This window comes from Accipiter gentilis, chromosome 25, assembly GCF_929443795.1.
Source record: "Accipiter gentilis chromosome 25, bAccGen1.1, whole genome shotgun sequence".
Taxonomy (NCBI): domain Eukaryota; kingdom Metazoa; phylum Chordata; class Aves; order Accipitriformes; family Accipitridae; genus Astur; species Astur gentilis.
Genome location: NC_064904.1, coordinates 23,055,320 through 23,199,498, shown reverse-complemented (window position 1 = coordinate 23,199,498; position 144,179 = coordinate 23,055,320).

Genomic DNA, 144,179 nt, shown 5'->3' with positions numbered 1-144,179 from the left:
CTTGACGCCATTTGACTTTCCTGTACGCTCTGCTATTTTCATGCCATGTGCTGAAGGGAAGGGAGTCTGTCCATCTGCCTGCAAAACCGCGCCGCACTGCCTGCGGCCGGTCAGGCTGCCGCCGGACCAACGCTGCTCTCGGTGTGTCTCACACCAGTCCTTACTGGGGGCCAACAGAGAGGTTGTACTGGAAAGCTCCTCGGGTACTGTCAGTGATGGGCAGTAGAGGTGCTGGAGGCGGTGGGTGGCACGGTCCCGTCTGCGGTGCCACCGGCGGCGGCTGCAGGAGGGGAGCGGGCAGACCGCACCGCGCTGCTCCTTCAGCGGTGACAGCCTTCTTCCCGCAGCACTTAGTCGGTATATACTGCTATGCTTCTCTTGCCTTTAAATTAACTCCTATAATATGCCTTCAGGACTAATGAATTTGATACATAAAGCCCCTGTGCCAGAAATAGTGCCATTCGTTTTCTGATGTTCCCACCATAAAATGATTGTCAGCTCCTCAAGCCTGGCAGTACAAGCGCTGATATGAATCCCTCGCTGTAATTATATTCTCCCAGACTTCCTTTTCATTGCTAATATAGCCATCTTTCCCCCTTTCTCCCTTAATAAGGTTGTTTGCCTCCTTGGCAAGGACACTGTCATCCATATTTTGGTGCCACATTCTGCGCCTACTGGTTTGTCTCTCCAATTTTAAGATAAATTATCTTGCCTTTGCAGGGCTGTCATCAGCATGTTTTTGAAGAACTGCATTATCAAACGGTATAAGGCTTGCAGTGGGGCAGCCTAACTTAAAAAGACATGTTTATCTTTATTATCACACTCCTATCTCTTCATTAACTTTCAGATATCTTCATGTTCCAAGGGTAGCTGTTGTCACATCTTGTGAGCGATAGTATTAATCTTCCCTTGTGCCTCTGCCCAGAATTGCTCTGCCCTATGGCTTCCTTTGAGGTTTCCTGTTATTTTTGTAACCAGGTCAATATTACAGTTCTGCATAAACAAACAAGTAATGTTTGTTATGAATCCTTATGAATTTATTACGACGGAAATTCTTCTCTTTTATATGCACGGTTATTCCCTGACCTATTATTCCGCATTTCTGATGTATACAAGGAAGAGTACGAGCAGTTGTACATAATGTAATCTATTCTCCCATTACATTAACATTCACCTCTTACCGAGAAATGTCCAACTCGCTTTTGATGGCGATGGCATTACGACAGCCTGGCAGGGCCACCTACGCTGGCAGAGACTTGCCAAAGGGAAGGCAGCTTTGTCAGCTGGGGAGCGAGATGTGCCTCTCGGTCTTCCTCCTGTGCCACCGGAGCAGTGGGAGCCGTGTGGGGATGCTCCTGTGCATATTTTTGGGCCCATTCCCTGCCCAGGCTGCGTCTCCTACCAGCCATGCCCTGCAGAAGCACCGTGGGCATTACAGGAGTAATGGAGGGGGCTGCTGTAGGTAAAAGAACAATTCTTTCTTATTTAAAAGGCAATGACCATTTACATTTTGGGGGCGATAGGAAAGCACGAATGAAGCAGTAGATAATGGTGCAACATCTCTAACGTGCTCGGCTTTCTGCCCCTGTGCTGGATATCACTGAACAACATGACCGTCTGGCCAGAGCAACAGATCCAACACCATCAGCCTCTCCTCTCCAACACAGCTCTTAAATCCTGGTTCTGTTCTGCTTTCCCTTTCACAGCAAACCATGGTCCTGCAACCCAGATTGACTTCACTGGAGATTGAACCAAACAATAAAAATGTGGCATGGACGCAAAGGCAGGGAAGAGCATGGCATGCCCTGGAGGAGACGCCAGGGTAAATGGTATTAGTCACGCTGCTTTCACAGGCAAAAAACTGGCTGAAATTGTGAAGGCTGGCAAGTGGCTTGTGCTTGGGCAGGCGAACGTCCAAACCCGAACCCTCCAACTTTCTGTCAGAAGCCTGCTGCTTTCCAGCTGCCCCCAGGATGGGCTGGCTGTAAAGATTGGTAACACCTGGAGTAAACAAAAGTGGCACATCCCGAATCCTCCAGCTGGGAAAGAGACATGAGACAGAAGCAGCAGCTGGGAGGCTGAGCGCTCGTAGTGCTGCTGCACGTAAGCTGGGAAACCTGGGGCTTAGAGGGCTGGGAAGAAGAGGCATCCCTGACAGAGGAAGGCTTCCCGAAAGAGGACTGAGGTCTCGGAGGGACGAAGGGGCCTGGCAGAGGAAGGTGCCACTCCTGCCTGCAGGAATGACGCTGAGGACCCTGGAGAGGGGTGCCGGGGTGTCCAGGAACATCTGGCAGCGGCACAGCGGGAGCTGGCAGGGATTTCTGCCCCACCGCCCTGGAGCAGCAACGTGTGATGCTGGGGGGGAGCGAGGGTGTGAGACGGGTGAGCAGGGTAAATTCTCTGGTGTGCCCAGGTCTGAAATCAGCGCCAGCTTCCAGATCCAGGGCAGGGTGCTGGTTTCTCGTCCTGCCTGGGCACTCCGGACTGCTGCAGAGATGAGCACAGCAGAAAACAGCAGCGGGCTTTCTGCCCTCTGTACCATCCGTCTTGAGATAACTTCTACTCCATCTCTCATCTGGTGCCAGGTCTCAGGCCTGTCCTCAGGGGCTTATCTGTGAGTTGAGGAAGATTAAGGTTCCCTGTCGATTCCTCTTGGAGTCAGATACACTGAGCAGATGTTAAATGACTGCTGTGGTGCGGAGCTGCTAACAGGGCTCCTCAGTGCATGCAGAGGACATGAAACACGGCATCCACTTCAGCACTTTTGTTCAGAAAGGAGTGAGGTTTTGAAGCAACTTCCCTGTTTGATCCCATTTACTAAGCATGGTTTGGTTTGCAGAGTGGTGTCGGCACATGCAAACCAGAAATTAAACCAGAAGATCAGTTCCAGATGTGTATCGAATGCTCTTCAGTCCCAACAGAGATGAAGGTTCAAGGCAATGACTAGTCCTTCAGACAGCTTCAGGCAATGTCTGTGTCAGGGACGCTTTAGCTGAACTAAATTAACTAAGCCAAACCAAACCACACTACATCTAAAGGATAGAAACTTTAGAGATCTAAAGGATGGAATCTTTCACAGACTGTGTAGAGAGGTGGCTCTCAGCGCGCCCTGATTCGGCTCAGTGATGCACTTCTTTTGTACTAAACTTCATGCTGAAGCAGATGCAGATAATATGGGTATATCTGGGATAAGATCTGTGACAGCTTGCTGGTTTTAGGGGTTTGAGTGAGACCCACCAGCACTCTCCTGTTCCCACAGGCTCTTTTGCTCAATGTTCACTAACCTGCTTGTTATTAGAAAGACAAGTCTTATTTCTGGAGCTCCAGGCTCTTCCAGCCCTTCTTCACCACTGTCCAGCACTGACAGCTGGACTCTGAAGCCAAAAAGAAGCCGAGTTGTTCCCAGAGTCAAGCTGCTCCCTCTCCACAGTGACCACCTGCTTCTCAAAGTTTATCATCATACTGTCCAGAACATAAAGATTTTCCCGAGTGCTATAAACGAGCCTGCCCACTTCCCTGTGCCCTAAATTCACATCCTTTTCCAATTTCATCAGCATGTGTAATGAGAAGATGGCACTGTTCTTGTAGGATAAGAGAAGACAAACATGGAGCTGCACAACTGGAGCATTCAGAGGTTTTGTTTGTTTTTACAAACATACTTTTATCTTTTTTTTTTCCAAATCAGACAATCCAGTGTTCTTCATGCTCTTATCCGTGCCCTGGGCAGGATGAGTCAGTGCTTCAGACACGAGGGTGTATGCTGGTATCTGCATCACAACTCTGACAGCTCCCGCAGGTATGTTCCTGGGTTTTATGTCCTCAGTGAACACTGAGCAAACAGGCTGCATGGGGGACATTTTTATTTTTCTATATCTTTAAACCACCAAACTGAGTCATAACTTCCATTGCTGCCCTTTTGGAGTCATCCAGAATGATTATTTTTTTTAAGCAAGAATTAATGGTAGCAGTTTATGATCAACATCCTGATTTTTAACACAGCTTTAATCTAGTGAGAACACTAGAGTGGATTTTAGAAACAGCAGTTTCCAGCAGGCGTGTATTACATCTGCCCACAGTGTTAGTATTAGAAAATACGAACTCAGTGTAAGAGAAGGTACCCTTATCCTTTATATATTTTATCATATCTGTATTTTGAAGACCTGGAATTTGAAACCTTTTTTTTTTTTTTTTTTTTTTTTTTTAATTATATGAGGAGCATCTGGAAGATGCTTTTAGTCATATGGTTTAGTTTTAGGTAGTCCTGCGAGGAGCAGGGAGTTGGACTCGATGATTCTTATAGGTCCCTTCCAACTTGAGATAGACTATGATTCTATGAATAAAAGGTGTTTTCCAGGTAACACGACTTTCAGGCAAAGCGCTGCACACTCAGACATTGTGCTCCCATGGCAGGTTTGACCCATTTACATCTCAGCTGGAGGAACAACTTGCCTTCACAAAGCCTGAGATGGGTCTTCCCAGTGAGCAGGGAATGCCTGGAGAATATCTGCGGGGCTGGATGAGATCCAGCAGATCTGAGCAGTGAAACGCAGTGCTAAAATCTTACCAGGGAGCACTTATGTGGTCCTTGCAGGTACAGTTGCAGAAGCCCCACAGGTCATGCTGTCCCGCGGCAGGGTGGACATCACCTCCAGGCTGGCCGCGACGCCCCACGGGGACCCCCCTGTCCCCTCTTAGCCGGGGGCTTCCTGCAGCTTGGGATCGGTGTGGGGAGTCAAGGCAGCTCTCCCAGGGGCCTCCTGGGGTCTTCCTGCCACTAACAGAGGTCACCTTAAATCAAGAGGATGCCACGAAGCACTGGCTGGGGCATTCGTTATCTCTGGGTCGTGAGGTCTTTTATTAATGAAGTTACACAATCCTGGTCTGCCCCGGAGCATCATCCGCAGCCACGCTCTGCACGAGGCGGAAAGGGCTGTCACGGCCACAGAAAATCATTTCCTCTCATTTCCTCCCACTCCGCCTGCCCTCTTCTTTCCTTCTACAGTATTCTGCGTTCTTGTTTATTTTCTCTACTACATGTGACCCTGGTTTTGTGGCCAAATAATCATATCTCTGAGAAGCCTAAAATAACTGTGCATAATTAGGATCTTGTTATGCTGACTGTAGTTTACGGAATAATTGCCACAACCCAGGATAGAAAATAACCTTATAAATAAATTAAAAAGGGAGACCATGGACTCCATTAGGGTGTGCATTAATGGGAACTCTGCAGAAGAGAGCAGTTCCTTCTGAAAGAAGGCAGATGCAGAAATTGCTGTGTGAAGCATCAGCAGGGCTGCAGAGCCAGCTGCACAGGGATGGGATCGGCTTTTCCTTCCCCAGACCTTGAAAAGCTCCTCGAGTCGCTGGTGGGTGGGGAAAATCACTCTGGTGATTTTTGGCTAGACTTTGCAGAGCACCAAACCTTGCTTTGCTTTGAGGTTTGCTCTGAGATGGAAATAGTAATTAAAAGTTTGGCACTGAAATTTCTCAGTATAATGAAATGGTTGTAAAGGCAAGAAAGAAGAGAAAGAGGCTGCTGGGAACAGCCCCCTTTGTCTCCCATGGAGGAAAAAAAGACTCCTTAAACTCCCTGTACTTGTGTTCAGGCAGAAAAGTCACTTTGATATTGGCTCTTGAAAACTGTATCTGGTATGCACAGTTGTGGATTGTACTTAGTTTTAAAAACAAATCCTCGTCTCTCCCTTCTCCCTTCTGTCCCCCCTAAAACCCACCCAACCCACAGCCTTACTGTTCCCCGTAAAGTGGTAGGGAGGACGCTGTGATTTTGTTCAGAAAAGGGGCCACTTCTCTTTCTGGTAAGCGTCTGTCTCATTATTTCCACCCTCCACAGTGACAGGGTGACACGCCGCTGAGCCGCTTCTCCTTCAAGCGCGTTTTCGGCGGAGGGCTCCGGGCTGGTGTCCCTGGCTGGCCGGGCTGTGGGGGAGAAGAGGTGTGAGGGAAGGTGCAGGGGCTGACGCTGCTGCCTGCAGGACTTGCTGCAGCAACGCACCGAGTCCCCGTCTGAAAGCAGAATAGCGTGTTTCATGTGATGCGCAAAAATCAGCATCAGCGTGTGCTGTTGGCTGCAAGCCCCAAGTCACCAGCTGCCGTTCGCTTGCTCTTTCACCCCTTGCCTCCAAAGGCTGGCGCAGCGGAGGCTGGCAGTGGCTTGCTCTCTGCAGCAGGCGAAGGTGCAGGGTGTTTTACCTCCGGACCCTGAGCCCCGAGGAGGGTGGCCGGTGCCAGGGAGGGGACGTCGGCAGTGCCCTCCTGTGGGTTTGGAGCCGGGACCCTCCGGGCAGGAGCACGGCGGAGCCTGCACGACACCCCTGCGGAGCCAGCCCAGCTCCCCGGGGAGCTCAGCGTGAGCAGGGGTGCTCGCCCTCCTGCATCAATCCAGCTGCCCAGCGGGCAAGTGTGCCTTTCACACCGGGGAAGATGCGTTTTGATGTGCCGTGCTACATTCACCCCAGCCAGGACAAAAAAAATGCCTGACTGCTTCCAAGCCTGTGCAAGTATTGCACGCTCACAGACGTCTCTTCTTGTTTTCATCTCTTTTCTGAGTTTGCCAATGGAGGTGAAGGAAAGGCAGTTAAGGAAATATGCAAAAACTGGAATGATGATGAGTGAAACTTTTTTTTGTAATTAAAAGCGTGACATGAAAATGTGAAATGTCAAAAGGATCAACTTCAAAGCTGTATGAAATGAAACCCGCACTTTGATTTGAATATTACTTTATGAAGAAAGACATAAGAAAAAGAGCTTTCTGTGTAAATATTAGAATTACAAATCACAACTTTCATGATTAAAATCATACTTTGAATAGTAAAAAATTTCATACTACTTCAGAATTGGCAGAAGAGCAGAAAAGATGGATTTTCTTGTTGCGTCATGACATTGGCAAGTGACACGTGGAGCTGCAGGCTGCCTTCTCGGTCCCACACCTTCCCTTTGAACACAGATAGATACAGCTGACAAGCCTTTGCCTGCCAAACCCCTCCTGGATGGAGGGTGCTCCTGCTGCACGCAGACCCTCCGTGCTGGCCGGGGGGCTCATCCCACACCGACATCCCATGTCCTTCACCCTGCAGTGCAGAAATCCCACCTTATCTATTGCTGGGGGAAACGTGCCTGACATGCCTTGATTTTCTTCTATTAATATTATAACCTGATACCTGAATTCTGTACCTCCAAAATGTTGGGGTGTGGTATTTTTTTTCATTTCAAGGTTGCAATAAACCATAACAGAGTACTGTGTGAGACTCCTGTGCTGTCATTGTGTTCAATTAAAATACAGTTCTGGGTCTATAACCTCCTCCATCCATACTAGTGGATGCTTTTCCAGATGCCAGTGAACATTTCTGGTGCCTGTGTGTGCAACTGTGGACAAGAGACGTGACTTCCAACACTCACTCTTGGGTGTAGGAAGGTTGCCCGTAGGTTGCTTGTTTCTGCAGTCACCTTGTGGACACATTTCTGTCTGCTGCTTCTCTGTAATATGCTCTGATCTTCTAAGGAGAAAAAAAAAAAAAAAAAGTCAATTAATTTTAAAGCAGCTCCAGTCATGGGTTTACCTCTGAGAGGATAAAACAGAGAAACCTGCTGAGTCGTCCTGCGTGTGTATTATGGAGTAGAAATCCCCAATCCTCACACATTGATGACATCAGCCTTAGCACCTGCCTTCAATGCATTCAAACACACAGGGGTTTTCAGTCCTTTGTTTGAGGAGTTGAGGGGTTTTTCTCAGAAAATTTTGCATTAACTGAAACACACCATGATTATAAACCTAGATACATGCCCATGCTTATTTTCCAAATTCCTCGCCATGTTATTGAAACCTCCATGCCTACAGCTGAGAAGCAATATATGCCAAAAGTAATAAATCCCTCGGGTTTATGGGCATAATCTTACTTCATTGCTGTGTGTCTCCTCTGGTAAAATTAACCCGTAGGCTCGTTTTCAATGAAAGCAGTCAGATCTTTTGATTCTTCTGTAGCAACGACACAGCAAAGAAAGACACAAACACATGCATTTTCCTCTTTTTGCTTGCAAATCTTTGTGACTTTTTTTTTTTTTAATAACGAAGAACTGTGAGGATTCAAGATCTTATTGAAAACTTCATATTTTGGGGTTTTGTTTGTTTGGTTAGTTGGTTTTTGTTCCTCTGGAGCCAGACACCTGCAGTCCCTGTGTCCCACCTCTGCCAGCTCTGAAATCAGCCACCCCTCCTGGCACTACCTGGGCTTTTGCCACATCTCACACCTTTTACTGTCCACTCAGCAACTTATCCCCTTGCATCCTTTTGTGTCCAGTGTCCTGCCCAGGTGGCACAATGCGGGGACCCTGTCTGCATGCCTTATCACACCGGTGCAGTCGAGGGATGCCCACCCGAGACTTCTGTCTCCGGTGAGCCACTGCCACCGCTCAGCCCCTGCTGAGGACCGGGGTTCACATTACTCTTCCCATTGCAGCAAAATCCGTGGAAAAAGATCACAAAGCATTTGGTTGTAAGGAAATAACACATGCACCTGTTCCTGAATCAAATCTTCCGACTCTGCCCTCAGTTGCACAGGCAGCCTTGCCTTGTTTTTGAATAAAAAGATGTTAGAGATAGAACATCTTGCCCAAACTTTTACTTCAGGGAGCCTTGTTGTCTGTGCAAGACTGAACACTGTCCTGGCCAAAAGGAGAGCTGTAGTATTTCTATTCAAATACTACCGGGAATAATCAAGAAGCACATTTCTTCTTGGAGCTTGTGGGCATCGTGCAGCACCCCTGCCTGTGGTACTTACCCTGAGATGCTGATACCACTGCGATATCTCATTGGGAGTAAGTAAATGAATGCAGTGATACTTTTAGAGCCTGCTCTTTCCTTAATATACTGGTTATATATCTAGTGCATACTGGGGAGATGTCTTTGTTTCACTTGTTACCTAAAATGAAATGCAGATCACAGATGTAAGGCAGGATATTGGATTAAGCCACACCTCTACCTCAGCAGAACAAAAACTTCTGCAGCCAAGATTAACATTGTCTGTGTAAAAAAATATTTAAATATTTAGATCTGGTTTACAAATATTTAGATCTGATTTACATTTGCAGCTTTCCACATTGGTGGACTTTTTGTTCAAATGAAAGCTCAGCGCTCAGTTTACAAGTTCCTGAGGTTTTTGGTATGCTTGTATCAGGCAGATGCAGCACATCCTTCACACGCCTGTGGCCTGCTCACGCTCTCCTGCATAGAGACAAACTAATTGCTGGCATATTAAAAATAACAAATGTGAAGATAAAATGAAAATCAGAGTTTCTTAGTAAGCAGAACACAATTATTTTGAATGAATAATTATTCCTTCTACTATTTCTGAATTTCATAGACGGTGTCAATATGGTTGCTTATAAACAAGCACTGCGGTAACCTCAACAAGTAGAAGACGAATTACATTACACATATTTCAAATTCATCATTTTTATCCAATCTGAAGCAGAGTTTTTACAATAGCTTAGAATGAAAAATTAAAAATTACTCTCAGGAGCACTGAATAAAATTGACTAAATTTTCTACTCGGTGCAAAGAATTGGTTTGTGTGGTTGAGGGCGAAGAGTGAAAATTGACCTTCTGCCAGTGGCTGGAGCAGGAAGACGCACCTCGAGCTTGGGGATGTTCCTGTGTAGGAGCACAAAGGACCTCCACTTTTTCATTTCAATCCACAATAGACACTACTTGTGGATAACAGCCCTTTCTCACGTCTGCTCAATATTACAAACGGTATGTTTGGCACTCTGGCGTGTTTTGATCATTTGCTTGCTTTTACCCATGGATAGATATGTTGGTCCTCAGACTAACAGCAGAGTTTTAAACCACAGCAAAATAGAGTCATTTTTTGCTAAACTAACACCAAACCCCACTGCACAGTTCCTTCTGCAGGGGGACCGCGGGGGGCTTCCAGAGCCTTGGGAGAAGCCGGTGGGGTGGTCCCCGCCAGAAACTCCTCATTTAGGATTTTGGCAGGTGGGGAAGAGGCTCTTCGTAAGCAGCAAATGAACCAGGCTTTGTGCAGGCACGTCCCGAGAGGGCTTGTTGCCTCGTTAGGATAAACTCGCTGGGGCCGATGGCTGCCCATCCTCTGGGCAGGGCTTTGCACAGTTAGGCTTCTGTGGTGGTCTTCACCCAAAAACCCAACTCAGCTCATCACGCCACATTTGTACAGGTTAAGCCAGACTGGATCCTTGCTTGTGGCCTGCACATTTATTCTATGAATAATCTGAACTGAGCTAAATAACTCACTAACTTTCAGTTCAAGATACCATCATCACATTTAATAAAAAAATTCTCTTATTGCAAGTCACAGAACATTAAATGTTATCAATTTTCTGATTAAATATTGTTTGGATAAACAGAATTGTGAAACACCAAAGTATTTCTCAAGGGAATTAAGTCAGAAACACTGCTAACACTTCTGTGTTTTAGCTTCTGTGAAGATAATTAGCAGGACAGCTATTTTTAGCCTTAGACATTTTAGTAATTTGAAGAGATTGTCCCTGGCTAACAGATGTAAAAACGTGCCATGAGGGTCTCCTGTGATGTGATGCTATTTCCCGTGGCAGTACATATGGTCCCTGCGTAGTCTGGCACCCGGGTTCCATGGCTGACCGCCACAAAATCCAGAACTTTTTATTGCTGGCTGCATTGCTGACCAGGCGCAGGACCCATTTTTGGTTACTTCTTCCATACCCTCAGAGAGGGTTTGGGAGTGCCTAGGCTCCCTCCCAGGCGCTGCCGTGGGGGGCTGCAGGGTGGGGGGGTCCTTGAGGACACCCGTGGGATCCGGGCAGGCTGGAGGCAGGGACGGCCCTGGAAGGTGCGTGTCCTGGTGCTGCAGCCCTGCAGCCGAGCAGGGTGCCATGGGGGTTTTGTGATCCTGTTTCTGTTAGTTTGGACTGGAAGAAGCGATATTTTTGCATTGGCTGGGACGAGCACCTCTGGGGCTGATGTGTGGTGATGTGTGAGCAACAGGAGGCTGGGATGAAAAGAAGATAACATCAGGGAAATGACTCAGGGGAGATTTTTGTCCAGGCTATTTATTTTACTAGGCTTTGGTTTAGGCTACTGATGCTCCTTCTGGCCTCATAAATTCACAGGAACAAAACAGAAATGATTGGTTCAACATGGTGCTTAGGGCCAAACGCCCTTTCCTGGTTACAGCATCCATCCATCCACCCACCCACCCACCCATCCATCCATCCACCCACCCACCCATCCATCCATCCACCCACCCACCCATCCATCCATCCATCCCTTCAGGCTGGGCTGGACCCCTCCAGGAATTTCTCCCTCATACAGTCTGTGAAGGAACCCCCCCTCCCGGAGGGCAGCACCCTTAGCGGCTGGGATTTAGGTGTGTGCAGGGAGACCAGCTGTGGGCAACAGTGCGTGTCCCACATGTCCTCCCTACATGTCCCTCGGAGGCACGTAGGCAAAGCCAAGGGAGCAGATGTCGCTGCCGGGACGAAGTCTGGGTAGAGGATGTCCCAAGGGCATCAAAGCACCACGATAAGACAGGTCTTCTGGGCTGCCCTTTTGGAGTTGCTGGAGCTAGATGGGACACAGCTGGAAAGAGGACAGGGATGTGTTTAGGGCCTAAAAGCATCCCCTCTCACTGCTGTACGCGGGCAGGGTGCTGATTGCTGCCACCCCTCTGGGCACCATCCCTGCCCCTGCCACCCTCGATGTGCTGGCAGGAGCAAGGGACCTGCCGGAGGCTCTGTCCCCTTCATTTCGGTGTTGTCCCTTCCACCTTGACCCACCTCCACCAGCCCGGATGGAGGCTTTGTCGTTGGTGCAAACACATTTTTGTACCATCAGCAAAGCACGTGAACAGCCGAGGTCCCTTCTCAGGCTCTCTGGCCTCACGTGCTCTGCAGAGCGCCCGGCCGAGGGCTGTTTCGGTCCCTCCGGCCGGGTGTGAGAGCCGTGCTGGGGCGAGCACACCGTACTGGACAAGCCGGGCATGTCCCAGGACAGATCTTCTGTCTGGACTGCCGCCGAGCCGCAGACACTGTGCTCGGGAGGACAGTTCATCTACTAATACCTGTCTACGCCATTTGATTTTAGCACTCCGAAGCTTTTCTTCACACGCCCTATTCCCAATGCAGCTATTTCCCCGGGTGTTGCTGCTGTGGGTCCTGTGCCCGGGAAGGGGTTCGCACCCCGCAGCTCGAGCACGACGAGGCTCCTTCCAGCCCCTCTCAGGAAGCTGCGGCAGCAGTCCTGGCCGAGCACCGTGCTTTGGGGGGGATTTTCCAAGGGGGAAGCAAACTCACCTGGAGAGTGAGCCCGAGACAGGGACACCATCTGGTTCTCTGCAAAATTCTGTCTCAGGCTGAAATTCAGCAGGATCCTTCAATTGTTTTTTTCAACATCTCCTATGCCCCCTTGAGATTAAGCAATTATGCCAGGAACCAAGCGTATTTTTTTTGTACTTCAGAGACTCCACGGTCCTGATACTCCAAAAGTAAGTGCTGTATTCAGTGAACTAGAGCAAATGTTATTCTCAAGTGTATACATCTCTGTAATTTTCCTTTTTAAGATACAGTATAAACTACAATATAAATGCACATATATTTTAAAAAAACTGCCTGAAAACAGGGAGTGAATAGTTGGCATGCATATATTTCTCTGTGCCTTACTAAATTCCCTCCAAACGCAGAGCAAATGGTTATTTTTCAAGTCAAACACTGAAGAGTGCAGGATTTAGGTTTTGATAGGGTGGATTTAAAAAGCCAGTATAATTTTTACCGACGCAATTAAGCCTAACCTTGTCATGCATGATGCTTTTCATTTACCTGTCTTTCTTGACTGGTATCCTCTACTCGTGGTAATTTACTCTTTAGCAGAGGTGTCCTCCCCTGAAGCTGTGCCTCTCAGTTCATGCCATTTCCTTGTCAGCTGGTATCATTATGTCTCCTTTGCATCCCACTGGATCTGTGGCTGTAGCTGTTAGGGAAGTCCCAGATGTCACCCATTAGCCTCCCTGAGCCCTTTCTGAGAGATGGTGATGAGATACCTGCACTATTGGAGGTCCCCAGATGGTACTCAGCACGCCTGAGATAAAATCCAAGTACCAGCCTAGCTTTGCTTGAGTGGAAGGGAGAAAATATGGGAGAAGCTTACAGATCAGCTGCAGACTTTTTTTCATAAAAAAAAAAAAAAAAAAAAAAAAGGGGGAGAAAGAAACCTGGCTGTTGATCCTAGAAATACCCAGGGATTACTTCGGTTGTTGCATACTCTTAAATGGTTTTGGTGCTCCAGCTCGTGCCCGTTGTTTATGGATAGCTCTGCCATAGCCCTGCCCTAGGAGACCTCCGGCAGCCGCTGGCCTGGGCTGGGGCAGCCCCTCGTCCCCGCGCCCAGGGAACTGCCGGGGAGGGTCCGCTGGGAGCCCAGCGCCCGGGGGCACGGCCGCCCTTCAGCGCCCGTGGGCAGCTGAGACTGCCGGCAGAGGAATGTAAGGAAGGAATGGTGGCAGAAACTGGCAGTTATCGCTGTGCCCAGTAACCTGTGCATGCATCACCTGGTGTACACAGATTGCTTATCGAGTGGAAGAAGAAAAAGGTGGTCCAGGAAAGGCAAACCGTTTTGAAAGAGCAAGACTTTCATGACTAAATCAGCCGTTTGATCCTCCATGAAGAATAAAAGCTTATTTTCTGGTTGCTGGCTGCTCTGCCATGAGGGAAAAACAAACAAACAAAAAATGAGCTCATTATGTTCTGATGTGCTCTCAGTGATAAGCCATAGATGGCTTTCAAAGAGGAATAAAACACGTGCAGTGATGCATTGCTTATTCCAGTGAGGTCTCTTCTATCGTAATTTTTTGGTTTTGGATTTTTTTGTGCTGGTCGCAAAGTATTGGTTATAATCATTGTTGCCTGAGAAGTGCAACAAAGAGAGAGGTAATATGGGAGTATGCAAATATGGGAAAAAAGAGAAATTATCTTATGTCCTTTTTAGGCTGTGCAGTTGTTATCCATTCACAGGCACAGAAAAATGTGAGCATGTTAATTTTCTTGCATTATAGATTTAGAAAGGCAGTAAGTCAGGTTCGAATAAAGGGCACAGGTCCCTAAACAGAATGTGATGAAAAAAGGTCGCATATGAGTGATACTTAAAGAAGGATTTTCTGGACTCATAAAGTATCTCTCATTAAGTAGTATATAAATGTAAATACAGTTTCATTAATTAGTACCAAACATACAACATAAAAATAGATGTCAGAAAGTAAAAATCAGTTTGTCCCATTTTATCAACTTACACCCATGCTTTCAGCACTGCCTACTAGGTGTTAAATTTGAGCCTTATTAAAATAAATTGGATGTTAACACAGGCTTCAGTTGAGACAAAATTTCACCTTCTGCGTACAATGCAATTAGTTTGTGGATATTTTTGTCCTGAATACGTGTAATTATTTTTGAGTATATTTATATTTTTATTTTCCAAACTTTCCCATGGTTCTCCATTCCATGTTCCATTATGCATTATGTGGAAGAAAACTTCTACTAATTAAACTGTTTTTATTTTAAACCTACCATTAGACTATTTGTTCAGTGACCCCTAGTTCTTATGAGGGGAGAAACAGTGAACAGTTTTTCCCCAGTTATTATTTTTTCATGCTATTCACCTTGGCTTTTTTGCATCAGAGGACTATGTCAGATCTGAAAATATAGATATAGTTTATCTGATTACTAGAGATATCCAACAACAGCAGCATCACTGACTACAAACACCGCTAGACCAAACATGATTGTGCAAATATGCAACAATGGATAAAGTTGCTTGAATGTGTGCACCACGATCCCTTTTCTGATTTAAACTTTACTATAAAGTGAGCATAAGTTGGGGTTTGACTTGGGAATCCTTGGTGCACTATTTGTGTAATACATACATATACACACAGTATTGCCACATTTTGAGTATGTGAATGACACAAAGCAAAACCTGAGTGGCCAAAATGTGTAGAAAAAGTGTGAACTGCATATTCTGCCTGGGACAGTGGGATCACAATTTTTATCCTACTGTGACAAACCAGGGGTATTTTAGGGGGTCTGACTAGCAGGATCCCTACTGTGGGATACTTTGCGAGAGGACTATCCTCTCGTGGTATAGATCCAACACAATGACATCCCATGGGGAGAATGTGGGGCTGCCCACAGGGACGCGACTGCGCTCTGCAAGGCCAGGGCAATCCCTCCGAAAGGAACGTTTTCAGCACTCGGGGAGTATCCATGTGTTTAACACCCATTTCTCTGCCAGGGTGCCAGGAGAACATAAAGATATGTGGAGCAGCGACCACGGCAATGCCAAAGTGTCCTGTTTCCCAAAACTATATCCTGATTTGCTTGTGTTTTCTTTTCTCAAGGGACAAGCAGGTTCACGCTTACCCTATTTCTTGCACCTTCCTGCAGTGTTAGCCAGAAGAAAAAAGTAGTGTGTGAGCGGAGCCGCCTGCAGGGTGGGTGAGAGCTGCTGTGAAGCCCCCTGGGTGCACGGCTTCACACGGGAACGAAGGAACAGGCACTGCCGTGGTGGGCTCAGAGGATGCGGGTCGCTGTCATTGTCACCCCACGGCTGGCTCCTCCTGTCCACCGGCTCACAGGGCCCAAGAACATCCATTGAGCTCCTAAGCACTTGGAGACACTGCTAAGAAAAATGACTTGCTTGGTTTCATTTGTTGTTTAGCACATGAAAGCACTGTCTGTGGGATATTGCCACCAATAAAATGCTTTTGTCAGAACACCTGAGTGTACATTTCCTGAAATAAGCAGTTAATTTATTCTTTTCAGACAAATTTATTTTACTTGCCTTTGGTTTATGTATCATGAATTGCAAATGGAAATGAGATTTAAACCATTTATTTTATTGCAAGTTAGCATTGCAATAATGGTAACTGTAAATGTCAGGAGAAATAGTTGGAGCTGAGGAGGAACCTTACAGTCTTAAACTCCTTCTGAACTGCATCTTGACAGAGACATATGGTGGCACAGACACACCACTAATGGCTCCGGTACAGTCCCAGACATATTGCACACCTGTCACGGGGAGAACCAGGTGGCTGTTTTGGATTTTGGAAAGCCCTTCGCATGATTTACTCTCTGCAAGCTAAGGCTATATGCAGGCTTTCATCCTGCAATTTGTTGGTTCACCCGCTTCTGCAGGTGAGTTTTTCCTGAGCTTACCCCCTGCAGCGTCCTACCAGCTCGAGCATCTGACCGGGGTGTCAGTGTGAACGGGCAATTAGCAATGGGCACACACATAAAATAGACCATCCATCATTAAACATCCACCAGTTCCTCCTCATTAAGCCTGTTTGTTCTGTTTGCCTTAGAGAAAGATAAAAGTGATAAAACGCAGCTCATCTCCAATACCAAGCGAAACACCCAGCGTTCACGACCCCTCCCTCTGTTTCTCAGCGGCAGTGGTTTATGACCAGCTCCTGATCCCACACCAGCGGATGGCTCGTCCCCTTCCAGACGCAGTCACTCACGGGCCAGATCCACACTGAGGCATGACCTGCACATATCCCCTGGCTGCTATCGTCTCTTTCCTGAGCTGTCTGAAGAGGAGAACGTGCAGCATCTCCGGAGGCCAGGAGGTGACCCCTTCCTCCGGACAGCTTGTGTGGGACTTCAAGCGGCAGGCACTGCAGTGTGAATTTTAACTGGCGTGGTTTTACCGTCATGAACCTGTATTAATGTTATAGCTGAACAGCTTTGCTTCTTCCAGCGTAATTCCCAGCACAAAATATTTGTTCTTCGGTAACAGGACATGTTTTGATTTAGTTTATGTTGCTAGGGAATAGATTTAAGGTATATTGAAAAAGCTGCTTTATTCAATAGCAGTCACTACAGGAAGAGATATAGTGAAATAATTACTGTAGTATAGTTATATGGTAATTATGTTGGTATAATTGATGAACCTTTCTGGTGCAGAAAAACCCTTACTGCTAATAGCAAAAAGAAATTGTAGTTTTCCTGTCTTCAGAAAATGGTTTATTGCCCAGTCAAAATACACAGGCAACCAGTTTGAGAGAGAAATTTAGGCCAGAGGGGGAAAGATCTCCACAGCATAATTAATCTTGATCTATCTCGAGCCCCATGTGGATGGCAGAGTAAATTCTGGGATATAATTAAACTTTAGTTCAAAAGCCTAAACTTAAATTGCATTTCCTGGCCTGTTGTACCCCCCTGCACATTTGACTGACAACATAATAAAAGCATGCGATGCCCATATCCATCGGATATCAAGTCCATTTGTTGTAGAGAGAAACTTTTTTTCCTACAGGGATGCCTGCTTTCTAAAATTCCTATCACATTTTTCTCTTTCCATTGTGAAGCAAGGGCTGGTTCATACTATGTGTGTAAAGTGACCCAGGAGTTTTGGGTCCAGAGTTGCACTGAGTTGCAGTTTAGTCTGGCTGCACTCAGAGAGAGGAGAAGAAGGTGTGTAAGACCAGCAAACACACAAATCCCTGGTCAGCGTGCTGGCGTGCTGGTGGGGAGCAGGGATGGAGGGGGGGGGGGGGGGGCAGAAGCAAGAGAGACCTTTCAGCCAAGTTTCGAAGGAGTAACACGTTTAAATTCGATTGCCCCTCCCATACCCCTGGGTAGTGACACCACTGCTGTTTGTCTACCTGCTCACACACACATTAACATTTTACAGAGATTTGCTGTTGTTCAAGTAAGACGAGGGCTCTAGGGAGTGAAATCTCATTTTCAGTGCTCTCAGGAGCGCATCCCTCTTCTGACCTGAGAGGGAGGCAGCAAACTGCTAGCCCAGGGTGAGGCTTCAGGAGGTACGGTCTGAAGTGGCCATGGACAGTTCAAACCTTAGCAGACAAAAAAGAAAAAAAAAATCCTCCCCAGAAGGATGGATCTCAGGTCCTGGACGATGAAGCATTTTTGTCTGAGTTTCAGGCTTCTGATAGTATCAACAGGGGCCACTTGGGGTTTAAATCTAGCTTTCTAACAAGTGCTTCATATGCAAAGGGGATATATCCATGGTTTTTCACCCATGAGAAAAAGCATCTCTAGGCAGGCGACTGAAAACGACTGCCGCTATTTCTCCATTTCACACTCTGCTTGCAGTCACAGTCTCTCTTGTGCTTCACAGGGATGACACGCTGCCGAACGCGGTCTCCCCCTCCCACGTCCCCCTGTGCCAGCACATCCCTGCACCGTCGGGCTGGGACAGCAGCACACAGTGGATCAGGGCAGCGGCTCTCTCACGCTGGTAGGACTGCTGAGGACATATCTTTTCTGCAGTTCTGGTAGCGATTCTGGAACATGATCCAAAATTCAAATTACGTTACCCTGCTGCTTTAAACTTGATTTATCTCAAATGACTTAGGCATCCTTAAAAATTACCTCCTAAGAAATAAAAGCACAATTCTGTTAACACTGCTTCCAGTCAGATTGCATGGCAGCCCGGGCGCACCAAGGTCTTCTGTCTTTTCATTACCTTCCTGTTGTACATTTTTATTCCCAAACCCCTCAGTTTTGTAGTTCCTACCTGTGATAGTTAAAAGACACCATCAAATCAGATCAGATTCTGCTAATATTTGAATGCAAAGCAAAAGAAGAAAACAACATTGAGTCTCAAGATCTGAAGAATCAAAAGGAAGAAGCCCCTCTTATCAACTGATTTGCCTTATCCTTTAAAGCCATAGTAATTTGGAGGATTAAAACCTTATTTTCTTCCATATGTTTGGAAGCACCAATTATTCTGTCTAATGTAGCTTTATCTCAGCCAAAATATGTTGTGGTTACTGGTGACTCGATGAAGCCAGCGAACCTGAGCTATTGACTACACTGAGCAGAAAATCACGCATAACGAGATGCTGTATTTTCTGCATATTTACTCAACTCCCTTAGGTTGTACTAATTTAAAACCATCTTTTTTCCTCAAAGCTTCATACCCTGGCCTTAGTGCAGACAGGATGAGATGCCGCTCACCTGGGGACAGGAGCAATTTCAGGGACTTTGAGCAGGGCATCATGATCAGGCCATCCCTCTGAGGCAGGAGTCCAGCGCTAACTCCCTGTGTCTGGCATGGCTGGAAGGAAAACCGGAGGTTTTCAGCGTGAGACAGTTTCACTGTCTGAGGCCCAAGCGGTGCAACAGCCCTCATGCGTTATTACCTGAAAAAAACAATAATGGGTCATGGTCTGAGGGCCGTACAGGGTAGACAGCTTTGTCTCCGCGTCTTTAAGCCGTGCCCCAGGGAGGCAGCAGACTTCCTAGGAACTGTTCCCTTCAGAAGGGAGTCCCCTAGGACAATGACCCATCTTTTTTTCTTTATGGAAGCGGTTTTGACACAGGGTGTAGGCTGACTTAACCTCAGCGACACCTCCATGCTAGATGAACCATCGTCTTCCTCATTTTTCGGTTCCACTTGCAGAGCCTCGTACCTAGTATGCGAGGGCACCTGGGGCGGTGGGGTAGTGGCAGAGGAGACGTGCCTGCTGTGCTGGGCACGAACTTGTCACCATTGCCCCCTATCCCTTAAGTCACCACCTTCAGCCAGGCAGAGAGAGGATAGTGGGGTATGTATCACTAATGTGGGGGTAAAGAAGAGAATTTACGTTTTCAAAGTAACTTTTCAAAATTACTTTAAATATTGATGCAATTTCCTAGAAAACTCTGAAATTAAATCTATTTGTCATGACAGAAAAAGGTCAGTGTCATTTTATTACAGATACAACTTTTATTTTCTGTATTGCTCCCATACTGAATCAAACCAGCATGCACAAGGGTGCTAACACTGCCATTCTGAGGAAAATTAATTAAGCAAATACAATATTAGAAATAGCTTTTGTGCAATCAATAATATTGTGTGCATATTGTATATGCCTGAATTATTACCATCATTTTAAATACAATTAAAACCATTTATTGTTGAGGTTCTAGAAGCACAATACAAAGCTATATAATAGATGCTCATATATCACGCTGGAGAAATTTTGATAGGAGGTGGTGATTAGAGGAGAATAAATTGTCATTGCTACCCACATAAATGGACAGATTATTTTTTTTTTTCATAATTGTAATCAAAACCTTGAGGGTTTGCAGTTTGGTTCCACTTCACATGTAACTAGGTGCAATTATCCAGTTTGTTCCACAGGCCTTCTCTCTATTCAATTCTGTGAAGTGAGAATGAACAACAACTGTTTAATCAAATAAAAAGGAAAGATTTCAGACTTATTCATGGCATCTTTGCCCTTTTTTCTCTCTTTTTTTTTATGTCAACAGGACTGGAAATTTTACAAGGGGAAATGGGCATACTTCCTTCCCCTTCCCAGTGCAAGAAGGGGAAATGGAAAACAGCTAAAATATTCTAAGTCAAGAAAAGTATTATTTGTTGCAATTTTTTCTGTAAATCTGTGTCCTGAGAAAAATGAAATGTGTCTCCTAAGAATTTGCAATGGAATTTCATTCTACTTTAGCTTTAAGTGTTAAAAGATCCAATTGGAATATTAAAAACTATTTGAACTCTCTTAAGTTGTCTCTTTCTTTTAGGCAAAAGCTTTCTGCCCCTATGAAGCCTTCCCTGGGACATACTAATCCCTAGCAATCCACGACTTTTCATTTTAACAACTATTTCTAAGGGAACCACTGAAACCGATTTCCTTCTGATTTCACCGATGAACAGTAACATTTCGTAACACAAAAGTTCTCAAAACATTGGATTCTGGAAGTGAAAGGTGAAGGAAGCACGGTACAAAACCACCAGCACTGGGGCCAGGCTGCCGGCGGCTGCAGCCGTGCATCCGTGTCCCCGGGACAAGGGAGGGAAGAAGAAAGATGCACTCGTCCTCGGGCACCAGCCGCCGACCTTCTCCTGGCATGAACGAGCCTCTGCGGAAGCTGGTGCATTTCAGACGCAGCCTGCAGCTCCTTTGGGGGTGGAAAACGGGCCAGAGTTGTTTCCCGGCTGCTCACCGCTGTCTGCAGCTGCATTCCTGCGCAGAGCAGCATCGCCTGCCCGGTGGGACGGGAAAAGAGCCTCTCCCCAGCCCACCGCCCGTTTCAGCTTCTGCAGAGGTCGGGTTGTAGCCGTGATGGTCTAAAGACATAAACAAGCCAGGGCTGGTGAGTAAAGGGAAGAGCTTTTGTTAGGCAGCCGCCACGTCTGGAAGGAACAGCCAGGCGTGGGGGCACAGCAGCTCCTGCTCGGGATTCCTGTTGGCATTTCAGACAGCCACGGTGAGGGAAAACCCCGCGTTTTGATCAGCTGCTTTGCTTTGGGGGTACATTGGTGGGTCTTCTGGCAGACACTCAAACTAGTGACTGATCTGCCTGTAATGTAAGAGTCTTCCTGGAGTCAAATGAATTTTCCCATTTTGAAATCTGCCTTTTCATTCAAAAACATATTTAAAAACAAAATCAGCAAATGTTGCTGAGTTTGTCTTCTGGGTTGTTTTACCTTTTTTTTTTTTTTTTTTTTAACATTTATAGTCTTGCTGAAGCCATGGTTCAGATCCAGTCTTTAGGAAGCCAGCAAGGCTTTACCAGGCTTCTCACACGGGCAGACCCTGGCCTGACCTTGGTGCTGCAGAGAGACCCTTGATGCTCACCAGTTAACTGAATATCAGCTTCTCTTTCACTACATCTTGGCACAAAGTGATGAGGAATATATGCTTTTCCACTAGCACACATCCCAGGAGCTGAGAGCTCCTTTGGCTGATGCACATTTTGAAGGGAACCACAGGAGACCCAGGCTCTGTGCTGGCTGGGGACCTGCAAGCCAAACGTTCACAGTGTAACCCCAGACCTGGCTTATCTGTTGAAAACCATCTTGGTTGGAGATTTGTGCCATTCATCTCTTTATCTGGCTGCATTTTCTAGAGAAAAAGAGAAGAAAAAAAAGCGTTCACTGGAGAGGACGAGGCAGACACTCATGTTTATTTGTAAAGTACACATTTCTGTATTGCCCTGATATCAGCTGCTGGTTGTGCCGCTGCCTGGGAAGCACTAACGGAACAGCATTTATCATGGAAAGGTCAATACTGCAAAGAGGCAACTTGCACTTCACTTTGCTACTCTAGCACAGACAGCTGATAATAGCATAATAAGCTAACTTTTACCCTTTAATGTTTACAAACATAAGTAAGTTAAATTTGTCTATTGTTTGTTACAAGCAACTGACTTTGTAAGCCTCTGTACAACACACTGCTGAGGAAGCAATGACCATATGATGCAGCTTTTTTTTTTTTTTTGGTAATACAAAGAAGAAGATTATCAGGAAATAATATTTTCACAATAAGCAGTGTGATGTAATAAGCACAAAGACTGCAGGCTCTGCATCCTGACTTGTTCATCTTGTAAGATAATGTTACACCAAAGTCTTCTCCAGGTAGATGCTATGCCAAATGTAGAAGAAAACCACAAATCTTCTCCCTATTCATACTAAAAATTGGAAAAATTGGAAGTGCAGTGGAGAAGCAGAAACACAGCGCTGCCCTTGCTTGCTGCTATTAATGTAACACCTTCAGCAACTTGGCTCCTGAATGTTGCTGGGAAAAAAACAACCAAGAAGAGTTCGGTTCAAATTCAGATGAACTCTTCTGGTTAATTCAAATGTATTTCTTTGATTTTAATTACAAGCAGGGTCAATGCTGCACTCTTGTCAGAGGGCTGCCATGGTGCAGGCTGTGGTTTAAGCTTTCCTCCTCAGCTGTGGCTCAGTTTCCAGCGTCAGGACCCAAGAAGGCAGCTTTTACCCCAACCGTGGTGGGGTGGACATGTCCCGAAGCCTTGGTCACCCCTTGCTGCAGTCCCGGAGCTGCGGGGGCTCAGGGAGGCCGTGCAGGAGGGGAGACTGCTGCCCCTGCCTGCCCCTGCCTGCCCCTCCAGCTCGCTCCGGGGGGCTGAAGGATCTGGGGCTCTGTTGAATTTGGCTTGCTTGACATTTGCAAAGAAAGACAGGATCGTGCCCAGAGGACTTGAATACCATCTCCTCGCCCCACCCTCCTCTTCCAGCAGCTCCTTGCATCTGTCAGCATAAGCTCACTCATTCCTAAATCATTTTCAGATTTTGTATTAATTTTTTAATCATCTGCATATGAATGATTAATAAATGTTTAACAGCTCATAAAATATTTATCATGTTTCCCTATGGTAGGCGCTCCATCTTCACTTGTTATCACTCGTGGGTATAAAAAATGTCTACAAGGCTGCAGAGTGAAGAAGCAGCCTCGTATCTGCCTCACCAAATACAGCTCTTGCTTCTTTCCAGAAGATGCAGTCTTTAATGGAAAAACAGGTGAGGAATCCTGATTAACTCTGCAAACACTGAGGCGCAAAAGTATCTGCACTGGAGTAACTCAGCTGCCCTAAAAATCATTCTGGCCAGCCATTCAGAAGTGATCCTTTCCAGAGAGTGAGAATAAAGACAGGATGTGCGGGAGATGTATGTACGTGCTCTGTGTGAGTGGCCCTCTTCTGACGTGGTCGTTCTTTTTACAATTTTCAGTGTTTACTTTTGCATTGAATTATCTTAGGAAGTAATAGCTTTCAGATAGGTAAGTCATCATCATCAAATTATGAGGAGAGTTCCTCCCTGTATTTCTTTCTCGTTAGGGGCTCAGAGGCACTGAAGCAGTTTCTGCCTTTGGTTGCTCACCACGCAATCAACCCCATCCCATCAACGCTTCAGAAGTGTCCTCCAGGGCAGCAGCAGCATTGCCCAGGACCCCCTCTGATCGAGGGGAGTTTCTCCTAGCCTGGCAGCCTGGGCACTGAATACCCCTGCCATCTCCCATCTGGGCTGCTCCAAATATGACAAACCTCTGCAAGAGTCCAAACTTCTTCAGAAAGGAGCAAATCTGGGCTAGAAGTTCCGAGAGCCTCAGACCTGCCTCTGTGCTGGGCAGCTGAACAGGGAACAGCAAGTACGGTTTATCTCCAAAGCTCTCAATCGATGGAGTGAGCCTGTTATAACTAAAGAAGAATTAATGAATAAATGAATAAATAAATACATGGGGAAAGGCTTTTGGTGCGATAACTGTTCTTAAAATACCAACAAATGTTCCTCCTTTACGGTAAGTAGATCCATACCAGAGACAGGACCAAGTGTGTAGAATAAACACATCCAGCAAGAGGTGGCTGGTTTGTGTTCCCAGCATGGTTTCTTTGTCTGTGGATAGGACTAACATCCTTCACAGTCGTCTTCTAAAAAAGAGGGTAAAGCTTATTTAGAAGAACCGTAAATGTAAACTAAAACATTTACTGTCAAAATGGTTGTGCTAGGGAGAGGCAAAAGGAATAAACTCTTACTATATTGAACAAACTACTGGAAGATGCTCAGATGCCTGCATGTTGTGTACCCCTCTGCTAGACCAGTCAGCTTGGTACCTCTTTCATGCTTGTGATATTCCACCTGTGAGCTTCCTAAGTGACCTATTCCTGTCTAATGGCATTGTGCACACGGGGGGGGGGTTTGGTTTAGTGGTGTACTTGGTAGTTAACAGCTGGACTCGATGATCTTAACGGTCTTTTCCAACCTAAATTATTCTATGACTCCATGATTCTATATTAAACTGTGATAACTGGGAATTTTGCATGTCTGCTGGCATTCAGTGCAGTAGTAGCATTGGCAAGCTAGTCTAAAATTCCATTTGCATTTGAGCATGGAGGCTTTTCATAACCACAATCTTTGGTTTTTCCTTGATTAAATACCGTAAGTCTGTCATTTGTAGTAATGCTGACGGCAAACACTATGCAGGTATGGTAGTTACTGAGATGGACCTCTTCATCTTTTCAGTACAGAGGTTGGACTCTGACGTAGCATGAATTGTTTTAAATGTGTATTAGTTTGCTTCAGTAGACCTAGTCTAAGCAATTAAGGCCTATACTTTAATCACTGCAGAGTACAGCCCAAATGTAATCCAGACAAGATTACTAAGAATGATTTTTCTTCCAAAAGTTCCAAAAAAAATCTTATTGCAGAACCACTCAAAATTAAAAATCTGAGTATAAAAGTAGCTACCTCCACCTGGGTGAATAGGAGGGTTGCTATTTTTTTATTTTCTGGTATTTAAATTCACTGCCTGTTTAAAGTTCTAGTAGATAATTAAAAAATAAGAATAACAAAGGTAAAGTAAAACATTTTCCTAGACATCAGTTCTGTCCCGTATGACAGATGCAGTCAACGGAGGTGGGACGTCTCCCCTCCTGACCATAAAGATGAGCCCCAAATCACTGAATGCAGAACTGGTTGTGACTGGTCAGGTGGGTGCGGTGGCTGTGGTGGCCTCGAGGGCTGCGGGGCTGGGACCCCCACCCTCTCCTCTGCCTGAGCATCTGCCGGGGGTACAAACCCTGCCTCCTGCCCTCCCGTCGGCTCTCCCCACAGCCCACATCCCCGCCTGCTCTTCTCGCCTTCTCCTCTCCCCTTGGCTTCCTCCTTCCCCCACTGCCCTTCCGTGCCCCGCATTTCTGGAGGGGGGGCTGACCGCACTGTGTTTGTCTCTGGCAGCCATGAGATCCACAGCGATGGCGTTCAGCGTGGAGGAGCTCCAAATTTGGCCCTCCCAGGAGAAATGCTCCTGCCCCCCCGGGTACCCCCCAGCCCCGCTGCCGTGCAGCCCGGGGAGCCTTCGGGCATCACCCCCTGCTTGCACGGCCCCGCCTGAGTTGCGGTCTTTTGAACATGACATTACATGAAGAGCGAGATTTTATGCTCTTTTGACCAGAGAACACAACTCTACCACGCCGACTAAGCACCTATTGCTATTCCAGTTGGATCTGCAAAAATTAACTGGAAGACCTGTTTTCCAAGTCAAACACAACTGGATCTTTCTTCCTATTTTTACCAAAAGACTGGTGCTATTTCACTTTTTTTTTAAATGATTTTTTCTTTTAAGATTAAGGAGATTGCCTATGAAGGATAAGAAGCAATGCTATATATTTATAAATAAAAATAAAGCATTATAGGACAAAACTCTGAAGAACATGCCATCTGACATCACTGGCTTTTTTGAGTAAAAGCAAATACTCTTCAGAAGGAAAAAAAAAAATTAGAAATATGTAATATATTTATTTATGGATAAATGACATTCCTTCAATAACACTGCTTCTTTTTCAGTTTTTAACATTTCCCTCAGATCAGACATGTCTTTCTGTTTGTCAATACAGTCAGCCAATTCAATTATTATTTATCAAGACTGCACAGATGACAAATGGCTTTTCTTACTGCGGGGATTTGGTTATCTTTGGCAACTCAGAGTATCAATTACTACTATTAAAAAGAAATAATTGCCCTAAGTGACAATTCAGCACACAATCAAACTGTACATAATTGCATCTAGTACATTGTATTATGTCACATTATGTCAAAAAAGAAATCTGAATCATAAACTGAAAGGCAAAGTCACTTCTGTGCTTTAGACACAGGAAAAAAGCATGCTTGTTAAATCCAGCAGATTGAAAATAATTGGCTACAGGAAAAAAAAAAAAGATTTCCAGTGCCACCAGCAGCACTCCAGCCTCATCCCCTGGAGCGCCGCGTGGTCCGAGTTGTGGGAGCCACCCTGCACGAGTCCCGGCTTTTAATCTGATTTTGGGGAATGTTTCCTGTGTGCAGAGCCTCATGCTGGAGGCCGGTCCCGCCGTGCCCTGAGCGTGCCCCAGCGTGCCCAGCTCTGCACTCGGGGGTCCCACCGACACCCCATGACAAAACCCAGAGCCCCACCTTTAGGGAGGTAAGAAGTGCTAATTCACCAGGCAGTTTTTAAAGATGTATTTTAAAGTGAGCAAAAGGTGGATATTTCTCCTTCTCCCAGAGGCTCTTTGTACACTACGACCTTATGGAAACTCGTTTCTAGCAGCCAGAGCCATTTTTCAGCTAATGAGGGATGTGTCCTCAGGCCACCTGCAGAAGGCGGCAGCCCACTGTGATCTGTGTGCGAACTTTTTTAAGAAAATACCAAAAGTTCATGTCTTTAAAGATGCTTCTACAAATTGTAAAAGATTAAAACTAAAAGAATTAAAGCGGGAGAAGAAGAATCTCTGGCTAAATCTTTGGAAGACTAGCTGCCACTCTGTGCTGGAGCAAAGGTCCCTCTGGTCCTGATGTTTTTAGGAAGAAAATGCAGGAATGGAACAAATGCAAAGAAGCATCCCCAGGAAAAGTGCTTCCCGTGGCTGCTCCTTCCAGCTCCGTGCTGGCCCATCACCTCCGCTCCGGCACTGTCCCCCACAGCCCTCCTCTCCCCCGAGCTCCTGCAGTCGGTTCTTTGAACCCTTGCAGCCGATCAGCACCCACATGCGCACGAAGAAACCCCTCTGTTGGTTTTTAACCTCCACATTTCCATTTCCAGACCTGCATTTTTGACGTCGCTGCCGAGCCCTCAACTGCCTTTTTCACAGATCAGCCAGCCGTAGCTCAAAGATCCTTTTCCAGCAAGGTAATAAATAGTTTGGAGGCCTTCATTCTGCCTTTGTGACAAGGGATTGCTCCCCTGCACCAACGCATATCAGTTAATTTTCACCTGTTTGAATTTGGCTTTGTTTTTTATTGCCCATCCCTCAGCACCCCGTGGCTCTGACTGCAGGCTGCTGCTCTCTCCACCACCCCGAGAAACCCGTTTTTTGCCAACAGACTGTGCCAGCTCGCTGCTGAGTGCCTCACCCATATAACTTATGAAAATATTCATCGGTGCAGGGCCCAGGTCTGATTCAAGCGGGGGCTCTGCTGAGAAACGCGACCGTTACTCTCAGCCTCTGTTTGCTGCCTCCTCACAACACGTTTCTCTCTGTGAGCATTTTTAACTTTCATTCCACGTCAGCTCCTGAAATGGGGGGGAAAAGGTACCGCTGTTACCCCAATTACATCTATTCACTTGCTTGGGATTTTCTTATTGCCTACGTCCATTATACTAAAAATAACTATGATGAGCTCATTTAATTTTAGCCTGTGAGTGTATGTATGAATATTTATAATACTCCATATTATAAATGCTGAAAAGTTCCAGACTCTGAAAACATGATGGCAGACCCCAGGGGAATAGCACGGCTTTTCTTTTTTTTTTTTCGTCCTATTTCAAGCCAGTTTCACACATCCTGCATTCCCAATGTGAAGTCTAGCACTGAATGTTTAAACTGCTTAAAAGACTTTATGATGTTTTGTGCTTGATGAACACAGACTAAGTTCTCATGCAAGATGGGAATGTTTCCAGAGGAATTCCCTATGAATTTATTCAAGGAGAACATACTTATTAAAGTACTTTTCTGTTCACATCTGGCTTTCACGTCCTTTTCGTTTCCCAATACATGAGAAACTATGTATTATCGGCTCTCATCTGCCAAAGCCCAGAGCTTCATGCCCTGCTTCGGACAAGCAAACGCATTTCACCTCCCCTAAAACCCTCGCTGCACCCTGGCTCTGCTGACACCAAGGCTCTTTTGAAGAGCTGCTGCAAAAAAGAGAGCTGCCGCTCTCCCCGTGAGCTCTGCTCCAAGGCAGGGCTCTGGCGCAGTGGGAAGAGCTGCTCGGAGCCCAGACCAGCCGTGCCACCTCCGCGCAGGCAGCCCAGCACGGCACAACAGGCCCCCATCATGCGGTCCCCTCCTTTAATGAACCGGAGTTATGTTTTGAGGGATTGCCCTCACGAGTCATTAAGTATGGGGTAATGGTGAGCAGCTGCACAGTACGTTTCTAACTGGGAAAGAGGTTTAACTGCAGCCCAAATGCCTGTGTAAAGGCTGTTTAAGATACAGGAGTAGCCGGATGGGTGCGTACAGGCAGATCTCTTGTTCCGTATCTTTTCTGTGCCGGTGGACTGGGCATTCACAGCAGAGGAAGATGCCTGAAATGCTTAGGACTTAAATGTGGAAAATCTTGCCTCAGGGGAAAATTCTCCTGACGCCTTCTAGTGAAAGGGTATTTGAAGCCACGAAGCACTAAGAACTAGGCAAAGAGCCAGTGCAGGGCTTTCTCAGAGACCGCTGTCTTACCAGGACGTGCCTGGCTTCTGCAGGTAGCACCATCTCAGCCCATCTCCGTGTTTCATGGATCCTTTGTTTCCCTCTTGAAAATTATCTCAGTTGAGAGGAAAGATGTGTAACTCTTCTCTATTACTCAATCGTTTTTATTCCATCTACTGCAGGATGCATTTACGGTGGATCAGCCTATTGGAGTGAGGTTTTTTAGCACTTGAGCATACGAGCCAAGGTATGAAAACCTCTTGAATTAAACCCTTTTCCTTCAAAGGTCACTTGGAAGAAAAAAGTTATAAAAAGAAGGAAGGGAACTGAGGGGCTGCCAGGCTCTGTGATTCCGGTATCAGAGACAAACGTGTGACAGCAGGAGGAGGTCCTGGGCAGAGTCGTGGTGTCACTTTCCATCTAGGAATGGTGGAGGATGTGAGGAGAACACTGGGGTTCTCCTCAGATGCAGAGACACGAGGCTGCTCTTCCCTGTCTCCTCTCTCCTCCCCCAGCTCTGAAGCTGTACTACCTGAGAGCAGCTGTGAAACAGAGTTGAAAAAGGACTGAAATGAGTCAACCTCAAATGCCAGCAGGAAGGCAGAGAAAAAGGCAACTCTCAGTGACCCACTGGCTGTTCTCCTTCATCCCTCCGTCAGCAGAGGGACCTGGAAGGGTGGCATCCCTCCTCTTCCCGTGTCCCCCTCCTTCACCGCTTCTGCCTGCTCATCCTTTCTGCTCTTTCACAACTGAGCTGGCCCTACACAACCTTTTTCATCTAGTGCTACCAGACCCTGGAGCACTTGAAGTGCCATTATTGCTGCTCTTAAGAATTCAAGGTTTCTGTACAATAAAGCTAATCAATATAAGCATTGCAATAGATGATGACCTCTCTATAGCTTTAGAAATTTTACATCCTTCTTTTTTCTCTGCTTTTCATTATCTCTAATTACGTGATCTATAGTTCCAAACAAGAATCAATGGGGCTGTATTACAACAAATTATTGTTAATTCTCTTTTAAAAAAAAGGATCAGAAAGTGCTATTGAATATGACACTTCTAATTATATAAAGCAAATTAGCTTTCTATTGGAGCTCGAGAGTTAGTAGCCAATTCATTACTGATGTCTCAGGTCATATTCTGCTAAGGATATAACCTTTTTATTTTCCAAATACTTTAGGATTTTTTCCCCCACTTTCACAGTGAGGCTTTGTATCCTTAGCACTGTACTGTTACACTGCTTTTTGTCAGACTGCACTCTGGTCGTGCAGTGTGTTGGATACGCAGAGAGATGTGCTCTATGGGAGGCTCCCTACACAGTGTGATTGCTCCCATCTGTGGTGTGTTCCAGCAGGTTAGCTGTATATCAGTGTATTAAATATTCTTTTCCAGTAGCACCTATGATTTTTTTCTAATTTAATAAAGGGGTTTGTGTTTTCCTAAGGTACACAGGAAGAAACCTAGAGGTCTAGAAAATTCCTCTGCCTGGAGAAGTGGGGTTGTTAGTGAGTTGATGCCTGCTGGACGCTGACCTTCCCCCCTCAAAAAAATCCCTTGTTTGTCCAACACTTTTCCCTCACTCTTATTGCTCCACACTGTATCCTCTCTGGAGCTTCAGTTCAGCTCCCTAAAATTAGGTGCCAGTCTAACCTTGCTGAAAAAGTAAAGCTATGAGAAAGTAAGATTAAGTTATTATGGATTATGAACACCAAAAAAAAGCTAGTTTTAAATATTCCCTACTGTGGTCATCTCGTATACAATTATATTGGGTTTGCGTGGCAAGGTTTTGGTAGCAGGAGGTTACAGGGGTGGCTTCTGTGAGAAGCTGCTAGAAGCTTCCTCAATGTCTGACAGAGAACAGGGAGAATGTGGAGAAAATCAGGAGTAGACTTGAGCTGGGAAGGAGGGAGGGGTGGGGGCAAGGTGTTTTAAGATTTGGGTTTATTTCTCATCATCCTACTCTGATTTGATTATTTGATTGGTAATAAAATAAATTATTTTTCCCCAAGTCAAGTCTGTTTTGCCCATGATTGTAATTAGTAAGAGATCTCTCCCTGTCCTTCCCTTGACCCACGAGCCTTTTGTTCTATTTTCTGTCCCCTGTCCAGCTGAGGGGATCAGTGACAGAGCAGCTTTGGTGGGTACCTGGAGTCCAGACAGGGTCAACCCACCACAACAATGCAACATAAACTGAGTGACATAAAATATGTCTCAAGGTCAAATAGTCACCATCCACAGAGTCCAGAACTGGGTCCACCACATGCAAATTATTCAGGTGTACTGGAGTTGACCCCTCCGATAACGCACCCCTCCACACATACACAGAGTTTCTAGTAGCAGGGCAAAACCTAACTTTGTACAGTTATTCAGGCAAACTCAGAGCTAAAACTAAACAACCTGTGGATGACAAGACTCAAGCTTCTTGCTGAAGGACATCCAACACCAGAGGCAACTTTTGGCAGCAGTGAGTCAGGATGTTCTGGACCAAAACAGACGTACAGACATTGGGTTCATGACCCTGACCCCAGGCCATTCCACATGGTTTCATCTACTTAAAGCTGCTTCTGCTTCCAAACTGCCGTTCACATACCTGTCTTCTCCTTCATGCCAACAAGGGTGTGCCTCAGCCTATGGAGCTGAGGGATGGGGGCCTCTGTAGCTGAAGTCTCCCAGTATTTCCTCCTCCAAGCACACAAGAAAGAAGACCCTAAACAAGGGATGACAAAGTAGCAAAGTAGCAGCTTGTCTTAGGGAAGAGGAAAAAGGCAAATACTGATGTGGTCTGTACTCTGTTGTCTAGACAGGTGACCTAGATACATTAGGTCATGTCCTTTCCTAGTCCAACCTACAAATGGGGAAATCTTTCCTGCCGGGGGAAAAAAGCCGGTGCGGATACAAAGCGCCACACTGGGCTGTAATACTGCAAACCCCTCAGTTTGCTGAGCACAGTAAAAAATAGACCAATGAGCAATCTATGTGAGTATTTGTGGTACAGAGACTAGAAGCATAATATGTCTTCAGCAGTAGGCAGGTCCTTAAAAAAATGGGGAGACTTCTATGGTTTTAGGCTTTAAAAAGCTTGATGCTGGTGAAATGAGTTGACTCCACTTCCCTCCACCTGAGCCAGGCTCACCTCACATGATGAGGCACATTCAGAAACGCTGCTAGCTGGTCCCCGAGCCCTTGCATAGCTCCAAAGTCTTGAAAACCTGGCCTAAGTATTTAATTACTGTGGTGGTCCTGGGCTTCATCTCAAGGGTATTATTTTAATTAAGAATATTACATGTATTTTGTTTTTTCTATTAGGCCATCTTTGCCACCTTCCACGGTCTCTCTCCCTTTGTCCATTGTCCTTGAAGATCTGACACTGCTGGAACTCAGCTGAAGGGAAAAATTTAGTGTATGAGCATTCTTCAATCACCCAGCAACTGTAGCAAGAGGGGACGGACAGTAATGGAGAAAAGCAATCTCAAAAATAACTGTGCTTTTAATGTTTCTATGGAAAGGAAGTGTGATACATAGACATACTGCTTCATTTAGTATGCACAAGATATAACATGCTGAGCTACTAATGAGATAGCAATTTGGGGGTTTGGGAAGTACTGGCTATGCTTCATGCCTACAAGAATCAATGAAAACTGATGAGTGAAGTTTTACAAAATTTCAGTGTAAGAATTATAGAAACTGTTGTACCCAGATGAAAGGGTCAGATCAATTCCTCTTGTAGCTCATAATGGTGAAACGTCTGGATCAGTTTGAGGTTTTTTTCCTAAAGGTACAGCAAAAAGGCATACTCATTTTCCATTTCAGAGTTGGAACTTCATAAATATTTTAATTTGCCAAGTGCCTACTGTTTAATGTTTGCATACCAAGAAAATTTGAGTGAACATCGCCTTGCATGAAATGCTCTGAAAACAAATTTTGGCAATCTTTGATTGCTTGCCCCACTGTGGAATAAAGCTAGTATTATCTGACTTGTCCTGTCTGCTGTGAGCAAGCAACACTTTTGGATTATTTGTATTTGAAAAAAAAAAAAAAAAAAGCCACTGGATTGAGAACCTCTGAAGACAGAAAGTTTTGCTTTTGGCTATTAAAGAAGCAGAATAAAATAAATCACTTATGCTGAATAAATCATTGATTATGAGTTACACGAGTGCTCCTCGGTGTTGGCTCCCAGGTGACACAAGTGGGACATGTTTATGTGACTCCACTGTTTATCTTGCAGTCTGAATCTCTCCCAAGGGCTTCCCAAAAATAACTGTTACTGGATTGAAAAATGAAGATGGGCAGGGACCAAATCCACAGTATACAGCACTACAACCTCTGCCACTTATTGCCACTTTGTGACAAAGTGAAGGTGGAAGCACCAGCCATGCTGTGAGGGCAAAATGCGGGTGAACCTTTTCCCACCTGAGCCCCCGTGGACCAAGCCTCCTTTTCCCCATGCCCCCCACCCTGGAGGGGTGTCCAGCACCCCAGCACCTCTGCCTTCCAGCAGCGCCTCGTGCTGTTTTGTGGCAAAAGCAAAGTCAGCAGAGCAGATCAGTGTGGTTTGAAGTGACCCTTGCGCCCTTGTTGTGCTGGTATTAGCCAACACCTGCTGCAAGACAGCCCGGTGCATGAGATAGATAATATGCATTTATTTCAGCCTTGGATCAAGTAAGCGTATACACAAAAACTTAGGTCCTTATGGTTTCTGGATTGATGGTGCAGTCTCGGAAACGGAGGCTGTCTCTGGCAAGAGAGAGCAAAAAGCTGCTGGCAAAAAGGTATTAACTTCACTATGCTGCATTTTACGAGGTAACAAAGAGTGTCTTGGTTCTGTGCCTTGAAAGTAAATAGAACAATATTTCAGTCCTCCTTATTCAGTTGTCCAAATGCACATAACCGATTTTTGCAGATAGGGATTTATGTTCGCTTGTCAGAGTCTAATAAAGTAGAGCAATTGAGTCTGCCATTTATTTCAGTGCTGTTGCCTTTATTTCAGTATCCTTGTGTACACTGCATGGTGCCTGCCTTCAGGTTTTACTAAGCAGTATGCTTCCTTTGGCGGATCTGCGAGCACACAGGATTGCTCCGGACCGCGAACGTCCAAGCTGCCAGGTTTTAGAGGCGTTTGCAGAGCGTGCCCAGCTGCCAGCGATGCCCCCTGGGCACCCCCCATGCCAGGCTTGGTCTCAAAGAGCACCAACACTCAGCCATCCTTCAGAGCTGAGGATGCAGGAGAAGAAACGCCCTTCCACCTTCCTGACCTGGTCCACACTGATCTGTGAGAGCACGCGTGGAAAGGTTGTGTCCTACCTAACTGTTAGTCTTATTCTGCCAGCATCCTTTGCTGGTAGTCATTATGGGCTACACAGACTCCTGGTCTGAAACAAGCTTGAATTCATTCCTGTGAGTCTTTCTGCTTCTTTTTCAGTCTACGAGTTTGTTCTGCTTGGGGCATTTCCTATATTGCTCAGCAGCAGGGTGTCAATTTAATAACCTCCGAGACAGGGAGGCCTCTCTCTAAAAGGGTCCTAAATTATCACAGCCTGCACCAGAATCCCAGAGCATTTCCATTCTTGGGTTTTTTGCTTGTTTTCCATCTGGATTTTTGTTTTTAATCGATGCACACTGCAGCAATTGCTCACCGAGACACCTCTTCTCGCTTTAGGGTTCTCGCCTTCACAGCCCTGTTGCGTACTCCGTGCAGCACACGCTGGGGTCCGTACATCAGCAGATGAGAAATACTGAATGTGCAGTGCTCTTATCACTGTCAGTCCATACCATTTTTTTCTTGTGAACCCCGTATGAAGATGAAACGTGATTATCAAATTGCAGCTGGGCTGCTCGCATCGACTGACACCCCCTGCACATGCACACGCCTGGTTGCAGGGCTGTTGGGTGACCGACCTTTCGGAGTCCTCCTGCCTCCGCCGTGAACCAGGAGCCGTGGTTAGTTGGGTGTGAAAGGAGCTTAATGAATAGACCCAAGCAGTCAGAAAGCTGCCAACCCACGTCCTCTCCTGCCCCGCTCTATACCTTGGCGAGCGATGGGTAATGCGCTGCCGACCGGGGGGGGGGGGTGGTGTACCTCCAGCCCAGGTGTGCAGGATTTGCCCGCATGATAAGACTATGCATGGGCAAACTGGGAGCCAGCACGTAGTTCATGGGCAAACTGGGAGCCAGCACATAGGTCTCATTGTTTTGCCAGCGTAATTCAGAAAGAAAAGAGGTTTCTATGCTTCAGTGGCACAGTTTTTAAAGATCTTTTTTTTCATGTTTTATTCAGCTAGAATTTGTATTTCAGCTACTAGTTCCTTGAGAGGAAATATAAATCGATCCAGACTAACACTGGCCGGTTCATCCTCAGAACTGTCTTTATAAAGAATTGCTCTGCAGAGACAAAGCACGACAATGTTAGCAGAAGAGCTGCTGAAAAACCCCAGGGGTCTTTGCAGTCGGAGTCTGGTTTACAGCTACTTTGCTCTCATCTGATGTTAATGACACTGCACTAATTTCTGAAGATCCACACCAAAAAGCAAGCAAGAGCAATGCCACTGGGATCCTGATCTTTTGCCACTGTTCATCAAAAGATGTGTTGGTGGGGAAAGGGATGTTGTGTCCAGTCAGTTTTGGGAAGCACGATTTTAAGAATGATTTTACTCTGGATTTTTTCATTAAAAATTTTGAAGGAACTGAAGAATGTTAGTTCACATGATGGTTTTCTTGAAAGACTGCAATTTTATCTATGATGCATTTTTTAGAAAATGCACATTTTTCATACTTCCGATACACTCTCATTCAAATTTCCTGATGGAAATGTTTTGGACTTGCATTTCTAAAACTGCAAAAAGAAACCAGTATTGAAATATTGAAACCATTTTCTATACACATGTTTATTTATGTTCTTGACATATAGCATCTTGACAAAAAATGTGTAGCTAGTTCCAATTGAAATGTACATTCCAAGTGTTTCAGCTGTACATTAACACCTAGGAGATAAGAAGGATGAAACATTGACTCTTTTGTGGTTTATTTCATAAAGGATGTGTTTGAAACACAAATAAAGAAAAAAAAAAAAAAAAAGAACAAAACACTGGTTTTGAATACCAGGTGCTAAAAAAGTCCATGGTTAAAATGTCTTCATGACCCCTCTGCTTGTCCATCATTATTCAGGAAGGAAGAGAAAGGAATGACAGGGCTCAGCACCTGTGCCTGCAAATTCATGTCTATAAATGAACTAAATATTTCCTACATTTTAGCTGTTCCAATAAAATGAAATCCTGAACTCTATTTTATTGACTGTTTTCGGATGCACTATAAATAAAATTGTATGCTGGAGGAGAACCCAAGGGTTTGGTGTTTATACAAACACAGGGAGATTCTCCTGTGTGTAAAATCGACTGAATTTAAACGAACTGCTGAAGGTCTGTGTCATTTGCAGCAGAAGGTTTACCAGTGATGCTGGCAGCCTCCTGCAGCAAGGGCTGTGCAGAGCAGCACAGGGCCATGGTCACTGAACCTCCTCTTGCCATTTTGAAAATGCTGCAGGGACACACAGGGCTCCAAAAAAGCCATTAAAGGTGATAAGGGACCTTTATAGTGATAATTTGGTGCTATTAATTATAACTTTTTATTTCCTCTTTTTAAAATCACAGTTTATTTTTTACAATGATAACATGCGTAATTATAAATGTTATATTGATATTTATGAATCCAAACATCAAAGAGAACTTTGCATTAAAAAGAAATGTGGCAAGGGTAGGATTTTTCCATGGAAGGCTATAAACAACTTGCAAAATATACCGATTTAACCTAGATTCCCGTACATGAAACAGTTTGGGCAGAGGACTTCAGGCATGGGGCATCTCTGGGCTGAAGCTGCTGGTGCTCAGCCCCAGGCACCCACAGGGAAGGGACGTGCCTTGGGACTGGGTCTAGCCTGGCACCATGGTCTGAACGCTCATTAGCAGACAGAGCTTGTTACTTTGTTTATGCTATAAGTATTTTATTTGCTTTTTCTTCCAAGAGGAGTCTATTCTAGACAATGATGTGAACCAAGCCTTGTAAGAGAAACCACCGTGAGATCCAGTCCTGGTACTAACTGCAGAACGTGACACTGTGATGGTTAAAAAAAATCCAGTTCCTAGGGAATTACGGTATTAACCTTTGTCTATATCTCTTTGGGTATTTTCCTCCAAATCGTCTTTTTTGCTTCAATAGTTTTGTCCTTCCCATGATTATTCCTGATGTGTTCAGAGATGTCCATCATATCCTTAGTTCAACCATTTTTTCATGTGCTAAACAAGTCAAAAACTTTTCGTTGCCTTTTGTAAAATATGCTGTCCATTCTCCTTGTCAGCTTGTACATGGTTGACATCTTTCCATCTGATTTTTTTCCCTTGCACAGGTTCATACGATATTCCAGATGAAGTTTCTCCAGTGATTTGTGCAGCAGAATTACAGGCAAATATGTCCTGGCTGCCAGTTACCACGTTTCCAGAAAATGCTTTTTCTATTTACAGAAGAATTCCCTCTTAACATGAATCTTCTCTCAAACTACTTAGGAACCCAACAGGGCTACCTGGTGAGTAGTAGTTGATACAAATATATTTTAAATCAACAGACTTTGACATACCAGCAGTGTAAGCTCAGCATTTCTGCAGAAGCAGCCCTCCATGAAATGTATGTCGCAGTTCAGGGTTCTTCCATCCCGCCCTCGGTTTTGTGATGCTCTGCCGTGCGTTCACTGTGCCGAATAACAGCAGCTCCAGGCAGTTTCCACGTGCAGCCACGCAAAAGCTCCTCAGGATCTGCTTTCGCGTGTTGCCCATGTTTGGTACCTCTTATGCCAGGCAGCCACAGTGTGTTTAACAATTCCAAAAGATTGTTTTGGGGCTCGGGGGATGGGGCAGTGCTGCAGGCATCCTGCTTAATTTTTACAGAGGTCCACTGAGTATCTGCAGCGAGGTCTTCCAGTTCCTCCCCAGGCCAGCCCAGCAGGATGCTGTGGGAGATCCAGGAGGAGCTGGGACGGTGCACGGCAGCTGCTTCCTTCAGGAGAGGTGTGGGAGATGTCCCGGGCATTACTCTTATCGTCTGCCTTTAGACATTGCGAAGTTAGTTGCCTAAGTCTAAACTGATCGTCTAGGCTCCATCTCTAGTCTCCAAGGCAGATTCACCCCAGTTGCTTTCATCACTTATTTGCCAATGTGATAACACCCTCAGGGAATGCCTGTCTCGCTCCATGGGGCGCAGCACGAGTCCAGGTGAGTAATTTGGAATTGGACAACTAACTTTGAAATGTCTACAAGGTAATAAGGTTAATTCTCCCTCCTCTCCGCACCCCCCTAAAAAATTCCTGGGAATTCTGCAAGGCAGCAGTACTGACTAGTGGCTGTCGGGGTCGTCCGTCCCCCCCCCGCTGCCTGACGCAGCCCCCAGGCTGGTGGCCGTCTGTGCTGCGAGGTGCTTTGCCAGCTCGTGGGCATCTTGTCCATGTTACATGCTGCAAAGCTGGAGTTTTTCTCAGCAAGTGTCTGGTATTGCCCAATAAATGTAGTATTAAAATGAAGATTTCTCTGGGCTGCACACCGGTATTGTTTTCAGTCAAAATTTCTTTACAATACTGGTTGTGTCTTGAAAATAATTAATTTGGCAGGAAGTTAAAAAGAGAAGAAAATTGAGAGGTTTGAAGGCTGTTTTCCAGTTCTCATTCCTCTGTCTTTATCTCACAAGGAAAGACTGCACACAGGTGTCAAATGAGAAGGCTGCTCATAATTACACTCCTTAAACACTTAATAACATTTTCTTAAATTAATATATTCCCCATCTGTGTAGCATTTAAGACATTCAGCTCATAATATTGCCTAGTTTATCAGTGTCAAATGACACATACTCAATCCATTGGAGAATATTATCAACGGATAGAAGCTTAACATGCATTATTGCTCATTCAGCTAATGAGTGTGATTTGAGCTAGTACTTATAATTAATAACAGAACTAAAATACCGGTTGTAGGGGGATGCTAACTTAGCTTTATGCAGAAAAACCGTGCAGATAGGAAAAGAAACCAACTCCCTCCCAAAACCGAACCAGACGAGGTTCCCTGTAGCCGGGGTGGAAGGCTGCTGGGTGACCCTGCAAGCAGGCGTGGATCTGTCCAGCTGTGTTCTGATGGCTGAGCAGAGCTTGGTACTGAATAATCCAGATTGTTTTACCATCTCTCCCACTTCTGGTTTGCATTGGATCCTCAGTGTAATGGTACCTAAAAGCATTTGTGTCTTAATTATTTATATCATTTTTAGTAATTAAAATACATGCTCATTCTGTTGCAGAATTTCTGCTCTAACTAGTGCAGTGCCTTGCTAAATAAAAGCACAGCATTAAAATGCTTTCCTTTCTCTTCCGCACACTCTGGCCTCATCGCCATTGACTCAGTTTTACAGGAGGTAAAAATGTCAGGAGTTCATCTGGCTGTGACCCTGTGCTAGGATACTGGGTCAGGCTTCAAGTCTCTAGTCCTTCAGCTAGGATTAATATGTTTCTGACAAGCCGCTGTGCTTGCATGTTCAAGCCAGCTGGGAGTCATCTTACTTGATTCTATTTAGTTTCCCCTTTCATTTTTGTTTTTGAATTGGACTTGAAGGTTTTGCAGCTAAAGCGGATCAAGCGAAGAGCTTTGCAGAGCCCAGCCCCATGCTCGCTCCCCTCCGAAGGGGAAGGTGCACTAGCTCCCTGCGTCCTAGCTTTGCTCTTATTAAACATCTTCTCCTTCTTCCCACACACGTTAACATTTCATGGGATCTATATCTCAGTTTACAAAACATAAATAAACAATTCAACCAGATTTTAAAAGAGAGGAGACAGAGACCAAAAACCTGTGCAGCATTGACCAGACAGTTTCATGACTCTGTGTAAGGATTTGGTCTACAACACCACAAAGAGAGAAATGGAAGAAAAAATCCAGGCTATTGTGAGCTATAGCCAGTGATGAGTCAGAGGACTCAGCTAGTGCCTGCAACAGAGAAATTAGGTCCTGCTTTCCCAGACGACTGTGTACCCCAGTCCTCCAGGCCAGTACGTGGGCTTGCTTTTCCTGTGAAAACCTGGCGAAAGGGAACTTGTCACTGATGGGTAGGAGTGTGGTCGATGCAGGTGCCTGTGTGAGCCAGGCTGTCAAGGAGGACTGCGGCATGGACCCCTGGGCTGTGGGGCTGATGTCAGCCCCGGCCGTGTCTGTGCCTGGGATGCTCATGGAGTGCCAGAGGCAGGGTCTGTCAGGAAGGTTCTGGAAACCTCTCAAGAAACTGGTGGCAGAAGAGGGATTTTGTGAGGGACACTCTGGCATGGTGTGCTGCTTGAGGGGAGCAAAAGCTGCTCAGGACAAGGCAGCTCAAATTCTTCAGGGATTAACTGTCTGCCCTGGAGTTTTGCAGACTTTGTGCCTAAACGTATGACTAGAGGTGTCTATTGGAAGCAGAAGCAAATCCATGGGAGTATTTCAGGTACAGCTGATCGTGCCCTGGAATCGGGACATAGATGAGTTTATACATGCAAAGTCCCTCCTACGCTATTCCCTGTGATTCCATAGGCATACGGCTATCATCCCGAGTCATGCAAAAATCGTGGCCTGTTTTCTACTTATGCATTTATATGTGATGAAAACTCATTTCCCGCAGTTCCCCTGGCTGCAATATTAGCCCACGGCTCGCCCAGCGAAAGCGATTCTTTCTCAGTGGCAATAACAAACAGAAAATGCAGCATGCTGCCTTTCCCAAGATGACTGGCGATGTCTACCCCAAAATCCTAGAGAAGTAGATAAGACAGACCAAAAGTGGGAGAAGTGAAACACATACTCTGGCGTGCCGGCGTGCTGTCCGTGCTGAGCGTTCGGGAGCGAGCACTGCGCTGGGCTGCTGTTACTCCTGCTTCCCCCAGAAGCAGTAGCCTTTGCCCAAGGATGTTCCAGCGTAGAGGACGGGTTATGGTCGGTGCAGGCAGAGCGGGCGTTATCGCAGACCGGGCTGTGGGTGGGCTGTTACGGGAGCGGTGCTTCCCGGGCAGCCCCCAGCCCACCTCGGCGTGGGAGCCGGCGGGGAGCTCGGAGCCCGGCCGGCACAGGACGGCGATAACATCCAGCAATTTCCAGTGCTTGTTCCCGCTGCCCGGGAAAGCCCGGGGTGCATCGCTCAGGCTTTCGCACGCAGCCAGCCTGGCAGGAGGGAGCGGGAGAGTGACAGGCAATTTTAAGACCCAACTCCAAATGAGAGTCAGTCTCCTTCAAAGCACTTTTATGCACCGTGGGCACTGCTGCCTCTCTGCAATCATGTTGTAACAGTAGATATTCTGGCAGGCAAAACAGACTTCAGGATTTTTATTTTATATTTTATTGCTCTCCATTCTGAGGTCTCTTTCCCTGTTATATTGCTTATCCTTGTGAGAAAAATAACTACAAGGAAGAATCTCAGAGAAATTGGAACAAGGTTTTTGCTTTGTTTTTGTTCCTGGTGTTTTGGGGCTTTTTCCTTTTTTTGTACTGTAATTGCAGACTCTTCACTGCTGAGCACAGGCTCTGAGCCAGGCATTGTTCCTTTTTTTCCAGCTGACAGAAATTTTTTGTAACAACATTTCAGTCCAAGGGGAAAAGTTAAATATAGGCAGGATGAGGAAAATTACCGTGCAGCATGGTGGAGAAAGTGCTGACTTGAGTCTGTTCCTGAGCAAAGGCAGCAGTGATTTCGTGGGGCACAAGAGCTGACTGCCTAGGGAAGGAGTCCTCCCAGGCACAGGTTTGCTGCTGTGGCTTCCAGCCCATGTGCAGGACCAGCGTTATCGGGGTTCCTGCCCTCCAGCCCGCCGGCGCCCGGGGCTGCTGGCAACCACCGGGTCTGCAGGTGACTGCAGCTGCTTGTGGAGCAGCTGCGAGTGCATCCTCCGCTCCGTGGAGCCTGTGGAAGCCGGTGCATCCTTTTAAAACCAAAATTCCGCTTTCGTGGTGACTTTGGAAAATAAGCCCTGACCCGTAATGTGTGGTTCGGAGCATAACACCGTGGTGCTGATTTTGACGAGGCGAGCGGAGCCCAAGGGTGCCTTTGGCCGCCTGTCCCTCCTGAGCGGAGGACAGCCAGCTCCCACAGGCGGGCGACCTGGCCCACGGCGTGCCCCAGCAAACCCTGCCTGGTAAAGAAGGTCTTCATCGCTTCCTTTTTAATTCAGAAAAACAAATGAACTCTAAAAGCATCTAAAATAGGAAAAATAATAGAGTATAGGAAAGGAAAAATGGAAAGCGCAACAAAGACGAGGTGAAGAAGACAGGCAGCGTGAGTCCACTGGCGTGAGTCAGGAGTCACTTAAGTCATGAGGCAAACATGGGATAAAAAAGGCACTGTAGGAAGCGGGGGTCTTGCAGGATGGGGATTTCAGTCTTTCCCCCCCCCTGTTGTGTGTGACCTGAGGCAGCTTCCTGCCACTTTGTGGCAGGTTTCTTAGGTTTGGCCTGAATCAAGTGAGATTATACAATTATAAAACTCTTGTACTGCCTTTAGAAAAAAACCAGTCAATTTGTTAATCTATTTTCAACAGTCTGCAAGCCAATAAAATATTATTGCAGGAAGAATTAAAAACCAAGGGTGGCTGGAAGAAAATACAGCAAAACTTTAGAAAAGATAGATGCTGCACCTGACTCTCTTCTTTGACAGAACAACTAATTTTCTAAGCAAAAGTCCATGGACTTCAGGAAAGCGTATGTCTAGTCACGTTGGAGAAAACCGAGCCGAGGTGAGTCTGGAACAAGATAAGGAGGAGGTAACTGCAGGTTGCACTGTGTGAAAAATTATGGGCATCAGGATTGGAGTTTCTCCATGGTAGGTCTTTGAAAACATCACAGTATTTTCATAAGCGATTCTGGCACTAAAAGACAGTCATTAAGTTAAACTTGTTGATGACATAAAGCTATGAAGCTATTGCCAATAAAGAGTTAGAATATATTAGAATATTATTAAGGCACAACGGAGACTTGAAAACAGCAGTAACAGATGCAGGGTGGCAAAAATACAGGGGACGGCACTTAACGATCAATAGCTGTAGCGTCTGCCGTAACTGGAGGCCCTTGGGAAGGACAGAGATGTGGGGATCGTCAGTCCCTGGGAGAAGGACATAAGCCAGCTGTCCGGTGCAGCCATGAAAAAGGCCACTGAATCAAAGTATTCCCCGAAAAGCTGCTCACCTGTGAGCTGCGGTGTCAGTGTGACTGCTGGTCCTCATACGAGTGCTTCACAAGGGCTGCACGGACTGTGCATGCCTGCTGTTTTTTAATACAGCATTGTGAGCATTTATAAAAGTGGCCAGGAAGGTTACAAACTGAGCAGTAATCCTCAGTCTCCAGTCCTGCTCCATTCTGGTGTGTGTGTTTGTGTAAATCTATTGCAGAGTGTCTCCACCAGCTTCTCTTTATTTAAAATTCAAAGAGTAATTGCAATATCTTTCCTCCCCAATACAGCCTTTACTGCATAAAAAGTAGCATAGTCAGTGATTACCGTTTGAACCCAGTGACTACCATTTTAACATGGTTTACAAATCTAGTTAAAATGGAGGCTTCATGTGGGAATTAATAGATGCTTGTCAGGGATATGCATAACGTCAGTTACTGTAACCTAATGCTTTGCATGCGAGATGGGGTAGATGGTTCGCCGTGCTATTTACTGACACTGCAAGGTAATATGAGTGCTTCTGGTTTATGCATTAACAGAACTAACAAAGTAAATCCCCAGAGGGGCAGTGATCTAGCTGTGTGATTCCCATTTACTAAACCCAATTGTACTAGCTTTTCTTCCCATGTTTTGAAAGCACACACAGAGTACCTTCTGCAGTCAAGTAGGTCAAATAGCCTTATTTTCTTCTTTCCTCAGAATCTCATTTCCTCTACCCGGATATCCTTGATGACATGTCCATACCTCCGCCAGCCTGATGACTGGTCTTTCTTACCCCACCAAATCATCCAGTCCTTGTCCTTGCATGCAAACTTGTCTTCCATTCTACAACCAGCTAAATGTAAATGCAAGCCCCTTGTGCTGCTCCTGGCTGCTTCTGCATTTCATGTCTGCAGGTCTTGAAGGACACATAAGAACTTGGCAGAACCTGAAGATGGCTCATGACAATAAGGTAGAGCCCCCAAAACGCTAGGAAGAAAGGAAAAAAAGAAGCAACAACAAAACACTTTTCCTAAGAGCAAAGACTGAGAAGCCATGTGGTTTTAAAAGAGGAGACAAGGAGAAGGGGAATATGACAGAAGCGACTGAAACATGTAGGGCTTAAAGAGATGTGTCAGAAGCCAAAAGACAATCCATGAAATTCAAATTACATTTTGCGCTGTCTGCAGTTTGCTGGGGGAACTTACCGCTACATTAAATTGTTCATGCCAAGGAACCAGTATGATTTTAGGGCAAACCAGACTTTCTATTGTTACTGATAAAGATTTCTGAAGAACACCATTCTGATCTATCAGGAATTAAGATAGCCACTAGCAAAAACATCTTGAGTGAAACCAAAAGTGTGGTGAAAAGACCACAGCTGACCTTACTTATAAGTACATTGCACTTTTCTCTGAAGCAGCTCTTCTTTGCTTTTTTTTCTGCCTTGTTTCGCCTCTGAGTCCATATATTCCCTCTCCTCTGGCTGTAATCTCTTCTCAGTACAGTTTCCTTGACTGCAGAATAGGCACTGGAGCCTGGGGGGGGGGGGGGGGTGGGAGGGGTGGGGGGGTGTAAAAGGAGGGGAAAATCATGAGATCAGTATATCTCTTTTATAGACTTCAGAGGGCGCCATCCCAGTGATGAGAGCACCCAAGAGGGACAAGAGACGTCTGTCTCTGTGCACTGGGATGGAGGACCTGGCATGGACTTCAGGCAAAGCTGAGACTGGCATAGGTCAGACCCTCCCCTGTTGTCCACATACCTATGGTGAAGTCAGGATCTAGAGAGGGCTTGGACTGGACGTCCTCTCCGAAGTGTGAAGGACCATTGTAGTGGTCAGGACTCAGAACTGGTGGGGAAGGCTGGTGTCCAGGAGAGCGGTGATGCTTTGCTACTGCCAAAGCGGGTGAACTTACAGCGTGCTAGCCGGCCATTGATACTGTCTGGGTTTGCACTGGGTTTGCATGGGAAGGTTTTGGTAGCAGGGGGTTACGGGGATGGCTTCTGTGAGAAGCTGCTAGAAGATTCCCCCATGTCCGATAGAGCCAATGCCAGCCGGCTCCAAGATGGACCCGCTGCTGGCCAAGGCCGGGCCCATCTGCGATGGTGGTAGCACCTCTGGGAGAACAGATTTAAGACGGGAAAAAAAGTTGGTGTGTAACAGAAACTGCAGCTGGAGAAAGGATTGAGAATATGTGAGAGAAACAACCCTTGGTGCAGACCCCCAGGTCAGTGCAGAAGGAGGGGAGGAGATGCTCCAGGTGCCGGAGCAGAGATTCCCCTGCAGCCCGTGGTGATGAAGACCCTGGTGAGGCAGGCTGTCCCCCTGCAGCCCAGGGAGGTCCACAGTGGAGCAGATCTCCACCTGCAGCCCGGGGAGGACCCCACGCCGGAGCAGGGGGATGCCCAAAGGAGGCTGGGACCCGCGCTGGAGCAGTCTGTGCTTGAAGGACTGCAGCCCATGGGAAGGACCCACATTGGAGAAGTTCGTGAAGGGCTGTCTCCCGTGGGAGGGACCCTGCTGTGGAGCAGGGGAAGAGTGAGGAGTCCCCCCCTGAGGAGGAAGGAGCGGCAGAGACAAGGGGTGGTGGACTGACCCCAACCCCCATTCCCTGTCCTGCACCACTGGGGGGGGGAGGAAGAGAATTCGGGAGAGGAGTTGAGCCAGGAAGGAGGGAGGGGTGGGGGAAGGTGTTTTAAGATTTGGTTTTATTTCTCATTACCCTACTTTGATTTGGTTGGTAATAAATTAAACTAATTTCCCCAAGCCGAGCCTGTTTTGCCCATGATTGTAACTGGCGAGTGATCTCTCCCTCTCCTTATCGCATGAGCTGTTCGTGATATCTTCTCTCCCCTGTCCAGCTGAGGAGGGGAGTGATAGAGCGGTTTTGGTGGGCACCTGGCATCCAGCCAGGGTCAAACCACCACAAGGTTATATACTCCTGCAGCTACACCAGGAGTCAGTGAAACTTTCCAACTACCTATGCAAATATGTGATTTTAATGTAGTTTTAACTTATATGCAAGGGTTCTCCAATCAATATATTTATGGATAGATATACCTGCCCTTAACTGTCCCTAAGTGAATTTGAATTTCAGTCACACACGTCACATACGTGTGCTTTACATCATGTTCTATTGTATTTAGTATTTTTGTAGAATAAATGCACCTACAAATGCCAATTACCTCTGGCTCCTCTCCCTCCAAATTCCTAAATGAGCCAAAGGACAAATTAAAAATTAGGTCAATGAATCACTCATACATCTTTGCAGCAAGAGTGAAAAGCTTTTTCAGCCCTCAGGGAGTCCTAGAGACTTGTAAGCCTAGTAATGCATTGTGGGCCTTTCATTATTTTATTTTTCTACTCTTGAGGAAAATAAACATGTGCAGGGGACAGCTCAGTTTAACGCTATACAAAGGTTTTCTTCCATAACTATTTAGAGGACTTTAAAGCACTTGACATGTTGAGGAGCAATAGTCTAGGGACTTCCATTAATTCATTTGACAAGAACTTATTTGATGAATGTTGCAGTTGTACTTCTACACTGTGTTGGTTTAAGGAGGCATGTAAGAAAAAAAGTCAATGGATTTCACCATTTTTTTTACTCCATGCAACAAACTGCCTCTTCTGCGAGAAATGCTGGAAGAGGCTCTGGAAGCACACTGAGACCACCCCATCTGTCTCTTTTCTGTCCAGCCCACTCCAGCCTCCATACATATAGAGCCTGACAGCTGATATTTCAGCCCAGCATTGATTTTTCTCTTCCGACTTGAATAACTGTGACCAAACACAAAGTGCACTTTGTTTTAGCTGATCCTACCTCATTAGCTGTTGCTAACACACACCTATGACACAGGGATTGCTTGGGTCAAAGCTCTCTGTTTACTCAGGCAGAGTAGATCTTAAGGACTTAAAGTGCTCTTGAAGGAGTCCATCCAGCACCTGATGGGTAAAGTATCTCAGAAGGAGCAGAACTATTAGTGTCACCTAACATAATCATAACTCAAAGTCTTCTACTAGAAGATGCCCAGTGCTGACATCAGAGCAAGCCTGGCTATTTTTATTTGAAGGAACTCTCTAATTTGCAGCTTGCACTGCAAACAGCCAGGTCTGTAAACAGCTGCATCAAGGAGTTGTCTTCTAGCTCTAGCCTTGACCTCACCAGTCTCTGTGCTTGAGTCTGCGTGGGAACCTGGTTTTCTTCAGCTTTCCTCAGCTGAATCCACAGACTGACTGTATTTAAGTTTCAAAGCCAGCCCTCCAGTGCCCCTTCTCTTTCTTAGGGGTTGGAGGTCTCACAGTCTGGCCCATTGGCCCGTCCAAGCTCAGAGTTGCAGAGGCAAGATGTTCTCATTTACACCTGACATCTTAAGCAGTAGCTGACAGATATGTCACTGATTCTCAAATGATTATTCCTGATGTTAGATCGTCCAGGTAAAAAATGCACAGCTTGGTAAGATCAGTAAAGAAGCCTGTTTGCTATTTCATGACTCAATTTCCTGTTCAACAGCACAACTGCTCTTGAGTTTTCTTTAGAACTGGGTCTCAATTGTGACCGTGAGGACACACCGTCTTGCATGTTTGTTTTTTTTCTTAAAACCTCATGTTTTCTCTTTTTCTCTGACATTTTAAATCACGGTTCCCTAAAATAATCAGAAACAGAGTCTGGCAGAGCTTTCAGGCCCCTTTGTCAGGCAAGCCCTTATACCACTCATAGGTGAATGACTCTGCAGCATTTTGTCATCAACTCCTTGACATTTCAAGCAAGTTGAAGGTAAAATTCCAACTGGAAAGGCTGACAACCCAAGAAATCACATAAAGGCATTCAGAGCTCAGTACAGAGAACAGACAGTATAAAAACACAGAGTGCAGTGTACATAGTTCCATTTCTTTGCTATTTAAAGCCTAGAAAAGCCCATCTCCATGAACACATTGGGTGTTTGGCTTGGTAATGGTGTATATACTTCATGATTGTTTAAAAGAGTTCTACACACCCCCAGAAGGAGTTTGCTGAGGCTGCACAGCAATCTGCCTCTCCAGGTTCTTCAGTGCTGAGGGATTTTATTTCAGCCTCTCTCTCTCTTGAATTCAATCTCCTAGAAAAGGACACTGATGGAAATGTCCACCGGGTGGTTAGCAGTATTTAATTTCATACACCATTTACAATGTACTGAAGTCAGCAGGCTAAGTAAAACCAGTGAGACAGAAGGCTGTGTGGGTAAGTACAGAGAGGGATGCACAAAGTCAGCCCCACCAGCACGGTGAGCACTTTTTGGTTTGGTATAGTGGGCACTGCCATGGGCCTCCTTCTTCTGGCTGTATCATATGGCTGTCAGTCATTTCACACAAAGAAGGAAAAAAATGATGTGCAAAAATATGTGTGGTATGAGCATTGGTACTTCTTAAGATTCTCCCTGTTTGTATTACTCTGACCTTGTGCTTCTTACTTTGCCTGAAATTAATGAGTGAAAAAGACAAATAATGTGTTTCTGCAGTATGACTTCCCTGAATTTTCTGTATGCTTCTCTTCCATCCTAAAGAACAGAAGATGGGACATTCCCAGACATAAAGTTAGTCTAAATTTTGGCGTACGTGGTTGTCTTTGGCAAGAAAGAAAGAGAAGTGACACCCTTGTCACACCCGTCCCACTGCTGCACAACTTTCTAGGAACCCTAAGAGGGCTGTAATTATTCACCCTTTCCAGTAGACTTCAAATAATCCATTAAAAGGCCAGGGGTGGGGGGTGGGGGGAGAAAAAAGGAGTTCTGATATTCTATTCATTCCTGTTTCAAACCCAGGCTCCATACATCACTAACAAATAATAAAAATCTGCAGTTCAAGTAACCAGTGTTGTCTCAGCTGTAAGCATTATATCTACACAATTAAATTTTTTTATAGATTAAAGTTCAGACCTCATGGTTTTAAAATTAAAAAGTAATATTCCCCAAGTGAGTCAAAAAGGCTTCGCTGAATGCACTATGATGAGGGTTTTCCATTTCCAACAAGGCATCTGTGTTCCTGGTGTTTCCACAGACCTTGTGTTGGTAACTTATACTTGCTTCAGTGTCTCATGTTCCCTATGTCTCAAATAAAACCATCATTTGTAGGGAGAGGCCCAGCAGAAGAGCTGAACACCCGACCTGCAGGGAGGTCTGTCAGTGGAAGATGCTTTTCTCAGCCCCCATCAGCTATGCAGGCTCCATCAAGGAGCCATGCCCCAGAGGGTCTTCACAAACCAGGATGATACAGAGGAGACTTTTGACAAGTGTCATGAAGCACACAGACACCAGGGAACTTCTTCAACAGCCTGAAGATGCTCCTTGCTCAGCAGAACTGGTAACGTATGCCGCAGGAACATGCGTGAAGGCAGAACAGAGAAATTTAAGATGCAGCTGCACAACTGGGTGAGGTTATGAAAGGACACAAAGGAGACAAATTCTCGATGGGGTTGTTAGGTGGTCTGCAGTTAACCTGGAAGCTCAGCTTGGGGATCACTGACTCTACCAGAAGGCTGAATTTTACAGGTAACCATAGAACTCCTTGTAGACTGGGATGGAAATGCGCCTGTTGGTGGGAGGAGGCGGGAATACATTCATGTTAAATAAAGCTGATCAGCTGTGAAAAGAGCAGAGCTGTTATACATTCATCTGTGGTTTGTGGCCAAAAAAAAAAAAAGATGGATCTGTGGCAAAAAAGTAAGACTACTTTTTTTTTTTTGGCTGCCATTGTACCAAGCCAGGTATCTGAGTAGGAAGCAAGACTGGAAACTTTTGTGGAAGAAACAACAAAGAATAAATAATTTGAAAACTGGCTTTACTAAAACCTTGAGGTATGAGGCATATGCTAGAATATAAAGGCCTCCAGTTATGAATTATATAGACAGTGATTGAAAAGGATATCATGTACAGAAGAGGGGAGGAGTGGATGGTACTTTATAATAAAGACACCTTCACTATTTTCACTAGAACTGCTAATCATAAGACCCAAGAAATAAAGTCAGTGGATATCATCTAGGTCTTACATGAGAGACCCTACCCTGTAGATCCTGTTATGACAGATGAAGATTCATTGCTTATCAAAAATTTGTGGTTACTTTAAAATCACTTATAACCTGATCGCGGGATATATTATTGGATGTAGGATGGGGCAATAAATCCTCATTACATGACATATTGTCACCTTGTTTCATTGTAATGCAGCCACACAGAAACTCATAGAGTCAGGGATCGGGAATGCAAATGGTGTGTGCAGAATAGAGCTCTGGGTCCTGAACACAGCGATAATGAAGCTGGGAAACTCAGATATAAAAAGGGCAATTTTAATGTTGTGTGTATAGGGAGATCAGTGAGGAGGAGCAATGTTGTGTCTGTGCTTTTGAAGGCTAATGAAAATCTAATGAGAGGAAAACAAATACAGAAGAATCCTGTCTGGTTGATGAACTACCCTACAGTGAGACATTTAAATATTTCTTTCTGTTTATTTTTCTTTTTTCAAACACAGAAATGGCAACAATAACGTCATCACTTTCATTAGTAAAAATATCCAGTACTAAGAAGGTTTGATATTTACAGGAAAAGACACTATAAGAACTAGTGGCAGAGCATCAATACTCACCAAATACAGACAACTTGTGATTGGAAATAATTGGCCACAAGAACTGTTTATCTGGGAAGAAAATGCGAAGAGAAATATGAAGGAAATGCAGGCTTATCCCAAAGCATATGGAAAATCTTTCATCAGTCTCAGCTGTGTCTGTTTTTCTTGCATTTCATTACACCTGCAGTATTACGGCCCTGGCAATGGAAATCACTCGTGAGCTCATACTTGCAGCACTCGCACGTGCTGTGCAAGCTGCTCTCACTTGTAGGAATAGGTGAAACCCTGTTGCTTGAGAATTTTCACTTTATGGGTTTATATCCTTAACACATTAAAATGTAATTGTATTTCAAAAACGCTTCCTTATTGTGAAATAAAATGAGCATGATTGTAATAGTTTTGTTTTGTTTTTTTTTTCATTTGGAATATACACAGCAGCTAATTAGCTTGCTAACGGGATCTTTGTGTTCAGAATCAGTGCCACATTTTGTTACACTCTGCGAGCACCTGCAAATGCATTTTTCGTTTCTCAGAGGCAGCCCGGATCCTGCTCGGCGCTGGCCATGGCTGCTGCGGTGCCGACAGCCGGCTGCGGAGCTGGGCGGCCGGGCGGCCGAGAGCCTCTCTGTCCTGCAGAGCTGCGGCCAGAGGCATCTCACGGCACAGAAGCCTATCTGCAGCACCAGCCCTTCCACTGCTAATTGGTAACTGGCATTAAATAAAGTTAATTGGTGTGTGCCCCACCTCACTGAACTATTTTGGCGTAATAAAGCAATGTAAGCTATTGCTTTCTCAAAACATACATGTGCGTAGCAACAACCAAAAAAGGTTATATTTTGTTCCTCACAAGAAAATAACTCATTAATGCAAATTTGTTTGGCATCTGTGGTTTAGTTTGCCATAGGCAAAAGAAAGGAGTCAGGTTCAATCCAAGTTTAATTGCTGCAAATGCTATTCTGGGACCTCATGAAAACAAGGTGATTCATATGTGCTATTATGCCTTCCAAGTGATCGCAAGCCTAAGTATGTGAAGTAGATACACAAAGGATAAACAGAAAGTTTAAAAACAAATACAGCCTTAGTTATAACAAAATAACCCCCAAACAATTCTGTTGATTTTGTAAGGTAAATGAGGTCAGGTTTTAGCCCCACTTTATTTACAGCAGAGACTCCCAGGTCCAGCCCCGTGCCCAGCTCACCACAGCACCAGGACCAGGGTGCTGAGGGGGTGATGCATGGAGGGTCCAGAGGGAACTGGTCTGTGCGGGCGGGAACGGGCTTCCTTCTGGGGGAAAGAGCATGTCTTCACCTCTAAAAGCTGGAAGCGAGGAAGGAAGAACAGAGAGGAAAATGGAAGGGAAAAAAAAAGAAAAAGAGAGAAAAGATAGAAAAAGAATGTCAGAGATGGAAAGACAAAGAAAGCAAGGAAAATGGAGAAAACAAAACAAAAGCAATACAGAAATAGAGAAAAAAGAAAAGGCAAATAAGAAACACTTCCAACAACACAGATGGAACTGGACATAAACCAGAAATAAACAAAAGCTATAAAGTGATATAAATTTTTAAGCAAAACTCACCACCAACTTCAGATAACAAGAAACAGTTCAAGCCAAATAATGGAAAATCAATGGGGGTAAAAGAGGAACCCAGGAGCAAGACTGCAGAAAGTGTTCCTTGAAATAAAAGAAGCAATAAAGAGCTGAAGTCACCTTTGCTTAGAAATGGGCGTGAAAAATTGAAAGAAATGATAGACACTTTTTCTTGGCATGTATTGTGCAAAAAGGGAAGGCTTTTTTCCCCTGTACCAGTAGAAAGAGAGAAGAGTTTCCTTTCTTGGGCAAGGGAATTTCTAGAAAAACTCTGTCTCATGTTATTTTTGTAACAGGTATGCATTGGTTCAAGTGAACAATAGAAAAAAAGCTTAAAACCTGATAGAACAAATAAGCACAGTAAAGGATACAGCTCTGGCTAGCTATAGGGGTTGTTAGAAATATAAATACTAAAAATTTTACTACCCAAATAATCCATACATTTAAAATTTGCCTTCATTTCAGACGATAATAAAACCTGGAGAATAAAATTGTGACAAATCCCACAAAGATGTGCTGTGCCACTAAAAAAATACCTTCTTGCTCAAAAAATATTTTATGAGTTACCATTTTTACTGCCTATTATATTCTACAATATTTTTAAATTAAACAAGAAGTAATTTGAAAACAAAAAGGCTGAAACAGTTCCTTCCAAAATCTTGACAGAGGATGTTTCACCAGCACCTGAGCTCTTTTTGCCATCGTGCTTTTGTGTTTTGTTTTTCAGAAAGCAAAATTTGGTGCAATGGACATTATTTCACTAAGGCTTTTTACTTCATTTTATTTCCACCTAGTTTTTCGAAGGATGCATGTGGATGCTGGGATTTTCCCAGCATGAAGGAACGCTATTTTTTCCAACAGAAGGCTCAGAAATTACTTTTGCAGTCCTTGCAGTAAAAAAAGTTGATTATTCTCTCTATAAACAGAATGTTTGGTCATTGGGGATTGCTTCCATGACAAAAGTTCAGCCATGGCTTCACTTCTTGAGTACTATATCTTAAATTGCAAGAGACAGCAAAGACAAGAACTGTCTCAGTTGCTTCTTTCCTTTTCTTTTTCTTTTTCTAACAGAGACTTTCTCCAAAAGCAGTGATACAACTGGAAACAGAGCCCAGGGAGGGGACGAAAAACCGCCCCAAGGAGTTGTAGGTAAGACACCGTTCCTGGCCTCTTACACCCCATCCCAAAGTGCGAGAGTTGCCCCCCCCTTCCCCAACCTGTCCTTCCCCCTGCCCTGGCCAGGACCCCCCGTGTCCACCAGCACCGGCTGTGGGGCTGTGGCTGGTCCCAGCACCGGAGGTGGTGGGCTGGTGGGGCAGGGGTCCGCTCCTGCCGAAGGCAGCGCGTTTCAGGGGCTGCAGGCAGGTTAGGAATTTGCTCCGGGGGAAAAAGTAGTAGGAACAACAAAAGTAATAAAGAGATGAAGAAGGACTTAGCACACGTAAAATACGAAATAAGATGGTTTGACAGCTGTATTTTGAGAATGTGAAGATATGTTGGGGAAAAATAGAAAGCGCTTCACAACAATTTCACAGAGAAGGTTTTCCTGGTTGTTTCTTGGGGTTTTTTCAAACATCATTAAATTGTATGTACAGTATACGTACAAAGCAAGCAAGCCTGGCAATGTTTAGGAGACAATAAAGTACACCACAGAGACTTCATACTGTATTTGAACAGCATAAATTAGTGTAATGCCAGAGAAAGTGAACTTGTTTGCACTGGTTGAGAACTTGAACACATTTTGAAGTTAGTTCCTGTACTGTTTTCATATTGCTTGAATTTCCCTGTAATTACAGTAGTTACTTATAAATTTGTGAAAGAAAAATAAAGTAAAATCTTTCATTTATGATCAAGGGCATACGACATTTTTTTTAAGAGTGGCATTACAGAAAAACATGTAGTAGGGAATAGCACTACTCCAAGCCCATGTTTTGGTCAAAGACGTGAACCAAATCTGTACGAAAGAGTTGGCAGAGATGAGTGGTGCACGGATTGGAAAGCACGTCCACCAGCCGCTGTTGCTGGTACTCTGCAGATGCCTGTCCGCCGGCCGGGGGATGCTCCCTGGCAGCAGGCTGTCATCAGCTTTCATCACGAAATGCATGCAAACAGCTTCCTGACAAGTCCTGGCAACAGACGGCTGGAGACGCAAACACCTGGAGCCTTTCAAAGCCACAGGCTACCGACCTGCTGTGGAGCAAGCAAGCAAGCAAAAAGAACACAAAACCCCTCCCACAAGCGGAGTGAACAGCTTTGTTATAAAATGGGCATACCAATAAATTGGGCTCCTAAACGAGCCCGTTTGCTCAGACTCGTAGGAGGGCTGGTCCGAAGGCAGCTCTCCGTTTCAGGAGAGGTGTTCGGGTTTCTGCGGGACTCTGCCCACGCGTGCCGGCAGCGCGGCGCAGCGGGGGAGCTGCCCCTTGGGCTGGAGGACCAGGCTTTCACCTCCGGGGGGCTTTCCTTCGGAGGAGTTGTAGTCGGGTCCCACAGACTGAGTGCACCTTCATGAGTGGAGCATGCTTCATGGCTTGGGTTGAATTTTTATTGCATTTGCTTCCAAGAAGTTAGAAGTATATGATAAGAAAACAGTATAAATCACTTCTCCAGTTTAAAGTACTGTTTCATTGTGAAATGTAAATCTCTCATACTACAAATTAAAACTGAGATAGACAATGTTTGAATGTTGATTAGTCATAATAAAATCTTCCAAATCTTCAGGGTTACATTTTCTTGAGTTGTTAATTTTAAAAGTTCCAAAAGTATTTTAAACAGATTGAGACTGGAATCTTTTTCGCATGTCACAATTTTTTTACAATACAGAGAAGAAAGATCCGTCAAGATGCCTATAATCTTATCAGTGCACAGGCGATGTCTGTGGGCTGCAAAGTGTGAGAAGTAAAACCATCACTGTAACTTGCTCTGGGGTTTATTGTGCTAAGGCGCTGACCGTGCTTACAATTTCATGTACCAGTTGAACGTGAGTTTGGGTTGCACACGTACCAACTCAGCACCTGAGTGCATCCTGTTCCTTGTATTTCACAGTGCTGCATTTGTAATCTCTCCTTTTAAATTACAGAAATACTACTCCAGTGCTTTTTATAGTGATCTTGAAGCTACACCAAAGTCATGTTAATCTATATGGTGGATCTCTAATTCAAATCTTTGTAAGTTTTCTGGAACACCATTATCAAAGGGTTAATTTGAACTACGATGTCGAATCATAGTTAACACTCTGATGAAACTGTCTTTCTCTTCACCCCACCTCCTGAAGGGATAATGAAAATCAAAAAAATCAAAAGCAAACCCCAAGTTTTGTGGATGACAAGGAAGGAATGGCTCCTGGGTGCGGGGTGCCTTGCTGCGGGCAGAGGCGAGAGATGCCTCGCCACTGCTGCGGACTCGCCAGGCGCGCTGCCGGCCAGCACATCTGCCATCACGCGTGGCCTCTGCCCTGGGGGCCCGTCGCAGCCCCCAGCCCTCGGTACGGGTGGGTGTTCGGTTTAGCCGGCACCTGGGACCGGGCTTGTGCACGGAAATGTAGAAATGACCAATTTTGTTGTCGCGAACCAAAATCAATTCTGAATGGCACTCTCAACAGGTTTGGCACTCTCGACTGATGCCAGGAGGGAAAGGAGAGACGAGACATCAGGGAACACGAGCTGTGGCTGTGTGAGCCAGAAGCAGTCGAAGGCAACCTTTGGTGTGTGGCACTGCCTCCATGCTATAGAGAGAAACTACAGCACAAAGGTGTAAAACAAAGGCCTTTGACACAATGTTTTAGCAAAACTGTACAGAATGTATCATATCTATATCCTTAATATTACAGAATATTATTTTTAAAGTACATAAATTTAATGCTGCAAAGAGGCATTTGTTCAATAACAGGAAGAGTTGCAATCCCATGATGAATTCCCTTCCTTCTCTTGGTTTCTTACAAGTCTTTCTCCCTGGACAGAGATCTTCTAGGACAACCACTGATGAACCTCTTTAAGTGACATTTTTTTTCCTAATTTCTTTTACCTGTCCTCATGCTCTGCTTTCTTCAGCACTGTCTCTGGAGATGGCCTACGGGGCTGTACCTCCTTCTTCAACTGGAACACACGCACCACCACAAACAGTTTTTTCTCCACCTGCTCCATCGGCGTGCAACCTACCAAGGTCGTTAGTGAACTACTCTGCTTGAGACAGCTACATCAGGGCACACAAGACCATTTCCAAGAAAGCTTGCCTAATTTCCAAAACTACACTAGTTTCTCTAAAAGGCATTGTCTGTGCCTAGAGCTCTGCAAATATCCTTAGTTCAAGATGCTTACAGCAAACCGCCACTGGGAAGTGTGATGCTGAGATACTACTACTGAAACAGCTCCAAAAGGCAGTGAAATGTTGACACAAAGCCTGACCAGTCTGAGACATAATTTCTTACTCAACCACCTGGCAGGCAGCTATCTGCATGTAAAAAATAATGAATACATTCATCGTCATTGCCCACTATCTGCAGCATTGATAGCTACTGCTTTTTTCAAAGAGTCTACATTAGCGTCAGGGCTCTTCGCTGCACAGCTATTCTGCTAGTCCGGGACCAGCTGTGACTAACTGACATTTCCGTCAAGCAAGACAACTTCAGTCACATCCTCTATAACCTCTGCTTGGTATTCAGCTTTTGTGAAAAGAAAAAAATAAAAATAAAAATAAAAAATCCAAAAAGAATCAATGCAACTTTGAGCAATGTTGATGAAAAAGATACTTCATTGAGAAACAATTTGCAATGAAGCCACAGCAACGACTGCTCAGCCTGTTCTGAAGTCCTACACTGAGTGCGTGTGAGCAGATGCAGGTCAATGCAAGCTTCATTGCCCTTTTTTGAACTGCCTCCAAATGAAGCAACCTTAGTCAGAATTGGTATAAATGCACTGATACGATTTTGTGCCTGAGATAACACACTGTGAAGTCCTATGACACCTACACTGTAGTAGCACGTACTACCCTGGTGAATAATGCATTGAGCCAGAAGCACCTGCAAATTTTATGTGATAAATTCCTTTTGCTCCTAGTCATTTTCCTTTAAAAAAACCAAAATGCATACAGACTGCAGATTGTACTTCAGCCTGTACAGACTTTAAACTAGCTGTCTCTTTCTTGGGGACTGATGCATGCTGTGGCTGTCCAATAGTATTACTCTAGAACTGGGAGTAATAAAAATTCTATTTTTCCATAGAATGAGAAAGGGAATTGATCTTCTGTTTTGCAAATACTGATTTATGTTACCCCTTTCCAAGTCTTCTGGAATGTGACCAAATTCTAAAACTGTGACATGACTTTGTGAAGCCAGCAACGAAATCCATTCTGCTGACCTTGAATAATTCTGGAGTGATAAAGTCCACTACGTTATTGCTTGTCAGGCATCTGTCTGTCTGTCGTTACAGCCCTTCTCTGTAGGACCATTAGAATAACTGGTCCTACTCTATATAACCACAGAGGCAGTGTGTTTCTTAATTCAAAGAAATATTCTCCCAGACATGTTGTATGTCAGTACCATGGAAATGTTCCTCATTGTCATACTTAGCTGGGGATGTAATGGCAATGGATGCCCACCCAGTAGTTCACAAAGCATTGGAAACTGGGTGAGGCAGATGGTCAAGAAGTCACCATAATATTTCATAATAAAATCTGAAAGGGATTGTCAAAAGAACTTCATGTCTTCCTTTTAATACCAGTAATTCAAGTCAAACTTTTATTTACAGGTTTGATGGGAAAATCTGTTTCTTGTCTTATTTTTTCTTTATGCCTTGTGTCCCTAAAGTAAGCATAAGATGGGTAGCAAAGACAGGAGCAAATGAATACAGAAAGGAGAAAATAAAAATGTGGAAGAATACAGACAAATCTCTGAGAAACCTGTGTGGTAAATCATGCACAGTATGATGTGCATATTCAGTGTTTCCATATGTTTCATCTGTAAAAAAAAAAGTGCATTATGTAAAGAATGAACCTTGGATGCAGTGATCCTGGGCACTCTCACTGAGTGCTGAGGATGGAGGTAGAGCAAAGTCTGAGAGAGGTTGTCTCATCACCGGCATCAGAATGATAGGAACAGATGGCAGTGTGATACTGGGAGGAGTATTATAAAAAAGTAGATTTTAAGACACAAAATGAGCATTTTACAAGTAGCAGGACAGTTACACATGAGGATGTTATATTTCTGGATTCATGAAGAGAAGGTTAAATTAATATTTGCAAATGCAGAGTCCTAAGTTCTTGGTTAAATACAGAGAAATAGTGGGTTTATCTGCACTGTTCCACTCACTTTTTCTGATGCTTTCCTTTGATAGAATCTTTAAGGTTAAAGGCTCTTTCTCAAGAAGGAACACAATGTAAAGCACAGCTTTTTGCCTACATTTTAAGATGCAACTTTGGCTGATGTTCAGTACCTTTTCCCTTCCCACAGACGTTACAACTACTGATTTAACTCTTTTTTTTTTTTTTTCTTTTTATTTGTAAAATTAGTCACCTCAGACTTTTGGGAAACTCTGTAAACAGGGGAGTTAGGGAGGAATTACCTTTTCTGTGAACACAACCTGCAGCCAAGGAACGTGGGTTGGCCCCGGGGGCCCAGCCCGGGCCCTGCGGCTCTGCCCGGGCAGGGGTGGCCACAGCAGAGGACATTCAACTGGCTTTGGGAGATTAACCCTGCACTTGTTGTGCTCCCTTGAAAATCAGGCTGATGGAAAGTGTCAAGGTTTAGCTGCAGAAACACAATTAGCAGCGAAAACAGGACTTTCAACAAATGGCATTATGATGGATTAAGGAGGGATTACTGCCTTGTATCTAACAGCTCTCAAGAAAATAACTTTGCAAAAAAATAAAAAAAAGCTAAGAAATTAACTTGTTTTCCACTGGAAGTAGATTTGTTTGCCTTCACTGCCATCTGCCAACTCTCGCCTATTTTATAAACAAGAATGCTAAAACAATAATACAAATCACTCAGGAAAAACTTGACTGCGAAACATTATTCAGGCCCGGGCATGAGATCAGCCGATGGTCAACGAGCTGCCAGCACCTATTACTTTTCACCGGGCTCGATAAACCTCCGCTTTGCAACTTGATTCGGCTCTCTCCTCCGCTCTCCGCCGGGCAGAGCGCTGACGGCAGGGTCACCGACGGCGGCGTGGAACCCGACGGCATCCCGGGGGTCGGGAGGGCCGGGGGGGCTGCGGGGCGTGCGGAGCCGTCCCCCGTTGCCCGCTCGCCCATCTGGGCTCGTCCGGCCGATGTCGGGGCACCCCAGCCCCTCCAAAGCCGCGGCTGGGCAAGGGGAGTCGTGCGCTGGGTGACTCCGGCCGGGTCTACTCTCTTCCCACCAGCCCTCGCTGTCCTTCGCCCCCTTCAAAATTATCTGAACTCATCACCTCAGTGATGCCGGGGCAGAATCCCTGGTCTGCGCGTTATTTGCCAGCTGATCCTGCGGGCTGGTAGCGCTGCAGGCTGAGACGGCGACTGCCTCTGCTTGTGCCCTGGTCCTGCACCCCCCCTCCTCGCCATCCGAAAGCCTTTGCGAGCATCTTCCATATTTGCTTTGCAGCAGCCTGTGATGCGGACTACGTGTGCGCGTGGCTTGAATACAGCTGTGGAAAGACGAGGCGGTAAGTTTCAGTTTTTCCCATCTCTCCTTGTCATCTCCTTTTCTGGTGACTGTTATTCAATTAAAGTCATCCTAAAACTTTCCGCTCAAGTGCACTATGTGCTCTAGCATCCCAGGGAGGAAGCGCCGCATTAGTAAAATCATATTTAGGATTCAGGATCCCTCTTCAAAAGAATCTGTAAAGTTTTTAACAAGGGTAACCAGACCTTTTATTTTCTCAGTGGGCCACAAAAAAATACCGCTTAAGGTTATTAATTTTCTCACAATATGACTCTCAAATGCTGGATGAAAAAGAATTTATATTCCAGGCAGTGCATCCATTTTAATTATGTTTACCTTCCAAGTCTTTCTAAATCAGACTTGATTGCATTTAATAAGGGCTTTAAATGTGTCTTAATAATGTTTGGAATTAATACTGGTTTGTGAGTATCTGAGGATGGTAGGTCCCCAGGAGACCCTCTGAGGTCTTGTTGTGATAAATAATCTAAAGCAACCACCTGTGATAAGAAATATTTTGCATTTTTTTCATCAATTTTCTATGCTGATTGATAGGGTTTTTTTACTGTGTCCACATAGCAGAATAACTCTGGCAGTGGCACGCAGGAACAACAGTCGGTATATTAAACTGCCTAATAATTTTTTATTTCCTTCTGACTGTCATTTGTGTGTGTCTTTCTTAACAGCACTTTCTGTCCGTGAAAGCATACGGCAACGTGTGAGGTACGCGGCAAGTCCCCAGCCCACAGACCGTGACTCCAAAACCCCCCGCCGTTCCTCGCTCTCCTGGCTGCTCAGTCAGGACGCAGTTCTGCTCCTGCTGGAAGCACGGGTGGGTGTCTGGGGGCTTCACAGCCACCTTCCCCGATCGGTAACGCCATGGGAGACTGAAATTGCCCGGGTAGTCACTGAGTTTGAGTCCAGAGGTTACAGCGCTGGGACTGATGAAAAAGCAGTTAGTGGTGGGTTGTTATTTGGGAGGAGTTTGGGTGAGGAAAAGGAGGTGCAGAGCTGCAAAAAGGTGAGTTCAAGAGAGGAGAAAATAGGCAATAGGCATGAAATTGTGTGGAGAGCAAAGAACGGGGGTTTGAGGTGGGTGGGAGTGGGGATGACTCCAGGCGGTGAGCTGACCTGCGGGACGCGGGAGGGGACCCCAGCACAACCCGCTGGGCTCTCCAGCCCAAAACCTCGCCGCGAGCAGCGCAGTAAGAAGGGACGGGTTTCTCAGGAGGAGCAAACTTGTACCTTACTAGTATGTGCAATAGCAAAGAAGGGAAAAGTGAGCAGAATTGGAAGCGAATGGCACTTCTGCGTGTGATCTGCAAGATTCCTCTACAGCAATACAACCACGTATCAATAGTAACACCAATAACAGTAATAGAACTGGAACTGAGCATTGCTTGCAGTGATAAAATTGTGCAGTAACATTACTAAGAAATTTATTGATTTTATTAACTAATTAAGGTATTACTAATTTTTTTTTGAGGTGTGTTGCTTAACCCATAAAAGGTATAACCATCTCACTCAGTTTCCTCTCCAGGCTTCAGTCTAGAGGGGTAGACTCAGACTTAGGGAGTAACAGCAAGCTTCAGCTTGCCTTGTGTTGATTACTCTGCCTCTATAGCCAATGGGAAAGAGAGAAATACATGATTCATCTATAGCTAGAAGTGCTTACATTAGGTCAGATAGACAGAGCTCCAAAAGTGCCTGTTTCTCCCTGTTGGCTGCATCGGGATGGCTGCATCAATAGCTCAGGTGCAGACATTTGAAGTTATGTGACCCATTGAAATTGGATGGGCAGACGCAGCCCCTTTAGCTGCAAAGCCTGCATGGTGAGTTGTTCATCCAGTGCACAGCTCTTTCCCAGGGGCAGCTGGAAAAAAGAAAGAAGTCCAAGAAATGTGTCAGAAAAAACATTCTTATAATTTTAAAATAATACACACCCCACCCCCCCACACCCCCTTTAAGCTTAAATGCTCAAACGACACAGTTATCTGGGCTATGCTGCTTCAGATCTGCCTCAGATAAGCTATGGTGTGAGAACTTGCCTTCCAAAGGTTGTGCTATTCATTGATCCATAACCACTATTGAGGCTTATACAAATAGCACTACCACTTTTTACAAGGAAGTTTGCATGTTAGAAGTGGATTGCCATATCTTCATGCTACCTAAATTAGTTACAGATGCGCCTTCATGTAGTAGCAACTAAAACATTAAAGCCATTAAGGTACAAATAAGAAAGCAAATGTAGTTTCTGACTGTACTTGAAGTATGATTTTCTGGGCAATAAATTGAAACCCTTTTTGTTAGTATCTGTGCGCTAAATGTTAATCCTTTTGTATTCTACTATAATAATACGTGCTGATATAAATGAGCCATGTGATATGGAATTGGGGTTAAACTGCAGGGGAACAAACTACAGCCATAAAAGAACTTGAAACTTGAAAGTTTTCAAGAAGAAATGGGGCCCTTGAGAGTGGTAAATAAAGTGGCCATGTTTTGGTGAGTATGGAGGAAGAAGAGCAGCACCTGGGGCTCCAGCCACCTGACCACACGCAGTTCTGCTCCATGTAAAGTCTCCCCGGGAGGAACCAGCCAAGTTATGCAGGATTTTCAAAGTCCAGAAACTTAGTGCTTCTGCAGACACAAAAGCCTGTATTTGCCTGTTTTTTTTCTGCGGTTTATATACATTTATCTCTGTTCCACTTATCTTCTAAAGAAAGGGTGAAAATGCAAACATGCCCAGCACCCAACAGCCTCTGTTCTGATACCCTTGGACCACTTTCAAATAAAAACCTACATACCTGGTAGGCATCCAGTGGGATGATGCCTTCAGTAAGTCTGGCCCTAAGTACGAGATCTGAGAAATCCCTTTTGAAGCTCAGCTGTCAGCTCTTACACACTTCTGTGCTTTGGCTGCAAAGCCCAGGGAGGTATGTCCCCAACGCGGGGAGCAGTGAGGAGGAACTTGACCTGTGGTTTGGATGTTCAGATACTAGAAGCTCTCCAGTCTTGTGCAAGAAGGTCTGAGATGCACCGTGAGTAGCTTTTTCAGCCTAGATGGGCAGCTGCACTTGCCAGATGCAGCTCCATGAAGCACAGGGTCTCCATCCCCTGCTAGTCCCAGCTTGCTGGGCAGAAAAAGCAATCCAGCACGCTGGCGGGCCCTTGCTCAGGGCTCAGCAGTGCAGACCTTGCTGGGGGTGCAGGACACACCATGGCCCCTTTCCTACCCGGCACCTCGCTCCCAGGAGTGCACAAAGTGATCTCAGCTGTGCTGAAAATGAAATTATCCCCCTTTGATGTCACAGGGTATTTCAGGAATAAGTTGGTGTTATTGATGACTGTTAGTCATCTACTTCTATGACCCTTTAAGAAACAAAGGAAAAGGAGATTTATGTGTTTGATGTTAGCTGCACAGGGAAACCACTTCTCAGAAAGATGAAGTGACGCCAGTAATCTCAAGAGGTTCTCAGGTGCTGGAGAGAGCAGCAGCCCCGTGTCACACCCCCACTTCAGCCACGCATTACCTTTATTTCTTTGTTTTTAATTTTCTCTCTCACTCAGATGTCACTGAGCTCTTTAATACCCTTCTTGTGATCTACTACACAGAAAAGCTTGTGCCGAGTTATTTCTGGCTATTTTATGTTAAATATGAATCCTGCAATCCTTCTCCAAGAGAACATTTGTCATGTCCCTGCAACTCTCAGCCCTGGGGACCCGTGAGCGCTGGAAACTACAAAAATTTTCACCCCAAACCAGTGGATGAATCGGTATTTCTGGATGCAAGAATCCAGCCTGATTTACAGGACCTTCAATTTGGCAAAGCCAAACAGACTAGGAATTCCTGTTACACAGGCTGGAGACGTAGGGTTAAAAGGAAATTCAAGTACTTCAAAGGAAACTTTTATGATCCTCAGCTGTGTATGGATAACTATGTAGCCATTACATCCAGAGCATATCCTTTAGTCTCATCCTTGTTTCTTTCTGTACCAAAGTTTTCAAGTCACCGAAAGTAATTTAAAAAAACCCTCTCTAGTTATATTGTAAAATTCCAAAATTCACAAGAATATTATTAAAATAGGTAGATATGGATGGATAGACAAAACTCACTTGCAAAATGAGTAGATTACTGATTTTATTAAATTCGTGTTGTCTATTAAGTTTTAATGAGAATTTAGAATTGTAGAATCACCAAATAATTTCAGCTGGGAGGGACGTCTGGATGTCCAGCTTTCTTCAGTGTGGGGCCAGACGAGATCAATTTGCTTAGGGCCTTGTCTGGTCTTATTATAGATTATTACTTAATCCCCCCAAAGGGAAAGGAACAATGTGCCGATATTACCTGTTACTTATTCTGTCTCTAACACAAGCAAGCAAGCCCCCAACCCTTCAGTTAGCCACACGCCGAGCTGCAGCGATCCCACCTGCCCATTCAGTCGTACAACTACCTGTCATCGTCACCAGTCACACGTTAATAACTTGCAGTGGCTTGTAACTAACCAAAAGGCTCTAAATATCTCAAGTATAATTCCACACCCCCCCCCAAAAAAAAAAAAAAAGGGCAGCAGGCTTCAGCAATGGGAGGGCAGTTGTGTTTCGGTTGACACTGTTAGGAGTCCGTCTCCAGCCCCAGTTGTTTTCCAGCTGGTGGCACTGGGTGCTTTGCTGCCGGGTCTGGGGTGTCTGCAGGTCCGCGGCTTGCTGAGGTGGGTGGGTGCTCCCAGGGCATGGATGCTGCTCAGCACCTGACCTTGGATGCTGCTCAGCCCCTGCCCGGGGTGGGGGGTGGCTGGTGGGGATGTCCTGGGTGTCACAAAGTAATTCCCAGATACACAACACAGTGTTTACAAGAAAGTTGGTATTTGCTTATAATTTCTGCAGGCCAGCAGAGCACACACCTTGCATTTTTACAGCATTTGGCCAGGCAGGGATGACCTCAGCTTTGCGGGAGCCTTCCTCTCTGCGAGCATCCCCTGCCTGCCCCTGCCCAGCGCCGCGTCACTGGGCTGGTTTGGTCCCATCTACTGCCGCCGGCTGCCAGCAGGTTTGCTGGGAGGTGGTGGCAGTGGGGATACCCCACCTTCCTGACCCCCTCACACGGGGTGCCATGGGCACGGGGTTTGGGGATACTGTTGACTCCGGAGACAGGCAACGGCAGGCGAGCAGTGCTCCTGCTCTTCTTCAGGGCTCTGCCAAACGCTCCTCTGGCATCTCCCGAGACGTGAGAATATCCATGAAAAGTACAAAACCCTGAAGGCTGAGCACAGGGCTGCCCAAGCCTGGCAAAGCAGATGCTTGGCTGTGCTAGTTGCGCTGTCAGCGCTCTGAAACTCCTGCCGCTGAGAGGTAATGAAACCCAATTTGGGGGATACAGTTATGGCCACACAATTGGTACTTACTGCTGGCAAGGTCAAGTTTTGCTTTTTCATCTTTGTGGCCATCCTTACTGCTGAGACTTTTATCTAATCCATCCCAGAACCCCAAAGCAGAGAAATTTATTTATGACACTAATTGTTTCCGAGACTTATTTTTCAATATGTTGTTATACAAAACGTGCCATCTGCTCCTATTATCAAGGTCGGATAAAATACAGCAGTTAGAACTTTTTAAATACGTGGGACTGGTTTCCCCGCCACGTTAACCTGCCACCAGCCTCCTCTCGAAACCTCACTGCCATGGCAGGGCTGCAGGGTGAGATCCTGCAGCGCTGCCGCAGCAGCTCCTCCGTGTGCCCCGCGCCCGGACAGCATCACTGCTGCTCCTGGTGTGTGCTTGCGGCCGGGCCACCACGGAGAGGTGTCCTTGCTGGAGGGGCTGAACCACAGCTCCAGGACCCGAGCAATGCCTTGGTTTAGAGGAGACCTTAGACATGGGCAGAAACTGATGTGAAAGAGAGGATTTTTTTGGAGCTCCTTTCGCTGGCTCTGTTGATATAGCAACTGGCTCTTCTCCAAAAGTTGGGAATGCGCTCCGGCAGGCGCCTGCTACCAACAAAGAGGGGACAGGCAGGATCGGTACACACTCAGCCTGGGGATGGATTTGCTCCGGGGGACCCACCATGTGAACGGCTCGGTCCCACCGCGCATCACCCCAAGGCAGCCTGGCTGGGGGAGGGCGGCTGCCCCAGCCCCAGGAGCATCCTGCCCCCACGCCCGCTGGAGGCCGTCAGATGTATTTTTGTTCTTTAATTAGATGATTGTCTCCCAGAAATGTTTTCAAAGGAAAATTGAAAAGATCCTGTTACTGTTGCTCAAAGTGAATATTTTCCAAGTGCAAATGTGCAGTGTCAGCCCATGTTTTCATTACGCTGCTGGCCCGTTGCAGTCCACAGACAGAAGAATCTATCATTGTCTTCACAGACAATTTGCAATTTATTAAAATGTGCAGCAAGATGGTCTTAACGGTAACATTTAGCAATAGAAAATACATGTCATAAAAATCTAAGCCTGGGTCTGCAGAATAAAGCTTTTGAAAATTCGGTGTTTGTTCTACAGAAAATGCCCACATTTATAACATTCGTTTCTTTCTGAATCAGAACTAAAACGTGTACTTTTAAAGTTTCCATTAAATACATATACCTATGAATTGATAAACCCTATTTTTGATCATTTTAGATTTTAGCTGTTGTGATTCTGCATAGTATTTGTAAATTTGCATTTTTTTCTTACAAAAATAGTTTGTTTCACATAATTTTCCCTAAATAGTTTTGCCTATATTGGCATATACTCAGCAGATGCTTTTTTGATGAAACAGCATTTTCTGAAAGGTTAAATCGGATGCTATTGGAAAATTTTCTGCCAGCAGTTCTGATGAATCAGAGTAGTGATGTGAAATATTTTCATACAGGCTAGAAAGATCTTTGCAACAGTTTTTCGCCTTTTGGAGGGCAGATTTCTGAGTTGTTTCATCTTTTTTTTTTCCTTTCCAGTGTTTATTTTGGATGTGCCATGGAGCTGCTGAATTTGAAATTGTTTGTAGCAGACTCAGGGGACAGCACTCCTGCAGTTTCCTTGGATGATAACTTGGAAGTTTAAATGCAACTTTTCCACCACTGTATGTATAGTCCTTCTGTTTCTCATTCCATGTACATTTTAGGAGATGACCTTCTTAGCGGGAAATTTAACAGAAAAAATATATTTCAAATTACTAATGGAGGTATTCGAAAAAATAAAATGCTAATCTTAAAAAGGTAGCCATCTCCATAAACAGCATAGTTTTCTGCTTACAGGGCTCACAGTTTTCTGTGTTTGTTTTGGGGCTTTTTTGAGAGTTCCTGCTCCAAACAGTGACTCTATGTTTATGCCACATGTTTCCTACTGCAGCTGCTGGCAGCTGGATTGAACCCTACCTTGATTTTTAAGCAAGTCTTCTTCATCCAACGAGAGCATACAGATCATAGAATCATAGAATCATTTAGGTTGGAAAAGACCTTCAAGATCATCGAGTCCAACCATCATCCGTGCCCACTAAACCATGGTCTGGAGTACCTTGTCTACACGCTTTTTGAATACCTCCAGGGATGGTGACTCAACCACTTCCCTGGGCAGCCTGTTCCAATGTCTGACAGTTCCACTGTCTGACAGTAAAGAAATTTTTCCTAATATCCAACCTAAATCTCCCTTGCCGCAACTTGAGGCCATTTCCGCCCATCCTATCTCCAGCCACCGGACAGAAGAGACCAGTACTCAAACACACATCTGAGTCTAGTGAAAGCTCTCTCCGTTTTGAAGGCTGCTCATTGGCAGGCTTTGCTTTGCAGCTTGTTCATGGTAATTATGGTCACTAGGAAATGAAGAGATGTGCTTCAGTCCCCGGATGGGCTGTGGGCCTGGCCTGGTAGCTTATCTGGCCAGGAGGTGATGGAGCCCGTCCCCGTTCCTGTCCCTGCCACCATTGTGTCCCAGCTTGGATGCCATGGGGCTGCACGGTGGCTGGGGGTCACGGCTGCGCTGGGGACACCCCGCTGCTGGCCTGGCTGCCCTCGTGGACACCCCGTGCTCCTGGGTCCCCAACAAAAAAACCACTATCACAGTCCCGCAGTGGTTGTGTGGGGTGACCCAGAGCGATGGTAGCTGGGGACACAGTAACAACTCTCGACCTTGTCCTTGGGCTGGATGCTGGTGTCGCACTGCAACTTCCCGAAATGCATTGCCAACAAACGTGGAGCTGAAGACTATTCAAGTATAATCTGTCATGGGGATAAGCTCAGCAAGATCCAAAATGTCACCCTCTTCCATGGATTTTTGTGTTTGATAAAACAGGCTGGAAGTGGTGCAATCACCGTCACCACGTCGGCGTGTCCCACCTCCAATGCTGTGACTATGTGACAGAGAAGCTTCCCTTAGGGGACATCATCGCTTTGCCCTTTGACCTGCAGAGCACAACTGTGGACAGCAAAGCCTGGGGAAATGGGTGCATTTCTGGAGAAAACCAACATGGATGTGTTGCTTACAGAAGAGCTGCCTTCAGGAGCTGCCCGAGCTTCAGCTGCAGTGACGGTGGGGAGGTGGAGAAGCACAGCCTTGCTGTGCCCCACAATTGCTTACTGCAGACAGTAATGTTTGCTTCTTTAAACATTTCCTCTGCTTGCCTGTTGGGTTCCTTTATGGTGCTCTATGCTATGGACAACTAACTGCAGCGCAGATGGCTTTGGGATCTGCGTGACGACAGGCAAACCCAGTGTCCACCTCCACTGCTGAAAGCCAGCAGAGCTTCATCAACTCCCGACCCCTTATTACTATGTATTTGTGGAGTTATTTTACCGTAGATGAAAAAATTTATGACTTTTATGACTTTCAATAGCTAAAAAATCGTTGTCTATTGACTTCTTCAAATAGCTTTGTGTGTAGCATTTGAAAGACTTTTCCTGGTGTTTTGTGTTTGTTTTTTTTTCCTGAGCTGTTAAAACATTTTGAAGCAGAGCATTTGTTGTTTTTATTTGAAATTGCTGGTCCTTGCAGAAAGCCCATCTCTGAGATGGGAGACTTGGGAGAAACTAACAATTTTCATTTCACAAATATCTGCATGGAAAGAAAGTCCACTTCCAGAAAAGACAAAATACCACTTGAAGGAGCAACAGAGATTTTAGGATGCAAAAGCTGGTGGAAATTCAACCTGCTGCACAAGAACTATGATTTTGCCACAAGATAGTACTTGATATTTCAGCAATAAATTTCACCCTTCTCAGCACAGCTCTCTGAAGAAAAGTGCCCTGTTTCCACCTGAAGAAAAACTCACATGATATAAAGAAAAAAGTGGTTCAGCACTACTTCCCCCAGCCCAACAGAAGCCTTCCTGCACATTTTCCAAGAAGGGAGGGTCTTTGATGCAGTGAAAATGTGCTGATGTGGGGTCATTTGAGACCAGCGCTGTGTCCTGTGGGGCTGGGGGGGGTCTCTGGGCTTGGGACAGGCAGTGGGGGCTTAGCAGGGGAGGGTTTGTACATGAGGGAGCCCCCGTTTGCTCTTGTAGAGGGGGCTCCACAGCCACGCTGCTGTGGATATGGTATTTTTTACAGCTATCTGAACCAATTTTTTCTCCTTCTTTTATCACTCTTCTGGTCATCAAGACCCACATAAAATCTTCATGTTGCCATGTGAAGTGATAAACAGACCATAACGCGGGAAGCGTTGCTCGGAGTGTGAAGGTGGACGTTTAGGAGAAGTGGAGACATCGATGGTCCCCAGGTGGGGATGGATGCGTGGCAGGGACTGTTTGAAGCACACAGACAGAGAACCTCACCAGCTCCCCTGCTGGTCTCAGTGGAGCTACAGCCATGCTAGCAAGCCCTGAAGATGTCTGGGATGGGACAGCAAGAGATGTCCAGCTGAAAGCCTTGAGATGGAGGACAGCCCGGTTCCCCTGGAGAAGACGGTGAGCCAGTGCAGCAGTAGGTGGACTGTGCTCCCTCACGCAGGCATGGTCTGGGAGAGGGACTCTGCCCGCAAGAAGTCACAGGGAGCTGCAGCAAAGAATATTTGTGGGCTGCAACCATCAGGCAGGTGGGCACGCGATACTTCACCGTGCTGTACAAGGCAGCGTACCTTTCCTCTGCTGGAGGGGCTGAAGGATGGGCGGCCTCCAGGTCTCCGTTGCTAAAGGTCTGCACAGCTTTTCTTCCCAGCTGAGCAGGACCTGCTCCTCAAAGAGAAATGTTCTTTTTTTTTTTCTTTTTTTGATTCAGTTTTCTAATGGAGGAGCTTCTCTGTTTTGGATTGAATTTATTTCTCTGGATTAACCTTCAGCATTGTGATAACAAAGCAGTCGGTGTATATCAGAGTCAAACCAGCTCATAAAACTAAAATTTCCTCTAGAAACCAGTTACTTCACTGTAAATGCTTCTCCTATGAAGAGTGGCTGAAGGAGCAGACAGCACTCACCAGATGTGTAAGCTGTCTTGTGCCATGCAGTGGTGAGAAGGTGCTGAGATTCCTTAATGGTATTGTGAAAAATGTATGGAGACATGGTAGCACCGAATACTGTACAGGGAGCGATCTTGCTCTCTCCAACAGCTTGCAGAAAAATAAATACATTCATTGGCATTGAATTGGTGCTCAACATTGGTATTATCTGTGCTACTTTTAAAGAGAAACGTTATTTGTGACACAAAGTGAAGTACTCACGTGCACAAAATCAGGAAAGTATAGATAGACAAAAGATAGGAACACGTATAATTAGAAAAGTAGTTCTGCAAGAAATTCCCCACTTATTCCCAGGAAAAAAACCTGTTGGAAGACTATTAAAGTAAAACCAATGAAAAGTGAAAGAATAAAACTGTATGTAAAGAATTTTTATTTGGCTATAATAAAAGAGGTCTGTAACAATTTGAAAGAAAAAAAGAAAATGAGATGCATTAATATTTTTCATATATAGATTTGAAAGGACATGACTTTGTGGATGGCAATATTTTCAAGTAGAAAAATAGTCCTGCATGTAGTTAATTTCCAGTTACAAAGTGATACCCAGCAGATACAGAATGTAATAATATTGCAATTATTCAGTTTTCTAACGATGCCCAGTACTGAAAACTATCACTCTATCTATTTACTGAAATGTAAAATTAAATGCTGCAAATAATGGGAGTTGTAGACACTGGTGTTTCTACCCAGCAGAACTTTCATCATTCCTTACTCTTTTCATTAACCCAAATTCATGGTCTTCAGTTTTATTTCCCTCTGCTAATGCGGAGTATTTATCGTTCTGGGGCTCGAATCACATCATGTGTTGCTGTTGCCCCAGGAAATGTGATCTTACCTGTCCCTGTTACTTAAAAAGATAATTCAGTAAACACACACTGTAAATATGTATCAGACATTTCTTTGGCATGCAAGCAAAAGGAGAGAGATTCTAATAATATTTTGCCTTTTTTTGCCGTGTTAATACAAAGTGAACAAAAGGCTATCTTTTAAACAAATGAGGGGGAGAAAGATAAATTTAAAAGCATCGATGTATGCAGTAGTACCACATGGTCCTGCGACACAATGTTTGGCAGACAATGGCAAGACTACCAAAGGTAAGTGGGGCAAAAATACCATCATCTTTAACCAGATGACACTGGCTTAGCTGGTGCCAGTAGAGATGCTAACAGATGATGGTACTGTGGAGGGTGCAGAGGAGCGATTCTTGAACCACCATGCCCCGATTATTCATCCCAGGTGGATATCTAGAGAGTATTTGCAAATGTAAATGCCCTGTGGCCAGGGTTTTGATGTTGCAATGCTCAAGTGTCAGGGTAGGCCGTGATCTGGAAAGCATTACAAAACACAATAAAATTAAGGACAGAAACTGCAGAACATTCCAGGTCCATGTTTCTAACAGGTACCAGCCGGGTAAGAGCAGTACTGCCTCGAGGTGGCTGTCAGTAAAATGCAAGTTGCTGGGTTCAGTACATAGCTGAGAAATTAAATGCAGACATTTGTGATCCCCAGGCAGAGTGTTGATAATTGTGGGTTTCACTCTGCAATTACACATATCAGTAAGGTTGACGAACTCATGTTTATAATCACTAAAAGGAATAAAAAAAATAAGAAAAGATTTATAATATATATATGACCATATATTTATATTTGCATATTTTTGCTTATGTGTAATATATACATCTTGAAATTTACCCACAATTTTAAACTGTGGACCTATTGATGCTCTGCTTTTAAAATAATATGAACATGCATATAAGAGAGACATATAGATTCTCAGTGTCCAGGGACTGCATCATCATTAATAAGAAATGCATCTATGAGATCCAATTTCTCAGACTCAGTTCAATGCAAAAATGCATTAAGCCAGTGGCTCAGAGAGTGTATGGAGCCCTGTGATATTTGAATTAGTAAAACTGTGCAGTTTTATGATCCTTCATATTATGATTCCCCATTGCACGTATTCATAGAAAGAGATATATATAAAAAAAAAATATTAGCAAGAGGATACGTGTCCTACTGTAGCCAGCACATTCATTGTACAGAGTATTGTCTTTCGGCAATAGTTTTGGTTTTCTTCATTGAGTGTCCTTCCTGTGGGAAGCTCTGGCTTCCAATTGCCCCTGCCGCCGATGAATGGTTTCCGTCTGGATACTTTCTTTAGAGCAGCTTCACAGAGCGCTGATGTGTGCAATCAATACTAACAAAGGTCTCTCTAAAAAGACTTCTCTTTAGAGGTTTCCCTGAATACGTGGAGTTTCCTGGCCTCCTTCTATTACGATCCATTGTATAATTACAATGCGATGAACAATCAGCAGCAGAGTAACAAAGTAATTAACATCAGGGTGCAGTCACAGTCAGAACCGCAGCGTGAAATTATCGCATTGCTCATCAGTCATAGCTTTATGACATCTGTTAAGTCTTTGCAGGAAAGCTCTGTCGCACGCGATCCTGCCCGCCCCCCGCTGGCCCCTCTCCCCAGCAGCTGTGGCACATCTGGGGACACCCACAGATGTTTCAGGTGCGGTAGCCAGCACACCCCGGACAGAACGCTAGAGACGAGGCGCGCCCCAAGCCCCTTGGTCCCCGAGGGGCTGTGACACCTGTAATTTGTTTCTCCCAGCTGGTTACCTGGGCAGGCCACGCTTCCCATACAGATAAAATCAACTGGCAAATCTCTCATGTGTTTGTTATATGTGAAGAACATGAGTGGTGATTAAGGGCAGTTGTTTACAGAGCTACTCACGCATTTTCTGTCAACTGTTTCTGACAAAGTTTATTTTCTGACAAACAGAAATTTTCTTTACAAAGTTTATGTTCCTGAAAAAATGAAAAGCTTACCAAGAATCATAAAGAAAACTAATATTCCAGTTTTAACCAAAAGGAATTCTGCTTGCAACTTTTTTTTCTGATTCAGAACAAAACATTATTTTTAAATAACTTAAATTTCATGGGGAATAAACTTTTCAAGTTCTGAAACTTTCTAATTGCACATTTTGTTTTAATGCCACATCTTGCCTACTTTGAAATGTGGGTCCTTTTGAAATAATTGTATGTATCAGGATTTTTCTCTTAACCAAGAAAAGTGTATTCCCAACAGATTTTTAATGAACCGCTTACAGCAAACTGTTTACATCCAAATACAGTAAATACCATCATGCATTTTAGTTATCTTTTCAGAGTAACTGAAGTTTCTTCATGCCTCTTCCAGTGAATTTATGTTACTGTATCAACATGGAATGAGTCTGTAGGTTGTTATTTTAATTATATTTTTTGCCTTTTTTTTATTAACAATAGTCTCTATCCCACCAAAAAAATGGCCTTTTCCTCTGGGAAAAACCTCAGCTATAATGAAGAATGCTGCGATAAAAAAAAACATTTGTAGTTATTAAGAAGGCAAATTTGTTACTCCCAGTAGGTATTGTCCTCTTGGGAAATGAGGAAGAGGTGAATTTTCTGCACCAAAACAACAGAAAGCTTTGGGCTGCCGTGCTTCGGGGTGTAACTGCAGGAAGCAGTGAAGTCCAAAGAACTAAATCATTTTGGAGTGACGGCGCGAGCTCCTTTCTCTAGTGGAACAGAACAAAGGTCCAAGCCCTTGTTCTACCCAAGAGCCTTTTCTAGACCATCCACAAGGCTGCTTAGACAAAGGATGTCCTATTTAAGCAGCGGAACTTTCATTCATACCAAGGGAAATTTATGGGAGGACTAGTTACCCTGCTGCTGCTGCTGCAGATTTGGCTTTTAGCACACCGCTCCCTGAATCTCCCATCGGACAGCCTTTGCGTGTAGCACAGTAAATATCCCGACATGCTCAGCCTCCAGGTCTGCAGGACAAGGTGGTTATTCCCAAGACCCTCCTAAACTTTTGATCTGGAAGCACAATTTTTAAAAGGAGGAAAGTAGGAGCTCAGCATGAATTAGATGGTAGGACACAGAAAAGCAATGCAGCCCAAACCTTGGACGGTCAGCGGGGTCTGCCCGATGCCCGGCCACAGGCAGCAAAGGGGACCCGAGCTCTCGGAGGGTCTGGCAGGGAGCACTGTGGCATCTCTGCAGCTCTGAGGACACGAGGAAGACATCTATCCAGAGTAGCTAAGTTGTAAAAGATCTTATTCTGAGGCAGGGCTAACGGGCAAGGCAGCTCCTCTGTGATCCTGTGCTCATACCTCTGCTTCCTGTTCTTGCACTCACATCCTCAAAGATACCTCTGTCGCTGAAAAAAAATATGGTATAGATTTTTACTACATATATTTTGATCTAGAGAAGGAAAAAAAAAAAAAGAGACCGTTCCATATTTGTTTGCACCTAAATATGACATCTGCTATTTTTGTTCCAGGTAAAAGGACATAAAGTCATATTCCTGAATAAATAATATGCCAACATTTCCTAGAGAGGTTTTCCTTAACAAAAGATAAAAATATCAATATAAAAGATTCATAGTAGTAAACTTCTTAAGAAACAAATTGCAACAGGAACTTTCCCATGAATATAGGAGTGATATAAGATCCAGAAAGTGAGGGGGGGGGGGAATCTTCAATTTATTACATTTATGAAAGATTTTCTTAGATAGTCTTTCACTGAATAATAACATACTAACATCAGAAATAAACAGTGGTTTTGAGGGAATTATATACTTAATACAGTTTCTCAGGTGGATTACTATCAGTTTGACATTTACAGGACCAGGTTTCCAGCTACTTCATTCTCAACTGAACGTAAAAGGAGAATTGCAGATTGGAGGAGCCTTGAATTTTCACATTTAACAATTTGCTGCTTCTTCTGCAGAAGAAAATGCTGTGTTAGGGCAAAATCAGTTGGCAAAACTTATGTGTGGTATTGTAAAGCTCAGCCATTAAAGTAAATAGAGTGTTTAATCCCGAGTGGTGTTAATGCCACTTCCTAGTGAGCAGAAAAGTTTGGAACAAGTTACTAAAACCATGATTGTCTAACCTAAAAGACCGTATGACCTGAGCTCAGATAAAGCCACTGTACTTCGAGTTGTCTAAAAGGTGTTTTCATGTCAAGGATAAAATTGGCACTACAAAATAAGGACATGATTCTCTCTAAAAGATCTCTGTGCGTGTATCTTTGATCTTCTGGTTTGGTTTGGTTGGGTTTTTTATTTATTTATTTAGACTTGGATATGAGGTATTAATGATTCTGTGTGGGTGAGCCATCACGAAGGTCAGGTTGGGAGGCCAGAGGAGGTCACCAGCACACGGCAGCGGTGCAGGAGGAGCGTGGTGGTGTGGTGCTGGTCCAACCTCCGAGTCCGCGGCTTGCCTCGGTGATTTGCCAGCTGTGCAAAGAAGCCAGGTATATCAAGTGAAAATAGCATAACAGCGTCCACACCATCTCTTCTTGCCTCCTCTCAGCAGTGCCAAAGTGAGCACCAAGCAACTGGCAAGTGAGCTGAAGAATTGCTGCATCCAGAGCCACTGTCACCCACTTAAGCAATTTCTCATAGAACAGCAAACAGTTTATGCAGTCCTCTCAGGAGAAAAATAAAAAGCTAAAGGGATAAATGACCAATTAGGCTGCCTCATTTCAGATCTAAAAGCAGGGCCAACAACATGTGATGGAAAAGCAGAAAGCACAGGGACCCATTTAAAGAAAATGCTCCTTTTTCTGGCTGCACTTTTGCTGAAGATAAACCTCTGCCTGAACAAAAGGATTTTTTCCCTCCACAGCCCTGAGCGTAGGGAAGCGGAACTGCTAGTAACACACGTCCACAGCCTGCAACTTCATCTCCAGGCAGTTATTTCTGATAGAACGTGCTTCTTTGGTGCCTCTCTGCCCAAGCTATCCTAGCAGCAGAATATGCAGTCACACATTACATTCCTCTCAGACAAAAGCAAGAAACTCACTTTGGGAACAAAGTCACCTGCTTCGACCACAGCATCTTAAAAGCAGCAGGTGAGCACATTCTCCTTTTCTGTGTGCTTGCAGGGGAAGGGAGAACACATCAGTTTCCTCCTTTCCATTTACTCAGATCCTGTACTCTGTTCCTCTCCAGCTGGCTGACACCTGCTTTAACCCATACGCAGCCATCGCTTTCCAATTTGTTTTCCACCTTACTTCAGTTGCGGGGTCTTGAAAGGGCAAAAAATGTTTATGTAATTATTTCCAAGAAGCCAGAAGTGTCCTCTGTGCCTGTGACGCTACCTTCATAGCAAGTCAGAAGTCGACGAGACAAACTCGGGGAGAACTACTTCTGCAGGCGGCTGTGGCCGGGGGAAGATGTGATGCTCACTGGATGGCGCGATGCTCTTACGCAGGCGTGGGCAGGACGTCAGCTTAGGGTGCTGATGCTCACATTACCAAAGGAGGCTGAAGGACCGTTCTCTGACACCCGTGCTGTGTGCTGTGCTCTGCCCCATCCCACCACGACTGTGCTGTGCCACCATCAGGCACGTCGGTGTGGGAGCCCCTTCCCGCACCCCGGCTCCCGGCCGGCTGCTCCCAGGCTTCTGGCACCATCTCCTGTCCTGAGAAAGGCTCGGACAGATGGGGAAATCGGGGGAGAACCTGCCCAAGGTGATCCAGCCTTTTTCAAGCTGTGCACACCAGCTGCCTGCTCACAGAGGGTGTTTCTGGAGGGTAAAACCGGTTACTGAGGTTCCTCCCCTCCTCGTCCAGGGTCCCGCAGCGGAGGTCTGCCCCTGGGCCAGCATCCGCGCGGTGCAGCCCCGGGCACCGCCGGCGGCCGGTGAGCGGCTCTCAGCTGTGGCATGGGGCGGCCAACTCCTCCGTCATCTCCTGCCGAAGTGGTTTACACTGGGCGCTGGGGGGGGGGTGTATAACCCCCCACGCGGGCTTGCTGGGAGCCGAGGAAAAGGGCTCTGCCCCCCGTCAAGAACCGCAGGAATCGCTGCTTTGTGTCGTAGTCTCACCTGCAGTCAGAGCGGGGAAGAGGCAGATGAGAGGTGGATCTCCCACCTTCGCACACACGGCTATCGCAGGCTTGGCCGTGCTGCCGGGACGCAAAGCGGTTTGCGAGACACAAAGGCACGTGCAGAGCCGGTCAGGGCACGGGGGCTGTGCTGGCTGCGGCACGGCGAACACCGAGAGCGTGCTGCTGCTGAGATAACAGCCAGTGAATTCTCAACTTCCCTTTTAAATTTTAGGGAATCAATTTTAATGCAAATATCCATATGGAATGTCTTCTGGTCATGAAAGAGGCTTGTGCTTATGCTGTATCTCCAGGGCAACTCTGCAGCGAAGCAGGGTGTTGTGCCACTAAAAGAGCTCTTCCCTAGTATATACGTACAGGCACTTTATCTCAAAATATCAACCCTGCTCAGTCTCCAGGCTCTTTGGTACCTGTGTTTGAAATCCACGTGACTGAAATCCAGCGAGCGTGTTACACCCTGGCTTGCAGCACAGGGAGGCACGCGTGGCCCCCGGGAGCCGCAGAGGGCCACTCTGCTGAGATCTTCCCCGCCACCTTCATTGCTATTCCTGGCGTGAAAGCTAACAAATAACCTTTGGTGACGTTTGGCAGTAATAAAGCAAAACATTGCCATTTCTTCTCCTTTCACTCCTCCTGAATCCTTTTTTCATCTTTAGAAATAGTCTAGTGTCTTAATCTGTGGGAAAAATTGAGATATACATTATAAAATGGCCATGCAGCATGTTAAGCTCTGCCCAGGTACTCCTTCATTGCCAGTATACGATCGACCAAGCTGAAATATCATTGTAGGAAGCGTAACATTTCTAAAAAAGGACAAACAGGTGGCAGCTTTGTTTTCTAATGAGTTTTCTGTCAGACATGAATTTCTAAGCAGGTTAGCAAGCATGTTCTCCTAGGGAATTTCCTCACCTCCCGTTCTGTACATGGAACACCAAAACACCTCCTGTGATCTGAGCATCGTCCCCTGCAGCCCCGGCTGGCTTTTCAAGTCTTGTTTCTCCTATATGTCTTGACAGATCTGAGCACCCTCCTCCCGAGGGGACCTGCTCTCCTCATCACGGAGGTGAACTGGGAGGGAGAGCCCCAGGGCTGTCCCTACAGCCTTGCAGCCACTGGTGGCTTTCACCCCACATGGCCATGAGAGTTCATCCAAGAGAAAGCCCCAAAGAGCCACTGTGGGGGTGCCGGTGGCCGGGCCAGCTGTGGCACTCCATGGTCTGTGCTCCTCGGCTGGGCTCAGCATCTCCCGTGCAAACCCAGGCACTCTCTGCTGGCGTTTACCCAAACAGGCAGACCTATCCACAGGGGCAGCAATTAGCAGCCTCATACAAGCCAAACCCCTCCTTGTATTTTGTTACATTTCTGCCAGAGATCATCACAAAAACAAACAAACGAACAAAAAGCCCAACCCAAAAGCCCAAAGATGTAGCCACTTATTTTGTCATGAAGGAAATGCCTGTGCCTGTAAATATGAGCTGTGTTTGATTTACTCTCTGCTCCGGGCTTCAGACCCTCTTGCTCCTGATTCTAGTTTTCCGCAGAGTTGTAGGCTTTTCCATGCAAGGCTCTCATTAATCCCCTCACAAGCACCACTACAGTGTGGGGACAGAGCTGTGGGGAAGCAGCGGCAGCCACCCTGAGCGCGGGGCCGTGCAGCCGGCAGCCGGTGCTCTGGGGGTCTCTGGTGCATTAACAGGAGAGCACAAACTCAGCCGCCAGGCTCTGGAATAAGTGGGGTGCCTAGAAAGGAGGGAGAAGGAAAGCAAGAGTTCTGGCTGCAAAACATGGCCCCAGCTGTGCAAGGAGACTCTGAGTTGCTGCTGAGGACAACATCTGGTAACTGCTGACCTTTTCAAAACTGTGCCTCCCACCCTGGCAAATCACTCTCCCTGCACTGCCAAAAGAGCCATCAATTAAAAATGCATTAACACAGCTCCCTAAAGCAAAGCCAAAAATTGCTGCTTATTCATTCTGCAGATACTCAAAGCGTGTTTACAGAGATTTTTCCACATCAAATATACTAAAAAATTAATTGACCTCACCTGTGAAGAGATGTTAGCAAAAACCAAGAAAAATAGGTTTGGAAATAATGTCTCCATCTGCATGCATGGATCCTTCATGGGCAGAGACGAGCCTTTCTACCTCACCCCAGGTTCCATCACCTTACCTGACTGCAGGTACTGCCAGTACCGCGTGCTTCGCAGTCACTGGAGCTCCCTGCGGAGGCGGGGGGGGCCTGGGGGGGCAGCGGGGCCAGTGCAGGACCCCGCGGCACCATCCCACCCGCAGCAGAGCTGGCCACGTCGCCCACCCTGTGGAAATGCCGTGCGGGAGGTGATGGGGTGCAGGAAGCCCCAGGGCATGCCATCGCTTCCCCCAGGCAATTCCCAACACCTTTCTCGAACGAGGGGCAGCAAAAAGCTAACGCTGATGATTTATCAACTGAGCAAATGCCGAGTTACTACTAACTGACCATGTGTGTGGTTCGGGAGATGGGGCTTCACCTCCAGCTCCTCCAGGGCTGTTGCCCACAGCCGCCAGCACAGCGGGTATGAAAGCCAGCAGCTGAAAACCAGAGCTTTCATTAAGGCTAGAAATAAAAACACGGAGATGGAGAATAAAAAGGGAGCACATGTTAATGTGAAACTAAATTACAAGTATAACAACTTTGCTGGAGATGTTCAATTTTACAGTCTCTATCTGGATACATGTGCAATAATTACGCAGCAGTTCAGGGAGAAGTCACGGCTTCGCTGAACGAATTATGGAGCAAGACCATCTGTCTGGGATGTCACAGCACTTGCAGCACCGAGCCGGGATGCTCCTTTCCTCTCGATATATGACCAGGGACACGCAGGAGTGTACCGTACAGATGCTCCTCATGCCTTTCTTTTGAGCACGTCTATGGTCACTAAAGCAACGTAAGATTCAAGCAACCACAGGCAATGCCAGGAAATGGAGCTTTTCTTATGGATTTACGTGTTTAATAGGGATTTCTGTAGCTGTTTGAGGTACAAGGCCTGGCTGTGCTCCTCGGCAGCAGTGCTTGAGGAGGCGCTGTGGGCAGCATGGCTGGTTTTGTAGGACCGAGGTTCATTCTGCAGGGAGGCAAAGGCAGCAAAAATTCTGGGAACATGGACAGAAAGGCATCTGGCAAGAGGATCAATCCTGAGATGCTGATGACCTCAGACACCGAGGCTCTGGTTCAGGAGGGCTCCTAAACACGTGTCTGAAGTGCCTGTGACTTACTGCTGGCCAGAAGGATCCCGAGGTGCGGTGGTGTGCTCAGCACGGCTTGGTACGTGGTTCTGAGCTGCCTGCACTGATGCTGTTTATGCCTCTTCTTGGTAACAAGGATACGCTTTTCTTCCAGTGCTCGTTTCCTCTTAAGCTGTTGTTTTGCTTTTGTTTTTCACATCAGACTTTTAACAGAGAGGAAACACAGCCAGGGAGATTTTACAAAGACCAGCATTCTCACCTAAACGCTGCAAAAAAAAATTCTGAGGAACTTGGACAGCTTCCTTACAGGTTGTCCTTTCCATGGATGTAAATGAAAATCAAATATATAACCTACTGAGATACTGAATATGAAGAATCTGGGTTCAAGCCTATTTCTCTACAACAGCAGAGCTCTCTATGACATTCAGATCAAAATGCTGTTTTCAGTGAATGACAGAAATATTAATACTAGTTGGTCTTTTTTGTCTTTTTCCAACTGGTTCCGCATAAAAGTGTAAATTGTATTTGCTCTGGGCCCCTAGATACTATCTGAAACTTAATAAATATCTACCATCTCATACTTAAACTGTGCTGCTTTGGGAGAGCAGTCCACGAACACTAAAACAATACTATTACTGAGATGTCAAAATGTAACTGAACATGGGCTCTGTAACTGCTGTCTGCTAGGGAAATTAAAAATAATGATCTGGTTACAAATGCCATCTTTTGCATTTGAATAGCAGCAAGGAGGCAGGCATTGTAATGCATGTATTATCTCTGAGCAGGTAAATGGCACTGGCAGTCCCTTATTTATGTTGCTGTCATAAACATGCCTCCAAAATTTGTTGTCACAGTATTGTTGTTTTCCTACGAGATATATGATGTGCATATATTAACAATACGAGGGTCTGCTTCTTTCACTAACACATGCTTTACTCTGTTATCTTTAATGAATTCACTGCAAAATTAAATAGCTGTGTAACACACTGCAGAGTGCCTAAAGTAGATCAGGCAATGCACTCTTTGTGTCGTTCTTGTACAGCCGAAACACATGAATCTTTTGAGTAGCTAAAAGTAAGACAAAACAGGGAATTAATTTTTAATCTCAGCAGTATCCCAAAGCTGATATGCAATTCATTTCCTCATAACCTTAGAAAGATGGAACATTAGGGAGCAACGCTGAAAAAAAAGAAAAATTGGAAAATGATGGGTGCTCCCTCTTCAGGTCAAGAAAAGTCCAAGGCCAAATCATCTTGGCCCTGTCGAAAGAAAACAAAAGCATTGATGCTTGTTACAACACAGGCAGAGAGTACTCTTCTGACAAAAACAGATTTATGTGGGCTGAAGGTGTACGTACTCCTTGCTCTCTCTGACTGAAATGGGGCACTGCCCTTGCTAGCAAGCTGCAGGCCCGGCTGCTCTGCCCGTGGGGGCCCTCATTTATCTCCTATGAATATGCAAATAGCTTTCCACTGCCTGCAGCACAACCAGCACACCAGAGGATGAGAGGTGGTGCTGGAAGTTTCTGTGAGAGGAGCCGAAACTGGGATCGGAGCACTGGGAAAACAAGTGGTGGTCACACTGGGGTTGAGGAGGCAGCCAGTATTTCAGGGGATCCTCAAGTTCATGTGTCATCTTTTCTTGCCAGCTTCATGTCTGATGTCCATGTTGAGGTCTTACCATGTCATCTGTGGCTGATGTGAAAGTACAGAGTGACCTGGGATGAGTTGAGAGAATGGTGCTTTTGGGCTGAGGAGAGTCGAATGGCCCTGGCACCACGAGACACCTTCTCCCCTCGCTCATCTTGTGTCTGATCCACGGAGCAGGTGGCAGATCCAGTCTGCCTTATCTCCGCCACGGCAGCTCCTCGCCACGTGGACATTGCCGGAGCCGTGGCGGGAGGCAGCACCATGGAGACGCTGCGTTATGGGTCCATGTGCACCCTCAAAGGTATTAAAAGTGGGGCAGCAGCAGTCAGAACATGGCACATCCTGGTCTGCAGACACGAATGTCAACTAACTTTCACTGGCAGCAAGCTTAGATGAGTGTGCTGCTCTCCCTGGGATCCCAGTGATCACAAAAGGGGCAGAGAAAGGGCTTAGACATCAGCTAAAGTCTGCTAAAACCCAACACATCCACTCCATCAGCTTTCCTTTTCCTCCCCGCTCCCACCTTCTCAGCCATTTCTTCTGGTTGCAGCCCTCCCACTGCCTGTGTTTCCCACCAGCAACTGCTCATCTCCTCAGTTTTCTTTATCTCTCACTCTCCTGTCAGTGCTGAGTTTTCCCCTTTCCACCTATCATGCCTCACATCCTTAATCTTTACAATGAACATTTACCTGCATTATTTGTTGGGTTTTTTTAATGTTCTAAAAGTCTTCTGAATTACCTGCCATACTTAGATTACATATATACCCAGAACAGAAAACCTCATGAGGGACATTAATTATAGAAGTACGTATTCAAGCTTTTCTGTGGCTTACGCCTATGCCTCAGACTCAACAACAAGACCATGTCGACACGCAGGATGGATGGACGCTGTCATCCTGGCATGCTGTACAAATACTCCGAGACCTGTCTGACAAGTGCTAAGTTACGCTTCTCTGAAGACATATAAGGGCCACCTCTGCCGCTCCCCAGGAGGTGTGATTTCAAGTGCCAGCTCAGCTGGGGTTCGCCTGAGCCATGGTTTGAGCTCTGGGGACAGAGGTGCCTGCAGACACCCAGCAGCAGGCACAGCGCACTGGAGCTGAGCGGGAGCTACAGGGTGAGTCTTCCCTGGCTTTCTTTGATAAAATTATCAACGTTTCCAGATTATGTAATAGAGGAGAAGGTATTGAGTAGATTATTTCCAGAGGTAAGGAACTAACAGCCCTTGCTTGTAAGTGCCATCAGGGAGCTGCGTCAGGCTGTGTGCACCTTACTGTGAACAGACACTTGTGCTCGTATGATGGGAGCACATGATGTCCAGGCATGCTGCTAAAATGTGCGGAGATTTGGTATGGCACTGAGAAAAGCTGCTTGTCTTCCCTGCTCTAGATAACCGGAGATGAAGAGTTTTGTAAGCACATCAAGATGATCTAGCTGTAAGCCATGGGACTGAAAAGAAGCAGGTCTCGGGTAGGCTGCAATTACTCACTTAACATTTTAGAGTCTGTTCCCGTTTAGGCAATGTGGGTCCTGGTAAGACTGCAAGAATAAATCTCTTAGGTTTGGGAGTCACTCAGGTACCCTGCACCTAAGGATCCGGTCCAAGACAAGGGTATGTGGTGGCATAAAAAGAACATGTAATTTCTCATAAAAGGTATATTATAAGGTATACAAAGAAAAACAGCTTTTGAGAAAACTAAGCCATTTTGGAGTACCATGTAGGTGGAGGGTGGTCCTTGGTGTGCATTTCTACTGGACCTGTCGAAAGACCTAAATCAAGGCAGATATATGTGAGAGGGAGGACGCTTCTGGTAATTTGGTTCCTGTTGAAGTATTGTCCCTGATTCGCTCTGAAGTATTTTGCCTACAGCTATTCAGAAAAGCACTTTTGCTTATGCTACCTTACTCCAAAGCTGAGCTAAATCACAGTCCTGGCAAAACTGCTGAGAAAGTCCTTTAATGAGTGTTGCTCAGGCCATTCACCTGATGTGCCCTGGAGAATGATCTTGCTTAGCTCCAGTGGTGTTTGCAGGAATTTCTGAGGGCTTAAAATACATCAGATCATTGTTGGATTCAGGAAAAATAGCCTCATTTTCCACAGATACTCACAGGCACAGTCACGCCCACATTGGGCCCACGTGGATACTGCTATAAACAAGGCTCTTCACACCCTCATGGAGGTGACATCTGACACAGAAGTTTAGCACAGTTTGGTGCTGAGGGCAGCCACCAAAATCCTGTAGGATCACTGTGCTTGGTCAAGTACTTGTACAAATGGATGCTCAATATGATTTTGCACCAGTGTACTGGTTGTGGCTGGGAGGGAGTTCATTGTCTTCATAGGAGCCTGTATGGTGCTATGTTTTGATCAGTGCTGAAAACAAAGTTGATAAGACAGGGATATTTTGGTTACTGCTGAGCGCTGCTTGCACAGCATCAAGGGCTTTTCTGCTTCTCACCCTGCCGCCTGTCCTGGGGATGGATGAACACCTGCCTGAGGTGGGAAGCAGCGAATGAGTTCCTGATTTTGTTTGCCCCCGCGCGCAGCTTTTGCTTTACCTGTTAAACTGTCTTTATCTCAACCCACCAGTTTTCTCATTTTCCCTCCTTTGACTCTCCCCCCCCCCCGCCCCCCCGCTGTGGGGGAGTGAGTGGGGGGCTGGCTGGAACCACGACAGCCAGGACCTCACCGCCTGCCCTGTCCGGCGTGCACTGGCACGGGGGAAGAGACAGCGATCTGGTCACTCCATGGCACAGGCTCCCAGTGACAAACCCCAGTGCCCTCTTCCCTGTCCTCTCTGGTGTGTGTCTCAGGACCCACCTTGCCGCATGTGCAGCCCACGGTGTCCCAAAACTCACCGGTGTCCTCTTGCAGCAAGCCCAAACACTGCAGAGGTGGTTCAGGAAGGGGCGGAGGTAAGGTGGGGAAAGAATGCTAAGGCACAAGGCAGCCTGTTACAAAAAATGTCTTTTTTTTTTTTTTTTTTCTCTCTAGTAAAACCATGGAAATGAGCTGGTGGGTAAAGTGGGAAAAGCCTGTGTAGCAACTTAAATCAAACTACTTGCTGTTGGCCACTGTGATACCCAAACTAGTTCTCACTTGGGATAAGCCTCCAGTAACCCAAGTGGGTTGAGTGGGATGGTTTTCCCACTCCTCAGCTACAAGCCTGGTTATTCTCCTGCTTGTCTGCCTCAGCGCTGTATCACATTTGTTTTCCTAGAAGACAGCTCATGGGCTGAGCAGCCCCTTTGCCCCAGTCATTGTATTCCTCTAGACATTTCTCAGGCCATCAGTCCCAAACCAGTCATGCTCACAGCTCCCCTAATCACTGCCCCTCTGTCTGCCCTCCCACAAGCAAAGGATTTCAAACCTCTCAGAAGTTTTTGTGATTTTACAACAATTAAAAAAAGCAGAAAGAAATTTCATGACAAAATATCATTGTTCACTACAGTTTAGCTTTTGGGGCCATTTAACTGCAAAGCTTTTCTTACCATTCAGGCTGTTACAAGGATGAAGTGTGCTAGGCAAGCAGGTGCAGCAAAAAGTACAGAAAGATGCAATATGAAACCAAACTCTTTGCTGGGCGTGGTGTTTGTTTTATCTCATTTCAGCACTTTTGTGTTTCTGTGTTCTTGGAAACCACGCTCAGCCTCTCCCCCCTGTTGCTTGCATGCCCTCCGAGACCCCCATTCGCCAATCTGCATGGCACCCTACACATCCCCACAAGCATTCCTTAGAGCAAAGTGTCTTTGCAGGATAATCTCACAGCAGAGGCAGCCCCTGACTCATGAACAGGAGTGTCAAACTGCTGGCATGGCCAAAGGGTCCCTCTTTTCATAACTGCATTCCTCCACAATAATCAAAAGAGAGAAAAAAAAATCTCTTTTGGCTTCCAGAAAGCGCTCGCTAGCAAAATGCATGCCTTCCTGCTGGGCTGCTCACAAGCCCTGCTCCTGCCAGGAGTGTGAGCGGCTCTGGCTTGAAATTCTCCGTACCCTGCCAAAGTGCTGGGGCTGCTGGGCTGCCACCAGCACTGGTCACTACAGAAGAGCTGCTGCTGCTCAGAGAGCACTGCTGCCGTGGCAGAGGGACCACCTCTGTGCCCTGGCCGTGTTGTACCTCCGCGAAGCCGTCCGTATTCCGCTCCACCTACAGCTCTGCAGGCTGCCCACTGGAACTGAGCAGGGATGAGGGTGTGCTGGGCTCTGGGCAGTCGTCCCTGCCCCACTTTTTATTGCACCGTCCTCTAACCCGCCTGCAGCCCACGCAGCCTTTCTCTGCCCCTTCTCTACCAGACTGAACAGAAGTTAGTCAGCTTCGCTGTGAGAGACGCTCACAGGCTGCATTCGCTGTGCTGGCCGCATTTCCTTCACAACGGAGGCCCCACTTCTGATGGACACTGAGCTCACCTTCATTTTTCAGTCACTAGATGCTCAAGTCACCTTTGAGCTTTCTGTCGGGCGCTCCTCGTACTTGTGCGAAACCCCCCAAACCTCTGCAAAGCAATCTTCTTCTCTGGAGCCACCCCTTGCCCAGGTTTTCTGAGCAAGCTCTCAATATTGAAGAATAAAAGTTTTGTTGCTTCCCCCAAAAAGAAACCTGACCTTGAAAACATCTGTATCACAGGGTCACAGTACCTTTGTCAAAGTACTTACATTTAAGATTATCAAAAATTTATTACTCTGTTTGCTGAAGGAGATCAGCAGCAAAGAGTTGGTTCAGCAATTTTACTTTATTTTCCTACCGTAAGCTCAGTTATCAAAACATATGATTTTTAAACACATAAAATACAGATGAGAGGGGCTTCAGTCTGGTGGTTAGTGATGCACCTGGCCAAAGAGCATTACGAGCTGGTCGCTGCAGCATCTCTTCCAAAGCAATGCTGGCCCCAGCCATTCCCCTGCTGCTTGCAGGGCAGGACTCTGCACATGCTGGTCAGGAACCCGCCGGGGTTCTTTGCCAGCGGGCCGAGCAGGGGGCTGAAAAACCTGTGATGGAACCTTCTGCTTGCACAAGGGCTGTGCGATGAGGAGCTGCAAAGAGTGATCCCTCTATGCTCTCTGTTGCATTTGGCCTAGGCAAGATGTGGTTTTCTCAGTTGTTGTTGTCGTCATAAGGATGTTATTTGATGAAAAGTGTTACTGGAAAAGATTGTGGGAAAAAAAACTGAAAAAAAGTGCTCCGTAAAGGAATGTTACCTGTCTGGTTTTAATAGCAGGATTTATTGCCTTTTAATTGCTTAGTAATGCAACGTGGTTCACTTAGGGAAATGATTACAATCTAATTGTTATATTTGTCTGATAAAATCTAGTTAACATTTTAATTACACCTATGAAAATCCTTGTCTGTGTCTTAATTTTTGTGCACTGAATGTGATCTCCCGCAGCAGATCTCTGTGGTAGACCACTTTGCGGTGTACGTAGCAGGTCTCCTGCATGACAGCTCGCCCGAGCAGCGTGTGTTGCCCTTGAATGCAAGGTGTGAAAGCAAGTGCTGATTCCTACCCCCGATATGCCATTGTTTCGTGTGGATTTTCAGGCAGCACGTCATTTAATCAGCGCTTTGGATAGACTTGCTGCGCTCTCTGGCAGTACGAAAACTGCCGACGGGGCGGGAGATGGGAGGAGAGGAGTAAGGGGTGCCTTCGCAGCACGGTGCAGGGATGGAGAACAAAGCGGGCACAGCTCCTATCCCTGAGAAAGTGCTCTCAAGTGACTGTCACACACAAAGGGGGCTGCAAAGGCCAGCGGGACTGGCGTGGGAACAGCAGGAGGCGGAGGGCTCGCAGGAATCGTGGCAGCTCCTTCCCTGCTCACGACCTCCCAGAGTCCCGCTTCATGCATGGTGCTCATCAGCATGATTGTGACTTGGGGTTGTGTAGGGGGGGAAAGAGAGAGAGAGAGAGATTTTTGTCAGTATAATGTTAATTATTTTTTCTGCTAATTAAAAAGCCCGTAATTTAAAAATTAGTATTCATCAGTCCACAGACTCTACATTAGTCAGATCAAAACATGACACACGATTCAAGTAATACATGTGAGCAAACCCATCTAAATCCTTTGAATCCTTTGGGAGGCTGCACCATTTCCCTGTCAAAGAAAATGCTGAAGGAAAGACCAGAGACTTTTTATCATCACAGAAATATCTTACTGCTTTTCCTTCTGCTTTCTCTCCTTAGCTACTGCATTTGTGCTCTCCAAGATCTTACTTTTTATTTTTGCTTGAATTGTTCACTGAATTCATCACAAATTCAGAAATGATTTATCAGCTTGTAACTACATTTCCTGTGCGTATACTGGCTTTCTAAAAAAAACCCAAAAAGTCCAATTCCAGTTTGAAAAGCAGAGGCCTAACTTAAATCAAAGGGAAAATTTTGGAAGAAGATCCAGAAGTTCATTTGACTGAAGGCTGCATCCAATGTGTCACTTGTGTCCCTCAAGGCAGCAGTGATGGCAGTGCCACATACCGCCAGAAATGTGTTCGAGTGTTTTGCTGCCTTTACAGTCAGAAAGTTACCCTTGCTGTCCAGCTTAAATCCCTCCTCCTGGAGCACAGAAAACCAGAACTGTGACTTGTTTCAGTACACAGGACCAAGCTGAAAAGCAGATATTTTAAATTCCTTAATGGTCTTAGATTTTAAGCATAGTCTTAATCATGTTTGAAAACTGCACTTCACAAAGTATTTTTCTTGAAGACTTATACTTTTCCAGGTTCATTTCGGGTTTCTTTTAGGTGGTTTGTTTTTTATTTTTTATTGTTTTGTGTCTGTCAGGATGTGTGTTTGATAGAAATCAGAAAAAAAAAAGAAAAAGTGCCTTTCTGGAATGTATTTCTTTGGATTTGTAAACAGACTGTTGAGGGCTTTTGAGATTTTGGAGGATGCCTATCAATGCTTTTTCAAAGTCGGTTGTTGCAACACTCTGTATGAAATGAAACTAAGTGTCTTTATTTTACTGTTCTTCTAGCTATACACAATTACTCATACTCTGCACTTTGTCTACTAGCACATACTTGTTCAAAGTCCTTCTAGGTTTTAACACAAATAACCTAGTGCAGAGGCACAACTAAACCTGTGCTAGACATTCATTTCTGTTTCGTTTCTCATTCACATCATTGCATGGTTCCTTCAGGGGTTGGGAAAATAAGGATTTTTTTTGTGATATCCTGAAGCCATATGTACCTCCAGTGACAAGTGATTTGAATTTGGTAAAAATATGACTTGCAATAAACAAGTATCTAGACTGCCAGACTGTGCTCCAGCCTCTCATGTTATTAAATTTATGCTCCTCCATCCTTCTTCCCACCCACACCCCCTGCCCTGTTCTGTAGCACCCCATCTTTCCTCCTGTCATACCGGCTTTGTGAACTGGTTAGGTTGGAACCACATTTTCATAGAGTTTACCAGTGATTCCTGGGCTAGAGAAGAAGTATCTGGAGCGCCCAGTGGTATCATCTGGTACACATTCAGTTTCTCAATTTACTATCTGCAAAGCAAAATAGGCTCAGAAGAAAAGACGAGGATCTCCGAAAGCTGATTTTTTCCTTTAATTCAATTACCCTACAATTTGGTTTAATATCCACTTTGTGATTCTCATCAAAATTTATTTTGAGAGATGCATCTATAAGGACACCAAGAAAAAAAAATGGGAAAAGCACTTTTTATTACCTGTCCAAAACCATTGGAGGGGCCATAGGCCTGATATGAGTTGTAAAATCCACTTCCAGAGCCCTGCTTCTACACAGCTTATTCCTGCCTCCTGCTTGGTCTTCCGTTTCCTCTTTCGTTTCTCTTTCTTTTCCTATTTTTATACTTTCACTTTTAAAAATTGTGTTCAGAGTCTGCCTCTGGGCATTGCGCAGAAGTTAGCACGCTGCACAAATGCCCTTTTAATTTCCATGCTACTGAAATGCAATCAAGATAAAAGGTTTAATTTTTCAAATGCATTTGATATCTCATGGCCATTTAAGTGCCTTGATCCATCTGCTGGTCTGGTGCCAGTTGCATTGCACTTGGACGCTGCTTAGACAGCTGGCTTAAAGCTGCTCCAAGAAACAAACAGTATTAATGTCTAATGGGGATGCAGCAATAAATCCTCAAATAAAAGCACAAAGGAGAGCAGAGATACATGAATGCTGAACATAAAGAGGAATAAAGACAGGAATTTTTACAAGCCATTTACAAAAATCAAGATTTTTTTTCTTTTGTACTGCTTTAGAAATGAAATGGACAAAGCACTGTGTAAGCAATAGATATTTTTGAATGAATTTTTTACAAAAGATTAATATTAACTTTACATATTTTCCCAACGTTAACTATGTGAATTTCCACAGGAGAAGTAGCAAAGGGAGGACACGCTCCAGTGAAAATTACCAAGAAAGAGCTCCCAGCTTTTGTTCGGGATCAAGCATCTCAGCTCCAGAGCGCGACTGCATTTCACCTGTTAGAAGGGAAGATTTCAGGTTTGGTCTTGCCTGTTTCTAACAAGCAATTGAATTCTGTGGGTGGAGCTGGTAAGCAGAAAGGTTTGCCCTGCACCCTTACACCTAATGGCCTCACTCTCTCTTACCAGTCACTGCCCTTTGGTGGTTCCGTCTTCAAACTTGTAGATACTGGTGAGGGGCCTGGAGCACAAGTCTTAATAGGAGCAGCTGAGGGAATGGGGGGTGCTCAGCCTGGAGAAGAGGAGGCCGAGGGGAGACCTGATCGCTCTCTACACCTGCCTGAAAGGAGGGTGTAGTGAGGTGGGGGTCGGTCTCTTCTCCCAAGTAACAAGTGACAGGATGAGAGGAAACAGCCTCAAGTTGCACCAGGGGAGGTTTAGATTGGATATTAGGAAAAATTTCTTCACCGAAAGGGTTGTCAAGCATTGAAACAGGCTGCCCAGGGAAGCGGTGGAGGTATTTAAGACATGTAGATGTGGCACTTAGGGACATGGTTTAGTGGGGCTTGGCAGTGTCAGGCTTATGGTGGGACTCAATGATCTTAAAGGTCTTTTCCAACCTAAACGATTCTGTGATTCTGCGCTTCGCTGCTGGAGCAGCTGAGCCTGCAGCTCCTGCCCAGGAGGGATGCCTGTGGGGTGGGCACCCCGGTCCCTGCGATGGGGGAGCCGGCACACTCGCCAGGTGATGACAGGGACCGGAGGAGATGCTGGTCTCCAGCTCAGGGAGAAAAACCTCTTCCCCTAAAGTCTTTCTGAGATGCTTTAGTCTATGCTGCAATGAGCAGCGACCCACCTAGAGCAGTGGCTGTGGTCTCCTGCGGCTGGGGGCCACCAGGCATTTGCAGCATCACCCTCCTGGAGAAAGAGCCACAGCCCTCGCCCTTGGCGGCTGCCAGAGTGACCAGGCTCAGGTCTCACTTGCTCTTTGCTTTGTGGAGCTCGGGCAACCACCAACTTTTATCGTAATGTCTGGGCATCATTTAGCTTCAGTGTCTACAGGCTTTGACTGCAGATAAAAAGGGACTTTGCAAGATCAAAGGCACACACAAGTGTTGCGGGCGCGTAAGTGGTTCTTCAGGGACTTAGAGCCCCCCTTGTTAATCTTGCCACTATTTCTTTCTAATTCAATTGATTAAAGGATCTTATTTCTAGAGCCTGTGAGGCTCTGCTGCCATGTAAAATTCTTTGCTGTCCGTGATGATCTGGTGGATCTGTCCTGGCACAGCCTGTGACTTCTGCTGGATATAGAAAGTGATTTTCTGACCACGTGTGTCAAATTCCAGTAACATGAGGGATTTATCTTTCTTCTCTGCTTTCTATCTTCCTGTCCTATTGCACTTGGATGGGTGGCCTTGTGCTGATAACTCTATCCAGCCTTGGCAATTTTTTATTTTCATGGACTCGTGGACAAGAGACAGAGCCAGGCAAATAGGATTTTAAAATGTGAACTCCAGATGAGTTCCCTTGTTACTGTCTGTCTCCTCTGCTTGTTGCTTGTCGTCTCTTGCTTTGCACCTAGTTTGTAAGTTCTTCAGACACCATATTTTTCTTGTTTTGTGCATGCTGTACATCTTCTTTGTAAAACTCCAATGCGACAGGGTTCTTCGTGTTTGTGTGGCTCCATGTAATAGATATAAACAGTAATAAAAACTAAGAAGACGTGATTTTGCAGAGGAACTGATCATTTGGTGAAAATGAACAAGAGTTAATTTAATCTAAAAGAGGCTTTTTCTAACACACCAATTTAAAAGCAAGACGAAGAGGAAAAAAAATGGTAGAATATAGACTGTAGAGAGGAGACCAAGATTCAGGAGAGCTGCCAGTACAGGGAAGTGTGTCTTCATCTTTTTAAACTTTTAAGACATGTGGAGGTGTTTTCTGGCCTGGTGGAGACCTATACGTTTGTGTGTCTCCTTCCCGTATTTTCCACCTCTGAGTAACTACCAGTTCAGCGCAGAAGGTTGGACATCAGGAAAGGCACGTGCCTGTGAAGTTAATGCTTCTCCTGGTGTCACCTTGTGCAGAGGTGACAAGGAGACCAGGACAGGGGCAGTTCCTCAGCTTACTCAGGTCCATAGAAGCAGGTAGCCCCAATATCGTGTGACTGTGCACAGTCACATGGAAACACTGGAGGAAAGGGCATCTGGAGCTCTCTGGTCCAACCTCTGGAAACAAGACCACCAGCGACAGTGAGTGAAGTTATGCAGGGCTCTGGATGGCCACATCTTCAACGTCTTTAAGATTGCAGACTCTGCCCTGTCCCTTGATGCTCCAGCAGGTATCTGTGTGATGAGAGGTGAAATGAGATGTTGTTCAGGGCATCTTGCACCTGGCATTAGAGGCAGTGCAATGGCACACACAAGTGCTAGCTCAGTGCAATCTACTTCAATTCCAGTTTTCAGCAACAATCCTTTTACACTGTTTGTCCAAAGAGTTTCTTCCTGTTGGCTGCAGGATTTGAGATGCTTCAGGAAAAGAAAAGGCACATATAGCTTGGTCATTCATGCCTGAAACAATAAGCAGGAGATGAGCATCACTTCCAAGCTCTTTTCCAGGCATCAGACAGAGAGTTCATTATGGTCTCAGGGCTGGCTTCTTGTATCCGTGTTTGATTACAGGTGTTTTTTCTAAGAAATTGTGCAGACTGTCCTGCACAGTGAGGAGGGCTGTCCCTTGGGGATGTCTCCCATGACACTGAGCCCTGTGCTCCTAGGGCTGCCCTGACCTCCACTTCCTTATGGGCTTCTTTCCACTTAATGGTGGCAAACTTTAAACCTGCAAGGTGACACTTGCTCTGCCTCCTCAGTCCAGCTTCATTTTCTACACAGTCACAGAAGCAGCACATTTTTAAGTTGTCATTACATTAGTATGTGACCTTAAGATCTCTGTCCTAGTTTTATTATGATTGTTAGCAACAGATATATTCTAAGTACAGCTGAGGCACTCATAAAGTATATGACAACCTGATGTAATTAATTGCTGTTCAATAGTTATCTAAAATTTATATTTATATATATACACACACACATACACACACACAAAAAGACTTTTTCTGAGCTCTGGATTTTATAAATGGACTGAAAGCAGAAATCAAGTTCCTAAATTCATGGACAAACTCTGGGTCTCTGTCAGTGCTTTTGAGTGAGATTGGCTGCCTTTGGCTGTGTGTTATAGCATTCAGTCTAGTATTTGCTAAAGATACTTGAGGAAGAAAAAATAAAGGAGATAAGGTTCTGGATCAGAAATGGAAAAGATGCCTGGAAGAGAATGATCAAAGACTGCATTGCTTTGCTCCAGGGGCTGACGAGTCGGCATTTTCAGACACTGACCAGTGCCAAGACAGCACTTAGAGGAGCACTTAGATAGATCATTTAAAGTACTCTATCAAGAAAATAGCTAGGACTGGAAACTCTTGCATCATGGCTAGTTTCAGTGTCAAAACACTTTAATCCTAAACCATTGGTTAGTAAGAGCACTTATGACTATAACTGGGACTATGATACTGAAATACCAACAAGAATGCTTTCAAAATCAAAGGAGAAATCAAAACAAAAGAAATGAAAGGAACAGGCCTTGTATATTACTGAAAGATTTAAAACAAAAGGACATTAAAAATATTTTAAGAGGTTTAAGTCTACACAGAGCCAGGAGCAATCTTTAGTGAGTAATGCTAAAGCCCTACTGCATTTCAGAGGAATGGGGAGGACAACGGTGTCGCAGGACCCCCAGTGCCTCCCTCGAACTCCCCGCCAATCTCAGGAGTCACTCTCTGGAAAGCCGGTACCGTAAATGTTTCAGAAGCGTGCCAGGGTGCTCACCTTTAGCTTAACATCTGCAGGATGGGGTCTCTCCATCCCTCCAGGCTCCTGCACCGCACCCAAGCCGGAGGGCAGGTGATGCATCCTCCCGGGACCTCGCCGCGGCGCTGCTCCCCGGCCAGGGACTCCTTGCTGTGCCCCAGTCATTATCGTACTGCTCCCTCTCAGTATTCTTCCCTTTTATGTGGAGCTGCAGCACAGAACAGACATTTCGTCATTCTTTCCTGGTATGAATAACAGCAACAGGGGGAAAATTTGACCCTGGGCTCAACATCCAGCAATTCAGATTTTGATAGAATGACTAGCAACGGCAGAGAGGTTGTCCATGATGCTACATCACTCTGTTGCCCAAATCTATTCCATAAAGCCAATTTAATATGTTTACAACTCATAGAGCCTCTTTTAACATTTAGAGGAGTGTATGACATTTTGGTAAAATGTGCGCTGCTATGCTGCAAACATCACATGTACCAGTTGACACCTGCACTCCTTGTTATTTGGGTACACACTATAACAGGCAAACGTTTGCAACAGCTGTGCTAGTTAGGAATTAGTTTTGTAATTAAATCAATTACAAAGATTTAGCTTCACTTGGATTATTGCCTTCACATAAATAGGCTAGCACAACTGTCCCCAACTGACCACGTGTGAGCTAGATGAACAAAATGATCCTCTCTTCATCCAGACGATGACTGCTAGATCTGCTGTCAGTTGTACTGTAAATCCAGGCTTAACTTCAGCATTCAAACATATCTTCTTTCTGTAAGTTGGGGAAGGCTTCTTCATGGTAGAATCTTGCTTGCTGATTTTACACTTTTTACTATTTCTCTCTTGAATATTGGACAAATGAAGAAGCCACCATAGAAGTTTATGTGTAATTCCAGAATGTTTTTCTTTCCCTTTCCTTCAGACATATTATGAAGTCATTGATAATGACATTACGGCTATTTCACAAATCCCAGATTCACACAGTGGGAAGAAGATACAAGAGAAAACTTGTTTTAATGTTATCTCCTAAGAAGCTTTAAATAAAAGCAGTTAATGCAGAGCAGCATGTCAGTGCAGTTACCCTCTCTCCTACGCCGCTGTGCTCAGGAAGAGCCAGTTATTGAAGAACAACGTCAATGTGCAGCCAATTAACTTTTGAAAAGTATCTTCCCCATGGAGTCCAACTCAAAGGGGTTCTGGGATGGCAGGCAGGAATATCTGGACACCCGCTGGCCATGGGAAGGCAAGCGGCTTCCCGAGGCCGGGTGTGATGGTGAGGGGCACTCCAGGCTGCTCAGGGGGGACAGCTGCCTCTGACTGCATAGCCCGTCCTGCCGGCTCCAGCTTTCCCAGGACATTTCCAATATTTGGGCAACAGTTAGTCCACCTGAACGGTCTGGAAGAGGCACCAGACAAGGTCTGGTGGTCTCTCAAAGAGAGGCGAATGCTTGCTCCCACAGCGCACAGCATTTCCTCTGGCTTTGCACTGTGATTCACTGGTCTACACTTAGTTTGCAAAGTGGCAGGCAAAGATCGCTATTAATGCTGTGAGAATATTTTCGTTTGGATTGAAATGGTACACTGTGTGTCAGAATCAGCCTGGCCAGGATGCTCTCCTGGACCGCCACGGGGTCGCCGCCTCCTGCAGAATTATTCATCAGCACTAACAGCTGCCGGCGGTGGACCCCACGGCCAGCGACCACCCCAGTGCGCTCCAGTACTGCGGGAAGGCTGGCTGGCGAGAGAGCGCGAAGGGCAGTGTCGCTTGGGTCTGCATCCCTCCCTGCCAGAATCCTCCTGCACCGAGCGGGTGCCGGCCGGGCTGGCGGGACCTTTGGAGTTTGCTGAACGGGCGCAGCAGGTCCTGAGCCCTGTTTGTAACACAACGGGACTGGGGTTCCCCGCTCCTCTGTTTAGATGCTGCTTCCCAAAGAGGGGTGCGCCCAGACCTCCCGGCGAGGGAACAGGGACGTCGCATGGCCCAGCCCTGTCCTGAGCACGGCTGCGAGGGGCAGAATGGGTTCCCAGGGCAGCGGCACTGCTGGTCCTGCAGCCACCAGCCTGGGCAGCCGAGAGGTGCTGCGCCCTGGGCCACCTGCAGCAAGTGCTCAGGACGCCGATGTGACGGCAGAAACCTGTAAGTGGAAGTCATTCCCTGCAGTGAATAGGCTGGCCTCGTAAGAAGAAGTGGTTTGGTTTTAGTCTGGGTTTGGGTCTTTTTTAGAAAAAGATCACAGAGGAGCTTCGATCATTTTTTTTTTCAGTTTTGCTCCTGTTTTGTACAACTTTACACTGCTTTTGAGAATGTTTCATTGATTTTTATCTTGCTCTTTCTCTTCTGCATGCAGTCTTTGTAGAACACAGCAAATGAGGCAGAAATGACTTTAATGTTTCCTTCCATTTAAAATGTTTTATTTTTCTTACTGCTACGGATGCTTATTACTTCCTTAATTGAGAAGATCCAAATTCCTGGCTTTGTTACGAAGGATGAAATAACTTTATTTAGTAAAGATGTAAGCTTGTTGGCATTATTTAGTGTAGGGTTAATCAGTTACCATTACCTGTCTTAGTACATATTTAAATTAACAAGGCTACTGCTTCAGAATAACTGTAAAGAACCATAGGCTTACAATCGTAATATAATTTATTTCAAAAATTTCCAAGTTTTATCTCTGTATTTTTAATATAGTGACCTGTAGAATATATATCTGCCTAAACAAGAAAGAAATTCCTCATGAAAACACATACTTTTTGGATTTGAAGGTCAGCTAGTCAAAAGATCTTAAAAGTTAACAGTCAAGAGGTCAACCACAGGTTATTGGGATCCAGGCTCATTAGAGATCAGTGCCGGTCTCAATGCTATGTCCCATTTTCAGCAGTTGTCTGTGCGCGGTGTGAAACCCTTGGGGGTAGACCAGAGCAGTGCACAGAGCATCGCACGGAGATGCTAACGGGCTCTCCCGCGGGACGAACCCCCGCAGAGCTCGCTGGGATCCGTCACACCACGGGGGTGGGAAGTGCAGAGGGGGGAGTGTGGCCTACGGTGGGATGGGGGCCTGAAGAGCGGGATGGACGTGAATTTAGGAGTGAAGGATGTAAAACTAACGGCTGAACGCTGACTCAGACAATTCAGATTAGGAAAAAATAACATTTTAAATCAGTGAGAGTTACTGAACCTCTGAGTAAGTGACCCAGAGGGGTAGCCTCACTTCTTCAAACCAGACTCACACCTTCTGGGGAGAGATGTTCAAGGCAGGAGTCCCACAGGGGCAGTGGTGTGAAACCTCTGGGCTGCTCCTCATCAAGCCTCGCTATGAACACTGCTATTGTAGGAAACGCCAGGGTTTTCCGACTGCAGGGCTGAATGCAGGCAAGAAGAGCCTTCCATTAGATAGGCAGGATGAAAAATCCCAACCACCAAGAGAGAGTGTGACCCACTCCTGTGTCCCCTAAGATTTTTTTCAAAATGTCCATTGTACTTTGCAGCAAAATCTGTGTAATGCCTGAGCTCTGAAGGACGTCACTCATGAAACCCACTTGTTTTGTTTTGCTTTATCAAGTGCATCTTGATCTTTTCAACATCCAGAAGAACAGACACAAAATAGTAACAAAATCTGTCAAATAAAATACATAAAGTATGTTCAGATGGTTAAAAGAAGGAGAGAAAAAAGAAAAGAAGGAAAAAGAAGGAAAGAGGGAAAGAAAGAGGGAAAGAAAGAAAGAAGGAAAGATTTGTGGTCTGTAACTGAGTCCCCCGATGGTTTTAGCAGCATTTGGACAATAACAGAGCCACAACCACTGTGTTTCACCACAAAATTTAGTGGCAAAATCAAGTAAGGAATATATAGTTTCCCATTAAAAGGGGCTATAAAAAGACCAAACTAAAATCATAAATACAAACTTTCATTTATAGAGGACATCAGTTGTTACTTTTAAATTAGTTTTTTTAAAAAAAGCAAATTATTGGCAGTTAAAACCATCCTGTAGCAGATTCAATACTTAATAAATATTCAAGTTATATTCTGCAATTTCATCTGTTCACATGGTCTTTGGAAAGGGTATCTAGTGCTTTGGCTAGGCAATGATAGAACAATTAAAATGCCCTAACGATTTTAGCAGGTCTAAATATTACAGAATGGCCACAGTAAATAAAGTTAAAATGATCTTTCAGTGGTTTACTTTGTTATATATCCATATATAAATATGGATATTGATGCAGGGAATTCATGCAAATGCTAGCTGTTAAAGGCAGCTAGTTCAAAGAATTGCAAATCAGTGCTATAGTAAAACATTAATATTGGAGAATAAACATAACTAGAAGTTTGATGGAAAACCAAAAAGGTATTCTGTTTTCACCTAGGAGCTGTTATAAATACATATATCACTGCAACCACTCCTCAGAGGTCACACTGGGAACCCAGATTGTGTCCGCATCAAATCTGACACCTGAGTTAAACTGCTTTAAACCCGCCAGAGCACCAGGGCTTTGGTGACTGGCTGCTGCAACGCCCGTTTTTAGGAAGGTCCCTATCAGAGGTCAGCTGGGCTGCAGACATGTAAGCTGACTGTGTGTGGAGTCAAATTAATAGCAATGATGCTGAAGAACAGGATGAAAGGGCTGACAGGCATCTGTGACACACGGCGAGTGAAATAAAACTATTTTTATAAAGGTACACTCTAAACACTGGGATTCTTTAAGAGTCAACAAGTGCTTGGGGAAGAGCGAGCAAGCTGATGTAACATGCCTGGATTTCCACAGGGTATTTAATGAGGCATTCACCAAATGATCCTAAAGAAATTAAGTAGCCACAGCATGAGATGAAAGGCCTCTGCCTAGATAAAAAACTGCCTAAAGCCAGGATGGAGTGTGAAGGGAGAAAAAAAAAAATTCAGGTGGAAAAAAAAAATCTCTTCTGAGATCCCACAGAGATCTGTGCTAAGGCATGAGGAATTCAACATATCCATAAATGAAATGAAAAAAGAGTGAACAATGTGATAACAGACTGATGATTAGAGGCAGGGGGCACAGAGAAAAGGATGAGTTGTGAAGAGATTAAGAACTTTCAAATAAGGAGACAATAAGTACATAAACTGCAGTTTTGTTCAAGTCAATTAGAAAAATGTAGATGTGCAGTGAAAATGCACTTGTGGGGAAATATAACCTACATTTATGTGTATGGTAAAGGATTTGGGAACAAGGTCTTAGGAGCTAAAAGAAATAGTTACAAACATTAGTGAAACAATTCAAAAAAACAAGATGGAAAATCATTTCAACGTTTCAAATCCTGTGTGGTTGCCTCTTCTGGTCCCCCCCCATGAACGGGAGGGACCGTGGCACCCAGTGAAGGTCTGGGACAGCCCTGCTTCCAGGCTGAGCTGGGTTTCCAGCCTCTAGCCTGGACAAAACACACTGAAGATGGATGTAGAGGAGGTCTAAAAAAATCACGAGTGACAAGGGATGGGACCACTTGGGCATTTCCTCCTTTTCTGGGTGCAGTCTTGCTCCAGTCAAAACATCTCTATCACCAAAAAGAGAGGTACTAAAAGATGCCACTAAATCAGAGTTTGTCTTACTACTTTGCACGTGAAGCACTTACATTTTTGTTTGTTTGCTTTCCCCTCCTTTTTTTACCTAAATATTATATAACAGTTTTGGATGGTGTGTTATGGCAATTAATTACCATCAAACTAAAGAGACTTTCTTTCAGTTTCCCATTCAGCAGTTCCAGATTACGCTGTGAACACTGTTGGCTCTCTGACCCCAATGTTACTTCAAAGTAAACTCAATAGAAATGACTATGAAAAATATATTCACAAATGAAGTGTCTTGATTTTTCCAGCTATCTCAGTCCAAAATTTGTTTCATATCAAAGCAAGAGGTTTAGGAGTTGTAGTAAGAGCTACTTAAACTACTAACAAAAATATGGAGGTTGTCACTGAAAAGCACCTAGTTTTTCCGCAGAGCTGAGAGGTAATTAATAAATGAGAGCTAGTATTTAAAAAACTTCTTGGTAATTCAGAGAATTATGGTGTCATAAAGTTTTAGCTTGGTACACTCCAAATTGACCTAAATGAGAGCTACCAATAGAATTAATAAACAGCCTGTGTTACTTGCAGAATAATTATAAAAACAGCTGTAAGATGACAAAATACTCCTGCAGAAGTTGTTGGTTTGCCATCAATCTATCAGAAATACCTGAATATTTCAGTGAAGTCTTAGAAAAGGGAACACGTCACTGGTTGATATCATTCATGTAAAGTCTTTGACCAGGTGCCCGACAAAACTGCTAAAAGAAAATTGTTTCAGGTGGAAAGCAAGCCCCGGCTGTGAGCCAGGCGGTCTCGGCGGGCAGGGTTCGACGGCAGTGCTGGTCCTTGGCCGAGGGCAGCGGCGATGCTGGAGGCTGCTGGCCAAGTCCTGGGGAGGCTTGAAAGCAATGCATGCAGCACAGAGGACTACGAGGAGAGGGAGGAGAAAAGAGGCAGTAGCATATTTTGCAAAGGTAACAAAGCTGCTTGTTGAGGAAAAAACAGAGATGACCAGAAAGGATTTAAAAGACAAAAGAGGTAACAAGAAAACCAGTCAATTAACAAGAAAACCAATTAATGACAGGTCCGGTACAGCAATCAGAAGCTTTTAAGCCTTTCTTAGAGACACCTTAAATCTCTCTAAATAACACATCCTGTCAGGGAAGGGCTAAAGGTTTGCTTGGCTGGGATTATTCCCTATTTGCCTATTGCCATGGTTACCTGTGCTTCCTCAACCATATCTAGTACAGGCCACTTCTCAGATGATGTGGGCTACATGGAGCATCGGTCTGGTGGTGCTGGGACAGTTTTCTAGGTCTGTATTTCTGTGTCACTTTGCTTGTTTTAGATAAAAATAGTTCCTGGCGTGGGTCAGGATACAAGCTGCTGGGTGTGAAAGCGATGTGCCTCCTGCGCTGTTCCAGCAGCCTCTGTCTGTGCGTGAGACCTCTTTACACACCCATTATGACCATAAGGACAATCCCGCTGGGTGATGTGCTGCAGAGGTTGTGGTGATTATTTCAGTGTGAAGCACTACCACTTGTGTCATGGAGACTGGAGGAAAGAAAGCTCAAGTCTAAGTTATCTTATCACCAGCTAATCCTGCTCTTTCACTCTGCTACTCTTTATAAGCTTTCACCTTGGATTAGAGCTGATCAAACTGTTTTTCTTTTTTTTTTCCTTTTATTTTTTTTTTTAACAATCACATTCAATTCTGTGTTTCTGCACTCAGTCTGTGGTAAGGTAACCACATTTTGGTTAAAGAGCAAGAATGCCACTAAGTGTAGCATGAATAGTCTGCTGAAGAAAAAGTTGACTATAGGTCATTGCTAAAAAGTGCTGGATTTAGTTGTTGATTAAGAAGAGATTGCTTGCTACATCCCCCCCCCCCCCCCCCAAAATCACTAATACTAACTTCCTTGAAGTAGAGGTCCTTTAGCCTTACATGGCTACTTAAAGCTTTCCTGTTTGCAAGGAAAATGAATTGATGCTCGTCAAGAGTATCTGTGTATATGGCATAATGATTACTGGTTGCAGTTTCTAAAAGGAGTAGTGTGTCAGTGCACCATGGTCAGGTTCAGACTGAATTATAGCAGAGATATTATTAATGGGCATCGGCAAGGACTGGCACAGTGACAGACAAGGAGATGTTGAAAGTAGGAACACTGTGACACCAAAATATTTATTTCATCTGGGAAACAGGAGAATCCATTAATGTGCAGATGCCTGTGAACAAGATGGAAGTTCTTGTAACGTTCCTTCAGATGTGGCAGGGGTGCCTCACCCTACCGGCAGCATGCACACCACGGATCGGGACTGCACTGGTCCATCACCCAGCCCTGGCTTTCGGAAGGGTGGAATTCCCACTCCCAGGAAACACCCTGGCCCCACATTGCTCCTTCCCCAGTGGTTTTGTGATCTTGTACCTTCAATGGTGGTTTCAGCCTTAAAATCAGAGACACTGATACATCTGTAACTGATATACCCCAGTTAGTCTCTGTACACACCAAGGTCCTTACAAAATGAATGTTGCTCAAAGTGCAGAAAGGTGTAAAGCTCAGCCTCTAGACAGAGCAAGACAGATACAACAATACAAACCAACTAAATGCTAAGCTTAAAAAACATTAAACCAACAGTGTCTGCCTCAAAGTATGCACATTGCTCGCAATTTCAAAGTATATGTTTGGCTAGAGAGGTGTCGTGGTTTAACCCCAGCCGCAACTAAGCACCACGCAGCCGCTCACTCACTCCCCCCCACCCAGTGGGATGGGGGAGAGAACTGGGAAAAAAAGAAGTAAAACTCCTGGGTTTCTGGATTTCTGTTTTTTTTCCAGATTTTCTGGAATCTCTCCTAATCCTAGCACGCAAAAAATGGGCAATCTAGCACTTTCTTGTGTTTTGTCACTATTATACTTAATGTATTATTTCTCATTTGGATGGATATTCATGTATAATTTTCAGCCATTGTGATACCTCTTCCCCTTCTTTTTCATGGGTTGATCCCACCATGCCATGTGGCACGTGCAGAAATAAATCTGTAGGACCAGAGGAACTTGGCTGAGCTGGAGATCTGAGCGCTGCCAGGAGCAGGCACACATGCAGCGCACCCGCTCCTGCAGGAGCCTTCTGCTCCTCAAGCTGCAGCTCCTCACAAACATGAATGTTGAACAGCAATGGGGGAAAAAAAGGGTGTCCTCCCACTACATCTATATTTATCTCATGACAATGCTATGGTTTAATATGTCGTGACATCCACTTTTCTTCCATTGAAAGGAAACACCTTTTTGGAAGGAGGGAAATTCTGTTCCTTTTCAGGAATAGACTCTGATGTCCCTTGCCACCAGGATTTTACCACCCAAAGTGTAAAAACAGTCACATTATGGTCCTGTTCCTTTTCTCCCTTGAAGCTCTGCAGTTCATTCACATGTAGAGGTATGAGTGATGTTGGACTTCTGAGGGAACGTGACCAATGAGACTGCTTTTAGAAAGCACTTCTGAAAGCTTCAAAGCATCATCAGACATGTTTTTTTCACTTAGTTTTATTTTGTTCACTTTGTTTCTTTCTCTCCAATCTCTGAATTCATCTCTGGACTGCATATCGGAGCAGCGCATGGCACCAGCAGATTGCTTTTGTTATTGCTTTGCCCTTCCCCTTGAAGCACGAGTTCTTTAAAATTCACCTGCCACAGAGGTAGCCCATGTAACGGCACAGCGGCCAAGCGCCCAGTCGCCTCCCCAGCACCTGGGGAAACCTTTCCCCAGTCTGCAGTTCAGGACAACACCGCTCTGCTAATGCCCCTTTCTGGAGTGCAATTATTATTTTAGCAGAAAATATTAAGCAGCTTAGTGAGGTAGTTGCTTCAGACAGAAGGCGGCTGAGACCTCACAGACAAGGGCCGAGCATGCCGGTGACTGGCCGAGCGTGCCCGAGGATGCGTCACGCGTGCTGGCAGTGCGTGCACGCGTGCCTGCGTGTGCGCGCAGGGGGTTGACGTGGCTGCAGTCCCACTGCTGGAGCTGCCCGCGGGGGCTGTGGATGGACATCAGCAAGCGCAGGGTGACGAACGCAGGGTATACGGGGAAAATTTATTGAGCATTTCTCACAACAGGAGACATCCAAAGATGCGCTGGCCTAAGCTTAAAAGAAACGTGAGGCGGTATGTTTGTCACACCGTCCCTGGGTGGGTTGGGAAAGCACTGCCATATGTTGCTATAGATGCCGGAGTACAAATCCCCGTCACAGAGGAGCTGAACAAATTCATGTGATAAAAAGGTCTAACAGTGACCAGATGTCACTGCTGGAGAAGTCTTTAGGAGGTGGCACAGGCGCGTTGCAGGAGGGAGCTCGAAGCAGGTGTGGTGTGGGAAGAGAGGAGGCGGCGAGGCCAGTTCCCCAGCCCCTCATCCTGAGCAGACAGCAATGAGAAATGCGAGAGGGTGTCAGGTAGAAGCAACATTTCTTCAAAATAATTTTGCTGTCCTACCGTGCTTCACTGCCGCTGCCCCAAAACGTTGCACCAAAGGTTTGTTTTAAGCCACCTTTCAGCTTCTGCTGCTCCTAGACAAGCCAGGCCCCTGCCTGGACCCCACCACAGGCTAGAAGGTCTTCAGAGCCACTTGTCACCATCATCCAGCTCCAAGCACAGGAAAATAAGTGTCTTAAAACTCCATGTCAGATCTTACAGAAGGGGGAAGCGACCTTTATTGACAAAACCCTTAAGCAAGTTGATTTGTGCATTCCCTCCGACACTCACACCCTCGGAGGCACCAGACGTGTGTGTCCAAGTGGTGGGGCCAGGATGTCCTCTGTGGCACAGGGGACAAGGGACACTGTCCCATCTTCACTACGTCTTTGGGGTTCCTCTTGAGTGGCAACAAGAAACTTGTTTTTGGACAGACCTTTATACCCTTCAGAAGGCAATAGCTCTCGTCCTGCTGTTCCTCCCAGGGCTCAGATGGATTTCAGGCTCCAGCCGAACCAGCCTCAGCATTTCTGTTACAAACTTCCACAAGTGCTGTTGGATCAGCTGGAAAAGGGAGGCGTAAACCTGCCGTGGCCATGGCATCGACATCCCAGTGCCGGTCTGTACACCAGGCAGTTACACCGCCTTCGTGCCCAAAGGGATTTCCAGCATGGCTTGATGCAGCTCACCTGCAGCTTCTCTGGATGTGCAACAGTTGCACCCCTGAGGAATGAAAACGGCAGAAAAATCATCAATTCAGGTGTTTCCTGAACCTTAACTCAAACACCCAAGCTTCCCACCTCTGTGAAACTGTCCTGGCAAGCTCCCGAGAATGGACTGTCTGCCGAGGTCTCTGTTACCCCCTGCCACTGTGATGGGTGGGGGTCGGGGATGGACACGTTGTGCAGAAAAACACGCAGCGCCCAGGCTGCAGAGAGCTGCTGGCGTGTCTGCCTGCTGCGCCCGTATCGCCCTGAGCTCACCGGCACCATGGGAGAGGCTGAATGTGAACCCTTGATCAGCAAGAGCATCCAGCTGCTGCCTGTTTCCAATGGACATGGAAATCCAGTGGCCTGGGAGGAAACCGTGGGGAGTTTCAGGCAGTACGCACGTCTCGCATGCCCACTCTGCTCCTGGGGATGCTGCGGGACTGGGGAAATGGGTCAGAAGTGGGAACAATTAGGGCATTGCCTCCATTTTGCTTAATTGAATGCGCTGTAGAAATCACAGCTGCGGAGCTTCAGAAAGAAAGCCTGGTCCCGTAAGATTCAGTCGTGGAGTGGGCGATGCAAACATGGGTGGCCCTCTGCTGCCATCCCTGACCTGCTTGTGCGCCTGCCGTGCCCTCGCTGCCCTCGCCACGGGCTCCCGGGGGGGCTGCCCGAGCCCCGCAGGCATTGGTCACGATGCAGGGCTGATGGACGCTCTGGGGACGGGGCTTTGACGTTGCCGGTATGAGCTTTCCATTTTATTTTCATGTCTCAGCTGAAAATACGTCACATTAGAAGGCACAGGTCTGCAGGAAAGCTGCCAGGGCTGCAGACAGACCTGCCACCAGCCTGACCCAGAAAGCAAAATGTCAGGGAGTGCTAAAAGCACCGGATCAGCCTGTCTGGAGCCCTTACCTTCGTGCTTGCATCTGCATCACCTAAGCAGTCGCCTGGACTTGAGCCCAGGCAGGAGAGACCGTGGGTGCTGGGGGGTCTCCAGCAGACCACCGCTCCGAGGAGGAACTGTGCTCCCCATGCCCCCGCACACCTTCCCGACTCCACGGACCACAGGCGGCTGGATGGCCAAATGTTGCCAACTTTGGGTTTATTTCTAAATTTCTGCCAAACTTTATAAAACCCTGCCAGTCCAAGCGCAGAAAAAGATGTATAAATATTGTCGGTGACTTTGCAGTGCCAAGGAGGCTGAGCTGCCCCCCATACGAACAGACCCGTGGTGCACGCAGGTGCTCCAGAGGGGTGTTTCTGGGAAGCATTGGCAATAACCATGAAAATACAAGCTGAAGAGGTGCAAATTTCCTTTTTTTTTTTTTTTTTGCCAAATTCAATCCTCATGGAACTATAGTTATTTTAAAGTGGGATATGGGTAGGTAATTCTGTTTATGGTTCCCCTCATGTATTTCTGAAGTGGAGAGAAAGTAACCTTTGGTGCAAGAGCCTGAAGTGTCTTGAATTTTCTGGAGCCACAAAAAGCTGCTACATTAGTGCAATAGCCAAGCTGTTTTCCCTGGAATTAATTCACAGATTCTGTGCTTTACCCTTCTCTTTCACAAATAAAACATTATTTACAACAGCAAATCAAGCTGAGTCTGATTTTGGTATGGTCTAAACCCAGCTATGAATTTTGCTATGCCACTAAGGCAAAAAATGTTAAAACTATATCTGTCACTCAGATCACTTTCTGTGTTTCAGTCATGTAGAAAAGAGTCATTAAATCCCTTAAGAAAAAAACCCAAAAAACCAAACACCAATACCTTTCTGAAAAGAAGTTACATTTTTCTGAAAAAACAGAAATCATAAAATTTTTGAAAATTATCAAAGATGGAGAAATTAAAATAAACAATCAACTCAAAAGAGAAAACAAATCAACAACCTTTTTTTTAAAGGGGGGTTGGAGGAGAAGGAAAAAGATCATTCCAGATTACATGAAAACACCCCAAACGTAGGTTTAGCAAAGTCACAGCAACTCATGCATCCATCTGCCACATTTCAGACCCCTCTCAGGTGTCCTGCAGCTCTGCAGAGCCACCGGGGCTGGGAGCGGGCTACGCTGCGGCCGGGCGATGCTCGGCAGGGAGGGGATGAGCACCGTGCTGGTCTCTTCAGAGCTCATCCCAGAAGTATTTCATCGTTACCCACTGCAGCTGCCTCACCCGAGCAGGGATTCAGGGAACAGGAGTGTTTCTGAAACATGGGGTGGTTTAGCAGAGCAAGGTCGAAGCAGGTAGGTTTGTTCTTTTATTTTTATTATTTTTTCACTTTATTATTATTCTATTTTATTATTATTACATTTTTATTATTATTTAGCTGCTTATTTATTTGGCCTTGGGCTGGGATTACTGACCTACAGTAAAATAAGAATTCCCTGTATCACATGGAGGGAAGGAAGCAACAAGCAGCACAGATTAGGTGATCACCTGAGACTGGAGATGCTGTTAACTCAGCGTAAGTAACGGTGAGGTGTTACACCGACAGATAGGCAAACCTGCCAGTGTCCTCCTGCCATCTCTCTCTTCATTTCTCTTATGTATTTGCAAGAACCCCTGCCCAGAAGTACGGCAAGAATTGTCACCCCCCTGCACATCTTCTGGTGCCTCGCTGGGGTAAGCAATGGCAGGAGAATGATCCCCACAACAGCTTATTGACTTGATTAGAAAACATTAACTCCTCCTGAACTCCTCATAAGTGACTTTGAAATACTTTGTAATTCTTACATACATTTTGTGGAGAGGGAAGTTTTGGGGTTTCAGGTTTTATTCCGTGTACTGGTGTGGCTGAGTGCTGGAGGCTGGTGGCAGAGGGATGCTCGCTTAAGGGGAAGACTCCTCTCCCCCATGTACGAATGCACATCGGAGAAGACTTTCTCTGCATGCTGCTTGGCATGCGAGGAGCAAACGGGCAGCACGTCCCAAGTGTCTAGCAGATGTCACTAACGTGTCACAGCAGAGGTAAATTTTTGATCCTGCTGTATAAAATTAATTAAGGAAGTGGTGAAAGGCAGAGGTCCAAAGGAGGTCAAGATATCAAGTGAGGTAAAAAACATCTTTCTGAAGGAAGAAACCAGCAAAAGCTGAAGGGAAAGTATTAAAGATCAATACATTAGAGTGTCTGCAGGGCCTTTAGATCATCTGGCTCGGCCTCTCCTGTGGCACCAGGCGGGGAATGGCATCCAGTGACTCCTGCTCTGAACACAATGGCTTGTGCTGTGACATTACAGAGCTGGGCTGTCAGGGGAAGGGAAGGCTTCCACTGATGGATCACCTGCGCAGTGACAAAGCCCGATTCATGTTTCAGCTGTCAGATGTTGCTTCTTGTTATGCCTTTCCCAGCTGGGGTAAGGATTGGGTCAGTAAATAGGATTTTTCTCCTTTGATGGCATGCCACAGTGATCGAGTCACACTATGGTCTTTTTCTGATACTTTTAATATATTGAGCTCTTCAGATTTATACTGTCAGGCATTTCATTCAGCTCCAAATTATTTTTTTCTGGAACTTTTCTGGACCCTCCCAATTTTTCAGTTTCATTTACAAAAGATGTAAGACTTGGGCATGGCTCTGCTCTCCCTGGTGCCACACGTCACTGCCGAGACTAAGTGCTTGCTGCTTGCTTAGCCAGCGGGCACTTTCCATTTTAGCTGGAATTTTGACTGAGGTCCACAACGGCTTTCCCTGTGGAGCCTCATTTACTGAATTTTGAAAATCCAAGATCAAGTAGATCACACATAGTTCCTGGTTTTCTCAAAGAGCTTCAGTACATTTGATAAAAAAGGACTTCTTCTCTCCAGAAGTCATGCTGACAGCTACCAGACTGTAATATTAATTGCTGTATTTCAGAATACCACCATCAGTTACTGTTTTGTAAAGCACTGGTGGTACAAGCATCGGGAATACCATCAGGTAGTTATGCACATCACCTCTGACGACCTTTCTATGGAGAAGTGTCAGGTTTTATGGTTTCCATTGCTCTGGCAAAAGTCGATGAACTGAGCAATCACCCACTCCAGACAAAACACAGCCCCTTGGGCTCGATGCTGCAGGACACTGCAAGGACCTGATACTGTCCCAGCCAGGCCCTGGGTACAAAATTTGCTCCACAGACGGGGAGTGCTGGGAGAGCAGCTGGTCTCCCAGCAAGCAGGGCGCACATGAGCATGGGGGCTCTTGCACTGCCTGAAGACCCCGTCATGTTTGGAAGGAGACAGCGTAGCACTGTGACCAACCTGCCACTGCCAAATACGCCTGGCACGTTGTGCACTGTCCTGTAATGTAGGGCTTAAAGCAATTATACAGAATGGGGAAAGGGAATATGGCAATAAAGAGTAACAAGGGCCTTTTAATGTAAGTTTAAAGACATGAAGTCTTGCCAGTTTTGTTCTTTCAAGGGTAGTAAGTCAGGAATGGAACTCATTTTTGCAGAGAACACATTTGTAGAGATGTGTCCTGTGTTACTTGAGAGAATCCTGGTTACAGGTCCTCCTGTTACTGGGATTTTTCCTCTAGATGTGATCATCTTCAAGGCAAGGAGAGTGAGAATATCTTCAATGACAAAATGCTTCTTGTGTCCTACGGAGTGCTAGCCTGACACATTTAGCATCTTCAGTCCCCTGGAGAGGTGATGAATAATAAATAATGCAATAGAAAGCGCTGATTGTGCATGGCTTTACACTATGTTTTTTGTGAATTCAAAGGAAATCGGGCATTAATAAATAGCTCGCTTGAATTCAGCGGAGCACCTCCCCGCTGTTCCATTTTACCTGGGCTCCCTGCCGTTCCATTTTACCTGGGGTCCCTGCCCTGGGTCCCGTTTGCCGTCAGTTCCAGTGGGTTCGCAGGGTGCTGGAGGAAGAGCAATAGCTCCTGCTCTAACCAGCCCTCCCGAGCACGCACAGACGGGCGACTCGCAGCCCTCCCAAACCAGCCGGCCTTGGGCTTACCTCCGCGGGAGCTGGCAGGCTGCTCCGTCCTCCAAGAAATACCGAAGCGGGGAGGTGCTCCTCGTCTGCCGCAGGCGGGGTGGTTGTCACCAGCACGTGCCTTGTCACTTCTCCGTGCGGCACCTCGGCAGCCGTGGGCTCTCCATCAGCCGCGCAGCCCCCCGCAGCTCGCAGGGGGACCCGCTCCGCCCGCAAGTGAACTCTCGGCGGCGACTGAAACGCGGTTGTTTAATTCCTGGGTTTAATGAGCTCCGCTAATTTAGTCACTTTTTACATTTTCGCATTTGTATTTCTAGCAGCGGTTAGCTCTTCAAACAGCTTCAGGGAGCGAAGCAGCAGGCGGCACAGCGGGGGCCGTCCAGGATGCTGCCCCGCGAGAGCTGAGTGGCAGCAGGAACAGCAACCCCCACGGCACTCGGCGAGTCCCAGCACCGGTGTGAAGCTCATGAGGATTTTCAGGTGGAAAACGAAGGTTTGATTCTGCTTGGGATAAATACTTGACTACAAGTTGGTGAGGCTAGGCTAGGCTGGGATAGGATGATGGGACAGGATGGGATAGGACAGGATGGGATAGCGTGAGATTCGACAAGACAGGATAGGATAGGATAGGATAGAAGCTTTATGTGTGGAAATACAGGGAAGAACTGATAAGCTGAAAGAGGATGTCTAGAGAATGGCCAAACTGCATCAGTGATGCCTCCACCTCTGAACTATCAACTTGTACCGTATCTAACTCTAAACAAGGACTAAATGGTCCATCTTAGCACAACTCAAGAGCAGCCCATTGCCATTTGCCATACCTTTTGGAAAAATCCCAGAGGTAGAAGCCTGAGGCATGTGAGAAGGACATACTGACACCCAATCCTGCCGGGAGCTGCTGATTCTCTGGCTGTTTCACCTGTCCTCTTCTCAGGCAGTGGGTGATGGGAAGTCTTTACACAAACCATTAAAAAACGACAGGTGAGCCTTTCACGTAACCTTTAAATGAACAAACCTGAAAGGAAGGAACTTGGAAGAAAAAGGTGGGAAAGGTGTGTGTTTCTCTCCTGGCTGGCATGCTGGCAGCACTGCCCCTCAGGAAGGTGCTGGGTATGACCTTTTGTGACAGGCTAAAGGCAGAGTGGCTCTGCAATAGCTCTCTAGTGTCCTGGTGGGTGCAACGCCTGGTGCTGATGCTGTGGTGGGCATGCCAGCCCCTCAGCAGTGTGTGTAAGTAGGATCCGAGTTTGAGAGCCTCTTGTAGAAAAGCAGACATGGCAAATGGCACTGGTCATCTGGCAGGATCCTCACCATGGCATAGGATCACCACAGGCATCTTACATTTAGGCAGCATCACTTCGCAGAGCATCAATTCCATGTCCCTACAAAACGCAATTTCCTTTGCACACGTGTGGTTTAAGGAGCAGCTGCCAAATGAAGCGGTTCTGCTCCGCAGCTCATGTCTGCTTCCCTTGGCCCTTCCTCCCTACAGAGCTGGGAGAAGCTTTCCACATCCAGGGAAGGCAGAGCCGTCTTGATTTGGAGGGGTGTCATCTTAGGCAATATACTGCATTCCTGCTGCCAGGATTACAGGGTATCTACACAGCTGCAGACTGGTTAGGTGCATAACAGAGACATCACCGCCCAGCTACTGCTCTGCTCGCAGCGTCTGACATGTCACGGTGCAGTTAGTTCGTGGCAAAACTTTTCCCAGCCAGATCTCCGAGAAAGGAAATTTCCCCTGGATCACTGTGTATCTTTCCATGGTCAACCTGTTTTTGCACAGTGCTTTATCAGATTCCACCACTGAGAAATCATTGCACAGTTCCAGCAGGGTATTTGGGGTATGGATTTAGAGAAGAGGGTGGGTGGTTGTTGGCACCAGATAATATAAATAACGGCAGCACCCTGTCGCTTAGGTCTCCAAATCATGAGTGCAGGTTCATGTGAAAGCGGATTTTCCACACTTAAGAACAGTGTAGAAAAGATTCAATTAAGCAATATCTGGAAAGTCCTTGGAATGCCTATTTATGGACAGTTGAGTCAATTATCTCTCAAACAGAACATTATTTCTACCTTATGAAAGTTGAGGGAAATAGATCACTGCTGTTAGCAGGCCATTTGTAGGAGAACACATTTTCATTACAGTGTGCATTACAGAACATTTGAGTTATATGTGTATTTGTATAAAACTGCACATCTTTCTCATTATGCTCATTAAAAGCTAGTATTTAAATTAAAAATAAGGTAGATCACTCATATGACATAAAAGTATGCAAATAAATACATATCAAAGTTACTGAGACAAAAGAGTGCATAGCAATGAGAGTTTGAAAGACAAGAATATGTCTCATTATCCTGAGAAGGGTGTGAGCTTTTATAAAATAATAACCCATCATTATGAGAGTAGATGTTTGAAATAATATAGAACAGAATGGAGTAGAAGAGACTAGATAGAACAGAAGTTTTAAACATTCAGGTGTAATTAAAGAAATATAAATACAGATCAGTTAGACTTCATACCCAATTACTTGCTTAGAGAATCTTTCTTGTTTGGTCAAGAGGAACCACAGATAATAAACCTGAATTATTAAAGAGGTCTTAATCTGGCACTTGCACAACAGTAGCACAGACCAATGACTATATTAATATCAGTCTAGATATAAGGAATAAATGTTTTACAGTGAGGGTGGTGAAACCCTGCCACAGCTTGCCCAGAGAGGTGGCAGATGCCCCAGCCCTGGAAACATTCGAGGTCAGGTTGGACGGAACTCTGAGCAACCTGATCTAGTTGAAGATCAGTCCCTGCTCATGGCAAGAGGTTGGACTAGATGGCCTCTAAAGGTCCTTTCCAACCCAAACCATTCTATGATACTATATTGCACACAACACAGTAAGAAATATTTTCTCATTAAGAGAAAATTCAACCTAACATTTTGGTATTTGAAAAGACTATGCTTTCCTCATGTAAACTAATGAAAATTTTGCAATGTAGTAACCTGCTTACAGTGACTCTCAAATTGTGACTTGTCTCTTTGAAATGTAACCCTTCCCAATGGAATCACAGCTAACTTCTGAATTGTTGAGCTTGACATATCTGTCTGAAAAGTCAAGGATTACTGGACGTGGTTGCAGATGCTCTGTCCATCACTGGTCAGGCTGTTTTCAGGTATACATACGGCATTTTGAGCCTATATCTTAAAACCCTCCTGATCTACAAGGGATGCTTGTCAGATGGAGAGGTGAGGGTGGGGCTGCTCATGTTGTAGAACTGGACACAGGGAATTTTTAAGCTGAGCTCATTTGAAATTATAGCTGTCAATGTAAGTAACTTGCCCTTCTTTGGCTGCATTGATCTTCCTGGAGAAAAGTGAACAGGAAAGTACTGCCAGAGGAGAAATACAAATGTCACCAGTACAGAAAAGCAAAAAAAGAAAAAAAAAAAGAGAAGAACTAGTTGGGGAGCACGCAGGGGGGGAGTGTAATGTGATGGGGAAGCGTGGAGCGAGGACGGAGCAAGCAGTCGGACACCAAGCACCAGCCGCAGCTCGGGCACGGCGTGAGGCTGGGACAGCAGCGCCTGTGACGCCCACGCACCAGCCAGCTGACTCCCCTGCCAAAGAGGTTGTAAGTTCCTTTTTTCTTTTTTCTTTTTATTTACACGTAGTCTGTGCTAATGCTTCAGATGCTGAGGTCTGTTGCAGGCACAGAGGGTCAGTCTTAGATGTTCAGCGCTCAGCTGGATGAAGCCCACAGCAACCTGTGCTGACTGTGCTGCTAATTAAAATGCTTCAGATGAGTTACTGGAGCTGATAAAACACGCCGTTTTGTACAGTGCTTGGCACAATGAAGCCCTCATTCCTGTTGCCTCCTTTTTATTATATGTTAGATAGATTAAAATACAGTTATAATGAAATATTTTTATTATCATTTTTATATGCATTGAGTATTCATCCTTTGTAATGCCTCAGCAGGTAAAATCTGAAATGTGTCCTTAGAAAAGTAGGTTGAATATCTCTTATTTTGGGGAAATTTGAGGCAGAAACGTGGCAGTGGTAGGTCAGATAAAACATATGAAATCATCTGTTTCTTGTACAGCTCTAACTGTTTCGTCTCTCTAAGGGTGTGTAAGCATGGTAGTCTAGGGTTCAGAGTGAGTTTGGAGGCAGCCCACCAATGTTTTGATAATTTGCTTTTCTTCTTGTTCACATGGTCAAGAAGCGTTTCTGTCATATTGAAACAATGCATCAGGATGCGGGATAACTGTCTGAAAATTCGGGGCACTGGGATGCTTACCCTGCCCCAGCAATTCCTCGGTACATTCAGAAGAACCAGCAGCTATCAGACCCGTGGTACCAGCCCTGGCCTGAGCCAGAGCTGTGGGTCTGCAGGGGGAATGCAGCATCTGCCACCTTGTCCCATGCAAGCAGACCCATTTGAAACAGATGCCCAAATGATCAATGCACAGCACAGGAATCAAATAAGAGCAGGAAAACAGTGCAGGTGCAGGCGTGGAATCACAATGTGAATATTACGCCAAATTGCAAGGACTGAGATTTATCAAGATTCTCTCCTTCAAGGAACTTATCATTGCATTTTCCGCTTTCTGCTCTGGTAATGGATATTCCACAGCTAATCTCTGAAGGATGTCACCTTTTAAACACGATTTCTATTGAAAGTAATATATCTATACGCAGAATTACCGTACTGCAATAAAAATTACTTTCTGATAGAGGCAAGTGCTAAAAGCTCCAGCTGAAACCGCAGCCCACGGCTGCTGTGCGGAGCTGCGGGGGTCCGGGGAAGGCTCGGGGTCCCACGAGGAGGGATGCCGGGGAAAGCCACGGCACAGCCCGGCGGGGATGGGGCTGTGGGGGACTGTGGGGGCTGGTAGCTCCTTGCAGCTGGGGGGGAACCAGACCTGCAGGAGCCCGGGCTTCATCACCTCCGCTGATTATACAGCAAATTGCTTTTTCCTGCAACACCTGAGGCCCGTGAGGAACCTTTGACATTTATTGATGTCCATCTTGTATTAGGTACTTGTATGATTAACAATATATTGCCTGGACTTAGGGGTCTGTTCAATTGCCAGTCACTTGTGTATCTGAACTCCCCTTAAAACCCACAGAAACAGCCATGGTAACAGCGAGCTCCGTGAATCTCTGCTGAATCTCCCATTTTGAGGAAATATCCCTGGCCATGGCAAAGTGGTCAGGGTCTTTTAGGTTCCCTCCATCTCTATTTATCTGGTTGGTTCTGTGCACGCAAGCTCACATGGACAAGGGTGCATCTAGCTGCAAATATTGTGGTAAAGTTTATTCAGAGATAAAATAACAGAGAAAATTAATGGCTGATAAGGTGCTTATAATGCCTCACCATCCTGGTCTAATTTCCCCCCTTCCTCCCTCTTTTCTCCTTTGATCTATTTTACTGGCCGTGTTTCCAAATGCAAGTACCTGAAGCAACCGAGTGACCTATTTTCCTGGTTACCTACAGCATGCCCATTTCAGAGACTGCAGAAAACGAGGGTGCAAGAGCCCGCAGACACGGATTTTCATGCTTGAAGCTGCAGCTGTACAGCAGCTAAAGCTGATCTAAACTGGGATTGCCCCCAGTCCCCCCGGGCAGTCCTGCTGTCCCCTCTGTGGGGAGCTCGTGCCAGGACAGGTGGGGGGGGCTGCAGGGGGGTGACTGGGACAACCCTCCCCCAAAAGTGATTCAGCATCTGGGCTCATCTCTAGGTCTCTGGGCTGAGCTCGGTTTTATCACAGTCGGCAAGAGGAGGGACGGGGTTGTACGGGGGGCAGGGGAGCACCAGGGCAGCGGCAGTCCTGGCATGGAGCAGTTTAAATTGTCGTGCAACTGAATTCAAAACAGCCCTGAGAGCTTGTCCTCGTTTGGGCTGAACTCGTTAGCCCCGCGTACGCCAGGTCCTGCCCTGCCTTGCCCCCACCAGAGCCTGCAGCAAGAGCTGCCGGCCCCGCAGCCGCGGAGGAGCCGCGCGCCTTCACGGCCACGGGGCGAGAAACGCGCGACGCTCGCTCCACGTTCTGCGAGGTTTCGGGCTCGTCAGTATTCGGTCGCTGAATCCGGGGAAGGCTTGGAAACCTTTCTGGCGTTACTCCAGCCAAGCCCTGCTGAATGGCAGCTGTAGAGAGTGCTTTGACGCCTTGAGAAAGGAGCGGAACAGCGGCAACGACGAGCAGAGCCCTGAAAAAGCATTTAACGGATTCAGTTCAGCAGCTGGGTGTGAGTTAAACATCAGAAGACGGTTGCAAAACACGGGGGCTAAATTAGTCTTTGAAGTCAGAAAGGAACAAGTTTTTCCCTGCGGTCCCTTTAGCAAGCCCCCGCCGCTACTGCCCTCCCCATCCCGTCAGTGCTCAGCACGGTAGAGGTGACCCCAACACCCGGGGCTTTCCCCGAGAGTTTCACGTCCAACGGCAAAGAGAACAAAATCATGCCCTCGTGATTCAAAACCCTCAGCCCGAGCCAGGGCTGGCATTCGCAGAGCCGCATTGTGGGGAGGCTGTCGCAGCACTACGCCACTGCTCTACTCCTATTTTCCTGGCTGTTGATATGATGTTTCTGTGGTGCCAGATATACAAAACAAGCTTGAGATTGCATCAAGTGTTGTCACCCATCAGGAGGAGGGTGAGCGGGAGACAGCCACTCCTTACAGCAGCTGAATAAAAATGTGTTCTCCCCAGCAGCAGCGCAAACAGCATCAGAAGTTTGTATTTGAAAGAGAAATGCACGTTTTTCCTGCCTGCCCTTACACACCACTGCAAAATGTGTCCCTTTACAGGAGGTCAACACTCAAACGTTCCCAAAGTCTTTTTTTTTTAAGAATTCTTTGCACTTTAGTGGACTTCACAGGAGTTTTACTCCACCTTGGAGAACTGCAAGGCAGACACTGGCTGTGCCGTTTGCTAGGAGCTGTTTTAGCACTATTACCATTTTGCACATTTGGTAGGCACTGCATTATCAGAAGTTCAAGATCTGCCATTGCTGAGAGCAGGAGGTAAGCACAGATTGACACAGGGTGAAAGCAATGCTCTGCTTTGGTAAAAACAACTTCTTTCGTACTTGTTTACATCTGGAAGCATGATTAGCTTAAACAAACAAGATAGTAGAAGAGATGTTCCAAGTCCCAAGAGGCAATACCAGTACACATTTCCATTGCCGTTTTTAGGGCTACAGAAGCTGTCTCTGTAACAGCATGGTTTAGACAAAGCTAAAGATTGGTTCATAAGCAAGTGTTATAGAAATGACTCTCAGATACTTGCTGTAAATGTTGTAGTAAAAGAAACTGTGGTTTGTGCTCGTTTCCCCCATATACAGAGTGAACTACAGGCACTTGGAGGGGCGAGGGGAAGACAACGCTTATCATGTCACAGCCGTGAGCGCTGGAGGCATTGCTCTCCTTCAGACTGCGGGGAGTCCGGGGACTGGAAGAAAAGCATTTGTACAAAATTACACAGGAGCCTGATGAGTGTTGTGAGATGTTTATGGCGTTCCCTGTAGAGCAAATGAGCTACACAGATAGTTGAAAGGTACCCATTTTACTTTTGTATTTTGAAATCCAGAAAATAAAAGGGACACAGTGACAGCATTTCCTGAAGACCTGCATTACCTTTTCCAGAGAAGAAAACCACACGGCAATTTCCACCTGCGTAGCACCACAGGTGACTTCAATTCTTACAGTCATTCAGCTTGTAGATAGGCACAGAAAATAAATATGCACAGAGATTTCACTGTATGTTTTTAAAAAATAATTGCTCCTATTAATAACTTACAGTCCTTTTTTGTTGTTGTTGTTTTGACTTTTTTAACACTTGTGGCCTCCACGGTGAGAAGCTCCGGTGTGCCGGCTCCCCGGTGCCATGCAGCCGGAGCGGGGAGATGCCAAACCCTGCCGAGGAGTATTTCCACCTCACCGAGGCAGGGCTCCGGCGGCAGGTGCCCGGTGGCTCTGCTGCTGCGGTGCACGTCCAGGGGCACCGGAGAGAGGAACCTGCTGGCACCGGGACGGGACAGAAAGCCTCCCGGAGAACGAGAGGCTCTTCCCTCTCATCCCTGCAGGTTCTGGTCAGGTCAAGGACCCCCTTATCCCCACGCACCCAGGGAGCAATCCTGCACACAGCCCCTCACTTAGGGGCAGCAGCTCCCATCCAGCGTCTCCCAGCCAGCGACGGACTCTTGCAGGGATGATCAATGTGATGCTGATGAGACCTCTCCAGGTCTCCCTCTCAGCTCCAGCTGGTTGACAGTTAACAGAACCCTTCCCCTCCTGAACTAAATTATTTTCTCACATGTAATTTCTTCCACTAAGATAAATCAAAACTACCAAATATTTAAGAACCTTCCTATTTGCAGAGAGGGATGCTGGACAGGGGTGTGTTGCACTTTTCCTTAAATGAGGGAAGTTACCGAGTGTTGATCATACCCAAGAGAAACACCCTGAGGAAAAAATGGGTGAATTTCCTTCATATTTTTTAAAATAGTTTGAGAAGCTGGTGCCAGGTAACTGCAAGCACTGTGTATATCAGAACAATTGGTGGATTATGATGCAGAAAGAGCTGGTATCCCACACACTCCCATTTAAATCATTATCAGAAGAATGGTTTCTTATCACCCGCTCTTGTTATTACAGTCCTTGTGAACAGGAGGGCATAGATTGTCTGAATAATAATGAGGGTGGATTTGGAACAAAATTACTCCCCAAACATTTGGCTAATGCTATAGGCGACAGTGAAAATGGAAGAAGATCCTCGGCATGCAGGAAAGACATTACTGGTTTTAAGGTTATACATCTTTGGAGAAGAATAAAATGTGATGGCTCCTACCAGCACTAGCCAAGTTCCTTTCCCTGCTTTTTAGTTTAGCTTTCTCTCATCAAGAATAAAGCAAAGAAACCTATTTTCACAAGACCCACATCGGTGAGAGCAGTGGGGCAACACGACAGCCAGCGAGGCCCTCACTGGGGAGCATGGTTTGCTCCAGTAAGGACACTGGGAGCAGTGCAGGCAGAGCAGCCAGGCGGGTGCTGCCTGCGCAGTACAGATGTGTCTGTCGCGGAAAGCACAGCTGGGGATGGAACACTGCAGCTTTGCAGCTCGCTCTTCCAGCCAGGCACAGCTGAGCATCTCAGTGCTGGTGTATGGTAGAGCTCTCCAGGAGACCACACGGGAGCTCGGCTATGTCTGCATTTTGACACTAAACTGTACCTTTACCCGTGAGCATGCAGGAACAGCTCACTGATCACCCATAACTTTTTCCATCTCATCCTCCCAACCCAAGCCTGGTTGTGATCCATCCAGGACAACCAGCGATATTTTTCTGGCCTCAGCAGAGATGAAGTTCTCCACACCCCTACGTGAGATTTGCATGTCAGTATATTGTGAGACAAACCAAGGCCTCCTTGGAAAACATTTTACAGCATGTGTGACATCTTGTTTTGCTTACTGAACTTCTATATATTATGCTATATTTATGAAGTTATATTTAGGCTTCTATATATTACACTATAATTATGCTATATATTAAGTATATAGCAAGACAACCCACACTGGCATTTGTTGGCATTTGGTGTCCCCCTATGAGGGACCTGGCTGCTCCCAGCAAACATCTCCAGTGCGTGACCTGCCTGCAGCTCCCTGGATCCCCCCTTTTGTCTTTCCCAAAGAAGGGCACAAGCCTTGCCTTTCTCCCATGTCAGGATCTCCCCAAACCTCCATAGCCTTTCAGAGAGGACAGACAGCAACATCCTCACTGTGACATCTGCCAGCTGGCTCAGCTACCAGATTTACTGTGCCTAAAAATTACCAGTGGGAACTGCAAATGGAATTAATACCATGGCCAAAATATTCTCTATGTTTACCGGACCACTCCTTTTGAAATAACAAATCACAACATGGAGGGACTCAAACACACTGAGCTGCTGTCTGTCTGTTCTCACTCCTAAAGTGTGTCACTATCACTCTCCCCTCAGCCTGGTCACTGTCTCTCCTAAATATTTTATTCTACACAATATTCTGCTCTCGCAAGGGAGAGAAGGCAGAGGAAACCAGGCAGTGTTCCCATGATGCCTTTTTGTATCATATATGCTGTCAAGTGAATTTCTTTAACACTAAAGAAATAGAAATTCCCTGGGAAAATGGACATGGTCATCTCAGAGGAAGACAGACTCCCCTATGTAAACAAGAAATGGCTCTTGCCAGTCTCTCCCTTGGTTCTTCCCCAGGAACATGCAATAACTGTGAGACAACTCTTGCCATTTTCCTGGAGGCTTTAATATAAGTCTCTTCTGAAGATCATATCTTGCAAATAATCCTGTCATTAAAAAAAAAAATCTATCTGAAAAAGGAGAGCTATATGAAATCAATTTGAAAATCATTAATTAAAAACAAAGTGAGTCTCTTGATTCATCCTTACCTTAATTATTGTCTGAGAGGAAAACTTGCTGTCTTTGTAGCTCTACATAACATGCCACATTCAGCCTTTTCCCTGCGATTCAGTCCAGTGCAAGATGTTGAAGGAGAAACTGGCAAACAATAGATATTACAAGGTTTTGGGAGTTCCTCCAGCAGAAGAAAACAACTTACTCTGCATCTCTGTTTCCTTGCCAATAGCTGAGCCTGCAACCCATGAAAAAGTACCCAGCCAGTCCAGAAGGATGGGAGTGGTCTTACTGGCAGAGGAGCTGTAATGCTTACAGGGTCTTTCTGTTGATGTTTATTTATGAATAGTGATCCTGCGAAAGAGGAATATTTAAGTTTTTACTGATGAACCCGAGGCCTGAGTGATGCTTCCTCTCCCGGCACCTGCATTCACCTGAGGTTTTGAGGCAATAGAAGCAAAACACTCCCTTGTAGCAGGAAATTTGCATCATCTCGGCTCTGAATCAAGGACCGGTGTGACAGAGACGAGCGAGCTGAACTGTGCACAACCGTGTGTGCGTACACGTGCATGGGTGAAAATCTCCTTCGAAGGTCTCAAATACTTTTCACAATCTGTCTTATCCCCTGCTGTAACTAACCATCAAAGCCAAGCTGTCTGCACCCTGAATCCGGAGGAGAAGCAAGGACGGTGATGCTGTCGTAGTGCCTGGGTACGTAAGTAGCCAGCAGACCTGGAGGAGGGCACCGCTGGCAGCCCTCCCCCGGGAGGCGATGCTGCCCGTCGGAGCGCGGGAAGGCTGGCACATGGAGAAGCATGGAGGGCACGCACAGCTGACGCAGGAACGAGTCCTCTGTTTACAGGGATTTGGACAAGACTGGGAAAGCAGCCTCCACGGCACCAGCGAGCATCACACACCATGGGGTGTCACCAGCCCTGGGAAGCTTTGGATGAATTTGGGTGACAGCCTTCCAAATGTGCAGCTTTGGGGGTCCTGGAAACAGAGACTGGCTCTGAGGGGAGTCAGAACAGGAGGGGATCAGCACCCTCCACCCAGCGATGAGATCCCACTCCATTTGGTTGGTGGGATGGATGGGGAAGATCTCCTGTTTCGAGACCTCACTGTTAACGTGGAAGCATGGCCATATTTAAACACGTCCAGAGACTGCAACCAGGTTTGCTGCCTTGACCCCAGAAGCCCGAGCATCCCCCAGGCACCGAGGGGGGGGTCCAGCCTTTGCTCAGTGAAGCATCCCTGGGGGCAGCTCTCCCTGCTCTCCGTCTCGGAGGCATTTGAGTTTCTTACCTGGCACCCAGGCAGATGCAGGCAGTATGAGCTGAATTTGATTCTGTAGCACTTGACGCATAATTCAGATGAACAGGACGCTTTGGAAGATGGCCCTTATGTGACAAGAGGTGAGGAGAGGTAGATGACAGCTCCATCAAAAGTCACGCAGGCTCTGAGGTTGGCAAGTAAGCCCATGCTCTCAGCAGCTCTATAACTTCCAGTGGATGAATACTGATCTCATATAGAATCAAATATTTATTCAGAACCATGCACAATAAAGCATTTATGAGCCTCTAAAAGAAGCTAAATTGTCTCAAGACAAGGTAAACCTTTGATGTTTAATAACCTGTATTATAATAAGTATCTGCTTTGAAAAATAAGAAACGAAAATTGAAGCCTTTCAAGCAGAGCAATCATTCACCTGCTGCAAATTGGTTTACAAGACATTTTAATATATCACCAAATTATTACAGTTACTGACCAGCACACTTAGCACCCTGGGAAGGCAGTGCTATACCTGCCAGACCTCTGCAGCAGGCAGAAGGAGATTTTAAAATAGACACAGGGATATCTTTTCTCAGGACATGACTACAAGCCAGGAATGCATTTTAAAGCATCTCATGATGTGTCCATTACTAAAAGGCAGAGAAAACAAACCACCTGGGAGACTGGTCCATGCAAAGTGAGGCAAAACAAAGCATTTCCTTTCCTGTCCCCAACCTAAAAGTGCAGCTAGCTTTTCACAACATAGTTATTTGCTCTATAAAAAATTTATTTTGCAGATGCATGCAAAGGGTCAATGGCTCCTGCTTTGGAGGAGCTGGAACAGGCTTCCTAGGGAAGCGGTCGATGCCCCCAGCCTGTCAGTGTTGAAGAGGCATTTGGACAATGGTCTTAACAACATGCTTGAACTTTTAGCGAGCCCTGAAGTGGTCGGGCAGTTGGACTAGATGATCATTATACGTCCCTTCCAGCTGGAACTATTCTATTCTAAATTAGGAAGAAGAAATAAAGCATTATAAAAGAACAGGATTTTTTTGAAAGGTACGTGCTGTAAGGGCCTGCCGTCTTGGTGTTTTCACCAGGAGGCAAGCAGAGTCCTGACAGAAACATCACAGTGCCTTAGATAAGGCCTAGAAGCTGCAAAAGCTCTTGCAAGTGGAGAAAGCCAAGGATAAAAGCCACAGGTCACAATGAAGTCCAAAGAGCTGGTGTGAATGTGAGTGCACGCTTGCTCATGGGATGAAACACTGAGCAAATTGTTTCATAAGCAAATTAGACAGGGAATAACTCAAAGTAGGGGGAACAATCCTAATGAAGAAATTGAAGAAAATCAAGAAACCATTGCATGATAATGGGCAAAAATGCAGTCATCAATGTATCGCAAAATACACCGTTTACAAACCCAGGAATATTAAAGTTACGGAGAGTGGGTAATGAAAACAGAGAATTACTTAGAAGACTGGAAACAATTCCTTGGCAGTAATGGTTTGTAATGAGTTGCTCTTATTACATATTATCATAAGCTTCTGTATAGTAGTTGAACTGTGTAAAAAAGCCAGCGTTTTCATCTGCTCTTCTCTCTGCTTAACATGTTGCTGTCCAATTACTTATATAATCCAATTAAAGTGGATGGATTGTTTAGAAAAGTATAAGTAAGGATAATTAGTTTATTCTATCCATGTAAGTAAAATGCCTAACTACACAGCTTCAGTGGCAATATAGAAGGGAAATACCTGAAAAATGTAGTAAAGGGGGAGTCCTCAGAGTCTTCCTTATGTCTAGTCTAAATCTACCCTCTGGTAGTTTAAAACCATTACCCCTAGTCCTATCCCTACATGCCCTTGTAAAAAGTCTCTCCCCATCTTTCTTCTAAGCCCCCTTTAGGTACTGGCAGGCTGCTAGAGGGTCTCCCTGGAGCCTTCTCTTCTCCAGGCTGAACAACCCCAGCTCTCTCAGCCTGTCCTCACAGGAGAGGTGCCCCCCCCCACCCCCCCCAGTCCAAAAGGCCCATGTCTTTCCTGTGTCTTCACATTTTTTAGGACATTGTGTCAATAAGAAAAAAAAAATCACAAATCAGGAGAAAATTTGCTTTGTGTCAATCATGTTTTACTGTAATAAAGTGAAATAGCTTCTCCAAATAAGTTTGTCATATTTAGAAAAAGCTTCTTTCTTTCACACTGCCATATCATTACTCATCGTCTCTACCTAATTTCTCCTGACTTCATATATAAGTTTTCTGAATGCTTATATACAGGTTTGCCAGCTCATTTTCTCACAGGCATGCAAGCAGGTAACATTTTGAGTACCATGTATTCCGAAAAAGTATTTATCCATCCGACACGCATATTCTTGGATGAAGGTATACATGATTTGATGGAAACAAACATTTCCTATGTATAAGGCAAAATAAAACCTGAAGTACATATTACCAGGTAATAAGCAAATTTTTTCTAGGGGGGAGGAGTTGGTCGTTGGGGGGGGGGGGGGGGTGTTAAGCAAACTTAAGTGCAAATGTTTAAAATTCTTACACATCGATCAAATCAATCTGTGTCTACATAAGCGCGATACCTAACGCAGTATAAAATACCCTGCAGTAGGCATACAGCAGGCTTCCACCCGCTGAGGCCCCAGCTGCACCCCCAGCACGAGCCTCTGCCCGCCCGAGGGAGCTCGGGCTCCGCAGGCAGCACCCGGCGTCTGCCTCAACCGCCCGGGAGCTTTCCACCTCTGCCGGAGCCATAGCTGGGCTGGCAGCACATGGCATCCTTACCTGCAGCTTTGGAATAAATGATAAAAATAACTTCATTTTCATTACTTCTCGCAAAGGTGTTTGGAGACCTCCTGGCAGCTGACAGAGCGCGATGACTTAGTTTACAGATTATCTTTACAAACTCCCATCCATTTCTCAGTCCCTTCAAACACCTCCTACTTAATAGTGATGACAAGCAGTCTGAACTCCAGGACTTCTGCCTGCTATTCCTGTTAACTTTGAGTTACACGCACATTTTCATCACCTTATTAGGGCTTTCCAAGGCTCTGCCGGCGGCATTTGCTTGGCTGCTTATTGTGATTTGACTGCCAGCACTGAGCAGCAGCACAAAAGGTCCCCGGGATCAAAGTTATCTTTGCTCCTTGATTTTTAAACTGTTTTTTAACTCTTACAACTGGACACTGATAAGTTACATTATAATAGTGCACACAATGTAATTTTTAGACCGAACGTGCAGAACTCCTGGGAAGAGGAAAGCCTGCTGGTGGTGCCACGCTGATCCGTGCTCGCAGACACGGTTCTGGGCAAAATTTGTCCCTGTGGTCAGTACGTGGCTCATGCACCGAACGAGCAGCGCAGTCCCAAAGCCAGACGCAGGCTGCTGCCGCACGGTCCGTGTTTGGGTGTGCTGTGCAATATCACCTCTTTGGGCACAGCCTGCGCAACCTGCTCTGCCTGCTTTTAGGCATTATGAAGCAGGACCTGGGCTTTAAGAGGCCGGGTGAGGCACGCTTTGGTGCACATCAGCTGCTGTAAACAGATCTCTTATTTTGTTTTTTCCACAAAACGGAAACAGTGTTTAACTTTATTTTCTGTCATGCTGCCACGGCACTTCCTCTTCATCTGTCCCCCCCTCCTCCCCAACAAACAAACTCTACTTTCTAAGGTACATCTTTGCAGGTATTTTCAGTTTAAAAATAATTCAGTTTTTCCCTATTCCTTTCAGAGCAAAATTAAGTCTTCTGCACCCAGAAAACAATCAAAAAGAAAAAAAAATACTTCGGGCAGAGTAAACTTCTGTGCAAGATACCAGGGAGGCTAAACTGGATTTTGCAGCAAAGCCCAGGCAGGGAGGACCGGCGGGTTTGCTCACAGATACATTAGTGCCCAAAACTCCTCAATCAGCAAAAATAAATACCAGTCACCATCGTGAAAGAAGCCAGCACCGGCTCCAGGCAGGTCTTCAGCCTGACGGGTTCTGTTCTAGGAGGGTAACAGCCCTCGCTGCGCGGCGAGTGCCCGGGGTTGCTGACCCAGGACAGCCCCCCTCCCCGGGGGACCCCCCTCTGTCCTCACCCTGACCCGGGATCCCCCCAGGCTCCTGGTTGCGTTTCAGCCCCTGAGCCATCCGGCTTATTTTTAATTTATTCGTGGCAATGCTCTTTGGTTTTACAGCCAATACGTAGGTATCAGCAAACAGCAGAAAGCAAATATTTACATTCAGAAAGTAAAAAAAGAACATTTGCAGCTTCCTCACAAGTAAACAATCCTTCCCAGTTATCTGTGTGCTGTTTTCCTTTACCTGCCACATACTACCATTAAAAAAAACAAGCATGAAAACAAAATAAAGCTGACACCTTGAAAATATTTTCATTTCCAAGAGAGCTTGTTATGGCAACTTTAGCTATACAAATAACAACAGAATCAGTGTTACAGCTAGCAAGTAACAGTCATTAAGTGTAAACGTTCCTTTCAACATGAGCTCAGCCCCTTTTCAAGCATTTCCAAGATAAACTGCACTACCTACGCGAGAAAACCCACGTCACCTAAAAAGTACATTCGTAGCATCTAACTCCCAGACGTTCATTTAGGACATTCCAGTCCAGAGCGCTGAAGGGAAATAAAATTACAAACAATAACCTTAAGAAGTTCTGCGACTGCCCTGGTGCCGGGGGTGCCCCGCAGCAGCGCAGGACCCGGCTGCTGCCCCCCGCGCTGCAGCCGCCTGCCCCGCAGAGCGGGCGATGGTGCCAAGCGGCTCCGGCAGCAGAGGGAAAGCACCTGAACAAAGTCCTTCGTGCCAGCCTGCTCTCTAGACACAGCTGAGACTCGGACAGGAGACCTGCTAGATGCAGAGCAGCTCCTCACCTGGTGCATCACGCTCTTGGCTTACTCGGGTGAGCTGAGAAATTCAGGCAAAGACGACCGATGCCTGATGTGCGGCAGTAACTTCGAGGGAGACTCAAACACAACCAAACAAAACCTTCTGGAAGGTGCTGCTGCTCCTTTCTGGCTCACGTAAATTGTGTTTTCCATCAACCCTTGCAATTTAAAGCTGTTGGCAGAGCTTCACAATGGGTGGGCAGCTGATGGCAATGCTCTGCTAATGAAGCAGGCAGGTGCCCAGCTGCAGGCACTCAGGCAGCAGTTATCCAGGAAAGTGCCCATCGCAGCTGGGCTGCTCCCTCCTCAGCTCGGATAAAACCTCGTGCAGGGCCTCCAGTTGCTGGCTGCTCACCAGGTTGGGACCTCACGCTTTTTCTCCTGTGTTTTTATGGGTTAAGGGCCTCTAAAAGGGCAATTTACTGTAGCTCAGGCAATACATGGAAATTCAGAATGGTAACTTGATTACTATCTCACATAACACTTCTGTTTAAGAAAACTAGGCAAAGGCTGTGTTAATGTACTTCTGTAAAATGGGTGCAAAAATCTGTAACTGCAAATAGTGGATTGCTGGGTTAGTAGGATATGGACTGGCTGTTTATCAGGACCTGTGTCTGGTTCCAGTCTATGCTATACTGGCAGGTTGGAAACCTGACCTGGGACAATAAGGGTAAGTGTAAGCTGATGCACTCAGCGAGGCTAAGCTTACTAATATGGGATGAGAAACAGCTGCCAGAGAGTTTGGGGTTACTGAGCATCCTAAGCTAAATGCATGTTAGGCATGTCCCACTATTATGGAAAAAAATAGTGTCTTGTGAATGAGGAGGCACAGATATAATAAATAAGCACTGCAGGAAATATGATGTAACACTTTTATTCTGCTGAAGAGGCCTCAGCTGGCCTAGTTCACTTACCCTGGGCTCTGTCTTCCCCAGAGCTTGGTGCCAGCTGGAGGCAATCCAGAGGAGAGACACAAAAATCCTCAGATGGCCTCAGAGGAGAGGTATGAAGGATGGACCATCACCTTCTGCTGGTATACAGAAAGGCTGAAAAAGTCTGTGTTAAAAACCGCTTTAAAATGAACTGTATTGTTTCTTCTCTAGGTGGGTAAAAGGCAAGAGGGGAAGGAACTAGCTTAAATTTTGGATGTTTTGTGTTTACATGGTGAGGTTTTGCTGTTGGGGGGGCTGCAGGGGTGGCTTCTGTGAGAAGACACCAGAAGCTTCTCCTGTGATGGATAGAGATGACTGCAGCTAGCTCCAAGATGGGCCTGCTACTGACTAAAGCTGCTCCCATCAACATTGGTGGTGCTTCCAGGCTAGTGAAGAAGGAGATGCTCCAGGCGCAGGAGCAGAGATTCCCCTGCAGCCCATGGTGATGAAGACCATGGTGAGGCAGGCTGTCCCCCTCCAGCCCGGGGATGTCCACAGTGGAGCAGATCTCCACCTGCAGCCCGGGGAGGACCCCATGCCAGAGTGGGCAGATGTGCCCTGAAGGAAGCTGTGGCCCCATGGAGAGGGACCCGCTCTGGAGCAGTCTGCTCCTGAAGGACTGCACCCCTGGAAAGGACTCCTGCTGGAGCAGTTCATTTTCCATGGGAGGGACCCCACACTGAGGTAGGGAAGAGCGTGAGGAGGAGAAAGCAGCAGAGATGAAATATTAGGAGCTGACCACAACCCCCACTCCCCGTCCCCCTGCTCCAGTCAGGGGGAGGAGGTAGAAGAGTGGGGTGTGAAGGTCAGCCTGGGAAGAAGGGAGGGGTGGCGGAAGGTGTTTTTAGTTTTGCTCTTATTTCTCACTATCCTACTCTGTTACAATTGGCAGTAAATTAACTCCCCAAAGTCATGTCTGTTTTGCCCATGACAGTAATTGCTGAGTGATCTCCTTATCCTTATCTTGACCCATGGACCTTTTGTCATGTTTTTCTCCCATTGTCCTGTTGACAGAAGGGGAGTCATAGAGCGGCTGGGTGGGGACCTGTCAGCCAGCTGAGGTCAACCCTCCACAGAGGGGAAAATCCATTCTGAACTTGAGGAAAGCTTTCTGGCAGTAAGGGCATGAGTAACAAACTGCAAGGTGAGGCTGTGAAGCCCCTGTCATGAGGAGTTGTTGGTGGTGAAGGATGCTGCTGGGACGAGATGGAGCGGGATGCGAGGAAGGAGCCGGCAGCCCCTGGGACTGTTTCCACGGCTGCGTGCTTGAGGCTGTACCACTGTGTGCGGCCCTAGTGAGACGGGTCCTCTGCAGAATCAAGCCAGCTTATGCTAAATGTATCAGAAAACTGATTTAGGTAACAGGTCTAAAAAAGAAGTGGTAGGTAAGGAGGCATGATTTCATAAAAGTGGTTCTTAGTGGCGTCCCACAAGGATATTTTCTTACTCCGTTGCCAGTCTATATTATTATACGTCCTGGTGTTGTGTGTTGAGGTGGTGAATATGAATCACAGATTGTGAAATAATGGATGAGGGCAGGTTATGTGTAGTGGGTGAACTGAATTGTATGGTAAAACAATCACATTTCCTTCAGCCTTGTGGCTTTGTAGGGATAAAACCAGCACTCCTATTGGAGTTAATGAGGGGAAGTGTTTTTTGGAAAACAGTAGCTGCAACGGATCCTGCAGATTGTGACCCACAGGCATTTCATAGGCTGTGAGGTTGCATTTGGCTTTTTAATAGCACAAAGGCAGTATTTATTTAGTAGTCTTGTTGTTTGGGTGATGCAGGTTTAAAAGACTTACCTGTGTATCAGTGGAAAAATCCAGGTAGGCAAATCTCACCCATATGGGAGGTGATCAGTCTGGAAGTATAAGCTTTTTGCTTATGCGCATTTAGCTTTGCCTTGTTAGTATGTGGAAGGTTTTACGTGTCAGAGGAGAAACATAATTATATTTGCTGTTACAAATAACAGATTCACCATGTCCTAAATCTGTGCTACATACAGATGAAAACGTTGTGTAGGAGTTGGGGAGACAGCAGGCAAAAATGATAGTCTCAGAGGAGGAAGGGTTGTGCACAAGTTGTCCTGGGTTTTGCTTGGAAGCTGCAGGCATGGTTATATTGCGTGGGGCAGGGTCAGAGCTGAAATGTGGTCAGAGATGAGATGGAGCTCTTCCTTGGTGTGGTAGAAGATTGTAAAAATTTTATCGTATTTTGAAAGCACTCACTTCTCAGCCTGGCGTTGAAATCGCTGTAAGTGAAAAGGTGCTGCTGAGACTGCTGTGGGGAAAAATATTTCTGTTCCAGTGCCTGCATTTCAGGCAGGCTGTTGGGAGGAAGGAAACAGCTATGCAAAACTGACCTGAGGTCTGGAAACCTGCGGAGGGGGAGTGAGCCGGGCCATCCGTTCAGGCAGCCCAGGGAAAGGACGGGAGGCGGCTTCAGGCAAGGAGCGCTCCCTCTTCTCTGATCCAGCAGGATTCAGTGCCTGGAAATTAAAGCAAGACGCTTCTAGCCCAGATTTAAGGAGAAAGAATAATAAACAAGGATTCTTGGATTATTTTGTTTGTTTGTTTTAAGACAGGCTTCAGTTTCTGTCCTTAAGATAACTCCAGTGCTTTTCTATAGGATGCTTTTAGATCAATGTGCTGTGTGGTTTTTCTAGTCAGATTGAAGAATGCAATAATTTTAAGGCCAGATAGACAATCTGCTCTGTGAAGTTAGTAATGTTTGCTGCTGCCTATGCTGTTGCTTACAATGTAAGCCTTATACATGTGTCAAAAATCAAATGTTCCTCTAATCAAAGGCAATATAGATGCCATGTTCATTTATGTAAAAATATTTTAGGCTGTCTTTAGCTGAACTGAGTTACAGAACAGGACGATAAAGCTTCTACTTTGTGTTGAGTTGACCGTTTTTCTTCATGCTAAAAGGAAATAATTCCTCTTGCAGAGAAGAGGCTTCCAGTGCCAATTTGTACATCGACCAGCAGAGAAGGTGTAGCGTGGAAGGCAATGCTCACCTGAATATTCGTTGATATAAATATTTAGCTTATATGGTTCTCTTGACTTTGACATAGCTCTGTCTGTAGGCAGGTGTCAGTATGGGATATAAATGAGTAGCAAAGATAGCTCTAAAGAGAGGCTTTGGAGGAGCCTTCAGGAAGAGTGGGCCAGTTTAGCATTACTTGCAGCTGTAGAATCTTAATAAACAATTTTCATAATAAAAAGACTGTTTGGTCTTAGAGTCATGTAATTAATGAGTTCATAGCAAATGAAATGCTCTGACTGGCTTAATCTCTCCCAGTAACTTATTATATCACCATCTGAAGGACTTATTCTCCTCGTCCAGCTCTGCCTTCTTTTTGGGCTGAATGTTTCATGATTAAAAATACCATCTGCACAGACTGGATGCGCTTGGGCTACACCATGCACAGGATCCCTGGTGCAAACCCGAATTATATAACCCTGGAATTTGAATGAAAAAAATACATCTGAAAATGAGACAGATGAACTAACATATGCAACTGAGTTGTGTTTCTGGAACAGAGCAGAGTGGATTTAGATGCTTCTAGCCAAGATATAAAATGGTCCCACCATATCCAAGCATGCATTGTTTGGGAGACAACCCATCAGCACAACTCTTTCAGTGTATATATAATTTTTTTTTCCTGCTGTGTTTCCAGAACCTTTAAGGTTGGAGTTACTTCATGGTAAACACGCTCTTAATCACACTCTGCAGGTCCTTCTGTGGGTGACCTGGGTGTTGGTAGTGCCCTGAGTTTCTTCTATACCTGCTTATGTAGTTGAGATGCTGAGAATCAGTAGCTGCTGCAATCATTCAACATCTCAGGGTGCTCAGGACAGGTTCTGCAGTATCAGGTGTGGTGCTTGCAGATGAGAATATGTTCAGACTCCTGATTTCTTAGTGGAAGAGGACCAGGCTGGAAAGAATATGGATTCAAAGTCCCAGAAGGAACATGAAATGAGCTGCTGTTTTCTCCAAGACCCCTGACTTCTCCTTCTGCAGAGAAACTCTGTCCTTTTTCAGGTTGCTCTGCAGCTGAGTAGTTCAGATGGAGCAAAGAAAACTAGCTCAACACCACAAAGTCAAGCTGACGAAGGAGGATTTCTGGTGAACATGCCATCTGTTTCATCATTCCCTAGTTTAATACCTAGCTGCTATTTGTAGGTCATGCCTGCAAACAAAGGGAAGAGCGTGTGAGATGAAATGGGCATCGTTTCTTTGCCAGAGAAGTCCCTACAGCCTGCAGCAGTCAGAAAATCATGATATTTCCTAGCGTTAAGCACAGATTGCATTGTGGCAGAAGAATTGTGATGATGGAAAAGTTCTGGAAGTCAGCTGCCCAAAAAGCAATCATAGAGTGGTTTGGGTTGGAAGTGACCTTTCAAGATCATTTAGACCAACCCCCCTTTTCATGGGCAGGGACATCTTCCACTAGAGCAGGTTGCCGAGAGCCCCATCCAACCTGATCAAGTCCACATATGTATGAAATAGTGGATTTATACAGGTGATTGAAACAAGGTGGGCAGCAAGGCTGTACTCTAAACAGGCTTTGTAATGAAAGATATGAGTTTGGCCACATCTCTCTTTTTCAGGTTCTTCTGGTTTAAAGGCAGCCTGCGTTAGTTTCCACTTGGTGGAGATAGTGTGTCAGAGGCATGACTTGGGAAGCCTCTGAGGGACAGCAGCTGTAGGGAGAAAGGTTCCTGAGCAGGGTGGTGGACCTGGGCTGTTCCTCCTGTAGTACTGGGAATGGATGATCTTTTTTTAATTTTTTTTTTTTGACCAAGACATTGCAATAATAAACATGAATTAGGCTAAGGTTGCACTGAATTTTGGAAGCAACAGGTTCTAGGGTTTTCCCCGTCTGTCTCGCGCGCTCGTGATCCTCCCTGTACTGCTCAGCAGGGTTAACATGAGGTGCCGTGAGACCACTTCCCTTCAGCAATTCCAAATGTCTAGTGCAAAAAGTGGGGAGTTCTGGTGCGATGCTCATAGTGGCTAAATGATATCAGCAACAGAGTCCATCTATTTTCAAAGCAGTGATAGTGAAGTTTCCAGTTTCCTTCCTAGATTTTAATGAGGTACAAGTCCCAGGAAGCCAAATGCATTGCATGGCCAGTGGTTTGCATCCATACCTGGGGCACCGTTCTAGAAATATGCGGAGATTACTGCTTTTGCTTGTTCCTTTCTAAGGCAGGGACAAAGAGAGGACTAAGCAGAGGTTTGATTAGCTTACCCAATGGCACAATGCTACTTCTGCTCATGTTGCTTTTTCAGATGCAGAATTTCATTGGCATCATTAGTCTAAGAAGCAGATGTTGGAAAGGAGTTCTTACGTTGTCAGTATCGGCAAGAAAATGAGTAAACCTGACATTGAGATCTCCTGCATCTGTACTGATCTACAGTAAATGCACTGAACTGATCTACAAATAGGAGCACATCTGTAATTTTGACAGAGATGAACAGTATTGATCTCTTTCAAAACAACAAATTAGGAGGTAGAGACCAATGAATCAGGATTCTCTGTCGCTGTTTCTTCACTGATACTTCGTGGGGTTTTCACCTTTTCCCAAGGAAAGATTAAATGGAAGCGGCACCTCCTGTTTCCATTTCTGAGGCTGGAAGTTTCATGGGTAAGATCGCTGGAAGAAGCTATTCTTGGGGACTGTTCACAGCTTCCTGGTGCCGTTCCAACATCTGGTTACAGGATCTGGAAAAGCCCTGGCCTGAGAAGTCCCTCAGTCTCGCTGCTGCAGGAGAGGTCTGTGACCCCCTGGGCACTGGGACATCAGTGGGACCTGCCTCCACGGTGTCACGCTCTCAGGTGAGAGGTGGGACGCATCAGATCAAGCAGCTCTCAGCCTCTGCTGTATCAACACCAAAATGCTCTCGCTGGTGGGCTCTCTGCTTTGTCAAGAAGGGCTTTGCCACTGACCCAGGCACTGGTGTGCGTGAAGGTACAGGGATCAGCCTGCAGACTTCAGCCTTGGTCTTCTCAGGCATTTGGGTCATGTTTGTGAAGAAGATGCGGAGTTTGATGTCTCTAGAGAGGGATGGAGCTGATATTTTGTATGTAAAAAAAACCCTTAGACAATTCCTTTTAACAGACTGTTCTTAGGAAATATATTCCCTGCTCACCATTCCCTTATCTGATTTTCAATTGTAGTTAAAACTCGGACCTCTCCTCTGCCCTCTCAAAACCAGCTAATCAATGCCACAATATCTGAGCTGGTCCCTAGTTGATGTGCAACAATAGGAGCATTGTGTTCATATTGAAGACAAATGACTTCTCTGCTGCTGAACAATACCAGCTGATAAGTATCTTCTTGATCTACAATAGACCAATCCACAGACATAGAGTTTAATAGGCTGTCTACTCATCTGGGATATTCCTATTGAACTATTTGTGCAGCTGTCTTAGATGTTTTGATAGCAGACCATCTTAATCTTTGCCTTTTTTTCTAGTATGCGTGGGGAAAAAAAGAAGCTATAATTAAGTATCTCTGAAAGAAGTTGGAAAAATCAGTCTTGTTGCAGACCTACTCACCCCACTCCTCCCACCTCCTCCCCCCCCCCCCCCCCCCCAAAAAAAAAAAAAATCTCAGAAAAATGAAGCTGAAGCTGGAGCATGGGAAGGTGTGAGGAGAGGCTGAGAGGTGGGTTTGCACAGCCTGAAGAAGCAGTGGAAGATCTTTCTGATCCTTCAGCTCCCTAAAAGCAGCCTATGGAGAAGATGGAGCCAGATGCTTCCCAGGGTGCACTGTGGAAAGGTGAGAGGCAGTGGCAGAAATGGATAATTTGACGTTATCCCTGTGAATTAGATGTTTACTGGAGACCTTTGAGTCTCTTGCAAGTGGAAATTTTCCACAACTAGAATCTGTATATGAGTGTGAACTTGTGTTTGAAAGTGCCAGTGAGATTTAGGAATACATGAACAGAGGGATGCCTAGTAAAACCTACCTGTAGAGAGGCTGTGGGTGTCCATCACTAGAACAATGCCCATACCCAGCAACCAGAGTGTTTGTACATGAAGGCCCAAGAGCGAGGGAAGGCCTCGTAACGTGCCATACAAAAAGCCATGAACTCCATAAGCCTTTCTTCAACAAACACAGGTTAAAGTTTCTTATCTATAGGTTTTTACGTGATGATTTGGCAACAGATGGATCTTCAGAGAAGCAGATAAAGGTATAAGAGCATTCAACGGCTTCACCTGAAGCTAAACAAATCCAGGGAAGACATGTGTTGCTACGCAGCAGGTGGAGGGTCCATCTCTAAGTTGACAGGGCATGGTTTGTCATGGTTTGTTCTTGGGGGTTTTTGTTTGATTTTGGGGAGGTGATGTAGTGTGGGGTTAAGTCTGCTTTTTGTGAAGGAGGGAAGTAAAGCCAGGAGTCCCAGCGCCTTGGGGCTGTGTAAGGCAGACCAAATAACCATAATAATACCTTCTGGCTGTTAAAGTCTTCAGGTGAGTGGTAAGGAATCCTTTTGTACTTGCTCCTTTTTAACTGTGTTACCTACCAGTGACTAAATCTACTGTTTTTCTAAAACTGTAGATGATGTATGGTGACTCATTCTTGTCTCCGAAAACCTATTTTCTTTTGCCTCACTACTTTGGAAGCAGTTATATCAATTGCCTTTTTTTCTTGAACAATTTATTATTATTACAGCTCTCTTCTATAGTTTTAAAATGTCTGTAGTTAATGATGCAGGCTATTAAAAAGCCACTTTATCCCAAGTACCTGTGAATATCTGGCTTTATCAGTAGTGATACAACAATTTCTATAACTCAAAGTTAAGGAAAAAGCTTTATGTATCATGTTAGAAACCAGAGCTGAAGAATGTTTTAAACCCCAAATGAGAAATGAGTACAGTTTTCCTCTGTTTGAAAAAGCACTTCTGTAGGAAAGCAGTGGCATTTTAGAAAATTTTCCTCCAGGTCTTCACATACTGAAAGCAAGCTCAGTTTTGGTTGTTAGGGTTGTGATTTTTTTTTTTTTTTTAAATACTTTTCAGAAAACATTTCCAATTGCAAAATTTTCAGATTTTCACCTCACCTGGACTGAGTCGATAAACCTTCCTTAAGACCAAAGCTGTGCCAACAGGGGACAAAGACTGCAAAATTCACTGTCTTCATTTCAGGGTAAATTATCCTTTTGCATTTGCAGAGCAAATGTGGGAGATTGCTTGAATCAATGCTGAGACTTAGAGAGGTTTAGACTTTTTTTCCTCCTAAGCCCAGAGGCCTGATTTCCTTGGCACTGAAGTGACTCACGTCCAACATGTCCAGGGTGTCCGAAACAAGCATGAGATGAAATGCCAGTAGTATTCAGGTGGGCAGTTGGAGCTCTTTAATTTCCAGCTCATTGATCAGTTGTTGAATATTAGCTAGGTAATTTTATACTCAGAAAGCAATAGTGAAGGCAATAGTTTGAAAATAACATTCTTGGGACTTTACTTTGTTTCTTTAAGTTGATCGACAATCTGTAGACAGACAGAGGTTCTTGAGCATGTGGTAGAGGGAGAGAAGGCTGAGAAGGGATTTTGCTGAGTTTTGCCAGAAGACGGAGAAGGTTATTCTTTGTTTCTCATAGTAGGAGGCATATTGTGATCTGGGTGTGTATCTAAAACAAGAAAGAGAAAGCTTTTTCCCCCCTCATAATCCTTTATTACCTTAGGAGAACAAAACTCAAAAAAAATTTGAATCAGGTTAGGCAACATCCTGAAGTATACAACCATCAGCTGATAAAAACATCAGTAGTCTAGGTAGAACTTCCAAATGTGTGTGTGTGTGGGGGGGGAACCAAAAAGCCATAAACATGGATGACCCAAGGTTAGAAGGGTGTCAGTTCTCATCCAGCTTCTCCTAAAGGCCCTTAGGAGGGTAAATGGCAGCACCTTCAACAGTCTCACCATCACTTCAGCATGTGCTTCTCGGGGTGCACCTGCAGGGAAAGACAAAGCTCCCATGGACCCAGAGCTGGGGAAGATGCTCTCAGCAGGTACCTTCCCAGGGCCATCTGCTCTGTCACTCTTGAGTCTCTGAGCCCGCATCTGATGCTGCGTCTCTTTTTCCTACCTATGTAACAGCACAGACGCATGTATTTCCATTACATTCATCACAGCAAGGGTGGGTTATTCAATGAGTGCTTAATCCTCCCGTGTCCCAGCTTCCTAAGTTGGAGCATCCATCGGTCTGCACCATCTCAGACACAATTTGCTTCACAGCTGCAGCAATTGGTACACCTGCTATTGCTGTATGAATGTCTTTGGATAAGATATGAATGTGCACCAATAAGATGGATGTGATTTTTACCCCAGGAATGGTGGATAACTAATTAGTGGACTTGTTGGAGTGATGCTTTGCTCCATTATTTCCTTTTTCTGATTGTGTCAATTTAGGATGCTTCCAATGAATTACATCAGTTATTAGAAATTTTCTACAGTGATCTTTAAATATCATCTATGTCATAAATATTTTATGACATTTTCAGTGGCAAATGATGAGTTTAATCAGACTCCAGAGAAATCCGGCTAGGAGCTAGAAGAGCACTCTAGGGCAGGGGCTCTTCAGAGAACGTAAGTGTCAGGTTCCTGGGAGCTTTCATACTCTTCTGAGCTAATGACAAATGCTCTTTCTAATTCCACCCTGATAAAGAGGAGAAGATGCCCTCTCCCACCACCGCTGTCTGCCGTGTGAGTATCCTTCTCCCGCAGTCACAGCATGCAGCCGTCTCTGTTTTTGCTGCCGTCACGGATCACATCTGCTGCTGTAGCAGGGTTCGGATCAATCATCTATGTTGCTTTGTCTAGCCTGAGCTCAGTCAGACTAAATGAGGTTGCGCAGCTGTGCGGTGACAAAGCCGCTGGTAAAGCAAAGCCAGCGGTGCCGTCGTCCAAGGGGAGCATGAGGGGGCAGACATGTCCCCGACCTGCCCGCGGTCGGCACGATGCACCATGTCCCTGGTGTCACACACCGGGGCTCAGCAGCCCCTTAACCTTCTGTGTCTTGCTGAGCCTGAGAGGAAGTAATTTCCTCGGTAGCCCCGCACCTCCAGATAACTTAATCTTTTCATTTCTTCCCCCAGAGAACGTTGCCTGAGACTGGGTGGAAAACATCTCAAACACAATATTTCTTGAAGTGAAAGGCATTACAATTACAATTGCGAACAAGTCAAATCACAAAGACTTTCCCATGTATTTCTCATCTGATCCACCCCCCGGGTCTGAAGTTAAATATACCATTGTAATACTGAACAGCAGCATGGCAGATGTCTCTCTGATAATTTGCTGTGATCAGTGATGAAAATGCTGGAAAGGTGCCTTCGCCATTTTGTAGTTAATAAATCTTTGTACTATGTAATCTCCATAACTTTTCCTTTAAATTTTAAGCTTGCCAGTTAACTAAAGGGAGAGCAACAAATGTCCTACAGCCAGCCTTCGGGAGAGCCTCTGCTGTGGTCTCCAACACATCCCCATGGCCTCACTGCGGAGATGCACGCTGAATAGGTGGTTGAATGGAGGTGGGAAACTGGGAGAGCTTTTGGGCTCAAAAGACTGCCCAGCAGCATGAAATCCAGAGGGTTATGAGAAGTGTCCTTTGGGGTCAATTCTTCTTAATGTCTTGGCCCAAAATCAGGAGAAGGGGTGGCTGTCGCTGGGGGTGTGTGGGCAGGCTGAGACCATGGTGGAGGGATGGGAACTGCAGAGGGGACCAGCAGCGTCCAGTATGGAGATCAAGGTGGTCACCCCTCAGTCACTGCGTGGCTCACCTATGTTATTGCATGAGCTGAAGTGCTTTTATTTCAGACTCTATGTATTTAACTTTTTTTCTTTTTTCCTTTCAGAATAAAAGTTCTGGAAGCTCTATGTAAAAATTTAGAGGGGAAAAAAAAAAGCTGTCTGAATCCAGATCCTTCTGTATAATGATGCGCTTTCCACAGAGCTATAAATGTTAAAACACAAAAATTACTACCTGTGTTTTGGAACAAATCTCTAAAGATAATTAATGTACAGAGACAACTTTTACTTGTGATTATTCCTTCAAAATGTATGGCTGTTATTCTCGGGAAGGAAAGTTCTGCATTGTAAAATTTCTGTGTGATCGTTGTTGCTTAAAGAACTGCTGGTGATGTGGGAGAGATGCTGCTATTTACACTGAAAATTCCAGGAATGACAAGAGGTCATCATGGCTAGGATGTCATTTCTCATAAATGAAGCACACAAAATATACATTTGTGTGTGGAACAATTTATTTAAAGTAAAAGATTATTTCAATATCAAAAGGACGAGTAAAAAAAAAAAAGTTGAATCTCTTCTCTTAAAATGAGTTAGTATAGAGTAGTCCGGGAAACTGATGGCTAAAAGCAGCTTAGCAGAAGATGCTTGAAATCACTTGAATGGTTAGAAAAAGCACTGGCTAACTTTCGGGAGAAAGGCATGCTGATAAATGATGTTCACACCAGCACTGCTAGTACGTGCTTTGCCTCTGCATGTCCCCTTCAGCCCTTCCCCATGCGCTGTGAGAAAGTAAAGAGTAGTAATACTTCATGGATAAGGTCAAAGCCCAGGCGGGGACAAGCTGCGATCCTTAAAGAGGGCTGCAATTAGATAAAAGAACAGCTTTTGGCTTGCAGGAATGTTGTTAATGTAGCGTGTATTTCTTTTCAGGCCCAAAGCAAACTGGGAGACTGGGTGAGGCACCCGGGGTAGCGCTGGGCGACAGCAAAGCAGTGGGGCAGGAGGGACCCCCAGACCCCCGGGCTTGGGCTGAGGAAGCAGCTTGCCGCATGGTGGGTTGAGTGCTGCCTGTGAATAGGAGAACTTATCAAAATGTCAGTACCCAAATTCTGCTTGGATAGTGACCTTTTTTATAGAGTAAGGTGGAGCGAGCAAAGCAATGCTGGTTTTAGTTTTTCCTGAAAAGGAGAAGAAAAGAAAAAAAAAAAAAAATATATATACTTGCTTAGCAAGGGCACACCGCTCCTGCTCGGTGTGGGCAGCTTTGGCAAGGACACAGGCAAGCCTGCGCCGGAGAAGGGCTGAGCTAGCACAACCTTTATTGCTACTGCCAGGTTTAACAGAGATTGCGGCTCACTCTCTGTGCTGGGTGGCAGGAGTCTAGATAGATTTGCGGGGTGGCAAATATTGATATGAGAAGTAATTTAACCTGCTTCAGGCCTGAGAGAAGCCCAGGAGATAAGCTATGTACTGCAATGGCTTTACATAAGGAAAGTACTCAGATCTGAAAATAATACTTGAAATCGGTCGCTTCCTTTCTTCCAAATGAAAAACAGTCTAAAATCTGTAAGTAGACAGTATTCTCAGGTGCTGTTGTGTTGGGTTTTTTTATAGATGCTTTATTTTTAAGACTGCCAGGGGGAAAACAAGTTTGACTCAGCAAGCCCAACTTGTTTGCTTTGGTAACTCTGGCGATGCAATTTATTAACTCGTTTGACTTTGAGAGATGTTGCCTGACTGGAAATCTGCTGACCTCCAGGTGCCGAGCACCCAGGGGGAGGGTGGCTGGCGGTGCCCGGCGAAGTCCTCCGCTGGAGGATGAGCCCCCAGTAAAGCGGACACGGAGGACGTCTCTCTCCAGGCTGCTGCGAGTGTGGCAGCCTGAGCTGGCCGTAGGAACCTGCCTGTGGCCGGAGCTGCTGTGGGGCTGGTGGGCGGCACGGGGGAGCACGACCCCGTACTGCACCACCAGCAGTGGCTACGGAAGGGACGAGAGTGCGTTGCTTGCTAATATGGTCTGTTACAAGGGTAAAATCTATAGAAAAGGAATACGTTCCCACGTGTAAATAGAGGAGACGTTTGCCGTGACAGAGCTAATTAGGCTCCTGGGAGAATTTATGCAGAGCTAATAAGAAGCAGAACTAAACGTTGTCTTAATTTACCCTCAAGCTCACAAAAATGTTGTTCATTCATGTTGCACTAATTAAGCCAACAGCCATTAACCCTTTTTTCAGAGACAGAGACCCTTGGCACCGAAGAGGAATTAAACCGCTTGCTTTCCAGTGAGGATCTCTGTTGCTGTGAGTCTTCAACCACTTGTCTTGGTTCTGTAGCGAGCGCCAGTGGTGCTAATCAGTGCGGAGGGGAGTTACTCTTCTGCCATTCCCGACTCCGGCTGTCGGACTGGCATTTGCTGCCCAGCATCCCAGCGTGTCACTGTGCAACGTTGCTGGCTGCACCTGGGGTGAAGTTTTGAGCTCCAACAAACCACAGGTCTCAGGGGATCCAGCCTGGGTTTGAGCCCTCTGCTCGTGTCACAGGGTGGGTTTTGTGTTCAGCTGTATCAGTCGGTACAGAAGAGCTAACGGCGCAAGAAGTTCTAATGCGAGCCTGTGCTTGAGTTCCAAAATGATGTTTTTCATGCCCAGCTTGCTGCAAGAGATAGAAGACATGATAAAAACTTTGCCCAAAGTGTGTTCTCACAAGATTTCAAGTTCAGTGTTGGAGGCTCTGGTCTGGGACAGTCCAGGCAAGTTTTAGGCAGTGTTTCAACCTAGGAGTGCTCAGCTAAGCGCTCCACCTTAGCTCTGAGCGCTACTAGACATGCTCATCTCTATCGGTCACTTGCAAACTAGCAAACTAGAAAATACCAGAAGTATGAGAGCTGTAAGGAAGAAAGGAGATTTAGTGGGTTTTTCATTTTTTTCTTTTTCCCACATAAAGTGGTAAAAACACATGATTAAGAGTTATCTGAAAAATAGAGGCCTGATCTTCTGCTACTGCCTTTGCAGTATCACTTTTATCTGAAGTACTGCTGCAATAGCTCATCCACCAGTCAGCTGCCCTGACTTAAATGTGAGAAGAGCAAAGGAGCTCCCTCTCTGTACCTAAGGTACATTACAAGAATCCAAAGTGATTGGGAAAATGAAAAGGGCACAAAAAGATATTTAGTCCTCTTGTGCTTTAAAAAGCAGAGATGAATGCGGTGACTGCAGCACAAAGCAGAGTCTACCATCCCTTACTTTACAGAACAGCAGCAACACGCTTTCATACTTTGTGGGATGAGAATGAAATGCAAAACGTGGTGCTGGTTTTTGTTATCTTGTTTCTGTGACTGGTTTTGGGGTAGTGACTAGCAGTGACAGACCACTCCCTGAGAGAAGCACCACCGGCTGCCTTGCTGCAAGTTCTATTTGTGGTTAATGTGGATCTTTTAATTTGGGTGTAAGGCCTCTTGCATTGGCTTCATGTTTTCTCTTGCAGATCTCCCTCTGTTATTTGGAAGGAATATCCATTGGTCAGCACTTGCAGTGCTCTCAAGTTTACCAGGTGGCTGGTTTTTTTAATTTTCTGGGGGTTTTTTAGGGGTTGGTCGGTTTGTTTTGGTTGTGGTTTTTTGCTTGTTTGTTCCTGGTAACAATGTCATCTAAACCAATATTTAGCACTTTCGAGGGTGTTTAGTTACTTGGAGAAAATGTTATGAATTATGCTAGTCGGTTGTGCTGCCTTGCCAAGATTTCTTGTAAGGAGGTGGCTGGAAATGTGTACAGTGCAAAGGAAGCAGTGTGGCTATCGCAGCCAGCCAAGAGGGAAATCTGCACCCATCCTCATCCAGCTGCTGTATTTGGCAAAGTTGAGAGACAAAGAAAAAAACTAGTTACTTGTCCAACCGAATAGGTGGATGTCCTAATACCACCCATCAGGGTATGCCCTGAAATTCTCTGCTGGCAACCAGTAATCTGGGAGACTTCAGCACTGGAGCTGTATTTCGTGCTGCTGTCTTCTGAGGGAGGTCATTCCTGGAGACCTGGGTCAGTATGAGACAGTTCCTCAAAAGAGAATAGATGCACTGATGTGAAGAAAGGATGAGCAGTCTCCAGAGGTCATCAGTTATTCCACTATCCCAAGAAATCTCTTATTCGTAGGGTTGCTTATCAAATAGAAACAGGATATGGCATTGACCAAAGACGTTTTACTTCAGGTAGTGAGATGGAAATCTTACACTGATGTTTATTTCTGTAGCTCTCTGTATGGAGCAGGCTGTGTGCTCTGGGAGAGAAATGTAAAGACACAACTCTCTTGCCAAACAGCTTCATAACAACCGAGTGTGCAGCAAGGAGTGGGACAACCTAACAGTGCAAATAATTTTCTCTTCCCTTGAAGATGTGGAAGAAATTTTCAAGAATATTAAAAAAAAAAAAAAGTTTACAAAGAAATCTGGTCATTCACATGAAGAATAGGGCTCTGTGTGTGTCTGTCTGTCCTCATCCCCGTACACACACCAGTCAAGTCCCTTGCCGATGTCTGCATCCATGGGCGCACTGGGAAATGCAGCTGGTTTTGCTGCACGCTCTTCCCCAGCCAGGTGTGTGCGATTCACGGCCAGCCCTGACTGCCTGTCCTGCTCCTGCCTGTTGTTGGCATTTTTCATATGGAAAGAAATACAGGGCTCAAGGCATGGAGAGTTGATCTGAAACTGTAACGGGGCTACAATTTGATTTACCAGACCAGCTCGTTTTCCAATTTTAGGTTTAAATTAAAAGCATACTTTGTATGAGACTGGAAGAGTAAAAGACATCGCGTCCACCTGAGTGGACCAATTTGATCAATTCTGGGACACTGGCCCAGGGGCTGATGACACTGCCTTAATTCCACATCGTTGTGGCTCGGCTCCTCCATGGGGCCGGGGCTGCCTGCGGGGCCGTGCTCAGGGGTGGACGTGACGTAAATGGTCTAAAAGACTGTTGTTGCTGTCCAAAGGCAAGCAACAATAATGGCAAGTTCACACAAGCAGGGTTTTATTGTTGTGCCTTTTTATTGTCATTTTCATTGAAACAACTATCAAAATGATTATTAGTTTATTTTTTTTACTGTTAATGCTTTTTTTATAAGCCAGGGAAAAACTTCAAGCAAATGAGAAAAAATAAATCTTTAATAAAAGTTTAGGCTATTTTTTTCATCCTTAGCAATTAAAAATGCTTTTTGTTGTTTTAATCATCTCAGTGCAAAAACTTGCAGTTATAAAACATCAGCAAGCGCTGTTCTGTAATATAGAGCTAATATCATATTTGGTGTGTGCTTGTGTGAGAACCTGCCTGTAGTGTCTGTAGACATAATCCTGCCAGAAGTATTTTGTGGTGCAGTTCCGTAGCTTTATCATGTTCATAACTATTGCTTCTTCCTTCAGGTATGAGCAAAAATCAAATCTGGTTGGGTTTTGGATGATTTTTTATATATATATATATATATACACAAATATGAGGCATTCACTGAGTGCTGTTACTGAAACTTGCTCTGAATTGGGGGTGAGAGGCAGCTGGGGAGATGTTCAGTGTGTAGTTCTGAAGACAAAAATTGCTGCAAACATCTTTGAGAAAGCACCCATCAAAATTCTGCTGGTATATACGTGAACTAGTTCCAGAATCTATTGATTCTGAATATGAGCCAGGACCAATCAGCCGGGAATCAGAAACTCCAGTAATTTTAATGAATTTTTTAGTCATTTCAAGTGTTTCTAATACAACCTCCATATAGTTTTATGATGTTATCTGTATTCGTAATCATAATTTATTAAATCACTGGTAGGTGATAAAATATTTTTCAGATATAAACCTTTCCTCTTTCTTGAA